Source organism: Rhinolophus hipposideros (genome assembly GCF_964194185.1).
Source record: "Rhinolophus hipposideros genome assembly, chromosome: 5".
Classification (NCBI taxonomy): domain Eukaryota; kingdom Metazoa; phylum Chordata; class Mammalia; order Chiroptera; family Rhinolophidae; genus Rhinolophus; species Rhinolophus hipposideros.
The window spans coordinates 70538085-70643981 of NC_138051.1; the positions used below are offsets into that span (position 1 = coordinate 70538085).

At 36.4% G+C, this 105897-nt stretch overlaps 2 protein-coding genes and 2 pseudogenes across 5 annotated transcripts; 3 read left to right on the forward strand and 1 right to left on the reverse strand.

Moving 5' to 3' along the window:
• Nucleotides 1-412: 412 nt before the first annotated feature.
• On the reverse strand, nt 413-38806 carry SGPP1 (sphingosine-1-phosphate phosphatase 1). 2 transcript variants are annotated; one of them, XM_081047521.1, is made up of 4 exons: nt 37914-38806; nt 21780-21869; nt 12169-12660; nt 413-5531 (listed from the first exon to the last, which is right to left on the reverse strand). In XM_081047521.1, the coding sequence occupies exons 1-4, from the start codon at nt 38610-38612 to the stop codon at nt 5364-5366; spliced, it is 1449 nt and encodes a 482-aa protein (XP_080903647.1). In that variant the 5' UTR covers nt 38613-38806; the 3' UTR covers nt 413-5363. The 2 variants fall into 2 exon arrangements, with proteins under 2 accessions (XP_080903647.1, XP_080903648.1); XM_081047522.1 differs by lacking the exon at nt 413-5531 and having other exon boundaries at nt 9080-12660.
• On the forward strand, nt 27971-28930 carry LOC308497490 (peptidyl-prolyl cis-trans isomerase D-like; annotated as a pseudogene). The gene has a single exon. The product of its transcript is annotated as a peptidyl-prolyl cis-trans isomerase D-like (transcript).
• Nucleotides 38611-86536, forward strand: LOC308497900 (uncharacterized protein; the record flags this gene model as incomplete). The annotated part of the gene is made up of 9 exons (XM_081048979.1): nt 38611-38668; nt 38710-39195; nt 43692-43804; nt 56786-56876; nt 61984-62113; nt 65590-65778; nt 67536-67634; nt 84644-84707; nt 86283-86536. The coding sequence occupies 3 exons, from the start codon at nt 38611-38613 to the stop codon at nt 43697-43699; spliced, it is 552 nt and encodes a 183-aa protein (XP_080905105.1). The 3' UTR covers nt 43700-43804; nt 56786-56876; nt 61984-62113; nt 65590-65778; nt 67536-67634; nt 84644-84707; nt 86283-86536.
• Nucleotides 50449-52915, forward strand: LOC308497901 (60 kDa heat shock protein, mitochondrial-like; annotated as a pseudogene). The gene is made up of 2 exons: nt 50449-50551; nt 51122-52915. The product of its transcript is annotated as a 60 kDa heat shock protein, mitochondrial-like (transcript).
• Nucleotides 86537-105897: the final 19361 nt, after the last annotated feature.

Below are 105897 nucleotides of genomic sequence, written 5' to 3' on the forward strand. Positions count from 1 at the left end.
CTAACACTTGTTATTATCCATCTTTTTCATTATAGTCATACCAGTGTGAGCTGATATCTCATTGTGGTTTTGATTTGCAGTTTCCTAATGACTAGTGATGTTGAGCCTCTCTTCATGAGCTTATTGGTCACCTGTATATTTTCTTTGGAGAAATGTCATTGAAATCCTTTCCTTATTTTAAAAATTAGGTTATTAATCTTTGTGTTAATTGAATTGAGAGGTCTTTGTATATCCTGGATACTATACCCTTATCAGATATGTGATACAAATATTTTCCTCCTTCTATGGAATTCATTTCTTCTATGGAATGTCTTTTCTCTTTTTTGGTGGCGTCCTTGAGGCACAAAAGTTTTTAATTTTCATGGAGTCCATGTTATCTATTTTTTCTTTTTTTGCTTTTACTTTTAGTATCATAATCAATTACTGCCTAATATAAGGTCACAAATATTCTTATGTTTTCTAAGAATTTTATAGTTTTAGTTCTTAAATTTAGTTCTTTGATTCATTTTAAGTTAATTTTTATGTCTATTTTATTTGAGTTTTTTTAGAGCAATTTTATGTTTACAGAAAACTGAGAGAAAAATAGTTCCCGTATTTCCTCTAATCACCTCCCGAACTTCCTCTATTATTAACATCTTGCCTTAATATGATACATTTGTTATAATTGATGAGTCAATATTGATATTAACTAAAGCTCATAGTTTACGTTAGGGCGCACTCTTTGTGCTGTACATTGAAGCATATTATTTTAATATAAAATTGCACAATATTATCTGAAAGAAGCCAATCTGAAAAGGCTACTACTGTTGACCCATCTATATAACATCCTGGAAAAGGCAAAACTATGCATACAGTAAAAAGATCAGTGGTTGTGAGAGGTTTGGGGAGGGAGGGAGGAACAGGTAGAGCAAGGGGATTTTTAGGGCACTGAAATTACCTTTGTATTGTGGATACATGTCATTACAAATTTGTCAAACCCACAGAATGTACTGGTGCAGGTTGATGATAGCAGTGGAGGCTGTGTGAGGTGTGAGGCATGACCCAGGGAGATGTGACATCTCTATGTACTTTTCTGTCAATTTAACTGTGAACCAAAAACTGCTCTAAAAAATAGTCTATTAATTGTTTTGATGAAAAATATTGATAATCTAGATTCTCTACTTTAGAGGAATAGATCAATCGTGGCATAATTATATGATGAAATACTATATACAGTTGACCCTTGTACAACTTGAGTTTAACTGCACAGGTCCATTTATGCATGGAATTTTTTTCAATAAATATGTACAGCACTTTAAATATATTTTCCTTTCTTATGATTTTCTTAACATTCTCTTCAGCTTATTGTATTGTACAAATACAGTATACAATGCATATAACACACAAAATATGTGCAAACCTACTGTTTATCGGTAAGGCTTCCAATCAACAGTCGGATATTAGTAAAGTTTGGGGGAGTCAAAAGTTATATACAGATTTTCAACTGAAGGGGGCAAGTGGGGGACAGTGCCCCGAACCCCTGTGTTGTTCAAAGGTCAACTGTAGTAGGTAACAAGTGAATTAGATCTATACATCATAAACATGGATATATCTCAAAAACATCATACAGAGTGAAGAAAAGCAATTGTTGAATGATATCATCGGTGTAAATTAAAAACAACACAAAAATATATATTGGTTATGGATATGTACATAAAAGTACAAAAATGGACTGAAAGGACTCATAATAATAATTGCCTCAGTAAACCATGAGAGTAGCTGGGAATGTGGCACTCATTAAAAGATGCTTTAGGTTCCTCTGTAATGTTTTAATTCTTTAAAAATAGATTGGATCACTAATCATCAGGGAAATGCAAATCAAAACCACAATGAGATATTACCTCATACCTGTAGGGATGGCTAGTATCAAAAAGACAAAAATTAAAAGTGGTGAGGATATGGAGAAAAGGGAACCCTTGTGCACTGTTGGTGGGACTGTAAATTGGTGAAGCTCAGGTGGAAAAATGTATGGAAGTTCTTCAAAAAGTTAAAAATAGAACTACCATGACCCAGAAATTGTACTTTTGGGTGTTTATCTAAAGGAAACAAAACCACTAACTCGAGAGGATCGCTACACCTCCACGTTCATTGCAGCAGTATTTACAATAGCTGAGACATAGAGGCAGCCTAAGTGTCCACTGAAGGATGAATAGAAAAAGAAAATATGGTGTATGTGTGTATATTTATATATTTGTACATACACACACATATATAATGGAATACCATTCAGCCATAACAAAGAAGGAAACCCTATTTGTGATATGAAATGAGTCAGAAAAAGACAAATACTATATGATCTCATTTATATGAGAAAACTAAAAACAACAAAAAAACAAACTCAAAAACCAAACTCACAGATACAGAGAACAGATTGGTGGTTGTCAGAAGTGGGGTGTGTGTGGGGGGGTGGTTGAAATGGGAAAGGTGGTCCAAACACACTTACAGTTATGAAATAAATAAGTCATGGGGATATAATACATAGCATGGTGGCTAGAGTTAATAACACCGTATTATATGCAGAGGGTGCCAAAAAATGTATACAAATTTTAAGAAAGGAAAAAACTGTTATTAAAATTGTAATAGTCAATATATACCGATAACAAAAGATGAATACAAGTCATATGTATGTATTTTTTTGGCACCCCCGGTATATTTGAAAGTTACTGAGAGAATGTACCTTAAAAGAGCTCATCATAAGAAAAAAATGTGTAACTACGTGTAGTGATGGATGTTAACTAGACATTGTGGTGATCATTTCATAATACACATATTTCAAATCATTATGTGTACATCTGAAACAAATATAAGTTTATATGTCAATTATAGGTCAATTTAAAAAATGAAATAGACAAAGTAAATATGACCAAATACAGGTAGGGAGAATATTGTTATTATATTCTTTTAACTTTTTTGTAATTCTTGAGTTCTAAAACAAAACAGAAGGACTGGGTGGTGAGGAAATGCAGACAGAAAAATACAGACGATTCTCAAGAAGTAAAAGAGAATGGGGCACAGCATGTTTGTTGTTGGCAGTATTTAGAAGATAGGGAGAAGTTCATGTTTCAGAATAAAAACGATAACTCTAAGAGAGAAATTCTATATGAATCCCAAGACACAGCATTAATTGAAAAAAAAAAAAAGAGGGGAGTGGTTTCCAGAAGAATATGTACAATATCCTGTTTTTGTTTTAAAAACCCAATCTTTATAAAATACAATTATATATTTCAACATATGTGAATGCATACACACAGAAAAAAACCAACTCCAAAATGGTAACAGTGGTTACTTCTGGGAGGGGAATGCAATTGTTATAATGAACAAAAGGGGACTTCTGTCCATACATATCTTCTGTAATTTTCTGTGGAAAGTAACTTCTCATTTCTGTGAGAATTTCACTATATAAGAAAACAGTTGATTGACATTCAAGAATAGCTTCATGTTTTCTAACGGAACTTATGAAATATCCTTTAAAAATAATTTTCTGTAATAAGCATTGTTAAATTTTAGAAATGTTCTAATGAACAAAGGTAGTAACATTATGTTCTGCTCATTTAAAAAAATACAACTTGATAATGTGCTCTGCAAATGTCTTGAATACAAGGGTCTTATTTTCTAAAATGTCACGTGAATCTTCAAGGTTCATACGAGGTTTATGTTTGTTAACGAGGTAGTTTTACATTCTTTATCCAGCATTCTTTTGGTTTTTCACTTCTGAATGAGATTCCCAAAAGAGATTTTCTTCTCTATTTTTTTCATTTACAAATCCATCTCCATTGCTAGCAAGATTTATTGAATGAATTATGGAATTACTAAGGTTTGGTGTCTACTCTGTCCCTCTTCTCTTTTTTAACAAAGAACTATCTGTTTACGGTGATTTCAGTTCAGAACTATTTGGATAGTAGGTTGGATTAAGTAACACCTAGCAGTCACTCTAAACCTTGTGATTCAAACAAAAGTTATGGTAGAGACTTGTAATCTCCTGTTATGACCCTTCTAAAGCAATTAACTCATTGCTTCTCCTTGGAAAAACTTGTTTCTTAGAGGAGTGTACAAAACTTTTTATGGACAGGACAAGATACGCTTCCTCAGTGAAAGGGGATTAAAATACTGTTTTTGTTGTTAAATTTTTGTATCCTAATAAAAGAAATAGAAATATTCCCTTTGTTTTTGCATGCTTGGTCTAGTAGTTTTATTAAATTCTAATACTGAAAGGAATCTTAGGGACTATCAAGTCCAACCTCTCCATTTTAGATGTGAGGAAATCAGGTCTCAGAAGTGCCTGACGGTACAGTAAATTAGTCAAAGACAAAGAAAGACAAAACAAAATCCTGGTCTTCTGACTTCTTTTTCTGTAACAGTGGCTTGAGTCTATTTGTTTTATCCAACATACCTGTTTTGTCACTGTGTTTATTGGAGAAAACAGACACAAATGGGAATATGAAAGTCAATGCCAGTTTGGCACCAGCATCTTCATGCAGAATGGAATTCATATACAGAAATTTTCATAATGAACAAGAGTTCTGTAAAATGGCAGGGTCAGGATTTGAGAAAAACCACTGCTTGCAAACCTAGAAACTGAAGCCAGCTTCATGACAGATTTGCAAGGGCAAGAATAAGGTATAACATATCATGCCATGTAACACTTTAAAGCCCCCAAAGACAGAAATCTATAATCTTTCCTTTCTACTTAGGAAACTGTCTCAGGGAAAAGTCACCAAAGTTGGCATGAGAGTTGCAGTGTGAATAAAACTATACATATGGAATGGCTGGCTCTACTTGCAGACGTGCAATGTCTAGTAACATGTTTGAGGGCTAATTTTAAAGTAAATGTAAGACAACATGGTCATTATGTCTTTTAAATTGGTAACAGAAACACACACACACACCCCTGATGAGGAAGTAAAGAACCTTCTTGAACAATTTTGAATGAGAAAAACTGGTGATCATGGGTGTATTGTAGATTACCTCACACACAGGTATGGTCTCTGTGACTCTACTAGCAAACATCCTTCCTACATCATCTCACCATCTTCATGTCCCAAGCAAGTACTTGTGGTTAGTCAGATGTGTGATAGGCTCTTAGCTCAATCCACAGATGAAATTTCATGGTCTCAAGTAGGGTGGGATAAGCAGTAAGTTGAAGAACACGAATGTTATTCCCAGAGCACGCTTGGAAATCCCAGAGTCCTTGGGTAGGTAGTCCTGCATGGAGAACACATAAAGTCCCCTTGTAGCTGGTCTGTAGACTCTTCCTTATCGTGCTGCATTTCCTCACGGTCTGTTATCAGGTTTCCGGGTATGTCATTAGCTTGCTTGACAACCCTCTAGTGAGGTTTTGGAAGGTGGTGGTGGTGGAGGAGGTCTTCAAGATGTGACTGCTGGTTGACCTGCGAGCTGGACCGGGACAATAAGAGGCTCCTCACCCCTCTGATCTCCGGAATGTGTGCTCCTCTTGCCTTCCCTGTTCCCATTAGCTGCCCCAAGGATACAGCCTTGAGAAAATAGGATATCGTTAAGACCATTTGGACAATATATTAACTACCCCAGTTAGGGCCTCTATATACTTTTAAGATTTGGGAGGCAGGTACAGCGCTGTACTCGCTGCCCAAGACAAGCTTTTTAAACCTGACACCAATCTGGAATGGCCTGCCCCTTTCTTTGGTCTCTCCCTGCCTTCCTTGTATGTTTCGGATCACAGAAGGGGTGCTCCCAAGGAGGTTGCAAACTAACAGGTAGGGGGAGTGTAACTTCACAAAGTTCTCCTAACTCTCTGGAGGCTCCTCCGCTAAATAATTGCAATTACAGCAGTCACGATTCCTGTCACTAAAACTCAAGGCCTTGAGCTTCATATAAAACCCAGAATATAAGAAATTGCCTTATTTCCCCTCTTAATAAGTAAACAAGACTTAGAGCAAAACACATCATTGTCTTTGATCAGATTTTAAAAAGAAACAATTCCTTCATAATTAAGTTATCAATTAAACAATAGTTTTGATTACCTTCCATTGGGTGAAATTTCATCCACAAGCTAAGTGAGCAGTAAATAGTGCAACTCTTCTACTGGTAAAGAAAGGCAATGCTTCACTATACCCTTGTGTACTGATCATTTAAACAAACTTTTCAGCTTTATATCCTACTACTCTCTTCCAGGTACTTTGATGCTCCAGACAAACTGCAATCCATTTATTTGCCAAACATGTCTAGTACAATCCCATTTCCATGTATTGATTCATCCTATTTCTTTCTAAAATGTATCCTCTGATCCACCACCCTGCTCTTAGTCCATCAAAATTTTATTTCCCTTAGAACTATTAACAATGCATCATAAAGTTATAGTCTGCCTGACTGAGCAAGTATTTAAGATTGCACATGATTATCTGCTAATATTATAGATTTACGAATCGGGTAAAAAGTTGCCATATGCATGGGTTCTAAGATCCCATTTATATAAAATACTTATAACTCTATAATCACACTCACTATATATAGCATCGTGGGAAAATGTAGACTATTTTTAGGAAAGGTAGAAAAATATTTCAGATGTAAATGTTACATTTGGGTTTATAATTGATTAATGATATTTATAAATTGTTATATAGTTATATGTTAATTTTTAAAATTTACAGCTTGTGTCAATGAATAAATAAAATTTTGGGAATACATTGCCAAGAGGAAAATATTTTTAAAGTATTTATTTTGTAAAGCTTTTTGAAACATTTTGCAAAGTAGAAAATTTTGAGGAATTATTACTTCAGTTTTTTTACTTTTACTATTTTAAGAGTATTATCAGAGCATTTCAATCAGAAATGAGCAAAAATAACACTATCCGCTAAAATAAGTTTGGTGAATTTTATCCCTTAAATCAAGCAAGATGGAAGAAGGGGTACCTTTAAATACTAGGGGAATTAGAATCCATGTTATTGCCATCAATTCCAATTGAGTCCCATAAACTTGGGAGGGAGGGGTGTGAGTGAAATGGGGGAAGGGGATGCAAATGTACAAACTTTCGGTTATAAAGTAAATCATGGAGATGTAATGCGCAGCACGGGGACTACAGATAATCCTACTGTATTGCATAATTGAAACTTGCTGAGAGATCTTAAAAGTCCTTATTAAAAGAAAAAACAATTTGTAACTATATATAGGGGCATATGTAAACTACACTTCTTGTGATCATTTCACAAACAAATATCAAATCATTATGTTGTAAACCTAAAACTAATATAAATTTATGTCAATTATACTCAATTAAAAATTTCTGGGCCTGGAGATCTTTGGGACGAGGGGAGCCTTTAAATATGCTTAAGTAAAAAAATTGATATTTGGGCCCTGAATATATCTCATCTACATTTTAATTACAAATAACAATTTAATGGTAAGCATCACAGATTGTGAAGTAGTTGGTTATATTAAAGATTAAAGATCAAGTGTACAAAGTAATATTCTCATGAACACCTTTATATCTTGTTAACTAAAAACTAAAGTTATATCCCTATATATACAGAATATTTTCTTTTCAGATTTGGTTTTAACTCTAAAGAAAATATCTTAAATTTAATTTAAATACATTCTATACAACAGGGAATTGTAGTAATTACATGCAAAACATTTCAAGAATCTAAATTATCCTTTAAATATTTGCATAAAATGAAAAAATTCTTACCAGATAAATTGGAAGCATTTATTTACAGCCTAAACTTTTAAAACAGCTAAAACAGGAAGTAAAAGGTAGACTCCTACATGCTTTTAAACTGTTTTAGATCACTGACCTCTTTGAGAATCTGATGAAAGTTGTAGAATTTTTCCCCAGAAAAATGCACATGCTAGCGCCTGTCTAGGGATTCAGTATTCATTCAACATATAATAACTGAATGCCTGCTGTGTCCCAGGATGCAGAGTAAATACAGGCACACACTGTTTTTCCTCATGGAGCTTACACCATGGAGATGAAGACAAAAATTTTAAAGGTAATACATAAATATGTGCTATAATGGATTTAGGACAAGGGATAAACCTCAAATCTGAAGAGGTAATACTACCTCTTCTGGTATTTTTTGTAGAAAAAAGAGAATCCATTTTATGTCTCATAAACAAATACTACAAACCACATAACTGGTAAGTTTCGGAATTTTTTTTTAAGTATAGCTGGCGTACACTACATTGGTTTCAGGTGTACAATATAGTGATCTGACATTTATAGACCTCTGATGTGATCAGTACACTGTCTAGTAACCATCTGACAGTACGCAGTTATCACCCCATTAACCACCAGTTTGATCTGTTTCTATGGATCTGTTGGTAAGTGTATGAACTTTTAAAACCTGAGATAATGGACTTTATGACATTTAAGGTTGAAAATAAATCTAATGATGTTGGAGGTATCATAATACAATCTGTTAGTACAGGTCATAAAGCAATTTTAAAATTCATTTGGCTTTCAGAAAATGGCGGGGAAACTCATAAAAAAACAAACATATTCTGTCATATCCTGTTGCTTGCAGTACTACAGGCTGGGCTTCTTAGATATTCATGGAAAATGCACCAAGACTAAAGGTGATGAAAGGAAAAAAAGGACACATTAGGGAATACCAACTAGTTAGTGTTTATTTCTGTAAACATTTTTATTTTTAAAAAAGTTTCATTTATTTTTTCTTTGAATTTTCCATACTGTGTCTCTCATGAGAAAGAAATGTTTTATAAAGATCTGTAGCGGTCTGGTGGGCTTAATAATGGAGAGCTTTCACAAAGTGATAACTCCCCTCCCCCAATCTACTACCCGCCTGACATGATATATAGCTGTTACAATTCCACTGACTCTATTCCCTATGCTGTACTCCATATCCTGTGACTATATATATATATATATTAGATATATATATATATTAGATATATTATATTATATATATTATATAATATATATATTATATATTAGATATATATATTATACATATATATATATATATATATTAGATTATAGTTGAATTCAGTATCATTCAGCTTCAGCTTCAGGTGTACAGTGCAGTGATCAGACAGTAAACTGTCCGTGAAGTGGTCTCCCTAATAAGACAAGTGCCCATCTGTGAGGGCTGTAAATGTCTAACTATTACATTGTTTTGTACACCTGAAACTATTAAAAAAAATTAAGAGCTTTCTAAAATGTCCATGACAAATAGCATGTTAAAACTTATTTTTATTGTGCTATTTATAGCTTGTATAACTAATTGAAATTCAAGTGTGAAAGTTTTTTTAACTTACATATACTCTAAAAGAACACGACCAAAATTTGACAAAATATCCGACATGCTATGTTCAATTACTCTTTCTCATACTATGTTCAATAACTCTTTCTCTTCTCTTTCTTAAAAATCTCCTTAGCAAACAACAGCTCTCTTCAGAAAAACAAATTCAACTGCGAAACTGAATTTTTAAAATTGGCCCTTTTTGATGTCCAGATTAAAAAGTTAGTTTTTTAAATCTAGAGTAAACATTGTTAGTTAACAAAAAATGAAAATGCTTTAGCAATAAAAAAACTTTGCTGTATAAAATTGTGATTATATGTTCAAAATAAAAACCAGTTAGTATTTACATGCTCATCTTTACCAAATGTTTTATGAAAATTTGCCTTTAAATTGTATTCATACCACTAAATTAATTTTTATGTTGTCTCTGAAAGACGTTTTAAAAATTTACTTATAAATAAAGCTAGTAAATAAAATAAAATAATTATGTAAGTCTGTAGTAGCACTGCTTTATATTCAGTCTTATGATGAGATTCTGGAAGACCTAGTTTTTCAATTCACATATTATGCATTTTAAAATCCAAAATGAAATATCCATGGTTATTTTACTTTAAAAAGTAACTGTTCCTAGAATTATGATTAATTCCGAATAATGGATTAGCAGTCAACCGCCTACAATAGTTATTGACAGATTTTACTGAAACATGTTTTACATATATGTTTTTAAAGAAATTATGAAACTTTTCACTAAAAATACAATGTCAGAATGACCATAAATGGAGTCCAAAGCCAGTTTGAACCTTTTTTTCAATGTCTTCTAGTACTGAAAACAGTATTCTTGATTTTGAATAAAATGCTCCAGAAGGAATACCTGCTAAAATGAAGATCCTGGACACTTTATAAATCTCTACCAGGTAACACAGAGACAAATGCATAGAAGGCAAACAAAACAAAACACCTTCCAATCCTGCATTTGGCTTTTATTTTTAAATACATTTAGCATGAAACTATCATTGAACAGAAAATAATAAAACCAAAAAAAATGGAGTTTTTCCAAATATCTTTAAAGCTAGATATAAAAATTAGTACGATAGCATAGACCCAAATTATAGGATATTGTCCCTAAAATTTGATTAAACACATTTTGAAAGAAAAGTTCTTTGCACATTTTCCAATGGACTGATGTGTTCCCAGGTGCCTTGGTTTCCTTTTAACTATTAGGTAAAGGTCCCAAATTTAGTTGCTTTATTTAAAATTATCAGATTTGGTATTGGTAAAAATTACCATATCCCTAAATTCTCAATCAGAATTATAAAAATATGAGCTCAAATAGTTATGCTGCCCAAAATAGAAACATCTTAAGTGATACTTCTGGATAATCAGACAGATATTGCACTAAAGTTATTCCATACCTGATGCTCATTTATATGGAAAGTTAATTCTCCTCTTTTTGAAACACTACAAATAAACTTAATGTTAACTTAATTATTATTACACTTCAAAATATAAAGGCACAGGCAGAATAAAGAACAGTTTAATACTACACCCAAATTTTCCACTATGAAAACAAAAGTTGAAAAAATAATAGGATCTAAATACTGATACTTTCAGATTTTATAATTTACGAAAAGGAGCTAATAGGTGGGTATTAAAAAGTAACTGCTAAATCCAATCCTTTCCAAATAATGTAGGAAAATGGTTTGTTTACACATGAAGCATGTGCATTGTCCCATCTAAACATTTCAATTTCATTTCCATTCACAAGAACACCTACCTGCACTATAAATAAACAATCAAGACAATGTAAAAAAAAATATATCTTGATTCTATAATTTAACAATGCACAGAAAAATACCTAGAAAAAAGTAAATATTTATCCATTTAGTTTCTCCATAAATTAGTGAGTTTAGCCCATTCCACATTTCTTTCTAAACAAAGGCTAAAGAATTGAGTGTGTTTTACTTCTAGTCCCGTTAGCTGGACATATATTTTTTAAATATTTGCCTGATTATATGTAACTTAAGATTAAGTTAGCATCTTATTTTTATATCACAGTATACATGGCATTTCTCAATACAGCAACAGAAAGGCACAATTAGCAAGCAATAAAATTCAGTACCTGAATTATTAAACTGATGTCCAGAACAACTGCAAATAAAGTACATTCAACACAGTATACAGAACTGGGGGGGAAAAAAAAGGAATCCAAAAACTAATTTTTCTGAAAATTTGGTCCATTAAAAATGCCTCCCATGTTCAACATCATGGGTTAACATGAAAGGTGATGGCAGTGTAAAAAGAGGCAGTAAATCAATATATGGTAGCATATGAATTCTGGTATAGTAATTCTGCAATTTAATTAGGAAATGGCTACCATAATAAATAAACCTGTTAATAGAAACATACTTGTATTAAGTCCAAATACACAGGCACAACTGTTTGCATATTATTATTGATTTTATAATACACCCCCACAGTTTAAAAAACTTAGGTATATTATTTTATATATAACATATATTAGATACATAATTGCATATTATGTACCTTACTACATATTATATATAATGAATCCATAACAGCACAAAACTCTCCAAATATTACATGAACATTCTAAATGGATACTTTTTCTCAGTGTTGAAATAGCTCAGCTCACCTAAAACAATATCTTGATGTGCAATGATAAAATGCACCAACTCTTAGGAATTTACTTAAATAATTATTTAAGGTAAATTCCTGCAAAAGCCTAACTCTAATTTGGCTTTTAACTAGAATATATTTTAGATATCAAAAACTGATACCCTCCTTTCTTATCATAAACAATGTTTTTCCATCAAGAGATACCAATAAAGAAAAATATGTAAGGAATCAAAAATGAGATAGAGAAACCAACCATTCCATAGGTAATATACCGATAGGGAAGTTCAACTTCCATGTGCTGTCTTGCTTTTCGAATATCATCACATGGTTTATTGAAGATTTTACAGGCTAAAGGAATCGTGATCTTTTTCATTATATCTCTGATTAGTAGTACAAATGCCATCCCTACGAAGATCCGCAATATGGCTTTTCCAAAAAGAGTTACAGTAAGGGGGGGCCTAACTAAAGGTAATGTATCCAGAGGAGGATCTAATATCAGACCCATGTTATAGGTAACATGAGATCCACAGGCAATTCCAGCACCACTTCCTAAAATCTCAGCTGTGTCTCCTCGGGATGTACTCCAGGTATCAAGAGTAAAAGAAAAGATCCCCAAGGCTAAATGAAGCCCAATGATGATTAATGGAGCATATTTGTGAGTTTGGTTGAAGTTGTCAATCAGGTCCACAAATGGATAGAAGATAGCTAAGATTACAATGGTGTATAGGAATCCAGCAATAATATCCTGGGGAAAGAGAAAAGTAGAGTTGTTTAGTATTATACTATTTTTGGCATCTAAAATATATATATTTCACATTTCAAATGTTAATAGATATAAATTTTTAAAATGTGTCACATTCTTGAAGTAAATTTTACGAACTGGCCTAAAAACTTTTAATGACAATAAAAAAATTTATTAATAATAATAAAAGAATTGTTTTCATAGTTATACCCTTTTATAAATTAACTTGCAATGTAAGTTAAAAGTATATATATATAAAACTTAAGTAAATACATATGTATATATGTATATGTGTGTGTATATATACATATATATATAGATATATATATATTTTAATATATCACAAATTTACATTCACATCCCGAACAATTAACTATGCTTACATTATGAAGTTTTGATTTCTGGGAAGAGCATACTTATTTTATAAAGAAACCATCTTCATTTTCATGATTTCAATATATAATTATCTCCATGATTAAAGAAGATACAAAGCCTGGGTAGTTTCTTTTTCTCATTCATTCATTCTTTCATTCATTTATTGAACAAATACTTGTTAAGTACCCACGTATGCCTGGCACTATTTTAAGGACTGAGGATATATTGCTTAATAAATGACAAAATTTCTGCTGTCACAGAGCTTATATTTTAGTGGGAAAGATGGACAATAACCCTTTAAGTAAAAAGTAGATAAATACTGTAATTTTAGATAGTTGTAAGTGTTATGCAGAAAATTGAAAAAGGACAGTGGGATAACATGATGAAAGGCCCTATTGGAGTGATGAGGGAAACCTGTGTGAGGAGGTGACACTTGAGCAGAGACCTGATTCCAAAAACAAGTCAGTCCTATCTTTAGATTTAAAGAAAAGTATTCCACGTAGAAGGAATATTAAGTGTCAAGGGCTTGAGGCAGAAAAGAACCTAGTGAACTCAAGGAACTGAGAGAAATCCAGTGGGGCTCAAATAGTGAGCAAAAGAAAGACACAGGCAGAGGCCAAATCATGAAAGGCCCTTGTAGTCTAGGCAAGGAGTTTAAATTTTATTTCAAAAGTGACAGGGAACCACTGAAAGATTCCAAAGTAAGAGTGTAACACTCCGTCTGCTGTGTGTAGAATGAATTATAGAGGAAACGTGTGGAATGCACAGGAGACCACTGGACACACTGGTGGGAGGCTACCGCCGTGATTCACTCTAGACGTGGTCCACAGCTACATGAAGAGAAATCCATCCACACAGATGGATTTAGTAAACTATTTTAAAATTAGAGCTGACACTTCAACCTGGTGATAGATTACATGTGGGAGAGAAGCAGAAGGGATCAAAGAAGATTCTTAGCTTTAGGCATGAACAATTGGGTAGGTGATAGATAATGGTTTACTGGAGGAAATAAAACTATTTATTGTTAAGAACTTTCCTTTTTGAATCATTCCTGACATGAACAAAAACGTTTCAGAATTTCCACCTTAAAACAAACAAAACAAAAACCTATGGGATCTACTCTCTGTTACTGAAAATTTTATCAAGAGTTGCTTATATTCACTGCCTCCACTTCCTCACCTCCTAATTTTTTTTCTAAACTCATCACAGCACTGACACCACTCTTTTCATACTAGTTGTCTTAATGATGCCAATAACAATGGTCACTCAACATCATTCAACACAGTTAAGGGGACTAGTTGCTCAAGGTTTTCCTGTCTGAAATTTTCTATTATGTAATATTTGGTACACATAAAAAGACATGTGGTGTGCATATGAATTTAAAAAATTAATATTTATGAAATCACTGCCCAGAAAAGAACTGTATTACCAGTACTCTGAATCTACTTGTGTGCTATCTTCCAATTTATCACTCTGCATTCTCCATTATATACCTTTTTTGGCTGAATAAATATCTGTTTTTGAAAACTGTTTTATCATGTATCTCCAAACAAAATATTATCTTCTTTTGCCTCTTTCTGAGATTTATAAAAAATGTTATCATACAGTATGGAGTCTCCTTTGATTTGCTTTTTAAATTAAACATTAAGTTTTAAGATTCATTCATTGTATTTAGTTGTAGATCATTCACTTTCACAACTGTGTAATATTTTACACAATTTATCCATTTCCCCACTAATGGTCATTTAGGTTGTTTTCAAGTTTTGGATTAATTCATTGGTTATGGTTGAACTTGAATGCTTTCTTAATTGGTATCTATTCTTAAGCCGACCAGGAATATTATTGACAATGCTACTATATTCTTTCTTTTGATGTTCCCTGGTGTGGGTCTATGAGTTTCTTGTAGGAATGGAATGGCAGACTCATAGGATATACGTATGTTCAATTTTACAAGACAATAAAAAATTTCTAAAATGTTTGTAGAAGTTTATTTCTCATCAGTTGTTGTATTTTTCTGATTATTTTTTCATAAATTTATGGGCTATTCCTTTTCTATGCCACGTATATTTGTGTCTTTTGGGCAACTCTTCTTTTGGATTTTCTTCTTGCTGATTTACATGATTTCTTTACACAGTCTTCATATAAATCCTTTAGCAATAAAATCTATCAATAATATGTGTTATAAACATCTTTTTGGAATTGGTGGCTTGCATTTTAATTTTCTTTTTGGCATCTTTTGATGAATGTAAGTTCTAAATTTTAATGTAGTCATATTTATCAGTATTTCTTGTTTAAGAAAGTCTTTCCTGTTGCAAGATCATAAAGGAATGTTACTCAAAATGTTTTTTAAGTTTGCCTTTTACCTTAAGACTTCAGTGTACGCCAAATTCCTGCCATTGTTCTGTGCAGTAGCAGTTCAATAAATCCTTTGTCATCGATTGGCAGAATCAACAGTACAATGCTTGAAACATTGTTCTAAACAATATTCAATTCTAAACTATGGAATATAAAAACGGCTACAGAAGATACAGATAGTTACTAAACAGACTAAGAATTGAATATTCAACTAAAAATTTTTGAGGAAATAGATTTTGTTCACCACCATCTTTTTAATTAGTTTAATATATAGTAGACGCTCAAATATATGTTGAATGGATGAATGAATGAATGAATAAACAAAACCTTTATAGAAATTTATCCATTTTAATAAACTCTACTGAGTTACTTGTAAATGCATATCTTTACTGTTTTTCAACAATTACTGTATTATAGGTATTAGAAAAACATTTAAAATTTTTATTTCTACATAAAACAAGTTTTTACTTTATTTTCCTATTCTACAATATGAAGTGAGATTATTTTAAATTGTAGTTGTTTTATATGACTCCTTTTATTGTAGTTAGGAAAGATATAATTAACAAAATGTCTCTGAAAGTATCAACTAAGGCAATAAATACCACTTGTGCATTCAAAGTTCTTAGTACATATGAAGCATTTCATAGCTGGCTTCTGCCTATCATTAAACTTCAATGCCAGATCCCACAATGAATTTGTAGACTCTATTTCCTCTCATTTTAGAATTACATTTCCCACCTATATTTTAGGCAAACTATTATGTATCCTTTGAAATCCTGCTCAGGCATCTACCTCCTTCATAAACTTTCTCCTCCTACCCCATAATAAGGAACGTCCTTCTCTTTGCTTCCTTAGCATCTTCTACCGACCTGCTACAACAGTTACCACATCATTTTCCATTTCTTTGCCTGTTTATTTCTCCTCAAAAACAAAGGTTCACAACTCTTGCTCCCCATCAAAATCACTCAGGGAACTTTATAAAAATATTGGTGCCTGGGCCAATCCTCAGAATTACTGATTTAATTCAACGAAGTGGGAGAGGGGCATCAGTATTTTTTTTTTTTACAAAAAAGCTACACAGTGATTCTTTTGTGTCACCTCAGTTGAGAACTACTAGGTTACATATTTATATTACATATTAATATTTAGACTGATTTCTCAAAGGCGAAGACTTTCTCTTGTTTATACATATATACCCAGTGCCTGGCACACAGTAAGCAGGCAATAAATATTTGGTTACTTAAATTAAGAGAGTTAAAGTAATTCTTTAGACTCATCACGTTTTGCCTCACAAGAACTCTGTAAGAGAAATAGATGAAACATAATTTCAACTTAGACTAAAGACCTTTTTGGGGAATAATAATAATTTGTGTACTAAAAACACTGTTATAAGACTTTACATTTATTGTCACATTTAATCCTTACAACCACCCTGATATGGCTTGCCTGGGACAATCTCATTTTGCTGTTGTCCCCAACGTAAATATTAAAAGTTCCCTATTTATCCCTTTAAGAGTGTCCAAATTTGATGAAAATTTATGGTTACTTTAACCAGTTTTTAAATAAAGAAAACTAGCCTAAGGTCACACAGCTAGTCATTTAATCTCGTAGACTGAAAGCGCTCAATACATCTGTTGGTTAAAAAAAGAAAAAGAATATTCTCAACATTAGGAATTAAATATTGGGTGTGAAAAGAAACTAAATTTTCAACATCTTTTTTGAACATACTGACCCCCCATACTCACTGATATACACTAAAAGTTACCTAAGAATTTTGGTTAATTGAATTTTACAGCAATTACTCAAAGATCCAACAAGTACCCAAACTGACCATATTTTTGAATATGGAGATTGCAAATTACGTGACTGTCAAACTCCATCCTTCATATTTCAGATCCCTAATTGCCAAATAATTTCAGTTTATGAGGTTATTCTTTGTTTGCTATCTTACCCCTTCTTCCCTAATTTGTAATTAAAGGGACAGGACTTCGGGAATAAGCACAGGACAGTAGCTGTTGCCTCATTTTTTAATTTAAATTTCATGACTGATTCAAAATTTTGGGCTTTATTCTAATGTGGAAATGTTTTGAGCCTTATAATTCTCACACAGAATGTGTACCAAGTTAGATGTTTTAATTAAATGACAACTGATGAGTTATTTATATAAAACCATATATATTTACTCTAAGGTTAAATGAAAGAAGGGTTAATAGCTCTGCGGTTGGCTATTTTTAAAATTACAGTTCTTGTATATTATAGATGTAAGCACATGTTCATTCCTGTAAAATGTTTTTTATGATACCTTAAGACATATCAATTATACTTTTAGAAATACATTTCAGTATGACATAAAAATCCAATATTTGGTGTCCTCTACTTTTTTTGTATATCTCCAAGAATATTAGATTGCTACAAGACTCTATACAAATTTGCTTCCTTTTTTGATTGAGTCATTGTTTATGATATTACCCGGGATAGTAAGGGCATGTTGAACCTCCATGCAATAAAACCAGAAAGAAGGAATGACTGAGTTCAGGATATAACCATGGTGGCTATCGCTGTGATATTAATGTATAACTAATGCTTTTAAGCATCACACCACAAAGTGTGCAGTGAAGAAAATTAATGTTAAAAACATAATTCAATGTAGCAAATTTTCCAAAAAGAAACTTGGCAATTTTAGAAACTTATTATAATTTTGTGCCCTTAAGGTTAATTGATAATTATGCATTTAAGTGGATTATTCAGGGTTATCATCAAATTTCTGGTAAAGAATATCAAATACCATGAATTTAATAAAAATTTATGTATTAAATTTGGAATTTTCTCCTTTTCATTTTTCCTGATGAGGAAATAGAACAAGAGAGTCTAGTCATTACTTGTGACTAGAATTTAGAACTCTGGTCGTCTCCTAGTATTTTGCTTTGTTTTGTTTTGTTTTAGTTATAATATATTTCAGGTGTCATGCTTCTAATTTTTAATATGCTACTGATACAAAGAGGGTTTCTAACAACAAAATGTATTGTTGGAATGGATTGTGTTTGATCATCTTCTTTAAGACAAAAATTTCAACATCCATCCTTAATAATAAAATTCAAATGTAATACATACTAACTATAAAAAAAACAAGAAAATACAGATAAACATTAACAAATAGTTATTATCCAGAAATAACTGATATTAAAACTCTTAGTGTTAACTGTTCTAGATCTTTCACTAAAACATGTTTTTAGGGTTTTGTTTTGTTTTGTTTTTTGGCGTGGTTGTTTTTTGTTTTGTTTTTGTTTTACTTTATGGGGGAACAGTGTGTACTTCCAGGACTTTTTTCCCAATCAACTTGTTGTCCTTTCAGTCTTAGTTGTGGAGGGCGCAGATCAGCTCCAGGTCCAGTTGCTGTTGCTAGTTGCAGGGTTCACAGCCCACCATCCCTTGCGGGACTCAAGGAATTGAACTGGCAACCTTGTGGTTGAGAGCCCACTGGCCCATGTGGGAATCGAACCGGAAGCCTTTGGAGTTAGGAGCATGGAGCTCTAACTGCCTGAGCCACCGGTCCGTCCCCCTGGCTTGGTTGTTTTTATTTCTTGTTGTAAAAAAGGGTTAGAGACAGACACTACTTTACAATCTCATAATACCTTTCTAAATAGCTTTTCCATATATAGACATATAAAATGTTAGTTATATTTGGGATAAATGTAATTACAACATATTCATAATTTTATTAATGTAGAAACAATATAGACATTTGACAAGTAGTCTAGTAACTTGAAGTGGTTTGTGTTTTAAGAAATTAAATTTTGAGAGCTAGATTTGATCATAAATGAAGAAAAAAATGGATGTAGTAACTCTCCTTTTCTACAGATAAAGAAAATTAATTTAGAGAAGTAGGTGGATATTAAAAATAAATGAATCTGTTACTCTTTGTGTTGTAACAATAACAAAGCATGTAGCAAATACTGAATGAAGTGTTCATTATAAATTATTTAGAACATATTATTAGAACTGTATTCTGAATGTTAATGAAGATATCAACTTACATAATATGGTATCTAATCACCTATTAGCAACTCCTTGGGCACACTGCCTATAGTTCCATACTAACTTCACAATAAACAGTGAAGATTCAAAATATGATTAAGAAAATAGTTCAAACTGCAAGTAATTACTAAAACATCACAATACAGGAAAAAAAATTGTGGGAATATATTAGACCCAAATGTAAAAAAATGGGTTCATTATGGATATAATTTCATATATTAATTATAAAATAAGCAATAAATTATTGATTAGGAATAGTTGTGGTTATAACACAGAATCATAATTTACAATCGTTATCTGGTATATACAAAATGAACTAAACTCAGCTTGAATATTTGACCAATCCACTAAATATATCTTTTTTTTTAAAGAGCACCATAATTGAATATATACATTCAACGTAATCAGATTCTTATTACTCATGTTATGGTGATGATGAATCTAGGGATAGATAATATTATTTAATATCTTTTTCCTTCAATAAATATCAAGGATTCATTTTTTATCACTCAAAGGTGCATAACTATTTGGAAGTTCTTTAGGAGTGACATTGCTAACTTTTGGGAGTAGAAAGGAATAACTCTAACAAGGCACAGAGATGGATAATATTTTCTTATGACAAATTAGATTTGATATAAGACTATGAAACCTGGTCCCGTAAAATTAGTAGAGAAGAGCAAGAGAGATAGAACGGTACATAAAGTCACAATTTTTATTGATATAAATAATTACAAAAAGTCAAACACAAATAATTTGCTTATTACAATCATATTTGGGCCTTAGGGAAATTTTATTAGTGAAGGGGTTAAGTGCTAGAGGCAAACAATCTAAGTAAGAAACAGAACCCAGTATTTCCAGAGCTATGACAAAACCCAATGAGATATTTTTATAAGTAGAAAATTCTAAAAGTGAAAGTTGTTAAGGACAAGAAAAATTTTATATAACTTATTAGAAATTTATGGATTCTGTGAATTAGTTCATATATCTCCACCTTTTTTCTGATCGTTCATCTAACAATATAATACATAATACGTTCACAGAGTGTGTTAAGAGACACCACACTAGATGCAAGGGATAGAGAAAACACTTTTCTCATGTTGCTTATTGTCTACCGTGGGTGACAGACAAGGAAAAAAAGCATTTTCAGTTTAGGGTAAGTGCTATGCCAGAATTATGCTCAAAATGCTCTGGGAGAAGGGTCACCTAACTAATCTTAACAAAGTAAAGATGGGGGCAGCCTGATGGCTCAGTTGGTTAGAGCTTGAGCTCTTAACAACAAGGCTGCCAGTTCAATTCCCGCATGGGATGGTGGGCTGTGCCACCTGCAACTAAAGATTGAAAACGGCGACTGGACTTGGAGCTGAACTGTGCCCTCCACAACTAGATTGAAGGACAATGACTTGGAGCTGATGGGCCCTGGAGAAACACACTGTCCCCCAATATTCCCCAATAAAATTTAAAAAGGAAAAAGAAAGAAAGGAAAAATGGGAAAGGTAGGAAATAAGAGCATTTCTGTGAGTCTTGAAGAACGTATAGGACAGTTAGCTAGGCTAAGGAAGGTGAAAGGCATTTCAAGCAGAGATTACAGCAATCCCAAAGGTACGCCTTTTGCATTTGAGGAATCATAAGATCATTCAGTATGACATCATATTTGTGTTTTAGGAAGTATATTATAACAGGAGACTGAACATGGAGCCGTGTCAAACCAGAAGTAGGACTACTAATTAAGAAGCTGTTGAGTAATCTGATTAATTGATGAAGCAGGCCAGAACTAAAGGAATGTCAACAGGGCTAAAGAGGAAGGGAAGTGAGTAGATGTAGCTGAAAAGAGTGCAGGGTCCCTATGTTGCTGCTTTTAAAACTGCATTGCATTCTCAAAATAAAATATCTGCTGTGAGCTCTAAAATTCTGTTGGGAAAGAAAACTACAGTTTAATAATATAAGCGGCACCAGGATAGTTTAAGTGCATTTAAGTTTCTAGTCACTGGGTCTTCATTAATACTAAGTAGAGCTCTCCTTAGTTTCTGCATTTACATTGTTGGTTTTGACTCAGCATTAGGAGAGCCAGAGAAGAGAATGAGAAGGAAAATAAAACTGAGACTAGAAAAAGGGAGAAATGTTATCCTGAGTATAATACTTGGTTATTGTGGTTGCTGGAAACTCTTTCTATGACATACATGATAATTATGTTAAAATTTCATAAAGCATGTTGATTTTTTGCAAAACACAAGATTTGTAACTATATTTTCTAAATTAGGTTTTATATTACTTTGCAAATGATTATAAATTATTAATTATTAAAATGCTTGTCAATTTCAGAAAAAAATCAAGCACTGTGAACACAACATTTTCCTTACCAGAATGGAGTGCATTCCCATGTAAATTCTACTTAGGCAAACTAGGGAACACCAGCATGGAATAAGAATCAGTCCATATATAAGAGGATACTAAAGGGGAAAAAAAATAAAATTAGTTAAATAAATTAGGTTAAATATAAACAATCAAATTAAAAACAAATCATTATGCTATAAAATTCCATGAAAACAAAAACTATGAGTTTTTATTCTCCATTTTATTCCCGGCACTAACCCTAAGCATGGCACACAGCAGACATTCAAGAAATACTTTTTCATGTATAAACAAGTGAATGAAATCTGATGTTTTTACACTCTTCTTTGTTGGAACTGGCTCATTTTTGATTCTACAGTAAAGATTCAACCAGCAGCATGTTACAGAAGAATAAAAACAGGTAGGAGACATACTTTTCACATGGCTCAAAAATGAGAGCGTCTCTGGAATAGTGCCTGAATCTGGGCATGTAGGGTCGGCACTTCCCTAGGGAGGCGGATGGCATTATCTCCCTCTCACTCCCATTGGTAACTGCTATCTGCAATTTCTATTGACATTTCGCCATCTTGTATTCAATATTCAACACCTTGTAACTTGTTTTCCACTTCTGGCCCTCAACTAAAATTTTAAACTGTAACCTTATTGAGAAAAAAATTGATAGGATACCAAGAAGGTCATAAAAAAGAAACAAAATGTAGACATCTCTTGGTATCAATGGCACTGGTTTAGGAGTTGGCTTTGAATCTCCTGAGATTAGACTAGAGGAAGAACGAGTAGACTTGCAAGATGGTAAATCTGTAAAGGGGGTAGGGGGGAGGCACATTTGAGGCAATTTATGACTCATTATTTCAAATTTCTCAAGAATTTGAAGACAAGGTGGTTTAATTCAGTAAGAATTCAAGGTGGTTCAATAAGAAGTGAGATTGAAAGGGAGTCAAGTAGGGTTGTAAGAATGGTAAAGATTTAGAACATAGTTGTTTTGATTTGACTTTTCTACTGCATTTAATATGGCCCACAACTTTCTTCTTGAAACTTCAAATACTCTTGATTTTTACAGCATCACACTCTCCTGGATCCCCTTTAACTATATATTTTTTTCTGAGTTTCCCACAAGAGACTGTATCTTCCTCTTCTTGCCCCTTAAACATTGGTATAAGTAAGAATTCAGCCCTTAGTAGTTTTTTGCAGCCTCACCTTCCCTATTTTTTCCTCTACTCAGCATGACGGAGACCTATCCATTTCCCTAGGTTTAATAATCACACAGCCAACTACTGCACATAACTCCACCTTAGGGTCCCTATGGAGTTAAACCCCAAATACCTCAAAACAAACTCATCATCCTTCCAACCAAACTTGTTCCTCCTCTCATATTCTCTATTTCATTTGGAAACATAATAAATGTAATAATGTAGATGATATATATGAATTATCTTTGATTTCTTCCTTATCTCTCATATTCAACCAATAACCAAGTCTTGCTGATTTTATCTTCTAAATATTTCTTGATTCTGTCATCTCTTTTCCATCCTACGTACACTGCCCTTGTTCAGATCTTCTTTTCTAAGCTCCACCTATTTTTCTAGCCATTTTTCCATATGCATGAGAAACTTGGTAATGAGGCAAACAGACACGTAACCATATAATGAGGTAAGTGCTATCATATTAGTATACTGAAAGTTCAGAGGGTGTCTAAAGAATGAGCATTTAACTTAGTTTAAAGGTGTTAACAAAGACTCATAGATTAAGTAAAATTCAAGTTGTCCTGAAAAATGAGTAGGATTTAGTCTTTAGAGAAAAGAGGGAGTGAGTACAGGGCAAAAAAAAAAAAGGTAGAAGGCATTCCAAACAGCAGGAACACCATGAGCAAAGGCTTGTGTACAAGACACTGTCAGTAGTATGGTTTTCTGGTAGAATAAGCTTATGTTCTTGCTGGGGGGAAGCACCAAATAGTAGACATAAGGTATATAAATTATGCATACGTATATAAATAATATAAAATATATAAATTATACAATAAAACATGGTAAAAAGTTTGGAGAAAGAGAACTGGTGTTGAAGAAACATCAAGTATTCCTTCTGTTTCTCCTACATCTTCAGTTTACCTGCAGCTAGATTGGGACCAAGTGACTAGTTTTGGCCAATAAGCTGAGAAAAAAAGTGACTTATGCCACTTTCAATCATTCTATGAACTCTCTTTTCCCCACAGATGTGATCCTGGAAGGCACATGTCGAGATTCATCAGAGGATGGGCAAACTTCCATCAGCCCGGTTCCTGAGGTTCTAAGTAGAACAAAGTTGTGGGCTAATCCATAATGAATATGTAACACAATGAGAAATAAACTTTTGTTGTTAGCTGAGATTTGGGGGTTAAGTCATTCCCAGAGCATAAACAAGCCTATCATAATTAAAACAGTAACAGAAATAGCATCAGGAGTTTGGGAATATGCATGGGGCAGGTTAAAGTATTAAATAAAAGATAGTCAATGTGGACTTTATTTAGAAGCTGATTTGAGGCAAGACTGGATGGAGATAAGAGAATTAGCCAAGACTGATATCCAAGGGAAGAACATACACCCGGCAAGGGGATCAGGTACAGCAAAGTCTCTAATGAGGAAATGTGACCTGGCAAGAAGGCCAGTGGGGCTGAAGCAGAGGGGGAGAGGAGAGAGAAGTAATGAGGGCTGGAGCAAGCAGAACTGAGGCCACTGTAAAAAATTTGACTTTTATTGTGAATCCAATGGGGAGCCACTGTAGGGTTGAACAGAGTAGTGTCATGATGGCTGCTGTGTTGAGATTAGACAATAAGGGATCAAGGGTGGAAACAGGGAAACCAGTCAAAAGGCTGTTGGTATAACCTAGGTGAGAGATGACAGTGGCTTCTGTCTCTCTATCAGGCACTCAGACCTTTTAAATTTTTCTGTTAATTTTTTTAAAAATTGTTAATTGCAAGGAGAGCCAAGCAAGTAAACAACAACCAAGAAATCCTCCTAGGCTAGCCTCTTTTTTTTTTCACTTAGACCCCATAAGGAAGTAAAACTGCAGTTATTGATGGGAATTATTTGTACACAAAAGATTGAAGAAAAATTTGTTTATTAAGTCTCAAAAGCTATGGCTGATGATGGGGCAAAGGGAGAGTTTTTGAGTACGGACAATGAAACTGAATTTAACTTAACTCAAATCACATCTATTCAGGTTTAAATAGGAGAGTTGGGAATGCAATCGAGTTAGAATTAGAGGCTAAGGAAGAAGCTATGAACCTTTTTATTTTCCTTTTCCCTATTCTAAAGCACGCTTAGACTTCACTGGGGTAAGGTTAACTGGTTGGGAAAAGAATAATTCACTTTTATTCTTATTGATTGGTTGATGTTTTTAGCTATTAGTCTCTTCCTTCAGAGTATTTTTCCTAGATTTTCTTTTTCTGGAAAGAAACACATTTGGGGGAATACCTCATCCAATTCTGACTATATGTGACTTTCATATTTACTCCCCATAGAATCAAAGAATTCTGAACCACAAAGTATCAAAGCAAAGAAGCATTTCATCAGTTAACTTTAAGCAGATTTTTAAAACCCATAAATTTTAATACTAAAGGAAATAAACTAGATCTAAAGTGAGATCCTGTGGGGAGAGGAAGAATTATGCATAATAACCTGTTCACCTGGCATATTTATTTATATTTAAGAATATCCAAACTGCATTTATCTTTAATTTTATATTAAACTATCTCTAAAAACAAATTTAGGACGACTATTCTCATTTAGATGTAACTGGAAGGAAAATAAATTTATGCAGAATTATCCTTTCCTAAGAAATAATAGAATTTATTACAAATACATAAAATATACATAGACTACTCTCCATTTCAGCCATCTTTGTTAGTTCTCCTTTTCTTCACAGCTCTGTAGTATTAGTGTACCCAAGGGCTTAATTGTAAGGATACTTCATTTCCCAATCTATACTTACTTCCTTAATGATTTCATACAGTTTCAGCAATTACATACAATCTGAATGTTCATAACTCAAATTTCTGTCTCTACCTGAGACCTCTCCTGAATCTCAGACTTGTATATCTGTCTACTTGGTATTTCCACTTCAATGTCTAATAGGCATCTCAAATGTAACATGGCTAAATCTGAACTCCACATTTCTTTTCCATTTCTTCATCTGACAAGCTACTTCTGCTGATATCTTCTTCCTAGTAAACAACTTCTCCATTGTTCCATTCTGAAGGCCAAACCTCTTGTTATCTTTGACTTCCTCGTTCGTATCTATCATCCAATCCATTAACAGTATCATTTATATCTTCAAAATATACCTAGTTGTTAATTGTATCCCATGGTAATTACAAAGCAAGTGTCTAAAAAAATATGCAAAAGTTAATGAGAAGACGATCAAAATGGTATACTATAAGAAAAATCAAACACAAAAAAGCAGTAATGTAGGAAATGAGAAACAAAAAAGGTGTAAGACATACAGAAAACAAATAGCAAAAGACAGAGATTTGCAGAACGGATAAGAATACGTGACACCAAACTATATATGCTGCCTAAAGTAATTCACTTTATATCCAAAGACACAAACTGGTTAAAAGTGAACAACTGGAAAAACATATCCATGCAAACAGTAACCAAAAGAGAAATAAGTGGGTATATTTATATCAGACAAAATAGACTGTAAGCCCAAAACTGTTACAAAAGAAAGAAGAACAGTATGTATTGAGAAAAGGTCAAATTCACTGAGGGGATGAAACAATTATAAACATATGTGCACCAAATAACAGAGGTTCAAAATAAATGGAGAAAACACTGACAGAATTGAAGAAAGAAATAGACAGTTCTACGAGCCAGTCTCATCAGCAACGAAAATCTGATCTTCCACAGAGTCCCTTTGCTATGTAAAACTTAGCAGGTATTTTAAAAATTCTCCAGCAGCCTCTTGATTTTACCACAAGATCAGTGCAAGTTTAACATTTTTCATGCCTTTTGAAAAGTGCAAGCCACCTGAGAAGAGTTTGACCTTTCCCTTCTCTGGGGAACATGACTTTAAATTTCCTTGGCTTTCAGCTTCACGATAATGCTCTCCACTATGCTTCCTTTCTTTGTAAATTGACTGTCATCTCAATGAATCCACAAATTTAGTCACTTTTCCGTCTTTTCCATAGCTTCATCATACTCTACTGATACTACTTTAGCACTTTCCTTACATACAAATTGGTGAATTTCCTCTTCCTTTTTCTGGATACACTGTATTATTGATTCATTAACACTGAACTCAAGGTCAACAGAACTATAACTGCAGCCTGAATAAATCTTATCTAACACACATATATTTTCTTTGTAAAGCATATCACAGCCTTCTTGTGCCTAGGAACACTAGACAGCACTGCAGCACTGTGCTTGGGGATCATTTTAAACAGTGAAACCACCAACAAAGAGCACAACAATGTGTAAAACAGGGCACTAAATAGACTGTGAAAGAGTCTTTTGTTTACAGTATAATAGCTGAAACAAGAAAGCGGAGCACTGCCTTGTTCAAACTCGGCTGGGAACATGTACACCAGGTGACTCAAACTTTTCACCAGTCTGCACATGTCTATATGCATGTATTAATTTGGGGGTTACACATAAATTCCAATGAGTAGGTAAATTTACAAATATGTAATCCACAAATAATGACAATCAACTGTATGTAGAAATTAAATTACTCTTAAATAACTATGGGCCAAAGAAGAAATCACAAATCCATAAGAATTACTTAGAGACAAATAAAAACAAAAAGACAATGTACCAAAAATTACATAATGCAGTAAAAGCAGCACTCAGAGGGAAGTGTAGAGCAGTAGATACCTACATTAAAAAGAACAAATATCTCAAATTAGTCACAGCGCTACACCTTAAGGATTAGAAAAAGAGAAGCAAACTAAGTGAAAAGCTAGCGGTACTAGGGAAATAATACAATGATTAGAGTGGGGAAAAAATGAAATAGAGAATAGAAAAAATAATAAAGAAAATCAACAAAATTAAAAGTTGTTTCTTTGAAAAGATCAACAAAATTGGCTGTCGGGTTTCAGCTGCTGAGCAGCCATGAGGTACTTACTCTAAGAGGATTCCAAACGTGTTCCCCCAGGTTAATCCCAGTAACCCCCCGAGGTTTCTTTGACAAAGGAAAGGCAAGCAAGTTGGTTGAACTCTTATAATTGTTTGCAAATATTGTATCCCAAACTACAGAAAGTTTTCGTGTATTGTGTACAGGAGAAAAAGGCATTGGACCCACCACTGGGAAAACTCTCCATTTCAAAGGATGCCAATTTCATAGAATTATTAAGAGGTTTATGATTCAGTGTGGAGAATTCTCCAATCAGAACAGGACAGGTGGAGAAAGTACTTATGATGAAAAATTTAAAGATGAAAATTTCTATTATAAGCATGAACAGGAGGATTTATTGAGTATGGCAAAATGAAGCCTGCAATACAAGTGGTTCTCAGTTCTTATAACAGTTCCAACTCCTCTTTTGGATGGGAAATGTGATATTTGGCCAAGTAATTAAAGGAATGGATGTGGCAAGAATTCTGGAAAATGTAGAAGTGAAAGGTGAAAAACCTGCTAACTTGTGCATTACTGTAGAATGTGGAGAACAGAAGGAAGGGGATGATGGGGAATATTCCAAAAGATGGTTCTGATGACAGTCATCCATATCTATTATTAATAACAGAAGACTTAAAAAAAAAAAACATAGGAAATGCTTTTTTGCAAATCCCAGAACTGGTAGATGGCCATTAAAAAATATACTAAAGTTTGAAGTTACATCGAAGGTTCAAAGGCTATCACTGACAAAGGAGATAGATTGAAGCTGCAACCTGTAGCTTTAAACTGCATGGTGAATACTGGTGCTTGAAAACTGAAGATGTTAAATTGGCAGGGACCAATCGACAGTGGTTTGGAGGCTCTTGAAATAGACCCATCAAACACCAAAGCATACTGTAGAGCTCAAGAATAGCACAGATTAAAAGAATACCATCAAGCACTGGCTGATCTTAAGAAAGCTCAGGAGACAGCACCAGAAGACAAAGCTATCCAGGCAGAATTGCTGAAAGTCAAACAAAAGATAAAGGCAAAGAAAGATAAAGAGAAGGCAATGTATGCAAAAATGTTTGCTTAATAAGGAATTCAGTTTTGTTTAAATATTATACATTGATTGTATAAAGGCAGTAAGAAAATTTAAGGGGTTTTTGTCTACTATATATAATCCCTAATATGTTTCTATTGATACTTCAGTTCCTCATTGTTTATAGTTTAGGAATACTGACATGGGTTCACTGTTAATAAAAGTGTTACAAAATATTAATAAAAAAATCAAGGAAATTGACAAACGGTTAGCCTGGCTGACCAAAAAGAAGATGTAAATAACTAAAGTCAGGAATGAAAATGGGGCATTACTATTGATCTTACAGAAATAAAGAGGATCATAAGAAAAAAGTATGAAAATTATATGCCAACAAATTAGATAACCCAGGTGAAATGCACAAATTCTTAGAAACATACAAATTACCAAAACTGACTCAGGAAGAAATATAAAGTCTAAACAGACTTACAACAAGTAAACAATTGAATCAGTAATCAAAAACCTCCAAAGAAAAGCCCGGGTTCAAATTGTTTCACTGATGAATTCCACCAAACATTGAGGAAGATTTCACATCAGTGTTTCTCAAGTACCCCCAAAAATAAAAGAGGAGGGAACACTTTCTGACTCATTCGATGAGACTATTATCACTCTATTATCAAAACCAGGCAAAGACATGACAAGAAAAAACTGCAGAGGAATATCCCTTGTGATACCAATGCAAAAATCTCCTAAAAAGCATTAGCAAACCAATCCAACAGCACATTAAAAGTACTATATACCATGACCAAGTGGGTTTTATCCCAGAAATACCAGGGTTGTTCAACAAGGACAAATCATCAATGTAATACACCACATTAATAGAATAAATTAAAAAAACAAAAACACATGATCATTTCAATTGATGCAAAAAAAAAAAAAGACAAAATCCAACCCTCCTTATGATATTAAAAAGCAGTCACAAAACTAGGAGGGAATCTCCTTAACATGATAACGGGCATTTATGATGTATCTACAGATAACATTATACTCAATGGTGAAAGACTGAAAGGTCCACCCCCTCCCTCTCCCAACCTCCAAGATTAGGAAAAAGACAAGAATGTCTACATCTCACCACTGCTACTAACACTGTATATACAGTAAGTTCTAGCCATAGCAATTAGGCAAGAAAAAGAAATAAAAGACATCTAAATTGGAAAGGAAGAAGTAAAATTCTCTCTATTCACAAATGACACGATCTTAAAAATAGAATAATTCCAAAGAATCCACATTCATTTATCTACTACTAGAGTAAATAAATGAATTCAGCAAAATTGCAGGGTACAAGTTCAACACACAAAAGCTCTGTTCCTAGACACCAGCAATAAACAATCTGAAAAGGAAATTAATACAACAATTATAATAGCATTGAAAAGAATAAAACACCTACTGCATTTCCCCCAAAATAAGACCGAGCCGACCATCACCTCTAATGTGTGTTTTGGAGCAACAATTAATATAAATCGGGTATTATATTACATTATATATTATATGAGACCCAGTGTTATATTATAGTAAAATAATACCGGATCAAATGGTCCGGCTAGGTCTTATTTTCAGGGAAACATGGTAGGAATAAATTTAACCAAGTAAGTGAAAGATTGGCACACTGAAAACTGCAAAACATTACGAAAAGAAACTAAAGACCCTTATCTTGACATAGGATATATTTATGCACTTGGATATATTTTATATATATTCTGTATGTACACATATATTACATATACTTATATATAATATCATTTTAATTACTGTCTATCCCTTTCCTCAAGAATGTAATTTCCATGGGGGCAGGGACCTGAGTCTTTTTGTTCACTGCTGTATTACCAGTGACTACAATAGTGTCTGCACATTGTCAGCAGTCAATAAACTCTGTTGAATGAAATAAACATAGCCTTCAGCCACTAAGGGTATCAGTCGTACAGTATCACATTCATGGTAAGTTGGGGTTACCAATGATACCATAGTATCATTCAGTTCCTGGCCTCAGACCTGGGCTGTGTTAACCTTTAGTTCAAAGAGCATCTCTGGCTGGAATCTACCATAATAAATTGCAATCTGAAAATCCTTTTAAATAAACTTAGGAAAGAGAATTTCCAATGCTCGTTTTAGAATAAGCATTAACTTTACAAAGGTACATATTCTGCAGCTTAAGCTATTAAAACTAATATACTTTCTAAAACAAAGTAACCAAATTGTACAGAAATATAAAACTCACTTCATACAATAGCACATTATGAACTATATTTTCTCTACTAAAAGCAAAACAAACCAAAAACCTTGATCAGAATAGTATGGTACAAAGGTACATATTCTGCAGCTTAAACTATTAAAACTAATATACTTTCTAAAACAAAGTAACCCAAATTGCACATAAAAATAAAACTCACTTCATACAACAGCACATTATGAACTATATTTTCTCTACTAAAAGCAAAACAAACCAAAAAATAGAATGGTACTTCCCACAATGGTAGGCTAATGTAGAATAATGTAGAATGGGTTCAAATAGGTCAAACAAAAATTGACCCATATACAGTCATTTAATGTATACATTAATGATAAAAATGTGAACTGAAACATTTTCAACTCAATCCATTGTTTTGACCTATTCACATCTGATGTCATATTAGTTAGTTTCTCTTTTGAACTGTTAAGTCACAAAGTATCAGTTTAGCAATAGAACTCATCACGTAAATGTTAATTATAATTTAAATATATTTTATATTACAAAGTATAGTAAGAAAAGTACTATTTATTACCATACTAGTTGATGTACCCTTATGATACCAAAATAGGAACTATTTCTCAATTCCTGTACAGGGAAGGGATTTGTGAGGAAAGAAAGAGAAGGGTTATCTGTTTTAACTTATGTATATCATTTTAGAGCTGCAGGCAGACCCCAGCTTTCCAGATAGTTAAGATAAACAAGAAATTCCTGATTCCCTCTGCAGAAACCGGAGTAGACACAAAAGAAACAGTAAATCCAGTCTTCCAGAGTTTCCAACTCATTAATTCATTCTAATTCCAACCTATCAAAGAATTGTTTATCTAATTGTCTCTTGGATAATTTAGCCCTGTTTGCTTCAGGGCCCCAGAAAACTTCTCTAGTATCTAATATGGATTCTGTGGGATTTGGTTTTTAAAAATCCCTATTCAAATCTCCAGGGTTGGGAGCGAATCTAGTCTGGGGCGACAATAGCTCTTAGCACTCTGGGAGAGTAAGTAGAGTAGGAGCAATTAAGTACAGTAATTTTCAAAATACAAAATAAAACTCAAATTCTGTCTTTTCCACATTGGCAAATTTGGCAATTCTGTAAGAGCCCTAGTTTCTTTCTTTTTTTTTTTTTAAGTCAGAACTAGGAAGACTAGGAAGGACTACTTCTTCCCGCTCTGCCATAGCAATCTAACCAACTTCTTTCACTTCTGATACATCTTTGTCGTACTGTCCTCCACTTCACTCTCACTATCCACTTTTTTCTTACCTAATCCAATCCTTTACTTCTGAGAAATGAAGTGGGTGGATTTTTTTAAAACCAAAATTCAATTCTGGGCAGATGTTAAAAAAAAATGAACATGGATTTGTTCTTTAGTGAAATGTTAATAGATTAAATAATTATATTTAACATATAGTTTACTCTTATATACCAAGCACTATTCAGAGAACTTTATAAATAGTTCATTTAATCATCAGAACAACTCTTTGGGGTACATATTCTAATTTAAATTAAACTGAGGCAATGAGAGGCCCAAGATCAAACAAATATGTATTAAGTTACAGAGCTGAGATTCAAACACTGCAAGTCTGATTCCTGAGTCTGAGCTCTTAACCACTATGTATTATATTGTAATAGCCTATTCTGATGCCTTTTGCAATTTACCAGGCTTGTTACTTTACATTTTTATCACTACACAAATAGGTAACAATTTTAAGTTTGGTAGGAGTTTCTAGTTTCTATTTTCTTTTTCTTAGAGAATGTTAACCTTTATCTGCTGAATTTATCTCCTCTAATAGGGTTTTTACTTAAATTTAATCTTCAAATATTATAAAAAAAGAAGAAAGAAAAATTTATAAGTCCTTCACATTATTTTCAAATTAATAATAACTTACCAAACCCAAAATAGATCACAGGACCTCCTAGATGCTTTTAATTTCATACAACCATCTAATCTTTTCACTGCACATCCTACACTACAGGAACACTTATCTAAATATTTCCTTCAGTTATTCTACCAAACGGTTTTATTCCTACTGATATGTTTTCCGTAACTATCACACATAATCAGAATTATTTTTTATATTATGGCATTTTCCATTCACATTCATTGAAGTTAATAAAAGAAGTAAATAAAATGACTTGCAATTAAAGCAATTATAAAAACTTATCTCTAATAGATTTTAAAAATTTCAAAGTAACTTAAATATAACAGGCACCAGAAAAAAATTATATTTTGAATTTGAGGAATGTATAGTATATATGTAAACAACAGATGACAAGGATAACATATCAATGATACATTTGCTTTGTTCTCATATACTCCTAGTTTAATGAAAATTCATGCAAACTTTCTGGAAAGCATTTCGTTTATACATAAAAGAGCTCAAAATGTTCTAAATATATATACATTGACCTTGTAATCTCTCTTCTAGAATTCTATACTAAGGATATAGAAACATAGGCAAGGGTTCATATATTAAAATGCTTATCCTATATACACACATATACCACACAACAATGAGTAAGTCAGTATTTATCTATTAAAAAGTAGTAATTTAAAATATGGATTTTTGGAACTACAGAGCTGGCTTTAGCCATTTACTACATGCATTTATTGGGACTCTAAATAAAAATGTAAATAAGAAATCAACTTAAATGATCTTGAGGAAAAAAAGCCATAAGAACATAGAGTGTCTCACAGAACACTAAGGCAGAATGAAGCTAAGCTTCAAGAAGAAACTGGAACTATAAACTGAACAGTCATAGGATCATCTCTTCTTTTTACATATATGCTTCATTCTTCTTCTTTTGCAGACCAGCTGCTCTACTCTTCAGTCCACAAGGTAGATGAAGGTTTCTGAATTTACTAGTTCATTGAGGAAACCTGCCCAAACTCAGTATCTATTCTCAGTTCCTGATGGACAAGATCAGGTAGATAAAACATGGCTGCCCAATAGTTGAGGGAGCTTTTAGCAGGTTGTCAGTGAGGCACATCCTCAAAAGGTGCCTACTTCTTGGTTCCAATGGTTCCCATGGTGTGGAACCATGGGCTAGTTTCATAACCTCTTGGCACCAGTTTCCTCATCTACAAATGGAGATAATATCTACAGTAAGGATAACCCTACAGTGTAAAAACTATTTTGTAGGAATATAAAAATATTACATTCATTAAAAATGTTTTCTGGGAATTTTTACTGATTGGAAAATGTATGACATATTAGTGTTCTCCAGAGAAATAGAACCAATGAGACGTATCTGTGTGTGTATGTGTTTATGAACGTATATATATATATATATATATGTGTGTGTGTGTATATATGTATATGGAGATATATATATATGGTATATATATATGGAGAGGTATATATATATGGAGAGAGAGAGAAGGTTTATTGTAAGGAATTGGGTTTATTATTGGATTTAAGAATTGTGGGGGCTGGAGTCTAAAATGTTCAGGGTAGGCCAGCAAGCTGAAGACCCAGGGAAGTTAATGTAGCTCAAATCCAAAGGCAGTCTGCTAGCAGAATCCCCTCTTCCTTGGAAGGGACAATCTTTTTTCTCTTAAGCCATTCAACTGATCAGATAAAACCCCACCTACATTATGGAAGATAATCTACTTTACCCAAAGTCTACTCATGTAAATGTTAATGTCATGTAAAAAATATCTTCACAGAAAAATCTAGAACAATGTGTGACCAAAAATCTGGGTACCACAGCAGAGCCAAGTTAACAAATAAAATTAACCATCACACATAATATTAAATAAAAAAAAGAATAAACCTCATATACAACATGGCCCCAATTATTTTCAAATTCTAAGGAAAAAGTTAGCACTAGCTTTTTCCTATTCTTTTCACTTCTCTTCAAGCTTTCTGTAAGTTTCCATATTTATCTTGCTTGTCCTCTTAGCATTTAACAATATTAACTACTTTCCTTTTCTAGAAATCCCCTCTTTCTTTCATTTGTAGTCTCCCTTTATAATATATTCTTTTTATGATATTGTCCAGTCTGTACCCCCCTTCTGCATCCATCCCCACTTAGACCCAGCAGTGTGGCCCTGGATCACGCTGTGTGATCCTGCTGCTCTCTTGGCCTCAACTATTGAATGATGAGGCATGGACACTGGCCCTAGCAAAGCAAATCCACTGGGTGGACTGAGTTTAGATTCTTTTTCCTAATCGTAATTTGAAAGAAAGTCAGAAAGAAAGTCAATCAGTCTCTGTTGTGTGCTTGAATTTGGAAATGTTGTAAAACTAGGGTGAGAGACATACACATGCCAAAAAGCAGAGAGATAAGAAAGAAGTAGAAATGAGAGATGGGTGGCATGCCTTTAGCTCTGACGGTATTCCAGAGCCTGGCTCCAATCCTTCAGGACGCCTGACAGCACTTTCTTGCCCTTGACTTCCATGAGATACCCTCTCTGGTCTTCAAATAAATTTTGTTGTTGTTTTCTGCTGAATCTACTTCAAATAGGTTATTAGAATCCCTATACATGCACGTGCACATGCACACACACACACACACACACACACCCTACACACACAGCCTTAGACATACCAGGCTTTCATTGTTTAATTCTTTTCCCGGTTCTAACATTTTTTTATTACCCACTCTGGAAATCTAAGCTTCCAAAGTACTACAATACTAATTGACAGAGGACCAAAACAACTGAGGACATAACTTAAGCAAAGGAACATACTTTTGTTTTCAAATTCACAATAACGATTTTAAAAAACTATAAAAGTAAAAAAGTTTTGTTTTTTTGTACTGAATTATTAAAGTCAACCATCTATAAACATAGAACTTTTACATAAGGGAGTATCTTTCAAAATAACTAACCAACAGTAAACAATTATTCAAATTTAGAAGTTTATTCAAATATAGAGTGAAAAACGTAAACCAAGAAATTTAAACTAATTATATAAGATTAATTCTAAAGTAATTGGTCAGTTTCCACATCAGTAAAATGACAGTTTGAAACTAGGTTATTTCCGAAGTCCTGTCTAGCACAAATTCTAAAGTTGTACAATACACAAATTCCTCAAACTTTGAATTAAATATACTAGGTTGTTCAAAAACTATAAGGTAAGCCTATTCTGATCATTCAAATAACCCTGAAATGTTAGAACACTGACAGAAGCATCCTGTAAACAACCCAGCAGTACTGTCTTCAGACTTCCTGTAAGCATTATGTTCTGAATGAATGATGAGCAAAAAAATGACTATTTTCTCTTACTTGGACTGCTAAAATTAATAGCATGCAACATAGCTACTCATTGAGCAGTTATAAAAAGCCCTATAGTTACAGAATCCTGAAAATCTCAAAAACATAAGAGAAACATCATTAGCTAACCAGTAAATATCATGCCAAACATATCTGAATGACAACCTCAAATTCTGAAATATTTAGATTCAATAAAATTTGAGATAGTTATCTCTTATGCAAAACAGGCAGCACTACTTTACAATCTGAGTTTCACTGTAAATCTCCTTTGGTTAAATAGGAGAAAAAAACCTGTCCATGGTACTCTTCACTAATAATTCTGTCATTCTTACTATGCACATTACATATTTTCCATGTTAAAGTAAGAGAGATGCACTGCACAGAAGTGTCTATGAGAACAAGATTTTATCTATACTGAAACTAAATCTGGGAGAAGTAAGCTTATCAAAATGGAGTTTTCTACAAATGTGTATTTAACAATGTAAGGTGATTTTATGCTGTAGCGGGGGGGAAAATGACAAAGTCTGATTCCTTAGGTTCTCCATAATTATTACCTTTATTCTTAAATTATGGGACCAATCTGCAGGATAAACAAATCTCCTTACAATTTAAAAGACAGATAAGACAGCAATCTAAGAATACATTTTGCTTCGATAAGGGAATTAGTTTTTAAACCTAATTTATGGACCATGAAAAACTGAAAAACGAGAGGCCAAAAGAAGTAGGCAAAATCTAAAATGTTTACCATTAAAAATTCATCCCAAATTGCCAGGCTGACCCTGCTGTCATACTTGCCATTTTTACAAACCCCCTAAGATGATCAAGAACCCTGTTAAGAATAAAACCAAGCGTTTTTAAAGCTAACACAACAAAATGCTGTAGCTCAACAGCTGATACTACAGATCAGTAATCCAGAAGATAAACTTTGCATCTATCAGCAAATTAGCAACCACACACCCTTTAAAAAGAGAACTCAGGCTGTTCTCCAGTAACTTCCATAAAGGGTGGCTTGCGTTTAAAATTCATCACTCCATTGCCTGGACCTACCATGTTTGTTTTGGTATTATATTATACTACTGTTTTATAAACATTGTCTCAGAGTAAAGTTAATGAACTTGCCTCCACCTGAAACAACCAGTGTAGGGGGAAGGCTCCACGTACTGTGGTGGAAATGAGTCTTAGTTACCTAACAACTCATTACAAGGACATTATAATTAATCACAATTCCATTCGGTGCATCCCAAGAATTAAAACCGTTTAAAAACTCAACCAAAGCCCAACGATAATATATTCCTTCACGACGTTTTCCCTCGGGGTTCTAAGAAAGGCATTGCTATTACCATATAGTTTGAGGGCTAAATCTGTTTCCCCCACCGCTGAATTTTTTTACAACCTAAAAAGGAAAGGGCCTGCTTGCGGGCACTGGGAAAACCTGCGGGAAGAGGAGTTTGGGAGCGGAACGGCCAAATCGAGAGAATCGTGCCGGGCAAAGAGAACTCCGCGTTGTGGACCCCCCCCAGGCGACCGGAGGGACCCTTACCTGCCAGCGGCCGTAGGTGAGGAGGACCATGGAAATGGGGATGGCGGTGCCGGACATGGCATGCGTGGAGGGCATGCTGTACTCGGAGTTGTAGAAGACCTCCAACTTGATCACGGGCGGCGAGGCGGGCCGCGGCCAGCGGATGATGTCCTTGGTGCACTGGCCCAGGTACATGACCAGCACCCAGATGACCACGAGCCTCCGGCCGACCAGGGCGTCCAGATTCCAAATCCAGAAGGGGAAGAACAGAATGTAAAAGAGTTCGTTGCCCAGCTCCGTGCCGAAGCAGAACAGGTAGTAGAGCGGCCAGTTGCTCACGTGGGCCAGCTCGCCCTCCTCGTTCGTCAGCGAGTTTCGGCGCAGGGCGCCCGCCCGCCGCGGCGAGGCCGGGCCCGGCTCGGACGCCAGCCCGTTCCGCACGCCGTTGAGGGCGCCGCCGCCGCCGCCCGGCTTGGCGGGACACTGATTGCGGTCGCTTCCGGGGGTCCGGGGACCTCCGCACGCCTCCGGCTGCGGTTCTCGACGCCGACAGTCCCTGGGGAGCGGCGCTTCCTCCTCCTCATCCTCCCTCCGGTCGGCGGAGGCCACGGCCGAGCGGCTCAGCGGTGCTTCCACCCCGCACAGCCGCTGGAAACGGGCCACTTTCTGCGGCTCCTGCAGACGACCAGCCAGCAGCGCCAGGCTCTGCCTCAGCGACATGATAACGGGACCCGCGCGTCCTGCGACCCGGAGGACGGCAGCGGCAGGGCGGGCCGGTCCCCGGTGGAGCCCCAAACGTTCCCGCGCGCCCGGCCAGTGGCAGCGGCAGCGGCAGCGGCAGCACCTCCCCAGACCGGCGGGGCTCTGCCGGGTGACGGCGCCACAGGCCGCAGTACCCGCCGCGCGCTCCCGCCCCGCGCGCCCCGCCCTCGCCGGCGCGCGCTCCGCCACGGCCCGCGGCCTCCACGCGCCGGCGCGCGCCGCGCCCCGCCCCCACGGCGGCTCTGGGAGGGTCCCGGCTGCGCGCGTCGGCCCCGAGCGCCTCCGGCGGCACCTGGGTGTTCCCAGCGGGCCCCACCCCGGCCTGGAGTTCGTCTTACTCCCCGCCGCGCGCCGCGGCAGTCGGCGTGCGCGAGGTTGCGCGTCTCCGGTCTCCAACTTCAGCCTTCCTCCCCTGCGGGCTGGTGTTGCCGGCTTTCCTCTGTACAACGTTGGCTCAGAGAGGCCACGGTCCTGACGCTGGCTAGCTTCGCCGGTGCCAGTGGCCAAGCACCCGGACATCCTGCTGGCACAGAACCAAATGGTGAGTGGGGAATGAAGCGAAGTCACCACCACGCTCCCGGAATCGTTCGACTCAAGTAATCACAAGTAAACACCAAGCTGCCTCTGACAGTTGCTGTTCTGAAAGCCACGTGCCAGTTGACCAGTGGTGGCAAGACTACATGTAGATTCCTGGACAATACTGTGTCATTGATCAAATATTTTGGTATAAGTTAAGAGATCCCAGTTATTCTTGACTTACGTGTAGAATTTCCTTTTAATAAATTCTAAGCTAGGAGGCTAGCACCGAAACAATTGGTGGCTGAGTACAGCGCGTCGATTTTGGAAGTTTGATAAGGTTGATTAACGTTCCGTGTCTCGCAAGTTACAAATTTGACTTCTAGAAAGAATAGTTTTTATTAGAAGGTCTCAGAACTCTAATTCCAGTGAGTTATTTTGGGGAAGGTGAATGTCTATACTTACAGAATTTGAATCTCTTCCAAGAAAGAGACTGGAGAATTCCACTGCCCCTGGTTATTAGAAAGATTTCCTGCTTTTCCAGGGAGAGTTATTCTCCTCCTCCCACTCTACTTGCTAGGCTGTGACCATCCCTGCCCTCAAGTTGCTCACAGTATAAATGGGAGGCAGAGAATAGGCCCACCTCTAGAGTACAGAACAGATGGAAAGTGCTAAAACAGAGACATAAGGTGCTCTAGAAAGAAGAAACAAGATGACTAAGGACAGCAGCAGAAAAGGTGTTAGGTGATTCTGTTGAGCTGGACAGTAATTGAAAGCAAGATGTCAATAGATGGAGAAGCATCTTAGGAAAAGAGAAAATGAATAAAGACAGGATGGAAATGTGTAAAGGTGTATTTGATAAACAATAGTTCGTAGAGTACAGAGTAGGAAATTTAAGTGATTGGAATGGGGTTAGAAAGGGAAGATACTATCAAATTGTTAAGGCCTTGAATGCAAAGCTGGGGATTTAATTTTGTAGTCAGTAGGGAGTTTATGCAAGGCTTTCTTTCTTTTTTTAATTGGGGAAGAGGAACAGGACTTTATTGGGGAACAGTGTGTACTTCCGGGACTTTTCCAAGTCAAGTTGTGCTTTCAATCTTAGTTGTGGAGGGCGCAGCTCAGCTCCAGGTCCAGTTACGGTTCTTACTTGCAGAGGGCGCAGCCCACCATCCCTTGTGGGGGACCAACCAACAACCTTGTGGTTGAGAGCCCACACTCCAACCAACTGAGCCATCTGGCGCTGGCCCAAGTGGGAATTGAGCCTGCAGCCTTTGGCATTAGGTGCACGGAGCTCCAACCGCCTGAGCAACCAGGCGGGCCCTTGAAAGGCTTTTAAGAAAGGGAGTGACAACATCAGAACTGCTTTAGAAAGATAACTGAGAAGGAAATAAAACATCAATTGCCAGCCATCAGAGACCAAAGGCCAGGTAAATAATTAGAAGATGATTGCAGTAATCAGGTGAGAGAGTGAGGGCCTGCATTAGGGCTGTGGTTCTGAGCCCTGGGAGGAAAGATAGATTTGAGCAGGATTTTAGAACTAGGAAAATAAAGTGTTTCTTTTGAATTCATAGGTCTGCAGCCAAATAGGTTTGCAATATATACCTATATGCAATCATTATGCTGTATGCTTTAAACTAATACATTATTCTTTGTCAGTTATATCTGGATAAAACTGGGGAGTGGGAAACTGTTACTTAATAAGAAAATGATAATATTCATTTTAAACTGAATATTCATTAATATCCATTTATTTTCTTTTGCCTACCAGGAACCCAACTTAATTTTTTGTTTGTTAAGCTACAAAATTTGTACTTCCAAACTGCTTACCATAAATTATGACTATTACTGGAATATTTTTGACATGTAGATGTCAGTACATAGCACATTATGGACATCAATAGTGGTAATTATGGATTTGTTATTTTTGAAAGATTAAACCTATGTTTATTAAATTCTTACATAAATACCTAAGGATTTTTTTCTGTTTAAATGTTTCTTTTTATTAGTTTCAGGTGTACAAAGCAACATAGTTATTAGACATTTACACACCTTACAAAGTGGTAACCCCAACAAGTCTTCTATCCATCTGACACTATACATAGCTATTATAATATCATTGACTATGTTCCCTATACTGTACTTACATTCTGTGATAATATTTTTTAAATTCTAGTTGACATTCAATATTATATTAGTTTTAGGTGTATAGCATGGTGGTTAGGCATTTATATAATTTATGAAGTGATCCCCCTGGTAAGTCTAGTACCCATCTGACACTATACATTTATACCTAATGATTTTATCCTGCATTTTTGATTAGTTATATTTCTCAAAAGTAGGATGTCCTCTGAAGTCTCAAAAAGATGCCTACCATAGCACAAATGTAAATAAAATGTGATACACATAAAGCCTCATAATTAATAGTTCATGAATTTTCTGTCCTCTATGTTTTCTCTGCACCAACCTTTCAATCACCTCCCAAATATTCTTTAAAAAAAAAAACTCTTTACAGAAAAATGGTCTGAGAGTATTCCAGGCAACAAAATAAATGGTCTCACACCCACTTTATATTTAGCTCATGTAGGCTGAGATGACCAAGGAATTTTTCTCTTAACATATAGATTATTTATACTCAGTTTTATTTTACCCCATCTCTGTAGTACTTTTTTTAAACCATTTTTTCTTCCTAAGATTTTCCCTTTTTGTTACTTCTGTCTCTCCATCTCTACTTTTCTTATTTTTAAAATCTGATTCATGACTTTTCTATCCCAGAAATGATTGGAAATACAGGTGTATACCCAATATAGAAGATTTTTTTTTTTTTTGAGTTCAGAACTTGAAATCTCCAACCACATCTGCTCATTCATCATTCCAAACATTTTGGTAGGTCTTGATTTGCCCCTAATATTTTTATATTTGTAATATACTAAATTCTCCATTAATCAAAGTGGTTAACTTAATTTTCTAAAGAACATAAAGTGTTTTTATAAACTTTAGCTTTTGATGAACATATTCATAAGATGTTTGGAATATTTTCAAATGTATATTTTTGAAAGTACAGTAGAACAAACAACCTATCTTTTTTTGTCATTATTAAATTCTGGTAAAAAAAAAATATGTAACAAAAATTTACCATCTTGACCTTTTTAAAAAGCTATCTTTTTTGTGTGTGGTTATGTGAAGACTTTTAAGATCAGGATTTAGAAATGGACTCATAGAATTGTAGAGCTAGAAGGGGTTTAGAATCCATTTTATTGATTTCCTAGTTTTATGTGAATCATTCAGTTTATTAATGTAGTAAATTAAGCATTAATTGTGCTAGATTCCTGGAGATGCAATGTTATTAATGACAAATCTACTTTTAAAATGCTTAGTTCAAATCATCACTAAGAGTACTATCAAGTGCTATTATCCTTCTACCGTGTTTCCCCGAAAATCAGACCTAGCCAGACAATCAGCAATAAGGTGTCTTTTGGAGCAAAAATTAATATAAACCCTTATTTTACTATAATATAAGACTGCGTCTTATATAATATAATATAATGTAGGACCGGGTCTTATATTAATTTTTGCTCCAAAAGATGCATTAGAGCTGATTGTCCAGATAGGTCTTATTTTCGAGGACATACGGTAGGCTCCTGGATGAATTTTGAATTTTACTTCTCTGAATTCTCTCACCCATTCTTCTTTGTTCCCACTGTCACAACCTTAAGCCAGGTGACAAGGAAGGAACATTCCAGGAAGTGGTTGAGGATTTGTTTATGTTATGAAATGGGGTTTCAGAATTACAGTTGCATCTATGTAAGAAACCTATAATGGCTGTTTCAACTAGAACAAATTCTATGTTTTACCTTTTAATTCCATCATAATCAGTTTTTACCTAACAATCCAGTATTATTTCCAGTAGGAACAAGAATGCAGTCTCCACTCTGATCAGGCTTGTCTTTCATTCATAGACCACCTATATAACTAACACAAAGTCTCCTTCCCTTACCTGGAACACTGGCTTTCTTTCCTTCTACTTAACTATATCATGACTCATATACAAGGTTCATGTCTTTCATAAAGCACCTAAGAAAATGAACACCTGGGATAATCTTGCTAGCGCTCTGCAGAATTGATTCCTCTGGTGGCCACAGGTTAGACTTCTGTTGGGCCAAGGGAGTAGGCTCTCTGAGATTTTTGTGTTTTGGGCCAGTAAGAGCTTGGGGTGATCTTTCTCCAATGGCTAAAGCTATAACTTCTAAACTCAGAAACATAGTAGACATATTTCTCCCTTTAGAGAAAGCTGGTTGGCAGTGAGAAAAAGTGAAACTGCCATACAGACAGCAACAGAAACCAAAGATTTCAAAGGCTCCTGACAAGGTTTGAGCTTCCTGTTCTAGTTGTTCCTAAAGGTACCTCTATAGCTCTGCCTTTCTGATGCTTGACTGTTCAATTCTTCCTTGGATTTCATGAGTCAACAAGTTCCTCTTTCTATTTAAGTTTGTTTGAAGTTGGTTTCTGTTATTTTATTCACAGGTGGTTAGAGGCAGAATTAGAACCGGAAGCCAGAAGACGCAGAATTAGAAACGGAAGCCAGATCTGATGGCTGATCTAGTTTTGCCAACAAACAGTGCTGCTGTCCCTCAGAGGCAAGCATCCGTCTAATGCTTTTTTTTTTTTTTTTATTGGGGAAGAGGAACAGGACTTTCTTGGGAACAGTGTGTACTTCAGGCCTATTTTCCAAGTCAAGTTGTTGTCCTTTCAGTCTTAGTTGTGGAGGGCGCAGCTCAGCTCCAGGTCCAGTTGCCGTTTTCTAGTTGCAGGGGGCACAGCCCACCATCCCTTGCGGGAGTGGAATCGGCAACCTTGTGGTTGAGAGGACGCATTCTAATCAACTGAGCCATTAGGGAGCTCAGCGGCAGCTCAGCTCAAGGTGCCATGTTCAATCTTAGTTGCAGGGGGCGCTGCCCACCATCCCTTGTGGGACTCCGAGGAGTTGAACTGGCAACCTTGTGGTTGAGAGCCCACTGGGCCATGTGGGAATCGAACCGGCAGCCTTCAGAGTTAGGAGCATGGAGCTCTAACCGCCTGAGCCACCAGCCGGCCCTAATGCTTTTTCATTTCTACTAACATAGTGCTGGGAGCAAAGTGTCTTCGTTAAATGTCTACTGAATTTCCTCTGTGATCTTAGGCAAATAAATCACAATCTCAGAGGTATGAATCTTCAATGCAAAATGAGATGAATAAAAGTCCTACCTATCTTATAGGATTATGAAAAGGCTAAAATGACATTACATAGATAAGACATTTTAAAACTATAAAGTGAATTAATAACCACATGCATTTAATTGTAATATAGGAAATTGTACTGAGAGTGTGCTGGGGATAGACTATGCCTTGGAAATGTTATTTAGAGAACTGAAATGATATCTCACTATCATCTTAACGTCATTCAGATGTCCATCATTATCTCAAACTCAGCATATTCAGATAGAATGCATTGTCTTCCTCATACTTCTGCCTTCGTTCTCCAACCCCACAAATCTCTTCTCCACGCTGCTTTCAAAACTGCTTTCTGAAAGGCAGGCTTGATAACAATTGCACCCTGCTTAAAATCCTCCAATGTTTCCCTGTTGCCTTCAGGATAAAATTCAAATTTTACTTTGGCATTCACGAAGGACTAAATTTAGGTCTCTCAGTATACATGAGGAAGAACAGATGATTGAGGTCTAGTTTAGTCAGAACTTTAGGTTCACAGAGGCTGTTTGGCAACCTACCTGGCCTTTTGTTTTCTTCTCCCTCCCCGTGAGATATACAAACTGAAGGGACTTTAACAGGCAGAGTGAGGGAAGCTAGGTGTTATTCAGGCCTCACATACCAGGTCTTCACTATCTTGCCCCTGCCTCTCTCTCTTACCACTGCCCTGATACCTTCACTCTGTATTCAAGGATTCTGAAAAGAAGTTCCCTGAATATTCCATGTTTCTTAGTGCCTCTGTGTGTCGGTTCGTATTATTTCTGTCTTGATCTCACTTCCTTCCATTTCTCACTTGGCTGAGTCTTTCAAGACTGTCTCCTACACTAAATCATGAGTTAGTTGCTGACAAAAACAGTATCCTTGGGGGCGGGGAGTTTTCACTTTGTGAGAGATGTAAATGTGTATTACATTGTTTTGTACACCTGAAACTAATAAAAAAAAAAAAAACCAGTATCCTTGATTTCTATATCCCTAGCACCTAAATGTTTACTGAATTATGGAATCAGTAAATATAAATGAATAACCTTTGGAAATTCATTCCTATAAACTTCCCTAGAAAGATACTGAAGTCTAATGAGATTGTGAAAACGTATATAAGCTTTGGCTTGTTTCCAGTGCAGCTGTGGATTATAAGAGGTCATTCTCCTGTCTCGTTCTTATGCAAATCTTAGAGGAGACCTGATAAACCTTAGAGATGCCACAGTTTCTACTCAAACCGGTGGGTCCAATAGCTACTTGGTAGTAAATTCTTTGGAATTATTTGACTTAAATGATCCCAAAGAGGCAATAAGAAAGTGAAGCTTTTCCTTTTTGGATAGTCAATTTTGAAAATAAAGGTAACATTAACTGGATATCATTATGCAATGTGTACTATTTGATGTGCTTTACAGATGGTAAATAATTTAACCCTCACAGCAACCCAGTAAGGTAGGTCTTCTATCTTCATCCTACATATGAAAAACGGAAGCACAGAAACATTAAAGAATTAAAGCTCAAGGTCACAGAGCTAATAAGTAGTATAGCCTGGTTTCAAAGGTCTGAACCCAGAGCAACACTCTTAACACATCATGCTTCATTGCCCCCAAGAACTCTCAAAACTAATGGTTTAGACTTTGTTGTTCTCTAATTACCATTGTTATTTAGGAAATTCCATCTTCTACCTTATGGTAAACAACATTCAATTGCCTTCTGAGTCTTGAACTCTCACATTATATTAAGTTGCTCATTAAGATATAATGAACCTACCTTACATAAAATGTTACATGGAACCATAAAGGAAATAGAATAGTGTTCCATTCATTTTAATTAAAAGAATGAATATTGAATGCTTTCCAAATGCAAGGCATTAGGTTTAAAAACTAGAGAAGATACACAGAGGAATAAGGTACTGCCTTGCCCTCAAGAAACTTATAACCTAGAAGAGATAAAAAATGTATACAAGTTGCTGTAATAAAAGACTACTGTGTTAAATGCTTTAATGGAGGTACAGACAGTGTCTGGAAATAATAATAGAGGAGATTAATTCCCAAACAGGAAAAGAATAACATTTGTGTTGGACAGAAATTCTGAGTAGGGAATTTTGGAAGAAAAGCATTTGAGGCACAAAAAAAGAAAATGGATAAATACAATGAGACTGGAAAGAGAAAAGCAGGTTATTAGGAATTACTGCAAGGGTTCATGGAAGGAGGAAGAGATGAGCTTATGCCTCGTTACTGAAAGACTTAAAAACTTTGCTAGGGAATTTGGCCTTATTCTTAGGCAACAAAGAGGGAAAAAAGAGCAAGAAGTGCAAAAGAATGCTGAGATGGGAGTAGTAATCTTTAGGAAGATTCATTTGCTAGCAATGTGTAAAATTAAACAAAATTGGAGGCTAGAACAGTTAGTAATGGACAAGGATGAGGTCAGTAAGAGACTGAACAGGAGCAGTGGCAATGGAAAGAAGGTGGCAGATATAAGATATTCAGAAAATATCTCTATTTAGAATAAAATAATGTGAAATCAGTTTAAGAAATGTCATAATCAAAGATAGACTGTCAAATAAAAAATCTGAAAGGATTATCCAGGTGAAGATAGGGGGGAACTGTTGCTACAGGAGAACCCTGGGCAAAGACCTGTGAGCATCTCAAGAGGTGGACAAAAAGGGTGTTTCTTTTATAGAGAGGAATGAACAGGCTAGAAAGAACCAGGTTGGGGATGAAAGTTGTGGTGTGATGGGACAGTAGATGAGAGAATGTTTTACCCTGAGGGCAGCTTCTTCTCAGGGAGCTGCCCTTATGGAGGGGCCATATGCTGGCTTGGGCTCAGCATGTGGGCCAATGTTCAGGGTCCCGAGGAAAGGAAAGAGGCTTAGCCAAAGTTTGAATTAATATTGTTTGGTTCCTGTTGATTAGAAGAGACAAAACAATTCAACTACCGTATTTGCCGGCGTATAAGACGACTGGGTGTATAAGACGACCCCCTAACATTTCCACTCAAAATACAGAGTTTGTTATATACTCGCCATATAAGACTACCCCCTCTTCCGCACACCTTCCACACACCAAATAACTTTCAGTTTAAAATTTGTATCATACTTCTTTCTTTTGGCTGGTGCCATGATAGGGATGATAGGGGTTTGACTGGTCGACATTTTCTATGCTGTACTGTACAATGGTGCAGTATTGTGGTTGGCTGTTGGCTGTATACAAAGCCTGATTTGATTGGTCCCTGCTCCCTGTTTGCCCGCCCTGTCACTATAGCAGTCTGGTCCACCCTTGCATCAGCATCTCCCTGGGACCTCACTAGTGCGCAAGTGCGAGCTCTTCAACATTCTAACAGGCACCATGATAGCGCAAAATCCCGAATCTTCAATGCATATGTAAAGAAATATACGGTAACCCAAATTTACCACACTCGCAAAATCGCACACAGCCGACCATACACCCAGTATGGTATCGCGATTCGCGATTTTGCGCTATCATTTTGGGTGTATGCTCGGCTGTGTGCGATTTTGCGAGTGTGGTAAAATCGCATAACAGCCGAGCATACACCCAGCAGCGCTGCTGATGCCTGAACGGTATGTGGAATGAAGTGGGCGGGCATCGGGAGGCCACTATGGCACGGGGCAAGCACTATGGGCAGTCTATCTGAAGTGTACCTGGCGTATAAGACGACCCCCCCACTTGGAGGCATATTTTTCGGGGCCAAAAAATCGTCTTATACGCCGGCAAATACGGTAGTTATTTATGAAGCTAAGAATGGGAATTTGGAGGGTATATGTCTGACATTGTCATAGGTAAACAAGGCAGGCATCTTATCTAAGTTGTGGGCAAAAGTGGTTCCTTGCAGTAAGCTATTTGCACAAAAGGGTTAGGGGACTTGTTAACCTTCATTTGACAGTGAGCTTTGTCAAAATAAGGAGGCATTACTTTATACCCAGATTCCTACTGAGGAGTGAAAGTGTTGCTATTTTTTGGATATCAACCCAAACCTATTTGAGTTTCATTTCAACACCTAGGCATATTTGTTTACTCTGACACACGACATCCAGTACATACAGGACAAAGACTCTAGCATATTAAAATTTATTTGGAGCATAGTCATTTCATTGTTTTCAAAGCCATTCTTATTACAACTTAATGCCCTGGGCTAGTCACTAAGAATAGGAGTACTTGCCAAGTACTAAAATTACTGCTTGAAGGTAAACTGCAACAAGAATTACAACAAGAGCTGACATGAAGCAACCTAAGATTTTCCCAGGGTGAGACTAGGAAAAGCTGATAGTTAAACCATCAAGTCAAGAGACAGACATCAACCACTGACAAAAACTTTCTCCTTGACCAAGCCTGAGAAGGGCTCCTTCAGCCCTCTTCTCACCTACGTCCCAAATTTGTGCTCTGTCCTTGGCTATTGAGTCCAGTTTTCGCAGGAATCCTGTTGAGTCAGTTTAGTGAAAATCCCCCACCCTGGGTATCTAATCACTCTCCATATCAGATCAAACTCCTCATCCTGCATCCTTGATATCTTATCAACTTGACCTACCTTCAGCAAGAATCCTGTTGTTTACTAAGAATCCTCCTTAGTAATTTTTCCTCTTAGTAATTCCCCATCCACTGATCTCTACCATCCTCCTTGGCTATAAATCTTCACCATCCTTGTTGTGTTCAGAGTTGAGCCTACTCTGTCTCCCCTACCACAAAACCTGCATCACAGTAGTCCCTCTTGAATAACATCTTCGTTACTGTCTTTAACGAGTGTAGCCCTGGGGAGAAGGGCAGGGCACTCTGGAATGGGTTCACCCTGAGAGAGGGGCCAAAGAGAAGGCTATGCCTTGGAAAGCACAGTGTCCAGTAAGCTCTTGCTAGCTTTTGCTTGGGTATTCTTCCATGACTAAGAATCTTTGTGGTGTTGCCTGAGGAAAATGTCCTCTAGAGCGTAAAGCAATCCTATAGGGACATCCATGGTATTTAGCTTGTCTAGAGATAGGCACGTAAAGGCTGGTTTTTCCTAGAAGTTTGTTCAGACTCTACAGATCTCAAGTTAACATGGGAAATTGTGCCGCTGAGGCTAACGAGCCCCAAACAGCCAGCCTCCCATTAATACAAAGATGGTTGAAATGAGGATCCTTTTATATGTCTAACTTAATTTATATGTGCACAATTAGATAAAGCTAGCTATAAAATTAGGCAGAATGAATGGGACATATATTTAATGGGCCTCTTGAAGCTTCAATAAGAGGATTTAGATAAGTTGGTCAACCTATAATGTCATTTAGGTGTCGACCCAATTCTTTCAGGTTGTATAATGGCTGTACTTATTTTAAAAAGGGGACGGTCATTTGGAACTTGACTTGACTATAAAAAGCTCCAAAACAAAAATTGTATCCAAGTTTTCTCTGTTTGTGTCTGTCTGTGTAAGTCTGTATAAGTATGTTGTAAATGTGAGATAATTTTCTACTGCTGGGTGGCATTATTAAAATTAATTCAAAGGCAAGGGCTTGTAAGGGTTGGGTATTCTAAAATTCTCAGAAATATAGAAACTAACTCAAATGCTTTTCAGGTTCTGGTGATCTAAGAGTAATCCTTAGTAAATAAAAGCTAGCTTAAGTTTGTTGGTTGTAAGTAAAACAGACATGTCTTTATTTTGCCTGCATTTTACAAAAATAAGTTAATGTTAATAACTGACTTTTATGTCTATGAAAAGTTTCTAGGTGTTATAAAGTGTCTAAGCTAAAGAATGCTAACTGGTTACATCTTAGTTTTCATTAGTTACTGAGGTTCTAAGGGTGAAAATCTCAATATATGTAGGAATAACTTTGCGATATATAGAAGTGCCCCTAGAACACCTCAAAGATTTGTTTTTATGTGAAATTGCAAGGGAAACATTGTGAAGTAAGTGATGAAAAACTTTTAAGGTACATTGTATGGGTAAACAATGGTTGTAAATTAAACAAGAGAGAAATCCAAGAGAGCTGTTGGTTCTTCCCAGCTCCCTGGCATCCCAATTTTTGGGTTTTTACATTGTTTTATGCATCATAGTGCATTTAAGCTGGACTTAGATGAAGGAACACATGAGTGACATTATTGAAAGGAGACATTTCCGGCAGCCAGCGTATCTGGCCGGCAGCCATCATAAGCAGCTGTGGGCTGCTGTGGGTTACCGTGTGCTACCATGAGTGGCCGTTGGCCACTGTGAGTGGCTGGCAGCCAACGTGAGTGGCCGGCAGCTGGCAGAGAGCTGCCGTGAGCTGCTGTGAGTGGCCTACGGACAGCTGGTGACCAACTGCCTCAGCCGCTGGGAGCGCAATAATACCAGCATGGGCCAGGGAGCTAGCTGTGTCCTACACAACTAGACTGAGAAACAATGGCTTGAATCTGAGTGGGTGGGAGATGGAAGAAGAGGGGGAATAAAAAGGAAATGTCCAAATATGTAGAGAATTTTTATGAGTTTGTTTAGCTCAAACTGACAGACATATGCCAGGGAGCAAGATCTCAAATGCTTTGGAGAGTAACAGTTTTACAGTTTCTTTATGCATGTGGAATTAGGGAGGGAATGTAAGGAGGATTACATAAGAGTGGGAGGAAACAAGGCAGGAATTAGATTTCAAGATTATGTGCTTTCTTAAGGTTGATTACACCTTCAGGTGGTATGAGTTCTGGCATTTCTAAGGTGTGTTAACCTAGATGCACAAGAACAATGGACAGAGCTTGCTTAAAAACTTTCCACTAAAGAGTTATATAGCCCTCATTCGCCACCATCGACTTGCCTTGCTGCTTGCACGCCCTGCTGCTGCCCCGCAGAAATCCTTCGATTACATGAAGTCCTTTGCCAGATTAGGCCAGTGTCCAGGGTACTGGCATCCTGTCTCACTCGGGCATTTGCCAAAGATGTAAAGTTTGGTGCAGATGCCTAAGCTTAATGCTTTAAGGTGTAGAACTTTTAGCCAATGCTGTAGCCGTTCCTATGGAGCCAAAGGGAAGAACAGTGATTATTGAACAGAGTTGGGGGAGTCCAAAGTTACAAAAGATGATGTGACCATTGCAAAGTCAATTGACTTAAAAGATAAATACAAAAATATTGGTGCTAAACTTGTTCAGGATGTTGCCAATAATACAAATGAAGAGGCTGGGGATGGCACCACAACTGCTGCTGTACTGGCACACTCTATTGCCAAGGAAGGCTTTGAGAAGATTAGTAAAGGTGATAATCCAGTGGAAATCAGGAGCGGTGTGATGTTAGTTGTTGATGCTGTAATTGCTGATCTTAAGAAGCAGTCTAAACCGGTGACAACCCCTGAAGAAATTGCTCAGTTTGCTACAATTTCTGCAAATGGAGACAAAGACATTGGTAATATCATTTCTGATGCAATGAAAAAAGTTGGAAGAAAGAGTGCCATCACAATAAAGGATGGAAAAACACTGAATGATGAATTAGAAATTATTGAAGGCACGCAGTTTGATCGAGGTTATATTTCTCCATACTTTATTAATGCAACAAAAGGTCAGAAGTGTGAACTTGAAGATGTCTATGTTCTATTGAGTGAAAAAAAAAATTTCTAGTGTCCAGTCCATTGTACCTGCTCTTGAAATTGCCAATGCTCACCGTAAGCCCTTGGTCATAATTGCTGAAGATGTTGATGGAGAAGCTCTAAGTACACTCGTTTTGAACAGGCTAAAAGTTGGTCTTCAGGTTGTAGCAGTTAAAGCTCCAGGTTTTGGTGACAATAGAAAGAACCAGCTTAAAGACATGGCTATTGCTACTGGTGGTGCAGTGTTTGGAGAAGAAGGATTGACTCTAAATCTTGAAGATGTTCAGCCTCATGACTTAGGAAAAGTTGGGGAGGTCATTGTGACCAAAGACGATACCATGATCTTGAAAGGAAAAGGTGATAAGGCTCAGATTGAAAAACGTATTCAAGAAATCATTGAGCTGTTAGATATCACAACTAGTGAATATGAAAAGGAAAAACTAAGTGAACGTCTGGCAAAAGTCTCAGATGGAGTAGCTGAGCTGCAGGTTGGTGGGACTAGTGATGTTGAAGTGTATGAAAAGAAAGACAGAGTAACAGATGTCCTGAATGTTACATGAGCTGCTTTTGAGAAAGGCATTGTTCTGGGAGGGGGTTGTGCCCTGCTTCAGTGCATTCCAGCTTTGGGCTCCTTAATCCCAGCTAATGAAGATCAAAAAATTGGTATAGAAATTATTTTTAAAAACACTCAAAATTCCTGCAATGACCATTGCTAAGAATGTAGGCGTTGAGGGATCATTGATAGTTGAGAAAATTATGCAAAGTTCCTCAGAAGTTGGTTATGACGCTATGCTTGGAGATTTTGTGAACATGGAGGAAAAAAAGGAATCATGGATCCGACTAAAGTTGTGAGAACTGCTTTATTGGATGCTTCTGGAGTGGCCTCTCTGTTAACTACAGCAGAAGTTGTAGTCACAGAAATTCCTAAAGAAGAGAAAGACCCTGGAATGGGCGGAATGAAGGAATGGGAGGCAGTATGGGAGGTGGCATGTTCTAATTTCTAAAATAGTGCTTTACCGTTATTAATGGGAACTGTGAGAGGAAGCTTCAAGGCAGTGCTCCTCACCTATAACGTCAGAGGAGTCAGTTGAAGGAAATGACTGAAGAAAAGGCTGGCTGGTGTTTAAGAAAATCACTATAACCATCAGTTACTGGTTTCAGTTGACAATATACAATGGTTTACTGCTGTCATTGTCCATGCCTACAGATAATATATTTTGTATTTTTGAATAAAAAGACATTTGTAGGGCCGGCCTAGTGGCTCAGGCGGTTGGAGCTCCCTGATCCTAATTTCGAAGGCTGCCAGTTTGATTCCCACATGAGCCAGAAGGGTCTCAACCACCAGGTTGTCGGTTCAACTCCTTGACTCCTGCAAGGGATGGGCTCCATCCCCTGCAACTAAAATTGAACGTGTCACCTTGAGCTGAGCTGCCACTGAGCTCCCGGTAGCTCAGTTGGTTGGAGCACGTCCTCTCAACCACAAGGTTGCTGGTTCCACTCCCAGGCTGCGCCCCCTGCAACTAGCAACAGCAACTGGACCTGGAGCTGAGCTGCGCCCTCCACAACTAAGACTGAAAGGACAACAACTTGAAGCTGAACAGCACCCTCCACAACTAAGATTGAAAGGACAACAACTTGACTTGGAAAAAAGTCCTGGAAGTACACACTGTTCCCCAATAAAGTCCTGTTCCCCTTCCTCAGTAAAATATTTTTAAGAAATTAAAAATCTAAAAAAAATCTAAAAAAGAAAAAAAGACATTTGTACATTCCTGATGATTTAAGTGCAAGAGCCATGTACCAATTGTAGTGCTTTCAACTTAAATCTGAGGCATTTTTACTATTATTCTGTTAAAATCAGGATTTAGTGATTGCCATCATCCGATGAGAAGAAGCAGCCTTTCTGTGGAGAGTAAGAATAATTGTGTACAAAGTAGAAAAATATCCAGTTATATGACAACCTTTGTGTAATAAAAATTTATTTTAAAATTTATAAAAAAGTTATAGGCCTGGGGTGTGACTACCCACGTTGAACCCCCCAGTTAGGAATTTATGATTTATTACAGCACCCCTTTTCTATCCACATTTCTTGGACATAAATATGGAATACATGTTGAACTATTTATTAGGTTGGCTCAAAAGTAATTGCAATTTTTGCAATTATTTTTACTATTTTTTAAAATTTTTTTATTGGGGAAGGGGAACAGGACTTTATTGGGGAACAGTGTGTACTTCCAGGACTTTTTTCCAAGTCAAGTTGTTGTCCTTTCAATTTTAGTTGTGGAGGGCGCAGCTCAGCTCCAGGTTCAGTTGCCTGTTGCTAGTTGCAGGGGGCACAGCCCACCATCCCTTGTGGGGAGTCGAACCGACAACCTTGAGGTTGAGAGGACGTGCTCCAACCAACTGAGCCACCTGGGAGGCAGCTCAGCTCAAGGTGCCATGTTCAATCTTAGTTGCAAGGGGAGGAGCCCCACCATCCCTTGTGGGACTCGAGGAGTTGAACCGGCAACCTTGTGGTTGAGAGCCCACTGGCCCATGTGGGAATCAAACCGTCAGCCTTTAGAGTTAGAAGCATGGAGCTCTAACCGCCTGAGCCACCGGGCCAGCCCCTGCAATTATTTTTAACCTTTTAAACCGCGATTACTTTTGCACCAACCTAATACCAGTGAAATGTCACGATGCCTGCAACTTACTTTCAAATGGTTCAGAGAGAGAAAAAATGCTAACAAGTATTGAACCAGGCAAAGATTATGTGTAGATTTATTACACTATAATGCCCTCTTTTCTGTAGATTTGAAATAAAAAGTTGGAAGAGCATGATGTAAACAAAAAGATTTTGAAGTCTACAAAAAAACGGGGGGGGGGGGGAGTTTCCCCTTGAAGTTTTTTTGTAAAGAAGTAATACCCATGACTTTTAGAGGCTAAATAAAACCTATTTAACTAGTAAATCACATTTTATAATAATTTGACTGAAATATAGGTTTATGACTGAATGCTAAACTTTCGTCTTCCAAGAAATTTTTAAATGAAGGCAATATAGATAACGCAAAACAAATTTGCAAAATGGGATTTTTCTGGTATCAGACCAGGATAATAAAAATTGGGGGGATAACTATTGTGGGTAGAAAATATGACTAAATCTGGGCATGTCTGGTCACAGATAAAACTGACATGCTAGTCTACAGACTGGATCAATGGCATACCTGAAAGGTTAGAAGAGTATTTTACAAAGAGCTCCATTGTGTTTGCGTCAGTGAATGCTGAGGGGGAGGTGGGAGGAGATGGCATCAGAGCCTGGGGGTGGGCTGACAAGTAGGAGCAGGACCCCTGGAAAGAAGGAGGGAGAGAAGGAGGGAAGGAAAGATGGAGGGAGGGAAGGCAGAGCTGTTCCCTGGGATCTGGAGTTACTTAGGAGACAGCCAGAGGGGAGAAATCCCTGCCTTCTCCCTTCTTCCCCTCTAACCTTTCACCAGTGCTTCTCAATAGCCACACCTATGGAGAAGTCTGGCAAGAGAGTTTGGGAAAAGTAATTTTTTGTGATAAAAAACAGAGTAGGGAAAAGGAATGGAGGGCAAGGAATGGATCTGAGAGCAAGTTGCTAGAGAAGAGGCACACTGTTACATCTTTTTGCTCTTTTTCTGAAATTTCTCACATTTACAGTCATTTGTGATAGGCTTTTTAGAAACAACAGGAGATATGAACTTCTACTAATAAATAGTAATTGTTGAGTTCATTTATGACTAACGAGAAAACAGAATTTGAAAATAGTGTGTTCTAACTATATCTGGACTTAATACAGGATTGTTACAAAATAACAAATTCATTTTGCATCTTCAGCAAATAGTGAAATATTTTTAATAATTTTTATCTGCCATTAGTATCACCTAACTAATGTTTGAACAAAAATATCCAGAGTGGAATTAGCTTTCCAGGAGAATTTACAATCTTAAATTTTGAATACCTATTTGCCTGAAGGTAGAGCATCATCCCTGTGATATTGAAACAGCTGTTGGGAGAGCTGGTATAAACTGGGGAGCGGTTTCTTTGTTATTGTATGGTTAAGTACCTATTATACTCAGCTATCCACAGGCAGGGAATTGTACAGTATTACAGAAGCACAGATTTGGCAGTGGTGATAAGCTCCTTTAATTATTCTCTTCTAGTTGGACTGTTCTCTCAATAGGGAAAACATTCTGAGACAACGTTTTTTAGACTTTTCAGTCTGTAGAACACGTCAGGGCTTCCCTTTAAAAAGGGGGAAAACAACAACAGCAACAAAACCCCTTGCATTTCACCTATGCTGCCTGCTTGCACTTCCCTCTGTAAAGAAAACTTCCCTGGGAAGAAAGGGACAAAAATGCCCTTTGACCTACTTCTTTCTCAGGTCGATCACTTTAGGATACTAGAAGGAAGTGAATGAGGATGGGATTGAAGGTTGGTGGTAGAATGGAGAGAGAAATGAAGAAAATGGGGGAGACAACAAGATCTAGTTGGATCATGTTTTGAAAGTCAGGTGATGAGTTAGTTCATGGTTAGAAAGTCATCATGAGATGCAGTGTCTCAAAGATCATAGAAAGGCATATATGTTTTATTCAGCTTGTGCAATTATTTTGTCAAGTTTTAAGTTATTTAACATTAAAAATTGAGAATTACATTTAAAAATCTAAATGCTAGCGTCTCTTCTAAATTGGGATGCTCTGGCCACACTGGGCCCTTATTCTTGCATGGCAAACTTTTGCTGGGGCAGGCCCTTGTGAGTTCTGTACATCCCAGCTTCCCCTGGTTCAGATGCTAGAACCAGACCCATGCACGTCACTCACCTGTCCTCTGTAAGCAAGCAATCCTCTTTTCTTTCTTCTCTTCATTCTAGACTGGCTAAGGATTTGCAGTAGCTCTCACCCTCATATTTTCTCCTTCTCCTGAAGTAATTGAATCAGTGAAACCCCAGCTCAGAAATTCTAGTAAGTACTCCCATGATGCATCATCTCAAATGCTTTGTGAAAGAAGGGATATTTGAAAGTGATTGTGTGATTACATATATAAACACATCTTTGCCTACAATAAAAAGAATTTGCATTGACTTCACATGAAATTAGATTATAAAACCAGCACAGTTTTTAAAAACTAGGAAAAAGGGCAAATATCCAGTAATAAAGGTTAACTGGCTGAGGTTAAGTCCTTGTGCTGTATGCTCACTTTGAGTCTCCTTTTGTAGCAGTTACCCAGTTACAGTTTATTTGATGCCTTGCAGTCCTGCTAGACCATAAGTTCCTGATGGCAGGGGCTCTCTCAGTCTGTTATATTGCCACATTCCCAAGCGAATAGCAACGAGGTTCATTGGTTCAACAAACAGATGAAAATATATCAAGAAACATTTTAGCAAAGCTATACTAATCAAACATACAATGATTTTTCAGATTCCTAGCAACTTCTAGATTCCTAGAACAAAGAGAGAAGCAGCCAAGCAGCTTGTGCTGTGGCCTGTCCATATTCTAGGATTAGCCTCTCACCCAGAAAGCAGTGTTGAAAAACGAACACTCTAGCTAAGAAAGTCACTCTGCATTCCTCGTTGTTAGTGCCTTGAGGAGCAGAGTACAGGGTCCACACTGGCCTGGGTTTCACAACAGAACTTTGGACTCTTGGAGGAACACAGTCATAGAGGTACTTAGTGGTTTTCCGATGGGAACCCAGTTGATGAACAAAACACAAACGTTGTTACTTGCAGTGAGGGTTTAGGAGATGGCAGAATCCCCTTACTAGTCCTGGCCAACAGGATTAGCACAGGACAAGCTGAATTTGTAGGAAGTAACCAGAACTAATGCACCAAACTTCCCACCTTCAGGACTGATCCCAGTGTCTTGGGTAGGGTCGAGACTGTGGTGGCCGGGGAACACTCTAAGAATAGAGACTCAGGTGGGCCATTATAAGGCCTATGGGCAATAGTCATTTCATCTCATGATGTGTCTTACTGTGGCATAGTGATGTGAGAAAATGTAATAAAAATAGTAAAATAATAGAGGGAAAGATGAGACATACTAAAAAAAATGCTTTGAAACCCCAAGATCTTGATGTAGTAGTGAAAAGCACTCAAAGTACTCAGGAAAGCTAGCCACCCCTACCCTTTGTATGCTTGAATGCCATGCTGCACATTCATGGACACCTTTGGGCTCCCTCTGCTGGCACACTAATCCTTAGTGGTTACTGAGTATTTTCAAGAACCTCATAAATTCATTCACTGAAGATTTCATTGAAAATAGATTTTTAGCTGACCAGTCTTACATAGTCAAATAAGTGAAAAATTAATTTAATCCAAAACAGATGCTAGAAACAGATCCATGGACATATGGAAACCTGGTATAAGACAGGGGCGGCCTGGCAAATTAATAAAGAAATACAAACCCACCAGAAAGTGGGCAAATGATACAGTTAGATATTTCACAGAAGGGGGGAGCATTATGGTCAATAGACACATGGGAAGATTCTTCACCTCATTAGTGATCAGAGAAATACAACCTAAAACCAGTGAGTTACCATTTCATGCCTACCAGATTGGCAAAAACTTAAAAAAGTGGTCAATTTTTGATGTTGTGAGAAAGTGGAGCCACAGAAACTCTAATACAGTCCTGATGGCACTGTAAATTTGATAATGACATCGGGTAATAATTTAGTATTGCCTTTAGAGTTGGAAATGCCATTTCTAATGATCCAGCAATTCCACTCCACTCCTAGATAGCATTTACCCTAGAGAAACATTTGTATACACACCAGTAGGCATACGCAGGAATTTCTTAACTGTTCATAACAGCAACACACTGGAAACATCATCAAATGATAAAATTGTGGTATATTCAAACAATACACTACTATACAGCAGTGAAAAAGGATGAACTACAGCTATGAACTAGGCACAAATATGGATGAGAATCTCAAAATACTGAGGGGGGATAAACGCTATCACAGAAAAATACTTAAGAGTATGATTCCATTATATAAAGCACAGGCAAAACTAAAATATAACAGAAAATGTATACATAGGTAGCAAAAAGTATTTAAACAGTTAAAAAGCTGGTGTTTATTATTCCTTGAACTGTAGGTACGTATTGTATTTTACGCTTGCATTTATGATATATTTCACATTCATAAAATAAAATAGAAAGTATTCATTTAATTCTGTATTCTGTGAGAGTAGGGATTACCCCGCTGCTCTTGGTCTCTGTGTCATATCATTATGAGACCAGCCTCCCAAACATAGTTTGCATAACAACCAGTTCCCTACTCAGCTGGCATCAAGGCTTCCTGTTCACATGGTAGGACAAGCAATTGCTCTGGGAAACAGAGGATTCAAGGCCCTCCTCAGCCTAACCCCAGCTGAACTTTCTCATCTTTTCTACCTCAGCACACTAATACCTACACATACTTCCTGGTCTTTGCTTCTGCCATTATACTACTTATTAGTTTCAATTCTAAAAACTTCCTTTTGTCATCATCAAGCTACCTACCAGCATTAGCAATTTTTCATCTTAGGAATAAGCTATCTATTTTTAATATGTTGTAAACAGCAAGATTGTCATGTCTAAAGCAACAGACTTCAATTTTAAATTAAAAGTTCAGACACCAGCGCATTTGCCTGTGATTATCTGCGATTATACTTTTGACAGGAGAATGTTTTGTTTGAGCTGAGCACATCTTGTTTCTGCGATATGATTTTAGAATTAGAGGTCCTGACCACTAGTGGGAATCTTACAACTGTAATAAACTTATTAGTGCTTTGTAGTACATGCTGTGGGTAACAGCCATTCTGTTGATTACCAATATTACTAGAAGATATCTCCCTCATTTTACAGTTCAGGAAACGGAATGCAATAAAATAACATAATTTGGTAGGTAAGTTAAAATTATTGCATCAGTAGTACAAAAAAAATGGCAACAATAATAATACCCTGAACATGAAAGACTATCAGATCCTGAGTTTTTCCTATTACTCGAATGACTTTACCTATGTAACAGTTTACTAAATAAAGACAGATTTATTTAACAGACATTTACTGACCACCTGCCAAAATTCAAGGCAGCATGTTCAGCACTGACAGAATAACAAAGATTAATAATATAATGACATAGTCTGTGTCTTCAAGAAGCCGACAGGTAGGAGAAGAATCTACCCATATTTTAGATCAGGCCCTATAATAGCTTTTGTATGTGAGCCAAAGACTAGACATTGTGCTCTCAGTTAACACACTGAAAAGAGCACCTAGTACTTTTCCTTTACCATTAAAAGTCTTCAGAGTGCATTCAGTAAATTAGTAAGCATACCCAGGGAGGCGGGGCCACTCTGACCTATATCAGTTTTCCATTAAATGGCGTCTTTGTTTACTCAAGGCTTTAAGTGAGTGTTTAGTACAATACTTGTTCCTCTTGATTAAGATGATAGCAGATTATTAATGAGTTCCATATCACAATTAAAATGAAAATTTCCACCTTTCTGATAAACAGGAATGTCCAGATGATAACAATGATGAAACTTACAACAAATCAGATAAATGATTGCATAAACACTTAGGCAATGACAGTGTTTTGTAAATGTGTCTGATTCTAAGAGATTAGTTAGTTACAATTCTGAACTATTATGAAGCTCTTAGTTCAATGTACATATGCTTTTGAACTTTAACATTTGCTGTGAACAGTATACATTTCTCAACACAAATCCTCTTTGTCTTTTAGTTTGATTACAATTATGGAAATGTCAAATAGTACAGATTAGTAATGTTGATGGCAAAATAATTAGTAATAAAGTGAGTTTTGCATAATGGATCTTTGGATGAGTTCAAATAGAAAGAAATCAAAGGAGTATTATTGATAAAGATTCCACTTGCTATCAAACAATAGGCAGCACTTTGAAGGAGATCACTTAGGAGTAGGAATTTCTATGCCAAAAATATTTTCATGTACATATATCACTCTTCGATAGTAAAGCAATCTAAAATATATTAAGTTACTGAATTTTAGAGACAGAGATTTTCTAGACTAGGGTTTACAGACATTTTTTTTTGAACAGTAACATACTTCCTTTAAACAAAATCATGTGCAGTAGCCCAATATAGAAACTAATAAAATAAAGCTGTTCTGGAAGGCAGTGGGAAATTCTCCTTTATATAACAAATGGAAAAAATAAGTAACTTACATTATGAGGCTTTTGATGAGAAGGATGATTAACAGCTGAAAGAATTTGCACTTGACGGCTTTTATGGAGTACTTGTCAGAACAGAGGATAGTCTTGCCATTCAGAAAAAGAATTGTGGGAAACCGTATTTCCTATTATGTTCCCAGAGAGTAAATTATTACTAATGCAAACATATCCAAGTATGGTTAATATCTTCTACTTATAGTAGTCACACAAGTTGGTATAGGTAGTCTCAGGACCTCAAATTTGAAAGACTCAAAAAAATTATAATTTTTAATTACCCACATGACTGTTTTGGTAATGGTGGAGTAGTTTCCATTAGACCAACCCTCCGACAAATAACAACGCTAAATAAAATATAATTAACATTTAGTCAAAGGCACTGCAAAGTGACCAGACATTACCAAAAAACTAGGAAGAAGTCAACTGTTAAAATAAGGAAAAGTCACTGGAATATACCCGCAATTTTTATGCCTTTTCTCTTGCAAGCACTCTCAGTCCATACTGAACGGAGCATACTCAACTCAAGCAAGAAAGCTAGTCTCTAGGGCTCTTGGAATGGCTGAAAATGAAAGGGAAAATCCTGGAAAGGAGATAATCACTGCGGGGGTGTGGTGAATTCTGCATATAGATTCTGCCCAAGTCTTTGGTATCTGTTCTGCACATTCATGAGGTAGACTCCGAGCAGCACAGCCAGAAGTATCAGACTAAAAGAAGATCTAAGCAGAGATTACTGTTGCTGTCAACCATGGGGGAGACAGAGTTTGGAATTTGAGTCCAGCTAATTGAACTGAGTAGAGTAGAACAACACTCAACACCGTCCAGAGTTTTTAACATGTAGCATCCATTTTTGGCAAAATCTTCTCTTTCTCTTTTGAAATTTGAAGGCATAATGAAGACATTTTCAGACAAAGACTGAAAAAACACATCACTAGCAGATTTGAAAGAATATAATACAGTATGGAAATTTGGATCTTCACAAAGGGATGAAGAGTTCCAGACAAGGTAAATATGTAGGTATGTAAAAAATACTTTTTTCTCATTTTATTTAGTTTTGAAAAGTAATTGAGTATTTTTTAAAAAGACAAAAATAACAATGTGTTGTAGGGTTTATAATATATGTAGAAGTAAAAAATATGACAATAATGCACAAAGACAGGAAAGGGGAAGTAGAAGCATACCTTTGTAAGGGCATTACATTATATGTGAAGTGGTATAATATTATTTGAAGGTAGATTGTGGTAAATTAAAAATGCCAAACTCAGAGCATCCACTAAAAATAAAACAGAGAAGAGTAGCTAATAAAACCAGAGAAAGAATAACATGGAATTTAAAAATAGGCAATCCAAAAGAAGATGGGAAAAGAGGAAACAAAAGAACAGATGAGACAAATAGAAAAGAAATATCAAAACGATAGATTTAAACCCAATCAAATTAATTATTCCATTAAATGTGAATAAACTAAACACTCCAATTAAAAAGCAAAGATTGTTTGGACCCAACTGTCTGTTAGAAATAATGTCTGTTAGAACTCACTTAAAATGAAAGGCAGGTTGAAATTTTTAATGGAAAAAAAAAAGATACCATGAAAATGTGAATTGTCAAAAAGCTGGATTAGCAATTAATATAAGATAAAGTAGATTTCAAGATGAGGAATATTATCAGAGATAAAGGGGACATTTCAGAATGAGGGATGAATCAATTCATCAAAAAGTCATAACAATACTAAATATGTATACACCTAATAACAAGTTTCAAAATACTTGAAGGAAAAACTGACAGAATAGACAGCACAAACAGGCAAATCTACAATTATAGTAATTGTAGCAATTCAGCATGTCTTTCTTCATAATTTATAGAACAAGTAGAAAGAACATTGGTAAGGATATAAATGACTTGAACAACATCATCAATCTACCAAATTGCACTAATTGACATTTATAGAACATGACACTCAAAATGGCAGTATACACATCTTTTCAGGTGTATGTGGAATATTCACAAAGTTAGACCACACACTGAGCCAAAAAACAAGTTGCAATAAATATTGTAGTACTAAAATGTTGAGTATAGCCCCTGACCATAATAGAATTAAATTAGAAATCAGTATAAAATGATATTGGAAAATTCTTAAATATTTGGAAATGAAGCAACAAACTTATAAATAACTTTGGGTTCATGAAGAAATTACAAGAGAAAGGTGAAAATATTTTGAACTAAGTGATATTGAAAACATAACAAATGAAAAATTGTAGGGACAGCTAAAGCAATGATTGGAGAGAAATTTATGCTAGCTTTAAATGATCATATTAGAAAAGAAGAGAGGTCTGAAAGAATGACCCAAGGTTGAACCATAAGAAGCAAGAAAAGAAAAAGAAAAATGAAAAGAAAGGAAAGAGCAAAGAAATAAAAATTACATAGAAGGAAGGAATTAATAAAGAAAAGAGTGTATATAAATTAAAAATAAAAAAATACCAATAATAACAAAATGTAATAAAGCCAAAAATTGATTATTTGGAACGACCAACAAAATCAATAATACATGAGAAGACTGAGGAAAAAATAAAGAGAGAGAGCACAAATGAGCAATATCAAGCCTGAAAGGGGGTGTTTATCACTACAGATCCCACATACATTGATAGTATAATAAGGGGATATTATAAACAACTTTATCACCTCCAAAATTTGATATTTTAGGGAAAATGAATAAATTCTCTGCAAAATACAGCTTATAAATGTTAATCCAATATGAAAGGAAACTGAATGGCCCTATATCTATTAAAGAAATTTAACTCATTATTTAAAACTTGTCAAAGAAAACTCCAGACTCAGTAGTTTCATTGATGAAATCTATCAAACATTTAAAGAAGAAATAAAACCAACTTTACATGAATTCTTGCAGAAAATTATACAGAAAGGTCTACTTCCCAACTTTTTTTATGAGCCAGCATAACCTTAATACCAAGGCCTGCAAAAGATATCACCAAAAATAAATAAATACATAAATAAATAAATAAATAAATAGGAAAGAAAGAAGGAAAAATTACAGACCAATATTTTTCATAAACATAGAGGAAAAATCCTTAACAGAATGTTAGCAAATCAAATTCTGCAGTATATAAAAAGGACAATACAACACAATCAAATAGTCCTTATCTCAAGAATGCAAGGTTGGACTGACATTTAAAAGGTACATTAATGTAATTTATCACATTAACAGAATGAAAAATAAAAACCACGTGACCATTTCAACGGACGTAGAAAGCATTTGATAAAGAATTGGACAAATTCAGCATCTAGTCATGATTAAAGCTTTTCAGCAATCTAAGCATCTGTGAAAATTGTATAGTTATTATCATACTTAATTGTGAATTATTGAATACTTTCTCCCTAAAATTGGGAACAAAGTAATGATGCCCACTGTCACCACTTCTATTAAGTATTATACAAGGGAAGCTAACCATTGTTTAAAGCAAGAACAATTAAAAAAAATCATGAAGATAAAAAATATTATGTTGACTAAAGGAAGCCATTCACAAAAAAAGACCATAGTGTCTGATTCTATTAATATAAAGTTCTGGAATAGGAAAAACTGATCTGATGTGGAACAAAATTGTACTAATGATTGCCTCTGACAGATTAGACTGTGTTGAAAGTACAAAGGATCTGATTTGAAGGTTCTCTCACTACTTAAATTTAGGACAATTTGAGCATCAAAATAAATGATAGGAATGGAGTATAATCCACTAAATAAAATAGGACTCCATACTGATGTGAATGATTGAATGAATGAATGAATGAATGAATGAATGAATGAATAAAAAAAGGGAAAACTTTTATTTACAATAGAATGTTAACTAAAAAATGTAGAAGAAATGATGAAGTTAGACATCATAGTAGATGTTAGCTAGTGGGTGAAAATATGACAGAGTATTTTTTTTAAAGATTTTATTGGGGAAGGGGAACAGGACTTTATTGGGGAACAGTGTGTACTTCCAGGACTTTTTTCCAAGTCAAGTTGTTGTCCTTTCAATCTTAGTTGTGGAGGGTGCTGTTCAGCTTCAAGTTCTTGTCCTTTCAGTCTTAGTTGTGGAGGGCGCAGCTCCGCTCCAGGTCCAGTTGCCTGTTACTAGTTGCAGGGGGCGCAGCCCATCATCCCTTGCAGGAGTCAAGGAATTGAACTGGCAACCTTGTGGTGAGAGCCCACTGGCCCATGTGGGAATCAAACCGGCAGCCTTAGGAGCATGGAGCTCTAATGCTTGAGCCACCAGGCCAGCCCCAGAGTATTTACATAGTATCAAAATACTTCCCGCGAATTACTTAATATTTACTTAGGGAAAAATATTCACTTTATAATGGAGAAATCTGGTGGCCACTACCTTCACCTAGTGATTAAAGTTAATGTTAGCAACATTGGTAAACCTAACATCATGTGTCTCCTGATATGATGCTCTGAGAAGGATATGGCATCACTTCTGTGTTATTCTTGCCAGAAATGCACAACCTGAATGTAATTATGATGAAACATCAGATAAATTCAAACTGAATAACATTCTACAAAATATCTGGCGTGTACGCGCAACACTGAGGAATTGTTCCAGATTGCCAGAGACCAATGAGTCATCACAACTAAATGCAATATGGAGTCCTGGAATGCATCTTGGACAAGAAAAAAGAAATAGGTATGAAGAACATTATTTGGACAATTGAAATTTGAATATGGACTTCAGATTATATAATAGTATAGTATCAATGTTAAATTTTCTGATTTAGATTATTATACTGCTTATGTAAGAGAATATCCTTGTTCTTAGAAAAAAACACACGAAAGTGTATAGGGGTAAAGAGCACAATTGCCCTCTACACCTGGTAACAACCTAATTTTAAATGGTTCAGAAAGAATATACATACATTTATATGCATGCATGCATACCTTCAAACAAACAAATAAATAATATCAAAGAGAAAGAGAATAACAAAGCAAATGGTGCAAAAATATAAACAACTTGTAAATCTGGTGGCTATATGGGAATTCCTTATACTATTCTTGCAACTCTTTTGTAAATTTGTAATTATATCAAAATAAGTTTTAAAAAGTGTTCACACCGCCAGCATATGTATGTATAAGTGTACCTATGAGTGTGTGTGTATCTGCTAAATTCAGTCGTTGACTGTTATATTTGTAAGTGTAAGAAAAACATGAGCTCTTAGGGTTGTTAAATTTGAAATTGTGATTCTTATTAAGAACACACCCTCTATACTGTTAAGTCCCACCATTCTCTGTTCTTCGAATTTGTTGTTTTGTTTAGGAAATACTGAGAAGTGGGGGAAAGATACTCCACTTTACTTCCATACTTAATTAAAACTAGCAAGCCTCATGTCCAGGATCTACTCAGAATTAACTCTGCCTGGCAATATGAATACGACTTACATTCATGACTTCAGACCTGTTCATAAAGCAATTATATCTCTGTTGACCTACTTCTAGGGATGGATTACTTGAAGGAACTGGTATAATCCAAAACAGGACAATGGGTGTCTGGTGTGAAAAATCTGTCCACAAAAATCTACAAGATTCAATAGGTGGAGATATTTTATAAAACCAAACAAAAATAATGATTTTTTGTTTTCATCATTATCAACATCCACTTTGCTTAAAGAGTTAAGAAATTCAACAAATTCTGTTAAGAAAACAGCATAACACCACCCTCCTTCTATCTATTACTCTCTCTTCAGAGACAACCACTTTCATCTCTTATACTGTGTTTCCTTGAAAATATGACCTAGTCCAACGAATGCATCTTTTGGAGCAAAAATTAATATAAAACCTGGTCTTATTTTAATGTAATATAAGACCGGGTATAATATAATATAATAACATAATATAATACCATAATATTAATTTTTGCTCCAAAAGACGCACTAGAACTAATGGTCCAGCTAGGTCTTGTTGTTGGGGAAACACGGTAGCTGATTATTTTGATGTTTACTGCCATGTCTCTAAACAACATGCTTGTTATGTATTTCTTGATTATTCTGTTTTATAAACTATCTGTTTCTTACTGTGGACAATAGGGACCAAGCTCTCTCTGCTCTCCCTTCACTCACCACACAGGTACTCACCTTTCCCTTCTTTCCATCCTGCCCTGTCCCTCATCCTTTAAAAATTGTCGTATCAAAATTTTGGTTAGATCAATATTAAGGGCTCACACGATTATGACTATGTAAACACTACTCACAGCTGAGATCAGTAGTATACTGTGATTCTTATCCTGAACTTGTCATTATTTTCCCTGGAGTTAATAATTGTCATGTTTTTACATTGGTTTAGTCTTTTATGTACTTAATCAGTAATTCAGCCCAAAACTTTTGACAGTTGTCTGAATCTCCTTTCAAAAGGTTCTGATGCGTTAACTATTCTATTGGTTTCACATTCCAGAAAAGTCTGTCATGGTACGAATCTACTCCAATCGGAATTGGTTTGCCCTTGTGCCTGGTGACAGCTGTCATCCTGGCATCTCCCTTCACTATCATCCTGGTGAGTCCTTTCACCTTTGGCTAATCAAGATCTCCTGTTTCCTATTCTATAAGTCATTTTCCTTTTGGTTATATTTTTGTTTTAGAGCATAAATTTTCCAGTAACTTCCTAAGAAAGATGCAAAGGAATTCTGTTTTGTTTTGGTTTTTGAGTCTTTCCATGTCTGAACATATCCTATCTTCCCCCCTTGTACTTGATTTGTCAGGAGTAGGACCCTCCCCAAAGACACTAAGATTGGAAATGAGAATAAGTGAATGTAGAGGTAAAAAACTTGTAGGAGAGTTAAAGTCTGAAACTCCAGGAGTGGACAGAATTCTGAGGACTGCCCAAATACACTAATCTGAAATGAGATGTCAAAAAAGAAAGAAACTCAGATACCTTTAACTGGCAGGTTTGCATTCCTACTCCACTTCCATCCTCCATCTATAGAACGAGAACTCATGAGGAAGTTTAAGTCAGTCACAGAAAAAAAAAGAACGCTGAATTTTTGTATATCTGAGTTCGTGATAAGTTCAAAGTTGACGGCACCATGTACATTTCTGATTTATTTTACTTTTTTCCCACAATGAGTATTTTTTGCTTTTATAATCAGAAAAATATATATATATATTGGTGTTTCCATTTCATGGCAAAATTTTGTGGAAAACTAAAAGAAATATTGTAGAGAAGCATTTCTAAGATATTGTTCATACATGCAGACCCAGGGAAAGGCCCTAAGACTGAAAACCTATCTCCGTGAGCAGAGAACAGGAAAAGACTGAAGAAAGAGACTGGCCACTTCAATCTTGTTATTAGTAGAGCTCATTAAGGGAAATTTACATATAAGGTACAATGTGCGTCTTGGGTGGAATGGATCCTCACATTGCTTAACAGGCACCAAAGAATTATATAGGGCAAAATGGGGATAGTCACGAGTATGTACTAGTATGTGAATGCTACCAGGTACAGGAAGTGACTTTACATACTTGACCAGATCAGGACAATGGCCTGTTCCAGGAACCAGCACATGATGGGAAGCAGAGGAGGGGTGCTGATTTATGTCAGAATAAACGTCGATTACGATCAGTCTCTAAGTGGGGTTTGAAGTAAGCAATCTCCATTCTGGGTCCAGCTCGCGGGTCAGGCAGTGGTCGGTCACATTGTGGAACAGTCTCTTCTCCACAAGCACATACTGAAGTTTCTACCCACGGGTGATGAAAGAGAGAGAGTTTGATAAATGGAAGGTCAGTAAGGAATTCTTACTATTGAACATGATTTGACACTTTGCAGAGGCGTCTGGTCCTTATGTAGAAAGAATTGCCACCATTTTTCAAAGAGCAACACAAGGATAATAACATTTATTTTGCTATTTGTTTTGTTCCTAATGGAACTTCATTCTCACAGGCCCTCTTCACACTCTCCTGTCTAATGATACAGAACAAGAGCTATTTAATAACTATCCCCAATTATGATATCTGAAGATTGTAGCTATTGAAAAGATATTTAACTTTGTTTTCCTTAACACTCCATTTTTTCCTGGATTCCATAATTGCTAAAAAAAATAGCCTACTGATAAGAAGTCCATGTCAGTCTAATTATTATTCTTTTTTACTAATCAATTCCCACACTCCTGTCCTCCCACGACTCATTCTCAGTAGTTTACATTTTTTTTTCAATTATCTTTGATTTCTACAGTTTAACTTCAGTGTGTCTTATTGTTGATTTTCTTCTATTTATCCTGATTGAGATTCACTGGAATTTTTCAATCTTAGGATTCATGTCTAAGAAAATGTTCCACATCATCTTGTTGAACACTGCTTCTCCCATTCTCTCTACTTCTTCCTCCGGAAGTGTTTACTAGGCACATATTGGAGCTTCTCATTCTTCTTTTCATATTTCTTAGTTTCTCTTTTATATATTGTTTCCTTTTTTTTTCTGCACCACCTTCTAGATCATTATTTTTCACATCTCTCGTTTTCTCTCTATTCTTTTCTCATAATGTCATTTTCTTCCCCTTAGAGTTTCGATTGTTTCCTGTGTGAATATTATAACTAGATTTTCATATTACTTGATTACGTCAGTGTTTGGCTGTTTGTTATATTTGTTTGTTGGATCTGCTGATTCTCTCATAGACATTGTTGTCTTTCTAATTTTTGACTGTGAGTTTATCCTCAGAGTTTTTTATTGTGACAATTCTATGTGCTCTGGGTTATGAAGATGTCCTTATGTATGTGATCGTTTCTAATTTGGTTCTGCTAGGGCCCTACAGGTTTCACTAGTTCTATATGAGGTTTTTGGGTGGGGGAGGAGCTTCGGATTTTGTCACCTTGAAGACAGTACAAATCTTACCCACAGCCACTCCTAGCAAAGGCTTTAGATTCAGATTTCTCTTGGTGACTCCTGCTCCATCCAGTCTGTTAGCCTGTTCCTGTGCATGTCTCTACAAACACCAGTGGGTGGAGTTTTTTCTTCTCCGTTTCAGGGGCGGAACAGCTTTTGCTGGCTGTCAGCTTTGTACAGACAGCTCATTTACATTTCCACCTTGTGCAGGAGTCTCTCAGTAGTGGCGTCTCAAGTTCTGTTTCCTCAAGTGCTTTTAAAGACTCTAGCCCTTACTCTTATATTCAGTTCTTAACCTTGAGGGCCATTTGGCTTTAACTGATGATCTCTGTTCTGGCTTTGAGTTTCTCTTCATTTATTGGTTTCTGAGAATTTCCAGATGGAATTTTTAAAGAGAAGAACCAGAAAAATTATCTTTAGCTGGTAAATAATGGGCTTGAATATTTTAAAAACAAAGCAAAACAAAACAAAACAAAAAGTCTTATTTCGTTACAGTTCTGACATGTGTTTATTATAATATTTAACTTCAACTAGCTAATGATCTACTAATTTGTAAGATTTATCTAAGTTTGCATAGACTTTGTAGTGAGGGGCGGCCTGCGGGATCTCAGCTCCCGCTCCCCACATAAGAGCGCAGGATGTGGCTAGGCCAAAAAGGAACACCCACGGAGCCATAGGTAGGGGAGTCATATCACTATATTTTCACTGGAGGCTGGATTCATACAACATGCGACCTGCTGTCCACTTTTCTGCCTGCTAACTGACCGACTCTCCTCGACTCGACTCACTAACTAGTGCAGCCGAGGCAGTTATATCAGTGGCCAATTGGCTAACCGGCTACAGCTGACGGCCAACTAGCCACAGCTGATGGCCATCCAATCACAGTTGATGGCCGTTTACTACCCGAGTGAGCACCTTTCCACGTGAGGCCAAGAGCCTGGAAACTGCACTCCTGGCTCTGTCCCCACACTTTTATTTTTTTTTTTTAAGTTAAATTTACCATTTGCTTACTGGTTTCACAGAACTACAAAATTTCCAAGTGAGAAGGATGGGTGCTTTAGTGAAGACATGGCATAATAGAAAGGATAGGGCTGTAGCATCAGGCAGATCTGAGTTCACATTCTGGCTTTAGCATTGACCTTGGGCATTTACTTCATCTCTCAAGCCTTTAGTTTCTCCTTTAGCAAAGTGGATACAATAGTGTTCATCTAATATAGCTTCTGAGAGGATTAAAAGTGATTACAATAGCTAATAGTAATTGAGCATTTATGATATACTCAATGCTTTGCTGGGTGCTTCACTGGATTCTCTTTTCATGTATGTGACATTTTTAGTCTAGTGCCTGACACATAGCAAATGTTCAATAAATGTAGCTATTAGTCTTAAGTGAGTTACCTCATCCTAGCCAGGTTTTGATCTGCCTATGACACCCCACCCCACCCCACCCAGCCCACCCCACCCCTGAACTTACTTGACAAGCCTCTGCTTGAAAAGAGTAGTCAGAATTCCGGCTTTAGAGTCAGACTCCATGAATTCAAATCTGCTACTTCCCAGCTGTCTAGTCTTAGACAAATAAATTCAGTTCTTGTCTGTGAAATAAGGATAACAGAGAAGTGCGGTCATGGGTCTTAAATTCTAGAGTAATTTTGAGGTTAAAATGAGTTAATTCACGTAAAACTCTTAGTGCCAGACACATTATAAATTCTCAGTAACTCATAGCCATTATGTTTATCATTGCTAGAAATTTGTTATCTCCTTGAATTAAAAAACATCTCAATGTGAGCTGAAATTGGCCTATTTTGGCATCTACCAATTGGCCTTATTTTTGTCCTTTGAATGGCACAAGAAAAATCTGATTCTCCTTTCCCAAGATAATACTTTAAACACCTTTTTTTCATTCCTCCAGAATAAACACCTCAGTTTCTTTGAATATTTTTCATAGACATTGTTTTGAGTACCCTCACCATTTTAACAGCCTTCTGAGAGCATGACTCAGTGTGAATCCTACAATGAAAACACCACCCTCCAGGCATTATCACATGAACTTGGAGAACTATCACAATTCCTTCTCATGAATAGTGCATATTTGGTTAAGCTGTTATAAATTTAGGCTTTCTATTATATATAGCCAAACTCATTTCTAACTGGCATAATGTTCATATCTGTTCAATTTCAGCCCTCTTATTTGCCTCATTATTTTAGCCTTCTTAATTTGTTTGGATCCCTAGACTGCCATCCCTTATATTATAATCCATTCTAGTTTCATGTCATTTCCAAGTCTGATGGATAGGCTGTCAAAATCATTCAAAGAGAGAATATTTTAGATATCAACCTGCAGGATATATCAGTTCAATTGGCACTTTGGGGTAGTGTTACTATTAATTATTTACTATTTGCTGCCTATATGAATTTTATTCAAAATTACCCTTCTGGAGGGGGTTTTAAGGAGCCTCAAATATTCTCGTCTGAAATAAACTTATTAAAACAAAAGTAAATTAAGTGCTTTATTAATTAAAAATTAAGCACCTTATTAATTAAAAAGTATTAGTAATTTTTGAGAATGTTCTGGTGACAAGAAAGTTAATAACTATTGAGGAGATAAGTATAATCCACTCTGCAAGCTAGGGTGAGGGTTAGTAGAAATACACTGATAGCCACAAGCTTCATTTGAACTCTTAGTTTAAAACTTTTACTCCTCCATTATTTATACCAACTATGTGTTTCTCTTTCTCTTCATTCATAATGTGAAAGAAATAATTGACCAATAAATGAGGTTAAGGCAGGAAGAGGGAATGAGACAGAGATACCAGCTCTAATTATATGCAAACTTAGTGGATGACCTCTGAATAGTTGAGCATTGACTCATATCTCTTTGCACACTTGAGTCCCCAGCAGTTAGAGTTCAGCATGTTGGAGGTTTACAAGCTAAACATAGAATATGTAAGGACTTAAGAGTCTGACTCCTGACCCCCCGCCTGAAGATTCACAGAAACTATATTGGGAAATCGAGGAAAACTCAGAGGGAAGATCACTGAGATTGGTCCAATGCTTCCCTGAAATGGATCCACTACATTGCTGTTAGTGCTCTAACTTATATGGTTAGATTTATGCCTTTAAATTTTCTACTTGTTTTCTTTATGTTTCATGTAATTTTTGTTTCTGTGTTCCAATTTTACTGCCTTCTTTTGCATTAAATATTCCTCAGTGTACCATTTTATTCCTTTGTCCATTTCAAACACAAATGTGACCATATCTCTCCAAATTTTAGAATATTTTGTGCTCCACCAACTCCCTCCTCCATTGACTCAGCATGATATAAAATAGCCTTCATGATCTGACCCTTGTTATCTTTTCTCTCATTTTCCTATTGCATTTTACGCTAATAAGCAGCTCATTTTCTGATCATGCCTTTGCTCATGTGTGTCCGTTTCCTGGAAGACAACTTTGCTTTCCATTTTTAAAATGTCTATTTCCTTGAAATATTTGGGAACTTTCAGATCATCTATCTCAATCTTTTCCTTCATTATAGCAAGAAGAAGAAAATAAAAGTATATCAGAGCAAGTTTGCTATATTTTACCAGATTTGGTCAGCACCTGATTGTGATAAATTAAGGATGCATACCATAATTATTCCCAGAATAATTATGGGCATAATTATTATTATATTATTGAAATGGAAAAATTATTCCTTTGTCCATTTCAAAGCCATATTTTGAGTTGTTTTCTTACTGATTGAGTGTAAGAAAATAACTCAAAATATGGCTTTGAAATGGACACAGGAATGAAATGGTACACTGAGGAATATTTAATGCAAAAGAAGGCAGTAAAATCAGAACACAGAAACAAAAATAACATGAGACATAAAGAAAACAAGTAGAAAACTTAAAGGCATAAATCTAACCATACAAGTAATGACATTAAATGTAAATGGATTAAGTAGTCTAAAAGGCAGAGGTATAAGATAAATAGAATCCAATTAGATGCTGTCTATAGGAGACACACTTTGGATTTATAAATACAAATAGGTTGAAAGTTAAATGATGCAAAAAGTGACCATAAGAAAGCTGGAGTGGCTATAATATCTGGCAAAGTTGACTTAAGGCCAAAAAAATTGTTACTCCAGGGAAAAAAAGGGACATTTTATAATGATAAAATGATCAGTCCATCAGGAAGATAAACAATTATAAACATATATGCATTTGACAATGGAGATCACATATAAGGAAAAACAGAGAATGGAAGAGAAGAAATACAATAATAACAACTGGAGACTTTAATATCCTACTATCAAAAACCAAAATAATAACTAGACAGAAAATCAGGTTATAGATGTCTTGAACACTATCAACCAATTTGACCAAGTGAAATCTATAGATTTCCACCAACCTAAAGTAGAATACACATTTTTTCAAGCATATGTAGAGCATTCTTTAGGACAGACCCTATCCTAGATCATAAAATAAGTCTCAATACATTTATAAGGATTGAAATCACACAAAGTATGTTTTCTGAGTACAACAAATTAAATCCGAAATCAATTATGGAAGGAAATTTGGGAAATCCACAATATTTGAAAACTAAACAAACATTTCTAACTAATCTATAGGTCAAAGAAGAAATCATTAGGGAAATTGGAATGTATTTTGAGCTGAATTAAAATGCAAACAGCACATCACAATTATGAAATGCAGCTAAAGCAGAGGAAAGCTTATACACTTACATAGCTATAATAGAAAAGAAGAGCAATCTCAAAATGAAGAACCTGTTTCCTCCTTAAAAATCTAGAGTAAGTCAAACTGAAACCAAGCAGAAGGAAGGAAATAATAAAGATTAAAGAAAAAATAAATGAGATAGAAAACAACAACAACAAAAAAACCAGAGAAAGTCAATAAAACTAAAATTTAGTTCTTTAAGAAAATCAACAAAATTGACAAACCTTTAGCTAGACAGACTAAGAAAAAAGAGAGATGATACAGTTATTAAATCCAGTAAAGAAAGGTGGAACATAATCACTGAAACTATAGAAATAAAAGGATCATACAGAAATATGATGAAAAGGTTCATGTCAACAGATTAGATAACCTAAATGAAATTATCAAAATCCTAGAAAGACACAAACTAACAAAACTGACTAAGAAAAAACAGAAAATCTGAATAGATCTGTAACAAGTAAAGAGATTGGCTTAGTAATCAAAAACTTTCCACAAATAAATGCCCAGGTCCATTTACTGATGAATTCTATCAAACGCTTAAAAAGAATTAATACAAAGCCTTCACAAACTCTTCCAAAAATAGAAGAGGAGGGAACACTAACCAACTCATTTTGAACCCACTGTAACCTTGATATCAACGTCAGACAAAGACATCCAAGTACGTACAGACCAATATCCCTCATAAATATAAAAACAAAAATTGACAACCAAATATTAGCAAACCGAATCTAAGCACATATAAAAAAGATTATGCACCATGGCCAAATGAAGTTTATCCCAAGAATGAAAAGTTGGCTTAACATCCAAAAGTCAACTAAGGTAATATATTAATAAAGGGAAAAATTGTGATAATCTGAATAAACACAGCAAAGGCATTTGGCAAAGTCTTGAATCTATTCTGAATTAAAACAAACAAACTTTCAACTAACTAAGAAGAAGCAAACGTTGTCAATCTGATAACAAGCATCTACAAGAATCTTACATCTAACATTATATTTAATGGTGAAAGACTGAATATGTTCCTCCCTAACATAGAGAATAAGACAAGGATATCTGCTCGTATCACTTCTATTCAAGATTTAACTGGAGAGTATAGCCAGTGCAATCAGGCAACAAAAAGAAATAAATGTCAGCCATACTGGAAATGAGGAAGCACGAAAAAAAAATGAAGAAGCAAAATTGTGTTTATTTGCAAGTGACATAATCTTGTATATAGAAAACCTTAACAAATGCACAAGAATAAACTATTGGAACTAATAATGTATCTATCGAGACAATAGAAGATCCGTATACTAAAATCAGTTGTATTTCTGCATATTAACAATGACCATCTAAATAAATGATGTCATTTATGACTTCAAAAAGAATAAAATACTTAGGAAAAATTACAAAAGAAGTACAAACCTCATACCCTGAAAATTACAAAACATTGCAGAGGGAAATTAAACAAGATCAAAACAAATGGAATGGCATTACATGTTGACTCTTGCAATTCATTAAAAAGAGGCCGAACAACTCAATTAAAAAATGAATAGAAGAACAGATATTCACTAAAGGAGCTGTGTACATGGCTAATAAGCTCATGAAAAGGTACTCAACATCATGAACCATTAGGGAAAAGCAAATTAAAACCACAGTGAGATACTGCTACACGCTCGTTAGAATGGCTATAATAAAAAAGATAGCCCATACTAAGTGTTACTGAGGACATGGGGAAAGGGGAACTCATACATTGCTGGTGGAATATAAAATGGTACAGCCACTTTGGAAAACAATTTGGCAGTAACTTAAAAAAGTTAAATGAATTTACCATATTATCCAATAATTTCACTCCTAGATATCACCCAAGAGAATTGAAAGCATCTGTCTTCACAAAGACTAGCACGTGAATGTTCATAGCTGCATTATTCAGAATAGCCAAAATGTAGGAACCACCCAAATGTCCATCAGCCAGTGAATGGGTAAATACAATGTGTATATCCACACAATGGAATACTACTACTCAGCAATTAAGAGGGACAAACTACTACTACATGCTACATGGATGAACCTCAAAAAACATCATGGTGTGTGAAAGAAACCAAACACCAAGACTACATATTGTAGGAGTCCATTTACATGAAATGTTTAGAAAAGGCAAATTTGTAGAGGTAGAAAGCAGAGCCATGGTTGTTCAGAGCTGAGGATGGGAGCGGAGACTAACTGTAAGTGGCAGAAGGGAACTTCTCAGCATGATGGAAATGTTCTACAATTGAATTGTGGTGGTTATTGCACAATTCAGTGCATTTACTAAAAACTGTTAAAATGGGTGACGTTTATGTTACGTAAATTATACCTAAATAAAGTGGTTTAAAACATAAATTCAATAACTTCTCACTTTTTAATGCTTTAATAGAAATAATACCAACAGCAGTGATGATACTGAGCCCTTGCTACGTGCCAGGCACTGTGCTAAGCACTTTACTCAATCCTCACACAACCTATGAAATGCCGTAGATGTCATTATTCCCTTTATAAATGAGGAAACAGTCCCAGAGAAGTTAAATAACTTCCCAAGGGCGGGAGCAAATCAATAGGCAAGCCAGGATTCACACCGAAGCAGTTGGTTCCAGTAGCCATGGTCTCACCTCTTTGCTAATAAAAATCAAAAATTGGTGTTTTTAAAGTTCTAATGAAGCAGCATCATGGAGAATCTCTCCTGAAATGGGAAAATATACCATACACCAAATCTAGTCATACAGTGCAGGGAAGAAATATGTTATTTTTTTTTTCAGTTTTACCGTAATGGTAAGAGTACTTCATCAGTCTTCTGTACCCTAATGAAGAATAGCTTCCATTTTCTTTTTCTTCCAATTGTGTGGCAGGAGGCAATATATATACTGAAAGAATAATGGGCTTTGGAATTGAAATAACTGAGATGTTTGATCTCTGACTCTGCTACTTAAGTTACGTACCTTGTTTGGAGCCTCATTTTTCTTTTTTTATAAAAGTAGGTTCCACAGTGCCTAGACACACGGCTGTGTGTTAAATAGGGTGTGAATTAATGTAGGTGATGTGTGTCACAGTGCTTGCTCGCAGTAGACACTGAACAGTGGGGGCTAGTATTAGTCATCAGAATCAGGTGTCCTTTTATACACGAGAACCAGTCATGTCTTCTGGAGAAGGGCAGGGCAATTCTCTAGGACTTTCTAGCAAGACTAAACTTAAAAGAGACAAAGAACAATTTAGAGTTTATCCATGGCTTGCTTGCTTTATTTATTTATTTATTTATTTATTTATTTATTTATTTATTTATTCAGTTAGTTATATTCGCTCTAGGTTAGTATATTAAAATATAGAATTAAGAAACTTCTTATGTACACATCTTATCTAGAAATCTTACTTTACTCCTCTTCTCCCATTCTGGACTCCAACCAGACTCCAACCCTGGCCTCTAACACATGTTATTCCACTACTATCTTCAGGTACCTTTAAGGAGTATGATCAGAGCATCCCCTGAAGTGTGGCTCTATTGGAACACCTCATCAGAGTTCTGATGGAAGGAGGAAGGGTGGCTAGGAACAGGTCTTGTTCCCTTGCCCAGATGAGTTCTGTGGATGCCGGATATTACCAAATATCCTGCTGAACAACTCTCTGTGGGGCCCAAGACCCAGTCGCATAAGTCACTGAGAGCCGTAAGCGTGGGAAACTTTTTCTGTCAGTGGCCACTGACCTTTGTTTAGGAGAGAACCATTTATGAAGGGACATATTTTTTAAAGTATATTTTTTCTTAATGTCAGAAATAGAAAATGTTTAGTTCACCTCGTTGGTAAATTACTGAAATATTTTGTCCACTGGATGTCACTGTTGCACTTGAAAAATAAACTTGGTCTTGCACTTTTATAATAAAAAGGTCAAATTCTTTAGTCTTGGAACGGTATATTTCTTTCTTTTTTTCTAATAGAAGATATCACCAGATGACCCATTCTAATCTTATCTCAAGATAACTTCCTTAAAAGGGAAATCAAGGAGGAATTTGTTATACAGAATTTAGTATTTGCCAGAAGATCTTGAAGCATCCAAAGCCTGCTGAGGAATGAAACTTTTCAAAGCCCACTTTAGTAATGAACTTCTCATTTCTTGTTAGCCTGTTCATTTGAAGGCAAGGGTTCCTTTGACAAGTCCTGCAACTCTTCATGACCTGTGTCCTGTTTTCAGTCCAGGACCATCTTTTTTCTGAGGATGGAAGGTAGTCAGAACACCTCTTCAATATTCTTTCCCCCTTTCACATCCCAACCCCTTTTGTGATTCAAGTCCTCAAAACATAAAGTATAATCATATTTCAATTTTAAAATTATCACACTAAACATTTCTCTATTCAAGGAATTACAAAGATAAATCAGAATTTTTTATATGTTTTTCTTTCCCTGTTGTGTTTATTAACAAAATAGAAACAAAAATCCCACCAGCATATTGTTTTTGAGCCCTTGAATGTTTCCCTATCCCTGAGGCTTTATTGAAATAGAACAGATGGAAGCACAGTAGGATATGACACGTGTACTACACAGAGAGAACAGAATCAAAGGCTATTGATGCTTTCCAAGATAAGAAAGAAAGAAAGGGGGGGGGGAGAGAGAGAGAGAGAGAGAGAGAGAGAGAGAGAGAGAGAGAGAGAGAGAGAGAGAGAGAGAAAGAAAGAAAGAAAGAAAGAAAGAAAGAAAGAAAGAAAGAAAGAAAGAAAGAAAGAAAGAAAGAAAGAAAGAGAAAAGAGGGAGGGAAAGAAGGAAGGAAGAAGGAAGGAAGGAAAGAAGGAAGGAAGGAAGGAAGGAAGGAAGGAAGGAAGGAAGGAAGGAAGGAAGGAAGGAAAGAGGGAAGGAAGGAAAGAAAAGAAAGAAAATAGTGATGATTCTTGATATGTGCTGACTTGCCTTTGTGGTTCATTAAACTCTTTTGAGGAGAAAGTTAAGCTCCTGGACAAGGAGCCACTCTCTATATAAATGTCATTTTAACAGTCTTTTGTTTAAGAATTCCTTTACGTTCCATTGTGAGATTTCAGTGTAAATGAAGAGAAATGGGAAAGTGACTTTAGAGCTTCTATCAAAATTTCTTTCCACGGGCCAGGCCAGTGGCTCAGGCGGTTAGAGCTCCATTCTCCTAGCTCCGAAGGCTGCCGGTTCGATTCCTACATGGGCCAGTGGGCTCTCAACCACAAGGTTGCCAGGTCAATTCCTCGAGTCCCACAAGGGATGGTGGGCTCTGCCCCCTGCAACTAAGATTGAGCAGGCACCTTGAGCTGAGCTGCCTTCTGGATGGCTCAGTTGGTTGGAGTGCGGGCTCTCACCACAAGGTTGCCAATTCTATTCCTCGACTCCCGGCAGGGGATGGTAGGCTGTGCCCCCTGCAACTAGCAACGGCAACTGGACCTGGAGCTGAGCTGCGCCCTCCACAATTAAGACTGAAAGGACAACAACTTGAAGCTGAACAGCACCCTCCACAACTAAGATTGAAAGGACAGCAACTTGGAAAAAGTCCTGGAAGTACACACTGTTCCCCAATAAAGTCCTGTTCCCCTTCCCCAATAAAATATTAAAAAAAAAAATTTCTTTCCAGATATAGAAGATTGAGGAGGTAGAAAAAGTTTAGAAAGATTTTCTGTAACTGGTTTTTCATTTCTTTCTACCCTAAGAATGATCCAAATTGATGAATTAATTTAACATTTTTTGATATCAGTTTTTTGTTTTTAAAAGTTCTATAATTTTTACATCATTTTAATATTCTTAGATATAGTATATAAAGTACTATACTTGAATACTTTCCAGTCAGACCTGAGTTTAATTCTCAGCTTTATCATTTACTAGCTGTGTTATCTTAGGCACATATTTAACACAGCTTCAAAAAATACACGAAACAAAAACTAATAGAGATACAGATAAATCAACAAAGATAGTTGGAGATTTCAACCCACATCTCTTAGTAGCAGATAAAACAAGCAGACAAAAAATTAGTATATAGAAGATTTGTACAGCATAATTTATCAAGTTGACCTATTTAACATATTCTTCTCAAGGACACATAGAGCATTTATCAAAATAGACTATATGCAGGGCCATAAAGCAAGTCTTCACAAATTGTAAAGGGTTTACTTTGTAATCCAAAATATTTTCTCTGACTATAATGAAATTAAACTAAAAATCAAAAACAGAAAGATGATTTTAAAATCCCCAAGTTTTGGGAAATTAAGCAAAGTACTTTAAAAAAAGAAGAAAAGAAACCTCATAGATGAAAGAAGAAAACAGTGGAAATCTTAAAATATTTTGAATTGCATATAACAAAAGTATTTTTTAAATTGTGGAATACAGCTAAAATAGTGCTTAGAGAGAAAACAGCTTTAGGTGCAATATTAAATTCAAAAGTTGAAAGTCAATTGTTTAAGTTTTCATACCAATAACCTATTTAGAAAACAGCAAATTAAATCCAAAAAAGAAGAAGAAAAAAAATAAAGTTAAGAGCAGAAAACAATGAATTAAAATATGGACATGCAATTGAAAAAAATTAACAAAACCAAAAGTTGTTTCTATGGAAAGATTAATAAAATGGATAAATTCCTAGCAAGACCAATAACCAAAATGAGAAATGCAAAAATTATCAATAACAAATAAAAAGTGGACATTGCTATAGATTCTATAAGCATTACAAGATAATAAAATACTATGAATAACTGCATGTCAATAAAATATGACAGTTTAGATCAAAAGGAAATTATTTGATAAAAAAAGTCAACATACTAAAACTGATACAAAATGAAATTTAAAATATGAATAGTCTTAAATTCATACAAAAAACCAAAATTCCAATGTGAACATTCTTCCTGTCCTAAACAGAGACAAACATCTGAGTGAAAGAAGGCACTGCTGAGAGCTGTTTAGATAGGCAGGCAAAGGCATGAGATTCAGGTCTGACAACAAGGCATGAGATTCAGGTCTTTTGAATTTGGGGGTTATCTTTAATAGTAAGAGTAAAGTAGAATAACTCAAGTCCTGGAAGAACAAAGCAAAGCCAGCCTACCAGCTAAGGTATCACTTGAGCTATTGAGTTGAGTTCCTTCAGTTCCTCATAACAAAGAACAAGCCTGGTCCCTGGTCCTGCTATGGGACTAGGTTTTCCGATGGGAGTGAATTAGCCCTAGCCACACAGTGAAGTTAAAATCAAGTGGGAAGAATCCACAATTATCTTTGTGGTGTGTTTAGGGTGTTTCCAGGACTACAAACAATTTTTCTGTTTCCTGTTTAATAATCCCAGCAGATGTGTGATGAAGTCTAGGAGCTTTATGCATCTCAATGAATGTACCCTTGAATGTCTCCCTCATAGTGGCAGGATCCTTGTGACAGGCTTGTTTACCTTTTGTGTACTTTTGCTTTTGGGCAACAATCTGGTTTCTACATCATAAGCCATGTTGCTTAAGTGGTCTAATTACTTTTGATGATCATTTATTTCAGACCCTATTCTTTTTGTCCCTGGATTTGACAGTTCCAGACTACCTTTGTTTCCTTGGCCAAAACATACACCTTGATTCCTGAGTATTTCCATCCCCATAAGATACAGGTCACTCCTGACCCCACTTCTCTTCTAACCTCATCTCACAAGACCCTAACGCAGTCCAAAGCTCTCGGCCCGGTTTTGGCCCAAGAAGGAATTTTGTGCATTTCAATTCTGCTTGCCTCTGCTTTTTATTTTTATTTATTTATTTATTTTTGCCTCTGCCTTTCAAAAAGAGTTTCTGCTTCTTACTCGGTTATTTACTGTCTCCTCAGATCTTGGTCTATAATAAAGAACTCATTTGGGGGGTTTTGTTTTCCTCTTATAACTACGGAATAGCAGATTATGTAATGAAAAGAGCACTTGTACTCTGGGTTGTCTTTCTCTTTTTCTTTCACAGGCATGTGTGTGACACCAACGTTTTTGAATCTCAGTTTTATAATCTGTCACTTAGAAAAAGTAGTATCTAATTCACATAGATGTTAAGTTTTAAATTGTGTGTTTTTTTTTCTCTCTGAGTGGAGGGAATCTGGTTAAGGTGCTTTTCAGGTGATTGTTGTAGAGTAGTAAAACAAGTAGCTAAGGACATGGAGAAGTGTACTGCCTAGCACAGTGGCCACTTTTGTCCATATGGGGATTTTGAGCACTTAAAATAAAGCTATGGTTGAGCACAATTGAAGTATAAATTAAGATATCCTTTAAATTATAATTAATGTAATAAACCAATGTAATTTACCATATTAACAGACTAAAAAACTGTGATAGTGTATCAATGTGTACAAAAATTTAAAAAATAAAATCCAACATCCATTTCAGATTACAAATAAACTCTTAGCAAATTAGAAATAAAAGAGAACTTTCTCAACCAGATAAAGAACATCTACATAAAATATACAGCTAATATAATACTTAATGGTGAATAATTAAATGTTTTTTCCCTAAGTACAGGAACAAAGCAAGGATATCCACTCTCACCAGTTCTTTTTTTTTTTTAATTGTACTAGGGGTTCTAGCCAGTGCAATAAAGCAAGAAAAAGAAAACTACAAATCAATATTCTTTATTATTTTCTCCAGTATATGTCAAAGTATTGGTCTATTTTCATTAACTTTTTTCTTTAAAACACATACCTTCCATTGACTTCTAGAAGTAGGGAATGTTAGAACATAATACTAAGACTCTAAGAATCTTAATCATAATTCTAAGACTCTAAGAATCATAATTCTAAGAATCTTAATGACTACCAAAGGCATTAAAACATTAGATTATTTTAAAAACTAAGTATAAAATAGATTTTTTAAACATTTTTTATTAGTTTCAGGTGCACAAAACAATGTAATAGTTAGATATTTATCATTTATATCCCTCACACAATGACAATCCCCCTCCCCCATCCACTACCCCTCTGATGTTGCACACAGCCATTACGTAAAATAGATTTTTTGAAAATTTCAATATTCAAGAAATTTTCCCAAAATTTTCCCAAATTTTCATGGGAACTATGTTCATAGTTTTAATTATTCTTATGCCTCACAATTATTATTATTATTTTGATTTGTAATAGCTAGCAATGGCAGAGATTTATAGATAAATGTTCCAAATAAACATAGTGGATAAAAAAAAAATAGAGCTACAAAATTATGATTTTCAAATTAATCAGGTGTCCAGAACCCAAGACTCACAGGAGGAAGGTTAGATTCAGTAAATTCATTATCACTGTTTTACAGTGTTTAAATATTGTGATAGAAGAGAAATGGCCAGGAGAAAGTCATAATTGTTAATAAGTTAGAGCTTAGCAACTTACTTAAAATATACCCAAAATATTATTGGTTAACAATAATGCATATGTTGACTTCTAATTAAACAAAAGGAGACAGGGCTGCCCAGGAAAAAATAAAAGGAATAAAAGCAATTGCTGATGGAATTCAAGGTGTTTAAAATATTAACAAATAGAATTCTAAATGGCACTCCAGAGATAATACTCTAAGGGTAATTTCCACCCCCGATATTGAGGGAGAAGAAAAAATAATACAAAATATAAACTCAGTCATTTCACATGTAGGTTTTAAAAATTAAAAGCACCGACAGTTACAAAGATATAAGGTATGACATGGCATGAAATAATCCTGATGAGTAGTCAAGTGTTCTGTTTTATTCAGGTAAAAGTAAACAAATAAGTTTACACAAGGCAGATAGTTTAAAAACAAAGAATAAGTGATGTTTTATGGTTTTGTTCCATTTGTGAAAATTCATTGAACTCTGTAGTTATGATACATCATATATTTTTTCCATATCCATATTATTCTTCAAGAAAAAGTTGTTTCTGAAGCAATCATATATAGTGCTCTTTTCATTCATGTTAAAATATTTATTAAATATCCACATATATGCTCTGCCAAATACTAAAGGAGGTAGAGCACGCAATATATAGTCGCCATCTTCTTGTACTTTTCTTTCTCAAGTAGATAACGTATGTGAAGACAGACATGTAACAGACTGAGATACTCAATGAGTTGACCACTGATTGACGTAAGTATTACCTATCTTTGTATATGATGAAACCACAGCTAAGTACTAGCCCCTTTTCTTTAATATCATCTGTTTATACTTTGTCCTTGAATCACTGTCCTGATTCACAACTCCCTTTCCAAATCCCATCAAATTAACAACTCCTTACTAATGGCATACAATGTACCTTTTACCCTTCCTTATTCCTTTAACCCAATGTTTCAGTCTTTCACTCACTGTCTTCACAATTTTTGCAATATCGTAATACCAATTGGGCTATTGTTTTAAAAATAATTTTAAGTTGACTAATATTCCTTTTATTGTGATACCTGCTTTAACCTAGCCGAAGCATTAATGTCATGGAATCGCAGATTTGTTTTTCAAAAAGTTGTATCTGTGTGTCATCAACTAAAAATCATGTGAACCTCCAGTGGTATGCTAACTGCACTTGAATCACCACCGTGTTAATTGAGTCAGCTTTGCTATCACCTAGTAAGAATGATAAATGTGCCAACATAGAATCCTGCCCTGCAGAACATAAGCTGCTTTATCTGCTGTCTCAAAGGTAGTCTTAGTTTTTGTAATCTCTTATCAGTAGACACATTCCAAAATACGTACAACAAAGAATATTTAAGGAACTCTCCTACATTTCTTAATTTAACTTGCTCATATATTTCACAGATTAAAATATCTCTTTTAGAAAACTCATCTCTGGGTTTTCTGTTTAAAGTTCTTCAGATTGATTTAGTAATGACTGAAATTTACTCTGATAATAATGACACAAGTATATTGCTGTCTCTTAATTCTTATCATGCAAAATAGTGTCAAACATAGCATTCATGGAGTTTAAATAATAAGTACAAGAAAGAATTGGACCTAGAGAATTCTTTCTTCATTTATTCAACAGATGTCTACCGAGTGCATGTTATGTACCTGCCCTTTTTCTAGGTGCTGAAGTGCATCAATAAAATATTTTTAAACAGATAAAAACTGTTTTGCATACATGATAATTATTGTAATACAAAATTTTATGGGAAAGTTTTAAAGTACATTCAATCTTTATCTTTGAGATACTCCCATCAATGTTTTCTGGTATCTCATTAATTAAATATTCCTCTAATTTTGAAAATCTCCAAATATTTTTATTAATATTTCAATTCATATTTATAATTCTTATTTTAAAAGTTATTTATGCTCAGCATTTGTGTATTATAAAATGTTTAAAACATACAGAAAAGTGCAGGCAGGCAGCTGCTCTTCTCCAGGCTGGCCCGCTCTCACCATCTTGAGAGTGTCCTATCCTTTTTGTAATAAATCTACTGTTTGCTCAGCTTATTCAGTGCAAAACAAAAAAAAAAAGTGCAGACAAAAGTATGGCTTTATTCTTCCACTTGTTCGGACTGAAAACATTGGGGCCACTGACTCATTTCATTCACTACGCTTCACAATTTTGTAATATCATTATACCAACTGTTCTATTACTTTTAAATGTACTTTAAAATTCACTCATTTTCCTGTCATTCTAAAAACCTGCCTGATTCCTCTCCTTCACTGATACCCCTCATTTTGTTGGTTGAACTTTCTAAATCCATCCAGAGTTCTGCCACTTCTCTTCCTTCCCAATATCACCACCTTGGTCCAAGACACCGTCATCTGTTGCCTGAATTATTGCAATCGCCTTGCAGTGGACCTGCCAACTTCTGCCCATGCCCTTCCCACCCTACAATCTATCTTCAGTGCAGCACCCAGAATAATCCTGTTAAAATGTAAGTCAGATAATATTATTCCTCTGTTCAGAATACTATAGTGAATTATCACACACAGAATAAAAGTCAGAGTTCTTAATATTCTATTTCTACAAGCTGTCTGTGTTTTTGTATGTAGTTATGGTAGATTCATTTTCACTGTTAGATGATATTCTACAGTAAAAAAGTAACTCTTTTTTATTCATGCATTCTTTCATCTATGGACATTTTGGGGCCTTTCATTTGTTTTGATTTTATAAATAATGTTGCCACAACAAGAAATGCTAAGAGAAATTTGCAAGGATGTAGAAAATGATATAAAATATAAATTCAGAAATATAGGAAGGAATGAATATGGTCAATTGATATTCAACATGGGTGCCAAGAAAATTTGATGGGGAAAATAGTTTTTTCAATGAATAGTGTTGGGACTGGATATTCACATGCAAAAAATGAAGCTGGATCTCTACATCATTCCATGTACAAAAATTAACTCAAAATGGATCATTGACCTAAATGTAAGAACTAAAACTATAAAAGTCAAATGAAAACCAAGATGTAGTATATCTTCATGCCTTTAGGTTAGGCATTGGTTTCTTAATATGACCCAAAAGCACAGCAACAAAAGGAAAAATAGGTAAATTGGACTTTACCAAAATTAAAACTTTTTGTTCATTAAAGGAAATTATCGAGAAAATGAAAAGATAATACACAAAATGGAAGAGAAAATATTTGCCTATCATATATTAGATAAGGGATTTATATTCAGAACGATTAGAGAACTCTTATAGATCAATCATAAAAAACACAAACAGCCCATTTTTAAAATGAGCAACGTATCTGAATAAAAATTCTACAAAGAAGATATGCAAATGTCAATAAGCTCATAAAAGATGTTCAACACCACAATGAGATACCACTTCATACATTTGAATAGCTAAAATGAAAAAGACAGACAACTACAAGTGTTGGTGAGAATATGGAGAAACTGGTTGTAAAATGGTGCAGTCACTTTGAAAAACAATTGGCAATTCCTTAGAAAGTTTTAAACCTAGAGTTACCATGTAACCCACATTTCAAGACTTACTTTAGTGAGAGGCCTTGGCAAAGGACCTGTCATGAACATTGTTTTCCTCATTTTGATAAATTGAAAATGGTAGTTATTAGTTGCTAATTTATATCTTCAAATTCAAACAATAATAACAAAACCTAAATCTTTGGCTTTTCAAAGATAACTATAAGAAAATGAAAAGTCAAGTCACAGACTGAGAGAAAATATTTGTAAGATAGTACATAAATCTGATAATGGACTATATAAAGAACTCTAACAATACAAACAGTCCAATGAAAAATGGACAGAACGTTTGAAGAGACACTTCACAAAAGTAGATATACACGTGTGTGTGTGTATGTATGTATATATGTATATACATAAAAGTCTAATCAACAAATGAAAAAATGCTCAACATCACTAACCATCAAGGAAATTCATATTAAACCCACATTGACAAACTTCTTCACACCCATTAGAATGATTAACATTAAAAAGGTTGATGAGGGCTGGGTGAAAAAGGTGAAGGGATTTAAGGAGTACAAATTAGCAATTATAAAACAGTTATGGGGGTGTAAAGTACACCATTTGAATATAGTCAATAATATTGTAATAACTATGTATGGTGTCAATTACATACTAGACATTGGGGGGATCAAATCATAAGTTACATAAATTAATCACTGTGTTGTATGCTTGAAACTAATGTAATACTGAATGTCAACTATAATTGAAAAAGTGAAAAAAAATGTTTAAAGATTAATGATACCAACCAATTGTGATCATTGAAAATCTTGTACATTGCTTGTGGAAGTGTCAAATGGTACAATCACTTTGCAAAACAATATCAAGATTTTTTATAAACTAAGCATATATCTATTCAATGTCCCAACAACAGCGTTCCTATGTATTTACTCCAGAAAAATGAAAACATATGCCTACAGAAGGACTTGTACAGAATATTTACAGCAGATTTATCTATAATAATTCCAAATGGAAACAACCCAATGACCACCATAAAATGTGATAATTCATACAGTGTAAACTCATCCTAGAAAAAGTGCTACACACCTCATTGCTGAACATCATTATGATCACCTTCGAAGTACTCCTCTTGGGAAGCTGTGCACAGACACCAGTGCCTAGTCCACCCTTCAAAGCAATTTTGGAACTCTTTTCTGGAATGGCCATCAAGCTGTTGTTGTATTACACTTGATGTCCTGAATGTCATCAAAATGTCTTCCTTTCAATACTTCTTTTATTTTTGGGTAAAGAAAGAAGTTATTGGGGGCTAGGTCATGTGAGTAAGGAGGGTGTTCCAATACAGTTATTTGTTTACTGGCTAAAAACTCTCTCACAGACTGTAGTGGGAGCTGGTGCATTGTCGTGATGCAAGAGCTCCTTCTGGACCATTTTTGCACACACCTTTCTCATGTCAAGATTTTTCAGTTAAGATTTTCCTAACTGTTTCTCTATTGATGTTTACTTGGTCTGCTATGTTTCTTATCGTCAGCCAATGATATTGATGCACAATTCGACGAATGTTTGCAATGTTTTCATCAGTTCTGCTTGTTACTGGCCGCCCTGACCTCTCTTCATCAATAATGCATTCTCTCCCATCAGAAAAACGTGTACACTGCCGTTTTCTTCATGGCATCATCCCCATAAATTTGGACTAACATGTCCCTGATTTCACTTCCACTCTTGCCAAGTTTAACAAGAAATTTAATGTTTGTTCGTTGCTCTAATTCAAGCTCAGACATTCTTAGGACAGCATGCAAAAACATGCAAGAACAATAATGAATGTGACATGTACAAAAATGCATATATACAAAAAGAATTCATATATACATTTCAAGTACCATTATTTTTGAAATAAACTTTATTGAGGAATAATTTACTTATAATAAAATGCACAGATTTTAAGTGTACAGCTTGATGAGTTATATACCTGAGCTACCATTTCCACTGCCACATGTCGACACGAACACAGCAGTGAGACACAGATATACCAAGGTTCTGAAACCTTACCGAACTGTGTGTACAGTGCTGCCAATGTAAGCACACCGGTGTCAAGTTCGCAAACTTAATTGTCACAGCTCGTATATTCTGGATCCTAGGTCTTTATTTGTTACGTGTGTTCTTTGTCTGACTTGTCTTTTCACTCCTTTAATGGTGAAAAAGACACTTTAATGGTGTCTTTTGATGTATAGAAGTTCTTAATTTAAATGTGGTGTTTTTTTCCTGTAGTGCTTTTTTATGTCTTCCTTCTTTAAGAAATCATTCCATACCCTAAAGTTACAAAGATAATTTCAATTTTCTTCTGACAGTTTTAGCATTTTCATTTTTCACATACAAATCTTTAATCCAGTGTCTTAGTGTGAGTAAGGCTAAGCTTGCTATGGAAAAGAGAGCCCATAACAGAGGGTTTAAAGAATATAAACTTTTTTCTCTTTCAGGTAACAGCTCCAAAATAAGCATTTTAGCCTGGAGACTGGTTTTGTTTTCTGGGATCATTCAGGAACCTCAATTTTTTAAAAAATTTTTATTGGGGAATATTGGGGAACAGTGTTTTTCCAGAACCCATCAGCTCCAAGTCAAGTTGTTGTCAGTCTAGTTGTGGAGGGTGCAGCTCACTGGCCCATGTGGGAATCGAACAGGAGACCTGGGTGTTATGAGCACTGCACTCTAACCAACTGAGCCAACCGGCCACCCTCAGGAACTCAATTTTGATGATGTCTCTGCCAAGGGTGCTTTGCTTGTTGTGATTACATGAACAAGATATATCCATCTCTTATTTAGGTCTCCTTTAAATAATAACTGTAGGAGAGAGACATTACTCCTAGGGCTAGGAAACAAAATGGAAGAGGTAGCATGAATAGAACCTAGGGACTCTTACAGACTGCTCAGCCCTCAAAAGGAGCTAGTCCCCTCAAGAGGAGCTAGTCCACAACTGGGGACTTCTGGGGGATGCCATGGGACTGGTTCTTAGGTACCTCACAGCTAGTGCTCAGATATTTGGGTGAGTATTCTGAGACTGATGTTGGAAGTACTGGGAGGAAGATCTTAAGCAGTTGAAGCTCTGAGGCCAAAAGAAGCTTAAGGCTGACGACAATAGCTGTCCTCATACTGTTGGAAGGATCTGATAGGAACTGGAGACAGAAGTCAAGTACCTTCTCCCCTTCGCGTTCCTTTCTTTCCCATATTGCAAAACCTAAGAGGAATCATCTGGAAATGGAACAGATAGTGCTGCAGGGAAAAGCCTTGTGCATACGTTGTTTTGTTTTGGCAGAGATATCTCCTCAGGGTAAATTCTTAGTGGGATTATATGTAGCTTTACTAGATATTTGCCAGATTGCTCTCCAGATGGGGTTGAAACATTTGGCGTTCTTAGCAACAACATATGAGAGTGTTTTTCTGTAGAGACAAATGAACAGAGTGCATTATCAAACTTTTGAATATTTGCCAAACTTATAGGTACTAAATGATACATCATTGTAGTTCAGTGTAGTTATAATTCGGAATTCCTCTTATGAAATTGAACATCATCTCATATATTTGAGATCCATTAATGTATCATTACCTATGAATTGTCTGTTCATGTCTTTTGCCCATTTTTCTATTGGATTTTGATTATTTTACAGATTTTAAATGGGGCAGTTAGCCTTTTATTTGTCATGTAAATAGCAATATTTCCTCCCAGTTTGTCATTTGTCTTTTGACTATGCTTATTAACTTACTTCAGGAAAAAAATACTAACTTACTTTAATATGATTATGAACTTGCCTTACATTTATATATTAATTTTGAGAAAAATTGACATCCTTATGATTTTATTTGCCTTATCTAAGAACAAGGTATCCTTTTTATTTGTTAAAATGTACTATTGTGTCTTTCAAGAGGGTTTTAAGATTTTTCTCATATAAGTTCGCATATATTTTTTTAAAATATTTTATTGGGGAAGGGGAACAGGACCTCATTGGGGAACAGTGTGCACTTCCAGGACTTTTTTCCAAGTCAAGTTGTTGACCCTTCAATCCTAGACATGGAGGGCTCGACTCAGCTTCAAGTTGTCCTTTCAGTCTTAGTTGTGGGCAGCTCAGCTCCAGGTCCAGTTGCTGTTGCTAGTTGCAGGGGGCGCAGCCCACCATCCCCTGGAGGGAGTCGAACTAGCAACCTTGCAGTTGAGAGGACGCGCTCCAACCAACTGAGCCATCCTGGAGCTCAGTGGCAGCTCAGTTCAAGGTGCCGTGTTCAATCTTAGTTGCAGGGGGCAGAGCCCACCATCCCTTGCGGGTCTCCAGGAGTTGAACTGGCAACCTTGTGGTTGAAAGCCCACTGGCCCATGTGGGAATCGAACTGGCAGCCTTCGGAGCTAGGAGCACGGAGCTCCAACCGCCTGAGCCACCAGGCCGGCCTGCATATGACATATTTTGTTAAGTTGTCTCTTAAGTATTTTACCTCTGCTGCTTTTGTTAATGGGGTTGACTTCTACATTATGTCTTCTATCTTACTGTTCGATATGATTAAAGGATATTTTTTAATGTTAATTTTAAAGTTAGCAAGATTACTGAATTCTTTAATGTTTGCGTTAGTTTTAACATTGATTCCTTGAGTTTTCTAGGTGTATTCTCATAAGATTGGCAAATGTAATTTCACTTTTTTCCCCCAGATTTTATGCCTTTAATTGAATTGTTTTGTCTCATTACATTGGCTAATCTCTGTTAAAATAGTAGGTTGGTGCAAAAATAATTGCAGTTTTTGCAATTTTTTAAACCTTTTAAACTGCGGTTACTTTTGCACCAACCTAATAGTTATAGTGGAGCTAGTGAGCGTCCTGGCCTTGTTCCAGACCTTGGTAAGAATGCCTTTAATGGATTCCCAGTAAGTAAGATGCTGTGATATATTTTATTATGTTAGGAAGTATCTATCAATCTCTATTTTATTGATCAAAAAAACCAGAAGTAAATATTGAATTGTATCAAAGGCCTTTTCAGCATCTGTGGAAATTTTATAATTTTCCTCCTTATATCTACTAATATGATAAATTATATTATGCTCTTCTTAATATTGAGCCATCCTTACATGCTCAGAATAAATCCATCTTGGTCATAAAGGTTTGTTTTAAGTTTCAACAGACTTCATTCTTTAGAGCAGTTTTATGTTCACACTAAAACTGAGAGGAAGGCAGAGTTCTCATATACTCCCTGCTGCCCTACAAAGCCTCTCCCACTACCAACATTCCCCACCAGAGCAGTACATTTGTTACAATCTACGAACCTGCACTGACACATCATAATCACCCAAAGTCCATAGTGTACATTAGGGTTCACTCTTTGTGTTGGACATTCTACGGGTTTAGACAAATGTATGAGGTCTGAGAGTTAAGTTTGCAAACTCCTCCTAGAAAAAGTGCTACATACCTCATTGCTGAATATCACTATGGTCACCTTTGAAGTACTCCCCTTGGGAAGCTATGCACCGATGCCAGTGCCTAGTCCACCCTTCAAAGCAATTCTGGAACTCTTTTTCTGGAATGGCCATCAGAGCTGTCGTTGTATTACCCTTGATGTCCTGAATGTCATCCAAATGTCTTCTTTCCAATATTTCTTTTATCTTCAGGTAAAGAAAGAAGTCATTGGGAGCCAGATCAGGTGAGTAGGGAGGGTGTTCCAACACAATTATTTGTTTACTGGCTAAAAACTCCCTCACAGACAGTGCCGTGTGAGCTGGTACATTGTCATGATGCAAGAGCCATGAATTGTTGGCGAAAAGTTCAGGTTGTCTAACTTTTTTACGCAGCGTTTTCAGCACTTTCAAATAATAAACTTAGTTAACTGTTTGTCCAGTTGGTACAAATTCATAATGAATAATCCCTCTGATATCAAAAAAAGGTTAGTAACATCGTTGCAACAAGTTCATGTACTTAACCGTCCAACCTCATATATTGATATGTATCCACAATATAGTATCATACAGATAGTTTCACTGCCCGAAAGATCCTCTGTGCTCCACTTATTAATCCCTCCTTCCCCCTATCTCCTGGAAACCATTGATCTTTTTACTGTCTCCATCATTTTGCCCTTTCTAGAATGTCATATATTTAGAGTCATATAGGATGTAGCCTTTTAAGATTATCTTCTTTCACATGGTAATATGTATGTAAGATTCCTCTGTCTTTTCATGCTTGGTAGCTCGTTTCATTTTATTGCTGAATAATATTTTGCTGTCTGGATACACCACAGTTTATTTGTTCATTCATCTATTGAAAGACATCTTGGGCCGGCCCGGTGGCTCAGGAGGTTAGAGCTCCGTGCTCCTTACTCCGAAGGCTGCCGGTTCGATTCCCATATGAGCCAGTGGGCTGTCAACCACAAGGTTGCTAGTTCAACTCCTTGAGTCCCACAAGGGATGGTGGGCTCTGCCCCCTGCAACTAAGATTGAACTCAGCTCCTTGAGCTGAGCTGCCGCTGAGCTCCGGGATGGCTCAGTTGGTTGGAGCACATTTCAACCACAAGTTTGCCAGTTTGACTCCCGCAAGGGATGGTGGGCTGTACCCCCTGCAACTGGAAAACGGCAACTGGAAAACGGCAACTGGACCTGGAGCTGAGCTGCGCCCTCCACAACTAAGATGGAAAGGACAACAATTTGACTTGGAAAAAAAGCCTGGAAGTACACACTGTTCCCCAATAAAGAATAAAATCCTGTTCCCCTTCCCCAATAAAATCTTTAAAAAAAAAAAAGACATCTTAGTTGCTTCCAAGTTTTGGTTGATTATGGATAAAAATGCTACAAACATCGATGTGCAGCTTTTTGTGTGGATATAAATTTTCAACTAATTTGGATAAATATCAAGGAGTGAGACAGCGTAATTTTTTTAATGTGCTTTTGGGTTCTGCTGCTAATATTTGATTTAGAAGTTTTTTCATCCATATTAATAAGTGAGAGTAGGGCAGCCTGTCATATTTTGGAATTGATGTTATACTGGCTTTATAAAAACAATTTGGAAGGTTTTTGTCTTTTAAAATGCTCTGAAACAATGTATGTAGCATCTAAGTATCAGATCTTTGGGAATTTAGAAGAATTTCCTTGCGAACCATCTGGGCCTGGTACTTTTTTGTGTGGGTAGTTCTTTGATATTTTTATTTCTTCTAATATAATTGGTTTGTCTAGGCTTTCTATCTTTACTAGGTTCAATTTTTGCATATTACAATTTTCATTAAATCTAGGTTTTCAAATATATTTTCATAATACTGTGAACATAATTACATAATACTATGTTATTTTCTGTTTCAATGGCTATACCCCTCTTACCATTTCTTACTTTGAACATTTCTGCTTTCTTCCTTTTTTTCTGGATTAGGTTAATTAGTGGTCTGCCATTAAAATTGTTTTTCAAATGCTCGACATGTTTGTTTATTTATTTATTGGTCTTATTGCTTCTCTGTATTTGACCTTATTGATATTTGCTTTTATGTTTAGTTTCTTCCATCTATTAATGCCTTTCTGGCTTAGGTTTTTGAGTTAGGAATCAAAGTCCTAGAGAAGTCTTTCCTTTATTTTCATTGTATAAATATTTGAAAGTTATACATTTTTCTCTAATCACCGATTTTGGAATAGGCTCGGATATGTATTGTTTTTATTATCATTCTTTTAGAAATTTTTCAAACTAGCCCAGCTTGTATTTTATTTTCCATGTCACCCAACACTTCTTTAGCACTTTAAGTTTTCCAGGTGGAAAGAACTGTGTTTTTTTCTGATTTTTAAAATCAATTTCTAGTTTTATTATAGTATTTAATTACTATTGTTGTTTAATTACAATATTATTTGCATTATTTCTACTTTATTCTACTATTGAGAATTTCTTTGCAACATAATATAAAGCCAGTTTTCATGACTGAGTCCATATGTGCTTGGGAAGAAAGTATATTCTCTATTTTTAAGTTGTAAAGTTCAATATATCCATGAGATCTACCTGATTTATTATAATTTTTTAGGTTTTCCAGATTTCTGCTTAATTTGATCCATTAGGCCTGCTTAGCTTGAGAGACATGTTAATGTCTCTTATTTTTATTGTTTTTTTTTATTGTGAGTTGAGCAGAATGATTATTTCAATGCATTGCATTTGAGAGTAAAACAAATAACAAGATATACAACAAGATTACTCTAAATGATACATTTATTTCTGCTAAAAGCTTCTCTAGATTCTAATCCAGGGACTGCCTCTACTAGTTTTATGCCATTAGGCATATATTTCACCCTAAGGCCTCAATCTTCTCTTGCGTAAAATGAGATAAGTTATGAAAATTTAAAAAATCCAATACTTTAATTTACCATTTCAGTAAAAGTGCTTTTGAGATAATACCTTTCTAAGCCCCATTGTTACCAAAACAATTGCAATAACAGCTGTCATTTGTTGAGTGCTTACTGTATGCCACGCTCCACGCTTAGCACTTTATATATACGATTTCACTGAATCGCAACATATTTGTTTTAACTTTTCTTCAAATTCGAAAATGTTGGACTCTGATTCCATTAGCAACAACACATTCTATTGACTCAGTATTCTAGGAGACTGCCTACCGCATAAATTGGCAGTGCACACACTTGCATGTTGTTGGACACAACTTTCCACTTGAATCAGGACAATGGTCAGAAAGATCACATTGGTCAAGGGAGCAATTAGCCATTTATTTGTGTTTTAGTTTCCAGGTTTGGCAGGAAGCAAGACCAGAATGAGATAAGGAGCTCAGGCCTTTACAGGGTGTGATTGGACTCTTGGACAAAGGAATGGAACCATTTTCCTGGCTAGCTATTTTCATCCCAGGCTTATACAATTCCTCCCAATGTGATAAAAAATATTGTCGCAGAAGATTATTCCTTGAGGTCCTCAGAGTTAGCATCCCAACAAGGAGTGTTTAGCTCTAAGCCATCTCTTTTAGCCTTTAATAGTAACATTGTTAATAAAATAGAGGCAAGTGGTAAAATGGTCTTACCATGCCTCAGATTAATTAATATTATACCTGCCTCTTCAGGGAAAGATACTTTGTGTTGTTCTTAAATTCACTTATCCATCTGGCCAATCATTTAACATTATCTCCTATTACCCTTCACGGTTGATAAATACATGATACTAGTAACAATACCACCACCCACCTCCTCCTGTGCCAAAGGCAGAGACTCAATTACTAATCAACTTGTATTGTTTCTTGCCAAACCAGGATGCGGCCGAACAGTCCTTCTCAACATGGCATCCAAGTACAAGAGTAGAATTTAGTCCCAAGATGAAATCCATTGTCTTTCTCATTTAGGCACTCCCCATACAAAGACAAGGAACTCACAGTCTGGTGTGGGATACAGGAATGTAAAAAAAACTATCATTTAGAAAAATCCATGTTGTGACAGAGGAGTTGCTGCGTAAATCAGAGTAGTAAATTTAGTTTCTTTAATGGCATAAGGATGTCCAACTGGCTTGAATGCCTCAGACCACGTTTTTTTGTCCTACTCAGTACAATGTGTTGGTATGTATTGAATGTCTGCTTCAGAAGTTGTCACCATATGCCACACCATACTTGTGTACCAAGTCACAGATGCTTTCAGTTTGATCTGTTTGCAAATCTTGTGTTTACCAAAATTGGAGCTGGCAAAGTCTCTCAGGTGGGCTGTCGAACCGAATGAGTCTTTGGTATAAATACAGAGGCCTGATGTAAATAATAGCTAAGAGGCAGAGCATGACTTCATACTATGTTATTGTATTATGTCTATGTTTTGGTACATGGGAGAATGTGGGCACAGATGGGTTCATGGCAACCCTTATTCTGCCAGTTAGAAGTATAAGCATATGAGCCATCCATTTACATGCTCAGTGTTGTGTTTCAAAAGAACCGGGTGTGTCTTTGTTTGCCTTAGCATTGAATTGTATTTTCATTTCAAAGTATGGACGATCTGTTTCAGTACTCCTGCCATTAGTCTATTTGCTGATTTAAAAATAGGTGTTGATTTAATATCCAAAGTGGCACAGCTAGGCGATACCATGGGTAATTAGAAGTCTCTAATTGGGGACATCTGTAAACATTTTGAGACATATTCTAGACTCTCTGAAGTGCACTAGGTACAATATGGAACAACAGTCCTTTCACTTTGAGGATTGTAGCATAGTTGCCAGAAGGGAACATTAATTAAGACATTATTAATAACATTTTCTCTAGAGACTGTTGCCATGATGGTTTTGCAGTATTTCCCGGAAAGGAAGCAACTGAGGCAAAATGGAAATGAATAGAATATAGAAGAAAAGCAGCATACAGTGCTTTAGAGACAGCACCACAAACCCTGGATCCCAATTTCTCCATGAAATTGGCTCTTTGATTTGTGTGTATTATATCAGGCAAATGGCCTTTTCTATAAAAAGACACCCCAGAACCAGAAGGACCTTCTTGCTTCATAGACCGTTGCTGTGACCCATGACATTAATAATAAAAACACAAACCTGGTAGACCAGGAAGAGAAGTGATACTATCAGAATGATTATCTGATAATACAAAGAATGGCATGGAGATTAGTAGTGTGCTGTTTTGCGAAGAGTTGAGCTACTGAACATCAATAAAACATGCATTTCAAATAATTTACCTTAGTCATTCCAGTATTCACAGAGGCATAAGGTTTTAAAATAATTGTCCCAAATTATCGGTACAAGTTACAACTAATTTTTACATTAATGTATATTCACTATCCACTATCAAACCTCTCATCTCTGCTTCTTACCATTTATTTGGATCATAAGCACGAGATTTAATTAAATAATCCAGGCAAGATTCTGTAGCCATTCAACATACACGAACTTCGACTTATAAGAAGTTAAGTTTGATTGAGATACAAACTCAATAGAGATATTTTAAAGTCACTGCTTCTTTATGTAATAATAGTGAGTTGACACAGTATCTTTCATTTAGGACCTCGAGTGGCTTAATAATACTGTAATAGCAGCACAGTAGGTAAGTGGGAGTTAAGTGATGTCATCCTGAGTCCAAAGGCATTGAGTAATTTGCTAGAAAATCAAACTGGTACCTGCAGGACAGATTCCCAAGAATCCAGTTGCCGCTGAGTTACAGACCTGGAAATTGTATATCGTGTCATAAGATTATAAGATTGAAGCCGTTCCCCACTCCCCAGGCGCCTAGTGGCTGGGAGGGAATCCAGCAATCTATGTTAACGAGCGCCGCCCCTTCCCTCCAGGTGACCCTGATGGCTGGACCACGCTATCAAAAATACTAATCCAGATCCTTAAAGCCATCTAATCCAAATTCCTCATTTTATACAGGATCCATAAAAGTTAAATGACTTCATTAAGGTCTGGTAGTTAATTCGAATATCTGTTTTCTTACCTTCAATTCCAAGACCCTGAAGTCTAGGAATGTTAGAAAAGTTCCTCGATGAAATTGGCTAGAAAAGCTTTTATGAGTGAGTTTGCGGTACTCTCCGCATCCCTGCTCCCTCTCCCCCCGTTAACCTGCAATTTTGAGTTAGCATCTCCTTTAAATCATCTCTGATGTTCCAAAACACGGAAAGAAAGTTGCCAGCCCTGGGCTGCCTCAGGGGGAGCCGGAGGGAGGAGACCTGCCCCGCCCCCGGAGCTCGCGGGCCGGCTCGACACTGGCCGCCGAGCGGCGAGCGCGGGACTCCGCGGCCCCGCGGCGGGCGGGGAAGGCGTGGGGCGTGGGGCGTGGTTTGCAGCTTTCCGAGCGCCAAGGAGCGGAGCGCTCTCTGCTGCCCCGAACCTTCCTCTGGACCGAAAAAGGGAGCGGAAGACCGAGCAAAGGGGTCGATCGAGGGTGCAAGGCAAGCGGGGCGCCGACCAGGGTCAGCCCCAGCCCGCGCCCTCGCCTGTGGCCGGGCGGGCAGCGGGTGAGCGCGGCTGCGGGGCCCCAGCCACCCGGCTGCGCCCGGGAGAGAGTGGACTGGGGCGGGAGTGTTGGGGGGGGGGAGAGCGAGGGAGGGGAAGGGGCGGGGGCGAGGATGGGAAGGTCCCCAAGCCGGGGGCGGGGGCGGCGAGAAACGGGAACCCACCCGATGCTGGAGTCCGAGTCTGGCCACGGGAAACTTTGCCCGGGTGGGGAGAGTGGGGTGCGTGGAGGGCACCGCAAACTTGTCAGCGGGCGGGGCGCTCCGGGATTGAAGCGAGCGCCAGCGGGTGGCGTTTGTCTCTCCGGCTTCTTTGTGTCACCTCCGAGCCCCAGCCCGCCTGTCCGCCAGGCTGAGAAGGTGGCTGCGCAGGGGGCTGCTCACGGGTGCTCGGCCCTGATCCCTTCCACCGTCCCCGTTGGGCCCAGGCCCCAGCACTCGGGCTTCGCTGATTGTTTTCGTTCCTCCCGTCACGCCTGGGCGGGAAAGATTTTGAACGCAGCGTGAAATAAAACGCGGAGAGCCGCGGCGCGGAGATTGCCAAATCGTGGACGGCGCGAGGCTCGCCCCGGGGACGCGAGGACCGGCGGGCTGGGACGCACCGGGCTGGAGAGGGCGCGGGGACCCGCGGCTCGGGTACTGGCGGAACCGCGGTAGGCGCGGCAGCCCCGCGCTCGGATTATAATTCCATTTTGATTGATTGGGGTCTTTGTTGTCTGAAATTGCCTGCGGGTCTGACGGCAGCACCTTCTCTTCCTTGGGTTATTTTTCTTCTGTTAAGAAGAAAGCGGGGGGGTGGAGGACTGGTGGGGAATCAGTGCTGCTCGAAACATTAGTCCCCTTATTTGATGGAGGTTGAGAAGTCCTGTGTAACATTTGCATTTGTGGACGCCTGTTATTTCCGAAAGTTATTATTTTCCCCTCCCCTAGTGGAAGGGAGCGTCTGAGCTAATTGCCAGCGGGAACGCTTGTGTAGGAGCACCAGCAAGTCAGAGCCAAACCGAGCAGGTCCTTTCTAGCCGCTCAACACTTACATCGCTCTCGTCTTTTTTAAAGTTTGTTTGATTTCAGGCAACTTCCATGATGTTCAAAACGTTTCCATAGCCCCGAAGTCCTCCTCGCAGATACATGCTTGTGCTAGGCTAGGCTGGACCACTTTTAGGGCTGGGGATTACAATTAAACACCCGAACCATACCTGGCCCTCGGGTCTCTGCCATTGAGACATTGTAAACATCATCAGGGGAGAGTGTTCATCTCTTATGAGATGAAATACTTGGTGTGTTTTTATACTTTAAAACTCCTTTACCTAACTCCTTCTGGAGTTTTCTTTCTGGAAAGCTCTGCTGAGACTCCCAACGACTTTTCCTGAGAGAATTACTGAGTCCTTATCCACCCTCACCCCCCCATCCCCCTACTCTATCCCTTCCCCCTCTTCCCTCCCCCCTCAAGCACGCCTAGGGAGAAGGGAACAGGTGCAATTAATCCTCATTAACTCTTTTCGTGGTGAAGACTCTGGGTATGTCAAAATAAGTAAAAAGTGGAAATTCTTGGTTCTTTGTCCACAGGTTTGCGTTAAGGACCTTCATTTGAATCCAACAAAAATAAAAATCAAACCGGTTTGAATCAGCTCAGCCTTGTACATTAAGATTGTTTTAAAAAATCAGGTGAATAAGTTTATCCAGCTAGACATTTTGCAAGCATTTCAGGGCATAAATGATAATTATGTTCGTAGGATATTGCAGTCTGTTGAAAGAACTGAGTCACAGGGCGGTATTCTAGTTAGTGCCCTCAGTAGCATAACGTGAAAGTTTAATGTAAAGCTCAAAAACAGTATCAGTCATGTTTTAGTAAGTGAGGGAAAGGGTGAAAAGCAATTGATTCATCTGTTATTTCTCATGTTTTTAAATGCAGGTTTTCAATAATTTCGCAAAATGATTCGTTCATTTACTTAAACAAGCTTTCACCATATGCCGGCCACAGTGCTGGGCTCTGGGGTGCCAAATAATAATAGTTACCATTTATGGAATGCTCATTTTGCATCAGTAAATGCTTTACATTCGTGTAATAAATATGTATTGAGTGCCTACAATGTGTTGTGCTAGGTGCTGGAGTCTCAGTGCCCAGGACAGCTGTAGTTCTGGTGCTTATCTAGTGGGAGGACAAGCAGAACAAAAAATATTATGAAACTAATCGCAGGTTTTAAAATGTAAATCAGATTACACCACTCCTCTGTTGAAATCCTTCCAATAGCTTCCCATTTCCTTCTGAGTGAAAGACAAAGACCTGACAGTGGCCCCCAGAGATTACCCCATCTGGTCCTCTTCACTCCCCCATCCTGTAACCTTTTTGATCTTCACTGCTACTCTTCTTACTCATACTTCTGCAACCCAACTAGCCCCCTTGCTGTTTGAGTTCCTTTGAAATTGTTGTTTCCTCTGCCTGGAGTGCTGCTGCCCAGCCTCCTTATCTGTATGGTTCTCTTCCTGACCTCCCTTCACTTTGTTAAATTCTCAGTGAGCCTTCACTACACCCCAGATTTAAACTCACACCCTCCCCCCACTGCAACTCCCATTCCTCCCTTCACAATTTTTTTTTCTCCATAGTTCAATGATCATCTACCTAACGTCCTCTGTATTTTACTCGTGTGTTTCCAGTCTGCCTTCCCCTGCTGGACTGTACACTCCATCAATGCTGATGTAGTCATTGTTGTATCCTTAGAATCTGGAACAGTGCCTGGCATACAGCTGGTCCTTAAGACCTATTCATTGAATGAGTGTTGTTGAATGGAAAGAAGGGTACAAAAGGATGCTGGGACGCGTAATAACTAGGGGTTCCTATGTTAACAGTAAGAAGGCTTCACAGTGGAGGTGACACTGAAGCCAAGACTTTGAAAAGAAGGAGCTAGCCATGTTGTTGTGGGGTAGGTGTCTGTGGAGAGGAGCAAGCATGGAAGAAGATGAGCAGAGGAGCTAGCACTGAGTCAGGAAAGAGCTCGGGTGTGTGGATTTATTGGTACTGAGAGAAGGTCGTTGTGGCTGAGCACTGTCAACTCAAGGACAGAACTACTGTGTTTCCCCGAAAATAAGACCTAGCCGGACAATCAGCTCTAATGCGTCTTTTGGAGCAAACATTAATATAAGACCCGGTCTTATATAATGTAAATAATAGAGCTGATTGTCCGGCTAGGTCTTATTTTCGGGGAAACATGGTAAATGGAGAACGGTAATCAGGTGAAAGATCATGCAGGGCCTTGTAGGCCATGGTTTGAATAAATTCACGTTGAATCCTCATATATATCCTACGAGCCCCTTCTACTGGACACCAAGGAGACTAATTTCCTGAGGTTGCAGTAGGTGAATGACACAGCCTAGGATAGGAAACCAGGCTATCAGACTTGAAAGCTCTTAAGTTTGACCACTATGCCAACCTCGGAAGACATAGTCCCTGTCCTGATGGAGCTGTGGAAAGACAAGCCACTGCAGTATACACGTGGCATGCTAGAAAACATGTATTCTTGGGGGGCTGTGGTAGGAGGGAAGCACCTAATTCTGCCTGGCAGTGGGACAGGCCAAGCTGGAAAAAATGAAATCATTTTTCCTTTATTATTTATTATGAAATATTTCAGATTGGCTACATCTTAAGAAATAATGTTACTGTTAAATGCTCTAGCCTATTCTTTAGAGCTTCACTATGTGTTCATTTTTTTCCTTTCTTCATTTCATATCTAGCAGTGACCTATGTCATATGCTCTTTTCTCTACTTTAAACAAATAAAGGATTGTGTCTGAAATTGTGTAAAATCACGTATGTTTAAAGTCTGTAATTCTTCATGAAATTGCAGATTATGTTCTTTCTTTTTTATTATCTTAAACTGTCTGCACTTTGCAGTTTTGTGTGTAATTTTTAAAACAGTTCTATTGAATATAACTATCATACAGTAAGCTGTACATATTTAGAGTGTATTAATTATTTTACGTATATAGACCTGTGAAACCATCTCTTCCTCTGGCCCCTCCCTTTATCCTTCTTCCCCAGACAACCAGGGAGCTTTCTGACCCTATGGATTAGTTTGCATTTTTAGAATTTTATATAAATGGAAGGTTACAGTATGTTCTCTTTTTGGTCTGACTTTTTTTCACTTAGCATAATTATTGTAAGATTTATCCATGTTGTGTGTATCAATGGTTCATTCCTTTTTGTTGCTGAGTGGTATGCCACTGTATGGATATATCCTAGTTCATTTATCTGTCTACCCATTGATTGACATTTGGGTTTTTCTCCCAGTATTTTACTATTAAAAATAAAGCTGCTGTGAACATTGGACATTATACATAGTCTTTGCATGGACATCTGCTTTCATTTCCCCTGGCTAAATGTCTAGGAGTGGAATGGCTGGATCATATGGTAGGTATATGTTCCAAAGTGGTTATACCATTTTACATTCCCACAGTAGTGTATGAGGGTTTCAGTTGCTCTGCATTCTTGTCAACACTTGGTAGGGTCAGGTTTTCATAGCCATTCTACTAGATGTGTAGTGGTATCTCATTGTGGTTTTAATTTGCATTTCCCTGATGACTAATGTTGTGCTTATTTACCATTCACAAAGCTTCATTGTTGAAGTTTCTGTTTACATTTGTTGCCCATTTTTTTTATTGGGTTGGTGGCTTTCTTATTTTTGAGTTTTGAGAGTTCTTTATATTTTCTGGGTACAAGTACTCACACCATGATTTGCAAATATTTACTTTCAGTCTGTTGCTTGTCTTACGTTGCTCATCTTGCATTCTCTTAACAGTGTCTTTGAAGATCAGAAGTTATCAATTTATTCTTTTATGGGTTGTATTTTTGGTGTTATACCTAAGAAATCTTTGCCTAACTCAAGTTCACAAAGCTGTCTTTCCTAAGAGTTCTAAAACTCTTAAGAGGTTTTCATTTAACATTTAGGTTCATCTACTTTGAGTTAATTTTTGTTTCTGGAGCAAAGTATGGGTTGAAGTTCACCCTGCTGCCACCGGGAACACTTGGCAGTGTCTCCAGACGAGATAATGTTGGGAGACAGGTTTTTGGATGTGTGTTGAGGGGGGAGTTTGCTTTTGCTTCAAAGCCAGGGATGCTATTGAAGATCTTATCATGAACAGGAGAGATCCTCTTAACAAAGAATCATTCAGACAAAATGTCAGAAGTGCCAAGATGGAGACCCCTAGGCTAGAGGTTTATCAATTTTATTGACCTTCTTGATGAAACAGCTATTGGTCTCTATTGTTTTTCTATTTAATTGAGTTTTACTCTGATCCTTATTATTATTTCCTTTCTTCTCCTTACTTTGGATTTAATTTGCTCTAATTCTAGTTTATTTAGGTGATTGATTTGTGATCTTTTTTCTCTTCCGATATAGGTGTTTAGTCCTGTAAATGTCCTCCTAAGTCCTGCTCTAATGACATCTCACAAATTTTGATATGGTGTGATTTCACTTTTATTCAGTTCAAAATACTTTCTAATTTTTCTTTTGATTTATTCTTTGACTCTGAGTTACTTGGAAGTGTATTACTTAGTTTACAAATATTTGTGGATATTCCAGAAGTCTTTCAGTTATTGACTTCTAATATAATTCCATTTCTTGTCCATGGGCATACTTTATATAACTTGAATCCTTTTACATTTATTGAGAATTGTTTCATGGCCCAGAATGTAATTTATTTTGGTTAATGTCTCATGCGCACCTGAAAAAATGTATATTCTAATTACACCATGTCAAAGGAACATACCATTAACATCTTATCACTATTCATGTTAACCTTGATCACCTGGCTGAGGTAGTGTTTGTCAGGTTTCTCCACAGTAAAGTTACTCTTTTCTCTCCCTTTTTACTGTACTTTGTGGGACTCACCCTTAAGGAGTAGAATTAGGCTCCACCTCCTTGAATGGTATTGCTTTTATTATCCAATGTGACAATACCTGCCTTTTAATTGGGCTGTTTAGATCATTTGTATTTAAAGTGTAATTGATGTGGGTAGGTTTAAATCTGTAACCTTGCTATTTTTTCTGTTTTCCCATCTGGTTTTTGTTTTCTTTTTTCCTTTTTTACTGTCTTCATTGGATTTATTGAATATTTTTTTATCATTCTATTTTATTTTATTAGCTATCATTATTTTGTTATTTTAGTGGTTGCTTTAGGGTTTGCAGTATACATCTTTAACTTATCGCAGTTTGCCTTCAAGTGTATTATGCCATTTCATGTACAGTATGAAAACCTTGTAATAGTATACATGCTGTTGTCATACATTTTGATTTTTGTCTCTTATAAATCCCATAATATTATTTTTGTTTGAGCAGTCAGTTATTTTTCTTTGGGGGGTGGAAGGGGAACTGGACTTTATTGGGAAACAGTGTGTACTTCCAGGACTTTTTTCCAAGTCAAGTTGTTGTCCTTTCAATCTTAGTTGTGGAGGGTGCTGTTCAGCTTCAAGTTGTTGTCCTTTCAGTTTTAGTTGTGGAGGGCGCAGCTCAGCTCCAGGTCCAG

What these genes read in the sequence shown, in the direction of transcription:
- SGPP1 (XM_081047521.1), bottom strand. Translation starts at nt 38,612, where the DNA reads ATGTCGCTGAGGCAGAGCCTGGCGCTGCTGGCTGGTCGTCTGCAGGAG. An exon ending in TCACCTACGGCCGCTGGCAG is followed by an intron (nt 21,870 to 37,913) that starts GTAAGGGTCCCT and finishes TTTCCCCTTTAG; the next exon opens with TATCCTCTTATATATGGACT. An exon ending in TGGGAATGCACTCCATTCTG is followed by an intron (nt 12,661 to 21,779) that starts GTAAGGAAAATG and finishes CTCTTTCCCCAG; the next exon opens with GATATTATTGCTGGATTCCT.